This window comes from Dromiciops gliroides, chromosome 2 (assembly GCF_019393635.1).
Source record: "Dromiciops gliroides isolate mDroGli1 chromosome 2, mDroGli1.pri, whole genome shotgun sequence".
NCBI lineage: Eukaryota > Metazoa > Chordata > Mammalia > Microbiotheria > Microbiotheriidae > Dromiciops > Dromiciops gliroides.
The window spans coordinates 660,659,225-660,781,120 of record NC_057862.1 but is presented as its reverse complement, the minus strand read 5'-3'; the positions used below and the strand labels follow the sequence as shown (position 1 = coordinate 660,781,120).

General features: G+C 44.3%; 2 protein-coding genes across 7 annotated transcripts; both read right to left on the bottom strand.

Moving 5' to 3' along the window:
• Window positions 1-19,899: 19,899 nt before the first annotated feature.
• PSD4 (pleckstrin and Sec7 domain containing 4) lies at window positions 19,900-84,762 on the bottom strand. Of its 5 annotated transcripts, XM_043986679.1 has the most exons (18): window positions 84,435-84,762; window positions 79,453-79,534; window positions 56,137-56,338; window positions 42,307-43,390; window positions 38,134-38,221; window positions 36,898-37,303; window positions 31,984-32,160; window positions 31,445-31,525; window positions 30,663-30,775; window positions 29,217-29,275; window positions 28,596-28,685; window positions 27,790-27,833; window positions 26,552-26,721; window positions 25,254-25,324; window positions 24,981-25,144; window positions 24,464-24,608; window positions 24,167-24,310; window positions 19,900-22,156 (listed from the first exon to the last, which is right to left on the bottom strand). In XM_043986679.1, the coding sequence occupies exons 4-18, from the start codon at window positions 43,273-43,275 to the stop codon at window positions 21,899-21,901; spliced, it is 2,979 nt and encodes a 992-aa protein (XP_043842614.1). In that variant the 5' UTR covers window positions 43,276-43,390; window positions 56,137-56,338; window positions 79,453-79,534; window positions 84,435-84,762; the 3' UTR covers window positions 19,900-21,898. The 5 variants fall into 5 exon arrangements, with proteins under 5 accessions (XP_043842614.1, XP_043842618.1, XP_043842616.1 ...); XM_043986683.1 differs by lacking the exon at window positions 56,137-56,338; XM_043986681.1 differs by lacking the exon at window positions 79,453-79,534.
• An 18,349-nt stretch (window positions 84,763-103,111) lies between these two features.
• Window positions 103,112-110,504, bottom strand: IL1RN (interleukin 1 receptor antagonist). Of its 2 annotated transcripts, XM_043986305.1 has the most exons (5): window positions 110,420-110,504; window positions 110,220-110,271; window positions 108,065-108,153; window positions 106,002-106,114; window positions 103,112-103,878 (listed from the first exon to the last, which is right to left on the bottom strand). In XM_043986305.1, exons 1-5 carry the CDS (start codon window positions 110,466-110,468, stop codon window positions 103,669-103,671), a joined length of 513 nt encoding a protein of 170 aa, XP_043842240.1. In that variant the 5' UTR covers window positions 110,469-110,504; the 3' UTR covers window positions 103,112-103,668. The 2 variants fall into 2 exon arrangements, with proteins under 2 accessions (XP_043842240.1, XP_043842239.1); XM_043986304.1 differs by having other exon boundaries at window positions 110,220-110,472.
• Between the last annotated feature and the right edge of the window lie 11,392 nt (window positions 110,505-121,896).

Here is a 121,896-nt window from a genome sequence, read left to right as displayed (position 1 = left end):
CAACCCCTTCACTTTGGGTCATAAGGTGGGGACACCAGGGACTGGCCTGCCAAGAGGCCTCTCAGTGGAACCTCTTCTATGAAAGAATCCTCCCCGTTATCCCCCTCCTCCCCGCACCTTATATGCAGAAAGAAATAAATTGCCCGGAAAATAGATGCATGGGGTACCAACGGGTCCTCATCTCTTCAGCAAAGAAAGAAGGAAGGAGAAAGGGAGAGAAGGGAAGAACGACAGCATCCTGGCAAGAGCTGCTGAAAACCTCTATTTATGACATGATTTTTCCCCCCTTTAATATATACATCAAAGAAAACGGTTTCCTCCCCATTTCCAATTTGCCGAACTTCCCTCCCTCCCTCAGATCATAGATTCGCTAACGATATGGGAAAGGGGCCGATTCTGCATATTATTCCGTAATGGGCTAGATTTGTGGGAGTTATTAGGTCCCATTAATTACGGTAATAATAATAATGCCATTAGCAATCGAGCTGGGCGTTCATAAGAATCAGGGGCAAATCTCCACTGGGAGTGCGGAGGGGGGCGGGTGGGGGGAGGGAGACAGCCTGGCGAAATACAAAAACGTTGCTTCCAGTTGGGAGACCTGGATTCCACTCTAATGAGTTGAGTGACTTTGGGAAGGGCAATTGGCCCCTCTGGGTCTTAGTTTCCCCATCTGTAAAAAAAAGTACTGGTAAAAAAAAAATCTGCTTGAAAATCCTGATTCTGCACTTACTGAATCAGGTGAGGACTGGAAGGAAACTTAAGGGTTATTTAATTTTACCCTTTCATTTTTCCCCAATCAATCAAATCCACAAACAGTGATTACGTGCTTATTATGTACCAGGAACTATGCTTCGGCACGAGGGATTCAACAAGAGGCTAAAGACAATCTCTGCCCTCACGTAACTCACAGTCTGATGGGGGAAGAAAACAAACAGATGCTCAACAGATACGTGAACGAAATGAATTATACGTCAACAAACAAGTATGGGACAAATGTCTGAGTTAAGCAGATTGCAAAAAAAATTTATCCTTAAGGAGCCTGGGTTTTATCAATCATTGCTGATTTTAGTCTAACCGTACCATATAACAGATGAGAAAATTGAGCCCTGGGGTTGAAGTGACTTTCCCAAGATCACAGCTAATTAGTGGCATGGCTGGGACCAGGATCTGGGTATCCTTCAATGCCCAATCCAGGGATCTCATCGCCCAAGTAGTTGCATCTAGAGGCAGCTAGGCGGCACAGTAGATAGAACGCTGAACCTAGAGGTCAGAAAGATCCCAATCCAGCCTCAGATGCTTCCTAGCTGTGTGACCCTGGGCAAGTCGCTTAACCTCTGTTTACCTCAGTTTTCTCAACTGTAAAATGAGGATAATGATAATTCCTTACTCCCAGGGTGGCTGGGAGGGCCAAATGAGGTAATATTTATAAAGCTCTTAACAGTGACTGGCTTAATAAATGTTTGTTTCCATTCTTTTATCTCCACAAGTGCCACTCTTGGAAATTCAGTCTTGGCTGGGGAGGTAGTTGAGTGCCTGGGGAGGCATCTCCTCCCTCCTTCCTGTCCCAAAGCCCCCAATGCTGGGGCGGGGGAGAGAAGGTGGGCATTGGAAAACCAGGTAGATTGTCCTGGTCCTGAGTTAGGCTAGCAAAGAAATTCTCAATACATCTGTTCTCTGGGTCAGGTAGCTGGAGCAGATTCCAATTCAGGCTTTTGAAACAGAAATGATCTTGTAGGGACATTTGAGGGTTGCAGCAGCCCTCATCAAGCCAACTCCTGATTCTTCCCCCAGACTTAACAGAAATCCTCTCTACTCCCTATCAAGGAGCTACCCATAAGGGGTAGCCCAATTGAATGTTTGTATTTGGTATAAGGGGGCAGCTAGGTGGTGAAGTGGATAGAGCCCTGGGCTTGGAATCAGGAAGACTCATCTTCCTGAGTTCAAATCTGTCCTCAGACACTTCTTTCTTAGCTGTGTGACCCTGGGCAAGTCACTTCACCCTGTTTGCCTCAGTTTCCTCATCTGTCAAATGAGCTGGAGAAGGGAACAGCAAGCCACTCAGTATCTTTGCCAAGAAAACTCCAAATGGGGTCATGAAGAGTTGGATGTGCCTGAAAAATGACTCAACGATAACAAGAGCAATTCTGTATAAACTGACAGGTTCTTCCCAGAGATGATCTGGGAACTGAGGTGGGTAACTGAGCCAGGATGGAATGAACAGACATGGGAGGAGCCACATGAACATGACTAATCTCCAGCATTGGATCCTAGATTTAGAGGTGGAAGTGAATCTTAACAGTCATCAAATGAAACCTCTTTTCCTTTTGCAGCTGAGGAAATGGAAGCCCCGAGGGGCTGTGACTTGCCCAAGGTCACCTAGGTGGAAAGCAGCAGAGTCAGGATTTGAACCTAATGCCTCAGAGTACAGATGCAGCACTCTTTCCCCAATTTGGTCCCAGAGGACAGAATCAGGAGCCATTGGTGCAGAGAAGAAAACTAAAGCTTGCTGTTGGGAAAACTTTCTGATGGGAGGTGCCTTGAGAGGTGGTGTCTCCCTCCTCGAGGTCTCCTATCAGAAGCTGGACATTCCCTTCTCCAGTATGTTCTAGTGGGGTTAGTGTAGGGGTTGGACCAAATGGCCGCTGAGGTGCCTCTCACCTCTCAAACACTGTGAATCCATGATAGCACATTGCCTCATGGTTTCCTCTTCTGTTCTAACCCCACATTCATCCCCATCCCCCATCCCACTCTCACCCCTATATCTACACAGATGGGTCTAAAGTTGGTCATTTCATAATACTTCCTTCCTGTTCCCATTTCTCAGAATTTGGAGTGGAGAAATAGGGAAGGGAGGGGGAAAGGGAGAGAGAGAGGAAGGCAGTGGGAAGAGAGGGAAGGGATCATCATGGGGCTTTGCAAAGAGCATGGAGTTTGAAGCCAGAAGACCTGGGTTTGAATCTTGACCTGACTCTTTAGTATCTACACTGGACAAATCACTTTGCTTTCTGATTCTCATTTTCCTTTTCTGTCAAACGAGGGCTTGACCTTGCTGTTTCTTCCAGTCCCCAATTCTAAAATGAGACTGAGAAGGGACCTTCGGGGTAATCTGGTCCAACCTTCTCATTTTACTGATGAGGCAAATCACTTAAGAGGAAAGTGACTGATGAGCAAAGCCAGCTCAGGCCTCCAGGGAGATCTGGGGAGATGGAGTGATTTGCTCAAGGTGCCTCCCTCTGACCTTGAGGGTCACGTGTAAACTCCTTTGTTCATTTGGCATTCAAAGCCCTTCATAACCCGGCCTCTTCTCACCTTGCCAGTCTTCTCCTGACTTCCTCTCCATCACTAACTCTGTGGTCTCTCCACGTGAACCTTCTTGCAGTTCCTCCAACACAACATTCCATCGTCTCCAAGCCTTCACACAAACTGTACCCCACCCCCTCTTGGAGTGCTTCGCCCCTCCCCCATTCTGCCTTCTAGTTTTTTTGACTGCCTTGAAGACTCAGCTCAAATTCTACCTACTCCAGGAGGCCTTCCCCAGGCCTTCCAGCTGCTAATGCCTTCCCTTCTCTGTTGCCTTCCATCTACCCTGAATGGCTTCCAGAGGCTGTAGCACATGCAGTGGCCACACCTCTGTAAACCATCTTGGAAGATGGGCTAAATGAGGTTGAAGGTAATTGATAGGTGTGTGAGGTAAGGGGGTGTCTACCTCAATCATGCGAAGGCTACATCTGGGTGGAGGAGAACAATTTGTTCCAATGGCCATGAAGGCTCCTGGAATGCTTAGAAGTTGGTCAGACATGTATGATGCCAAGGTCATCCACTGCATTCTGGGCCATTGCCCGTCATCTTGATGTCCTGCCACTGGACTTTGATGACTCCAGAAGAGAGAATGAGGCTGATGACTTTGTATAACTGTGCCTCACTTAAATTCAATTCACCTACAAGTCCAAATGTCATCTGTGATATCATTGGTCCTCTGTGAAAACAAAGAGTGAACTACAACAGCAACATATATCTTGTTTGAACCCAGTAATTAACCTATCCTCTCTCCCATTGGACTGTGAGCTCCTTGAAGGCAGGCATTATTGTTTTGCCTTCCTTTGAACTCATCACTTAGGACAGTGCCTGGCATATAGCAGACACCTAATACATATTTGGTGACTGAAGGTAAGCAAAAGAGGCAGGATTTGAACCCTGGTCTGCCCAGTGGAAAGCCAGAGCCAATGCTCTTTCCACTATACTTCCCTAATGGGTCTGATGGAGAGTATGTTCACATGTAATCCCCATTTCCAGGCATTCTCAGGGTACAGATACTGGAATGTGCCCAACTCATTCCCAGGTATTAGCTTCCCCTCAGCCACCCTTCTCTTTTCCCCAGTTTGTTACTGTCTACTTATACCCAGAGTGGTCAGACCTAGTCCTCACCCCCCTGTGTTTGCAATCCCAAGGTAAGCAGAAAGTAGAGATGGAATATGGGGAGAGATCTGGATAGAGTATGGGGGGGGCAAGGAAGGGCATAAGATGGAGGGAGCAGGAAGAGAACAGGTGAGAGAATGAGCTGACAGAATGGGAAGGAGAAAGTAGGTCAGCCAGGTGGTATGGTGATGACAGTTCTTGGACTGGAGTCAAGAAGATCTGAGTTCAAATGTGACCTCAGACACTTACTACCTGTGTGACTCTGGGCAAGTCACTTAACCCTGTTTGCCTCAGTTTCCTCATTTGTCAAATGGGGATCATAAAATTAGCATCTTTGTCCAAAAGTTCTTGTGAGGATCAAATTAGATTAATTGTAAAGCACTTAGCACAGTGCCTGGCACATGGTAGTCATATATAAATGTTAACTTTTTTTTTGGTGAGGCAATTGGGGTTAAGTGACTTGCCCAGGGTCACACAACTAGTAAGTATTAAGTGTCTGAGGCTGGATTTGAACTCGGGTCCTCCTGAATCCAGGGCCAGTGCTCTATCCACGGTGCCACCTAGCTGCCCCTAAATGTTAACTATTATTATTATTATTTAATTATTGTAGGGTTATAGATTTAGACAGGAAAGGTACCCTAGAGATAATTTCTTCTGCCTTTCCCATTTTACAGAGGAGTAAACTGAGGCACAATGAAGAAAAGTAACTGTAGCCAGTGTCAGAGGCTAGATTGGATCCCAGGAGGAGATTGTTGTCTCACTTGACCAAGGAGTTCCAGGGTGCTTTGGTTCTTGGCCATGGCCCCCTGTGTGGTGGGGACCATGGCAGGAAGGGTCAGGGCAGGCCAGCCTCTTCCAACTATCACCAGCATCTCTCCCAAGTTGGCCTGCACCAGGGCCTGCTGGGAGGGAGCTGGGGCTGAGAAGAGCAGGTGCATAGGGCCCCAGGGTCAGGGAGCTGAGGGGAGGGAGGCAGGAGGGCTTGGGGGCTGGGACATTGGCAGGGCCCATCTGAGCATGTCGCCCGCTAACGAGGAGAGGAGGCGGGGGAGGGGAGGGCGGGGAGGTGAATAAATAATAGGAAATAAAGGTTCATGAAGCAGAAAATAAAAGGCAGATTATACAGATGTGGCAATTTGAAGGATCATTGCCTCTGTCCTCTTTTTAACTGCTGCATCTGGAGTTTGGAAGCCGCTTCCCTTCTCCCTCCCTCTGCCAGTCCTCTCCCCCCACCCCCGCCCCTGCCTGGCTGGCATCCCCCTCAGGGCCCAGGCACGAGTGGGGACGACAACTTCAAACTCCTTGGCCATGTGGCTCTTCAAAGCATTCTGGGATTGTGGCCTGGGCAAAAGCCTGGGCCTGAATCAGGGTGTGGGCATCAATGTGGGCGTGGTCCTGGGTGAGGGTATAGGCTGGAGTGTGAAAGGTAGGGTAGTAAAAGTGAGAAAGTGAGCGTGAGTGATGGTAGGTAAGCATGGGTGATGATGAAGGCAAGGATGAAGGTTGACTTTGATTCTCCCATTTCTCCCTCCCCTCCAAATGACTGCATGGCATGATCTAGGTAAGGGCATGTGGGTGGGAGCGTGGGTGAAGGTCTACTCTGAGGGCACTCGTAGTAGGGAGGATTTTAACCGTGGGTCTGTGTGATCTGAGCCTGGGGGTGTGGGGAGAATACAAATGAAGGGATTGGGGGAGGTTCAGAGATTTGTAAGCCTCCCTCAGAGCCATAACTGAGCATGGGCAAATGAGGGTTTGGCCCAAGGCGCCAACATATAGGGGCAAAGGTGACTCCTTCCCTTGGTGACCACTGTCACTGGCCGGCATCCTAACCCTTAGGGCTCCATCTCTATGACACATCCAACCAGGGACTTGCTTTTCCCCCAACCCCCAAAAGGGCAAGGGCTCTCTTAGGCAGTGATTCTCCCCATGTAACTGTTCCTGAAGTTGGATGGTCTCCCCTCAGGGAAGAAAATGCCCAGTTGTGGCTCTGGACTCAGTCATCTTTCCATAACAAAAATTTACATTTCCTTATTCAAATTTAAAATTATTTTAGGAAAAAATGGAGTTTAGCAAAACGAATGGACATATCCACTAAGTCTGGTGGTATATGCAATTTTCCATCTCTGCAAAATAGAGGAGGAGATGCATTTACTCAGGAATGCATCCAGCCCAAGCCCGGCCATTACAATACCGTAACAAACACTCCTATTTTTGCAGTACTTTGAAGTTTAAAAACCACTCTCCTCTCAGCCATCCTGTGATGGACAATAAGGACTTGAAAGTATTATCACCTTGGATTAACAGATAAGGAAATAGCCTTAGGAAATGTAAGTGACTGTCTAAGGTCACATTGCTAGCTAGTTACTGTCAGATACAAGATTCAAACCCAGACCTCCTGATGGTTAAGATCAGAGCCTCCCCTCCCCAGACATGTCCAATGCATCTATTTCACACTCATCTATGAGGCTGCACAGACAGACCTGGCTGCTATCTTCAAGGCATTTATAATATAAGACAGACGAACCCTCTGGTGTAACAAGGGAAATATAGACAACAGGAAATTAATTAAATCGGAAAATTAAATAGAGGCTGGAAAACTACTTCTAGGAGGATACAAAATGTGAGAGAAGACCCCATATGAAAAGGGGGGAGATGGGCATCATTACCCCCTATTCCTCCCCTTTCCAAATTGCCTAGAATAATGGAACCACAGATTTAGAGGTGAAAGGGAACTGATTCAAAGATTGCCCTAGTCCATACAATGCCCTCATTTTACAGGTAAGGGAACTGAGGAAGACTAGTTAAGTGATTTATCCAAGGTCTCACAAAGAATAGGTGGCTGAGCAAGCATCTGAACCCATGCCCTTTGATGCCAAATGTAGCTCAATTTCCTTTGCCTACCCACCAATGCCATCTCGATCCTGGACAAGCACCAAGGAGCCCCTTGAGCCCGATGCAATGGTCAGGACACTGGGTACTTTCTTGAAGGGGACTTGTACCCTTTCTGTGCCTCCTAATTCCACCCTAGAATGGAATTCCATCCTTGATAAAAGGCAAGAAAACCAGTTTCTTTGGCTTGTGACTCTTCTATGACCCAATAAGCCTCGCAAAGCTTCATGACTTTATAGCATGTCCCAAAAGTCCTAGTGCAACGTTCTTCTCCTTGAAGAATTCCAGTCATGGGGAGCTCACCATCTCCTGAGACAACAGATGTTATTTTTGGATCCCTCTAATTATTGGGAAGCTTTCCTGGCCTGACACTTCCTAGCCATGTGACTCTAGGGCACATTGGCCTCAGTTTCCTCATTTAGAAAATGGGCAGGGGCAGCTAGGTGATGCAGTGGATAAAGCACTGACCCTGAATTCAGGAGGACCTGAGTTCAAATCCAGCCTCAGATGTTTGACACTAGCTGTGTGACCCTGGGCAAATCACTTAACCCTCATTGTCCCCCAAAACCAAAACAAGCAAACAAACAAACAAAAGAAAATTGGCATAATAACAATTTCCTCTTAGGATTGTTTTGAGGTTAAACGAGACAATATTTCCAAAGCTCTTTGTAAACCTTAAAGTGTTATATTCATTGATGATGATGATGATGTCAAATGAGGATCAAATAAGGCAATATTTATAAAACATAGCACAGGGGCGGCTGGGTGGTGCAGTGGATAGAGCACCGACCTTGGATTCAGGAGGACCTGAGTTCAAATCCAGCCTCAGACATTTGACACTTACTAGCTGTGTGACCCTGGGCAAGTCACTTAACCCCCATATCCCCGAAAAAACAACAAAAAACAAACAAAAAAACCCATAGCACAGATGCTTGGCACATAGAGCTATATAAATGTTAGTTATGGTTGTTATTATTATCATTATATTAAGTAAAAATATTTTCATTTTCTGCTTACTGCTCCCAGTTCTTCCCTTTCTTTGTATCTCCAGTACTTTTATATAATGTACATTATAAGTACATTGCTTTGCATCCAATGGGTGCTGGATAAATACTCGTTAAGGCCAAGAAGAACATGACTAATGCCTCATCCTCCTAAGAGCCCTTAAATACTTGAGGTTTGGATCCTGTCCTCCCCAAGGCTTCTTTTTTATTTATTTTATTTCATTTTTATTTTTTGAAAATAGGCTTTATTTTTATTCAGGCACAAACAGATATAGGCTTTTTTTGGGGGGAGCGGGACAATGAGGGTTAAGTGACTTGTCCACGGTCACACAGCCATTAAGTGTCAAGGGTCTGAGGTTGGATTTGAACTCAGGTCCTCCTGAAGCCAGGGCCAGTGCTTTATCCACTGTGCCACCTAGCTGCCCCAGCCAAGGCTTCTTTTCTCTGGGCTCCATATCCTCTATTTAGGGCAGAACTTTGAGCTCCTCCACCCTCCTGGTCACTCTGCTCAAAAGGTGCTCAGCTTGTTAATGGCCATCTTGAAAGGTCTTGACTCCAACTGGATGAAACACTCTATTTGTGTTCTTACTGGGGAAGCTTGAGGGAGGACACCAAGCTTATCATGTCAGCTCTCTTGGTTACTATATCATACTGCTGGCTTCAATGATTTCATTGTGACTCCTCTATGGGGAAACATCTTCCAATACGGGTTAGCATGAACTCTGTAACTTATAGTCTTAGAGAATATCCTAAAGCATTAAGATGTAAAATGACTCATCCAGGGTCATACAGTTAGCACATGTCCTGACTCTGTTGAGCTTTGTGTACATTAAAATTTCCAGGCCTCCAAAACACTATGGATACTCTTTGACCTAATAATACCACTACTGGGTCGCTATCCAAAAAGAGATGAAAAAAAAAAAAACCCAAACGTTAAAGGACCTATATGTACAAAAATATTTATGGTAGCCCTTTTCTGGTACAAAGAATTTGAAATTGAGGAGATGCCCATCAACTGGGGAATGGCTGAACAAATTGTGGGATGAGATTATATGGGAACACTATTATGCTATAAGAAATGATGAGCAGGATGCTCTCAGAAAAACCTGGAAAGACTTACAGGAGCTGATGCCAAGTGAGATGTACTATATACAAAGTAACAGCAATATTGTAAGATGATCAGGGGTAAATAAGTTAGCTGTTCTCAGCAACACAGTGATCCAAGACAACTCTGAAGGACTTATGAAAAATGTGATCCATTTCTAGAGAAAGAACTGATGGTGTCTGAATACAGTTTGAAGCATATTTTTTATTTTCTTTTTCTTAAGTTTTTTTTTCTTTCACAACCTGACTAATATGGAAATATTTTGCATGACTACACAGGTATAATTTATATTGAATTTACTTGAGTTCTTAAAGGGGGTGGGGAGGGAGGAAGAGAATTTGGACCACTATGTTTCAAAAATAGACATTAAAAATTGTTTTTACATGTAATTGGGGAAAAAATAAATTTCCAGGCCTCTTTCATATCAACTGCTATCTTGTGGTACCCTTCCACATTTTAAAATAATAACTAACAATATCTAGTATATATAGAGCACTTTAAGATTTACAGAACACTTCACAGCTATCATCTCATTTGATCCTCATAACTCCTGAAGGTAGATACTACTTTTATCCCTATTTTACCAAGGCTGAATGAAGTTGAGTGACTTTACCTGTAGCTAGTAAGTGGCTAGTAAGTTTGAATATATGATTTTTTTCTACTTTATTTTTTTAATTACCATAAAAGTATTTTTTAATTATTTTCTGGTTACATGTAAAGATAGTTTTCAACATTTGTTTTCATAAGATTATTATTTCCAAATTTTTTCCCACCCTCTGTTCCCTCTCCCCTCCCCAAGACAGAAAGCAATCTGATATAGGTTATATATGTACCATCACATTAAACATTTCTGCATTAGCCATTTTGTAAAAGAAGAATCAGAACAAAAGGGAAAAGCCTCAAAAAGACCCCAAACAAACCCAAAAAACAAAAGTAGAAACAGTCTGGTTCCATCTGCATTCAGAATCCACAGTTCTTTCTTCTGGATGTGTAGAACATTTTCCATCATGAGTTCTTTGGAACTGTCTTGGATCATTGTATTGCTGAGAAGAGCTAAATCTATCACAGTTGATCATCACACAATGTTACTGTTACTGTGTACAATGTTCTCCTGGTTTGAACAGATGATTTTAAAATCTAATTGAAAGACTTCATGCTTACCCTGAATGCATTTCTTCTTTGATCTAGTGCATCATTCTAACCTGTCAGAATCTTGTCCTTCAACACGCCAGCTATTCCCCCCCACCCCCGCCCGTGTTCACAAAATTGATAAGCATGACATCTACGCCTTTATCAAAATCACTGATAAACATGTTGACTAGAGCTTGGCCAAATAGCCCTGTGGCACTCTACTAGAGAATCCTCCTGAGGCTGACACCAATCCATTAATCACCTAGTTCCAAATCTACCTGGCAATTCTATCCTACCCAAGTCCTTCCATACTGTCCATGAGTATCCTGTGAGAGCTTGTCAAATGCCTTGTTAAAATCCAGAAATACTATGCCTATGGCTTTCCCCTAATCCCCTAATCAATATCCTATTTTAAAAAAGGAAATGAAATTAATCTAGAATGATTTATCCTTGATGACCCCATGTGGGCTCACAGTGAACAATGTTTCCCTCTTTGGTGTGCACACACCACCTTGAACTGACTTCCTTTATAGACTTTTCTGCTAATGGGAGTCTACCAACCTTGACCCCTGTGAATTCATTCTTCTCAAATTTGGGGTGTTCATCCCATTTTGCTTTCTTTTCTCATCCTTATTGATCAAGAAATCCAAGACAGCATGGGTCATTTCCTCCAAGGTTCTAGCCACTTATTTAAATTCATTTTTACTTATTTCAATAGTCCTTTCCTCCTTATTGTTAAGAATTAAAACCAGAATCGTAGTTCTCTGGGCTATTTCCTCTACCAAGAATGAACTTATTATTAAAGCAAGTCAAATATTTTTTTTCAGCTGCTCTGCTTTTAAGAGAGAAAATTTCAGCACATGTGGATAGTAGTAGTCCCTTGCCACTTTTATATCATTCTTCCTTGACAGTTTTATGATCCACTTTCAGGGTTCATCATCCATTTCCTCCTTCTGGCTCGGTGGTCTGGAATATACTCCTACCATAATACCATTTCAGTTTCTCCCTCCATTGATTCTCTTCCAAATGCTTGGTGCCAAATGTTCCCCCTTTCAGTTCATAGGTTTCCTCACAGTAGTATAACTTAATAAATAATGCCATTCTACCATCTCATTTATCTAATAGGCTTCATTCTAATAAGATATCCTCCTCAAACAGCATAACCCAGTCTTGAATCCCATTCTATTGCATCTTAGAACTAAGAGCAATGGATGGAAATCACATAAAGGCAAATTTAATTGTGATTTATGGAAAAGCTTCCTTTTGATTGAAGCTGTCCAGCAGTGGAATAGGTGGCCTGGGGAGGAATCTATCAGTCAATAAATCAATCAGTAAATATTTATTAAGTACCTGAAAGTCATTGAACTTAGAGTAAAGGACAATTTTAGGTACAGGTTGGGTTCGGTGGGATCCAATATTCCTCCCATCTTTTAGATCCTTGGGTATAGTGATGTTTTTGAGGTCCACTTCTGAGGCCATAAATAGACCATACCTCTCTTCTTGTCTCCCATGGACCTTGTGACTGCTTATATCCTATCTGCTCATATCCTACCTGTTATTTTTTGTTGTTGAGAAGGAACATCCCATTGTGGGAATGACACTGGTCTTGGAGTCAGGAAAACTTCAGTTCAGACTCTGGCTCAGACATCTTCTGGATATTCGATCCCTAGTGTTCTACTTAACTTTTCTGGTCTGAGGGAAACCATGGCCCTCCAAAGTGGCAGGATTCCCATGTCTCTCTCTTCTGCTAAAGCCTGACCTTCTTCAGTAACACTGCTTGGGAGTTCTGAAGCATCCTTCATGGTTCCTGCTCCTTTGTGCTTTGGAACAATACGGTCTTCTTCTGGTAAATGAGAGCCTTCAACATTCTTTGCAGCTTTATATCTATATATTTATATCTATAATTCTATTTTATATCTTACCTTAGCTCATGGATATGGGTAGTTTGCTATCTCTACCTTTATTTTCCATTTTAATGCTTTTTTTTTTTTTTTTTTTTTTTAGGCAATGGGGGTTAAGTGACTTGCCCAGGGTCACACAGCTAGTAAGTGTCAAGTGTCTGAGGCCGGATTTGAACTCAGGTACTCCTGAATCCAGGGCCGGTGCTTTAACCACTGCGCCATCTAGCTGCCCCCATTTTAATGCTTTCTTGATCAGATCAATGTATCTCCAAATGAATATAGGCTTCCTAACTAGGTGGTGCATGAGAGGGTAGCTAAGTGGAGCAGTGGATAGAGTGCCAGGCTTGGAGAAAAGAAGAACTGAGTTCAAGTTCAGCCTCAGGTACTTACTAGCTGTGTGACTCTGGGCAAGTTACTTCACTCTGTTTGCCTCAGTTTCCTCATCTGTAAATCATGAACCAGAGAAGGAAACGGGAAACCACTCCAGTATCTTTGCCAAGAAAACCTTAAATGGGGTCACAAAGAGTCAGATATGACTGAAAATGACTGAACAACACCAAATGTAAGATTATAATGGATTATAATGTAATGTAAAATGGATTATAATGGAGAGAGTATAGTTTATATTTTTAGTCTTAAGGGTATAAACCAGGGCAGGGACAGTCGGAATAGGACATGCCAGAGAGATGAGAGAGAGATCAACCAAAATAGATTAAACTTAGTGATTGATGGGATGTAGGAGCAGAGGGATAGTAAAATCAAAGATGACTTAGAGGTTTTGGTCCCAGGGGACCAAAGTAAAGTGAACCTGTTTGGGGAACCAGATTATGACAGGTTTTGACAGGTTGTGATTATGTTGACATTAAAAATGCTTATGGGGGCAGCTAGGTGGTGCAGTGGATAGAGCACCGGCCCTGGAATCAGGAGTACCTGAGTTCAAATCCAGCCTCAGACACTTAACACTCACTAGCTGTGTGACCCTGGGCAAGTCACTTAACCCCAATTGCCTCACTAAAAAAAAAAAATGCTTATGAAAGTATCTGAGGAGATACGTAATGGTCACTAAGAAGAAATCAGGGCTAGAGATTCAGATTTTTGAGATAATTCTTTATAAAATGTCATTGAAGCCAACTGAGATTTATGAGAGAAGGGTATCATCAGGGTACTGTAGGCAAAGCCAGTAATGTTCAGAAGAGTTGTTGCTAACCTTGGGATCCAAAGTCATTCTTGCCCAGCCCTTTGGCATCTTCTTTGCCTAAGACCTCAAGCATCTTACAGCACAGCCCAATGCATGTGACATTCCAAGGGATGAACCCAAGAGATAGACACAACATAGGCAAATACAGATATAAGAAAAACTACCCAGGTAACCAGATAATCTAGAATTGTACCACGCCTTCCACCAAGAGGTCAAACATACCTCTTCCTTTTTAAAACATATAGTTCAACTCCTTCAGCATGATGAGTCAGCCCAAAAGTCCAGGGGCCCAGGTTTACCATTTTTATCTGTTGCCTCCAGACAGCCTCAGAGTAGAAGGGCCACTTGCTCTCATTAAGGATTTGGGAAACAGTTGTGCCCTTCTTACCCCTCATCAATTTCTTTTTGGAGCCTGGGTCTCTGTATCTCATCTGGGCTGATAGTGAAATGGCCACTCATGACCCTATCCCTCTGCTGATTGCTGTGGAAGATTACACTTGCTCTCTTTTTGACTTGGACTGTCTCATCTCTCCTCAGGTATTCTGCTTTGGAGTCAAAAGTCTTGGGTTCAAATGCTGGCTTGACCATCACTTATTAACTGGGTAACCTTGGGCAGTCACATGTGTCTGGGCCTGAGTTTTCTCATTTATAAGATGAGAAATGGATGACCTCACTCTTTGATACTATGAGAGGAGAAAAGAGAAGGGATCTTGGAAGTCTTTTTTTTTTTTAAATAAAGAGGTGAAGCCAAAGAGGAGTGGATCATGAGTTTAAAGGGAATGGAGGTAGTTTATAGTAGCTGTGTAGAGTCTCTGTAGAGAAATATTCAGGGTGAATGGGGACAACAATGGCAAATGAGGGGGCAGCTAGGTGGCGCAGTGGATAGAGCACCGGCCCTGGAGTCAGGAGTACCTGAGTTCAAATCTGGCTTCAGACACTTAACACTTACTAACTGTGTGACCCTGGGCAAGTCACTTAACCCCACTTGCCTCACTAAAAAAAAAAAAAAAACAGTGGCAAATGAACCCACTGGCATTTAAGGTAAGTCATAAGGGGGAAGATGAGCAAGCTGACATGAGTGTTTTGTTCAGCCTTGATCAGCCCTGAATTGAATTCAAGGGAGATGAGGGGTTTTTTTTTTTAATTTTAAAATTTTTTTTATTTTTTGGTGAGGCAATTGGGGTTAAGTGACTTGCCCAGGGTCACATAGCTAGTAAGTGTCAAATGTCTGAGGCCGGATTTGAACTCAGGTGCTCCTGAATTCAGGGCTGGTACTCTATCCACTGCACCACCTAGCTGCCCCGGGGAGATGAGTTTTTGTCCATGTCCAGGTCAGCAGGGCCCAGCTATGGTGCCAGGAGCCATGTGGGGAGAGGGTGTTGGCAAAGGGAGAGGAGTTCAGCAACAGCCCAGCTGCTCTGAGGTGGGGACCTGTTAAAAAGTAGGGAAAAGGGGCAGCTAGGTGGCGCAGTGGATAGAGCACTGCCCCTGGAATCAGGAGTACCTGAGTTCAAATCCGGCCTCAGACACTTAACAGTTACTAGTTGTGTGACCTTGGGTAAGTCACTTAACCCCAATTGCCTCACTAAAAAAAAAAAAAAGTAGGGAAAAGGGGGGCAGCTAGGTGGAGCAGTGGATAGAGCACCGGCCCTGGATTCAGGAGGACCTGAGTTCAAATCCAGCCTCAGACACTTGACACTTACTAGCTGTGTGACCCTGGGCAAGTCACTTAACCCCCATTGCCCCCCCCACACAAAAAAGGTAGGGAAAAGGTCATGGAGGATGGTCTGGGTTCTGATGTTTTCCTCTTTCTTGATGTAGGGGTCTCCCTGTTGCCTTCCCCTCCCCCTGGGGCTTCTGCAGGAGATGAATAAGATACTAGAGAGTCCAGGGAGGAGGCAGCCTCTCATGCAAGACCACTGGGTTTTCAATGTCACGCTCACAGACATTCCCAGATTCTAGGCCCACATGAAGAAAATTCCCGCAGTCTGCCATGTGAAGCCAAGAGCCAAGCCATCCAGAAATCACTGCACTTTAGCAACAGTTATGGAAGGGGTGTGCTGCAAGGTGCTGACTATAGGGAGGAAATGACGCTCAGCCCCACTGTCCTCTGGCCACTAGAATTCTTGTCTTGATGGGCTTGGCCATGCCTGGGGGGAAGGAAAAGAAGGGGAAGGGAGGACAAGAGGGGCCTTTCCTGGTCCCCATCCCTCCCACCTATTGCTAGTGCTTTCTTGCTGAGATTTTCTCCCATTTACCTTGTATCTATTTTATATTTATTTGCCTTATTTACATGTTGTCTCCTCCATTAGAACAAGAGCTCTTCAAGGGCAGGGACTGTTTTTTGCCTTTCTTTGTATCCATAGCAATTATACAGTGCCTGTATAAATTAGCTTAGCACAGTGCTTGGCAGTGGGTGCTGCTATGCACTTGGCACATAGTGAGTGTTGCCATGTGCCAGGCACATGCTCAGTGCTTTACAAATATTATCTCACGAGGCTCTTTGATTAGCTAGAGTCATTCAACAAGTCTTGTCAGGGTCATCCTCTTTCTTTTTTGTAAGAGCTCCATTCTCTGGAGAGGTATGATGAGGGTAGGGCCTCCTTTGTTGTCTCATCATTCCAGGGTTTCAAAGCCAGCGCAGCACTGATGACCTGAGGAACAAGGAGCCACTTCTGAGAGTGGCCTTTGGGAACTTAGCCTGGTGATAACTGAGACACAGGTTCATCTGGCATTCATGGCGCATGTGGATATGAACTCTGAGGGATCAGTGCTACGGAGAAACTGAGCTGTTTTGAGTCCAATGCCTCCACCCGACTAGAGACTGAGGTAGTATTGGTAAAGGGAGTTATGATCCTGTGGTGTTGGGGGAAAAATTTGTATGTTTGCCTTTGATATTTGAAGAAAATAACCCTTTGCGAAAAACAACAACAACAACAACAACAACCCCCCCAAAAAAATATTATTTGATTTTTGACAACAACCTCAGGAGATTGGTGTTATTTATTATCCCCATTTTACAGTTGAGGAAACTGAGGCTGACTTGTCCAGGGTCATACAGCTAGGAAGTGACTGAGTGTTTGAAGTCAGGTCTTCCTGAGCCCAGTCCAAGAGCTCTAACCACTGAGCCATTACTAGTATACAGACTCATGGTCACAAGATGAGAGGTCATAGAACATTAGATCGAATGCCTCCAATAGTTACCTTCCCTCTGCCCTCTCCATACCCTTTTTGGTTCCCTTTTGCCCAACGTCTTGCCCCATTAGATTGTAAGCTCCTTGAAGGCAGGGGCTATCTTTGTTTTTATTTATATTTGTATCCTTAGAGCTCAGTTCATCCAGCACATAATAGTAGGCACTTAATATATATTTATTGACTCTTCACTTGGAGGTCATCTAGCCCAAGATCCTCATTTTACAGAGGCATTGGGAGGATGTGTCTCACAGGTAGTAAGGGTCTGAGGTAGAATTTGAACCCAGATCCTTTCATTCCAGAGTCTGTTCTGTTCTGTTTCTGAGCCTGTTCCTAAAGTCTTTTCATTGTGGTAGGTACTGCCCAGTCACATGCTCCTCTAGCAAAGCCTTTGAGCCCTCAGGGCTACTGCCTCACTATGAAAGGGAACTTTAGGAGATAGATGTTCCTAATTACTTAAGGTAGAGATATGGAAAAAGTGTGGTTGTGGTGGTGGGTGGGGGGTCGTTGTGGTGGTGGTGGTTGAGATTTCACCTGTGTCCAACTCTTCATGACCCCATTTGGGGTTTTCTTGGCCATGATACTGGAGTAGTTTGCCATGTCCTTCAGCTCATTTTATAGATGAAGAAACTGAGGCAAAGAGTGTTAAGTCTGAGGCCATATTTGAACTCAGGTCCCGCTGACTCCAGACCCAGCGCTCTATCCACTGTACCACCTAGCTGGAGGAGGATTGGACTCTTATTAGTATAGGGAACTCCAGGTAAGGAAACCTTCTAATGTAGGTTGGTACCTTCTCTGCCACTTATAGCCTCAGTGAGGGGTCTAAAGCACTCAGAAGCGGGGTGACCTGCCCAGGGTTACATGGCCAGTAGGGGTCAGAGGCAGGACCTGAGTGCCTCTATTTGTTGCCCTTAGGCTGTCTCCCAATTACTGAACATATTAACCCAAATGTGTTGACTGATAACCCAGCAGAAACTCCATCCCCTGCCCTGGCTCTCTGGGGGGAGTTGGGGCGGCTTCTTCGAATTGCCTCTTCCTCTGGGGAATGACCTCACAGCACTAATTCCTTGCCTCAGACAGATTTCCCCTAATGAAGTTCCCAAATCTGGAGAATGAGGGTCAAATGTGCTCCTGAGGCCAGGGGCAAGAGCTTGGGAGTGAAATTGAGGAAGGTAATGGGCATTTGGAGGGGAGAGGTGTCACATTATGATGTGCTGCCTTCACTTCATGGGCTTACCTTTTGACTGGATCCACCCTCCTTAAAAAGGGTCTCTGATCAATGTGCCCATCTGTCCTGCTTCTTCTGGGACTGCCATATATCCACTCTACAGATGAGAAAACTGAGGACCTTTGTGGAGAGAAATGGGGCATGTGCATGTACCCTAAGTCAAGACTGGCTCAGATCACCATCATTTATAGATTTAGAGCTGGACAGGACCTCAAAGGGCATCTCATTCTGCCCCACCTTCCCCCTCATTTCATATATTTGGAAACCAAGGTCCTGGGAGATGAAGTGATTTGCTCAAAGTTAAACAAGTTCTCCAGTACAATTAAGATAGGAATTGATTCATAAAGCATTGATTTAAAAGCCAGAGAGCATAACTGAGATTTGAACCCAGGCCTTTTGACTCCAAATTCTTGGTGTTGCACCACCCTGTCTCCATCCTTCTCCTCCATAGGGATGCCCTTATGAAGAGTCTTCCCTTGGTCCTGTTCTCTGTCTCTTTGATATCTTGTCTCCCTTTCTCTCTCTTTCTCTGTGCGTCTCTCTGTCTCTGTGTGTCTCTTTGTGTCCCTCTCTATCTCTTCTATGCTTCTGTCTCCCTTTCTCTGTCTGTCTTTCTCTGTGTGTCTGTTTCTGTGTCTCTTCTATCTCTGTGTGTCTGTCTGTCCATGGTCACATGGCAGTGGCTCCTTGCATGGGAAGGACTGGCTTGAATAGCAGCAGCCCCAGTTTAGAGCATCCGAAAGCGATGTAAGAGGGGGGAGGGGGAGGGGGACGGTCGTCCCAGGGCACAGACCAACAATTCCCCATCAGTCGTAGGGTGAGCTCAGCCTCACTCAGCGAGACTCCTGGGCTCAGGTGGCTCAAGCCGCAGCCTGAGCACAGGGAGGAACGATGGCTCCCTCCAGTGGACAAAAGTGGCAGCTACAGCCTGACTAGTAATGCTTCTTCCCTGAGGAAAAGACTTCCCCTCCACACTGGGCTTGCCATACTCTGGATCAAATAGCTCAAAGGGATTTAGAGGTCTAGACCACACCCATCTCCCTTACCCATTTTACAGATGTGACAACTGAGGCTGGGGAGGCGAAGCCACTTGCCCAAAGTATGGGAACAGGGGCAGCTAGGTGGTGCAGTGGATAAAGCACCAGCCCTGGATTCAGGAGGACCTGAGTTCAAATCCGGTCTCAGACACTTGACGCTTACTAGCTGTGTGACCCTGGGCAAGTCACTTAACCCCCATTGCCCTACAAAAACAAAAACACAAAACCAAAGTATGGGAACAATTCAAACCCAGTTCCTCTGAATCCAGGGCTCTTTCTAGGACACCCCACTATAATTCCATTGGCTTACTCTGGGCTTATCAACCTCAAGAAGGATTCAGGAATGTCACATTCTAGGATTGGCCCATGGGGACACATTTTTTGCTCAGGGAGCGAGGCGGCTTGTACCCCGCCTTCCCCAAATCACACATCCAGGAAGCATCTGCTACAGGGTGGGAGCAAACCAGCTTTGGAGGGCCCATCTGCCCGAGGTAGGAGGAGCCCCTTCTGAAGGCAAAGGATCGATGAACATTCTCCATTTCCCTGCCTAGTGGCTGGGCTCTGATGAGTTCCAGAGTTCTGCTTAGGAGTCCCTTAGGGGTGAGTCAGTTCTCCTGCACCTAAAGGCATACGTGCAGATAATACACAGGAGACACGTAGAGGCATAGACACAAGTGGGTGTAGACCTCGAGTCATCACCCCATTGCAGCAAAGCAGCAGCTCTCAGTGCCCAAGGGGGACCATCCACCATCAGCACCCTGGTGTAGACCATCAAATCACACACGGGAATTTGTCACTCATTAACTTCTATTTACTGAGCACCCATTGGGCGCATGACATAGCTCCTCCCTGGAGCCAGGAGGAGTTCAGAGGACACAACCCCTGCCCTCTGGAAGCATGGGCTCTCAAGGGTGTGGAGAATAGGAACAAAACGGGAGAGGCAGTGAGGCCCAAGTATGGCTGAGGGGAAGGCTGGAGAGCCAGTGGATGGGGGTTGGAGGGCGAGTCTTCCCCATGGCTGCTTCACTTGGCTGAGCAGAGACAATGGGGGCCGCTCCCTTCACTCTCCTTGTCCCTCAGCCTCAGCCTAGGCCTCCCACGTGTGCTGACGTAGTCTTTGCACCTTGCCAGGAAAAGACCAGAATAAACCAGGGTATGGAGGGTTCTGGGGACTCAGAGCCATTTCTGGGGGATTCCCCTGGGGACCTTGTCTGGGGTACCAGGAACTGGAATCCATCCCTAAGGAAAGGGGGCTTGCCGGGTCGGGGCTGCTGCGCCTTATGCTAGAAAAAGGGGGAGAAGGCACCTTTCCCTGGATTTCCAGAGGGTGGGACCTGGGGTCAGGGCAGTAAAGAGCATTTTTGGGGGAAGATGAGAAGATACTTGGCATGCTGACTAGTCCCAAGAGAATTGCCCAAGCCTGTCATTCCCTACCTAAGCCATCACCCCTATTGGACAGCTGCTCAGAGGGTGCTTCTGCTGCTTGGGGGAATGGGCAGGAATACTGGGGTGCTGGGGTACCTGGGGGCTGGGAGAGAGGTCCTATTCTCTGCTGCCCCTTTTAGCAGTCACCATCCCATCCATACCCTCCCCACCTACTCTCAGGGATTCCAACAGTGAGACACCCTGTGCTGCTCCTAGAGAAACAAAGGCCACTTGTTCCCAGAGTTATAGGTCTCTATCCTCAGCACTGGAGTTTCTCTGGGGAGCGGAAGTTTCCTCCACCCCCTTCCTGCCCCCACCTCCAGACTTTTGGCTCTGCTTGGTTGATCACTGAATGGGTGTTCAAGCCAGGGGCCTCTCCCAGATGGCAGGGCTGGGGAGGGGGGAGGGTCAGGGAGGAGGAGAAGAGGTTAGAATTGGGGGGGGGGAGAATGTTGCCCTGCCAGGCTCAATCTTGGGATACCTGCTGGACCCAGGCTCCCACCAGGCTGGGGGGGGGGAGAAGGGGAGAGACTAGGCCCATACCTTTTCTCTTCTCTTCCATATCTGCCAGGCTGACCTAGAGAGCTCTGTAAGCCTGCAGATACAAGGCCTTGGGGGTTCCTAGCTTCCTCCAGGATAGGGGAGAAGCTAGAACCTGTCAGTAGTTGAGGAACCCCCCCAACTCCTCCCCAGGGCCTTCTCTAAGCAGGTATCCTGGCTTCTCCAGCTCTGAACCTGTACCCCCCTTTTCCCTGGACCTCTGGTTCCGTTTGGGCTCTCACACATACATATGAGCACAGGGTTAACCCCCTCAGAGGTTTATAGCACCCCAGAGCCAGAGCTGAATTTAAAGACTAGTCCAACTGGGATGTAGAAATGGGGGGTGATAACATGTTGGCACATTTCAGGGCAGGGGGACAAGCCCAGGCGGGTCTATCCTGTCTCACCCTGCCTTCTGTCCCTGCCCCCAGCGAGCAAGCATGACTTCTCTGCTCTGGTGGGTGAAGGAAATGGAGTTTGTATCTACACTTTCACTTCTCTCCCCCCTGGGAGGTTGAGGGGGTGTGACTTGGAGGTTGAAGGCTGGGGGAAATTCGGTTACTTCAATGAAGCAGCGCAGAGGGGAGGGATGGAAGGAAGGATGGGCAAGAGAAAGCCACCAGATGGGAAGGGAGGAATTCAGTGCTGCCTCCATCAGTGGCCCAAGGCTGAAATGCCTGAAAGGAATAAGTGGGGTCAGGACCTCCAGCCCTGGACACAGACAGGACTGAAAGCGTCGGCTTTTCTCCATTGTGAGACATGGCTTCCTGGGGCCGCCCCAGGCAGGGGGCCTGTCCAGCTGCCACAGGGCCACTGAGGGCAGCTCCGGCCTTCACAGTTGGTTTCGGTTTCTCTTGGGGATGATCTTGCGGTAGGTCCTTCTCTCCGAAATGTTCCTCTTTACCTTGGCCGTGGTGGGGGCCTCTTCCTGGTGCAAGGAGGGACTGGAATGGGACTTCTTGAGGCTGGGCTCCGGCTTCCAGGTACCTTCTACCTCCTGTGCCAGCTGGCTCTCCCACAGATCCAAGTCATCGGAGGGGCAGTGCAGCCGGGCCACCAGCACCTGGACGTAGGTCTCATAGCGGGTTTTCTGTAACACACACACAGGCCCCCACAGCCCCTCATCTCAGTCTAAGTCCAGCTACCAGAGGGACAGAAGGAGAACTAACCTGGGGGAGGGGAGGAAGGTGGCATAAGGTTGGGGACCCAGGCAGCAAGGGTGGCATATGGGTAGTTGGGGTAATTTGGACAGCCCTGTGGTCTTATCAAGTCAATGGGTATGGGGGAGACATCAAATGTGTGTGTGTGTGTAGATAGATGAGAGAGATGAAAGGCAGAGAGGAGAGAGGATAGCTAAGTAGAAAGATAGATAGATCACACACTTATGGATGCATATGTAGCAAAAGGACAGGAATAGGACAAGCTGTCCAGAGCTCAGCCCCCACCCAAAGCAAAGGAGCAGGAATGGGATGGATTACTAGAAGAAATCCCTTCTGTCCCACCAATATCACATTTTGGGGGCAGAACAATACTTAAATTATTTTTTTATTTGTTTTTTGTGGGGCAATGAGGGTTAAGTGACTTGCCCAGGGTCACATAGCTAGTAAGTGTCAAGCGTTTAAGGCCGGATTGGAATTCAGGTCCTCCTGAATCCAGGGCTGGTGCTTTATCTACTGTGCCAGCTGGCTGCCCCCCAACACTTAAATTCTATAGTTAGAGATCTTTTCCACCAAACCCTGAGACCCTCACTCATCTGAACCCCTCTCCTCTGGCATTGCTCAAAGCAAAGAAAATATCCTGCTTGTTGCTGCTCATTGCTTTCCAGTATAGATTTCTATCTCAAGGTAGGATTTAGTCAGGGTTGTCCCTCCAACCAGTAATGAAGAAAACCCACCCTAAGGCCAACCTGCTGGTGAGACTCTCTGGACTTAGCTAGGATGGTCCTAGGCTGACAAGCCCTTCTGTCTTGTTGGGGCTGGTTATCACTTGCACCCAATTGGCAGAGAATTTAAGAACCAAGGGTCAGAGGAATGAGGACTTTAAAATTAATAGAAATTTTAAAACCACAATAGAAAAAACAAACAAAACCAGAGATGTAACCAGGGTAGAAGAACTGGGCCTTTGCCTCAGGCTGCTGTATCTTAGGGGAAACTGACAGAACTTGTTCCTTCTTAGCTAAGAAGAGAGATGATTCCTTACTTCCTGAGACACATGAGCCAAAATCAGAAGCTACCAGTTGGCTGCTTCCTTTGCCTAGAGGCATCACCCAGGCAAGGTCCTTCTCAGCCCAGGGTGGGCTGGAGTCTGTCTCCCCTTCAGGAGACTGTCTCAGAGCCTCCCCATCTCTACCCCACAACTGACCTCATCTGAAAGAGGTGATTTAAGGGTTCACTCACTTCATGGGACATTTCCCCCAGGCACGTTGTTATTGTTTCTTTAAACCATTTGCTCCAGGTATAAGAAGTGTTAGTAATAGCCCTGTAAACAATGCTTCCAGAAATTAGGTGGAAATTCAGTGGCAAATCTTAATTTGGACAAAAGCAAAAAAAAAAAAAGTTGGTAGCCTTTCCAGATCTATTGTCTATGCTAGTTGAAAAACATCAATACATATATTATCTAAACTTGGGAAGCCCATAAAAAACCTTGCTAGGTATATTTAGAGGTATAAAGGACTGGAAGAACAATTTATGGCTGACAAGAAAGTTGTTTTTTTCCTAATCTTATGGTGGGAAAGTCCCCCCAAAATAAGCCAAAAATAAATAAAATAAATAAAATAAGCCCAAAGAAAACTGCTTTGGGTTTTAAAAAAAATTAAACTCACAGCATTCTGGGCCTACAGAGGCTTTGGCCAGAGAAGTGGTTCTTAGACTGGAAAAGATAAAGGAATCCAGGGCCAGGGAGCTTATGAGCCAGGGGTACACCCGTGCCGCCCATGCCCAGCAGCACCTTGCTGACGCACATGCAGAGGGGAGTTGAGGTTGTACAGGGGCGGAGAGCACAGGAACATAGCTAATGAGAGCCAGGGAAGGAGAAGACTGCCTATGGAGGTGGGGTGGAGGGAAGGAAAGGGAGGCGGCTAAATGGGATGGAGACGATGCACCTCGTACTCCAGGTACTCCTTCCGGAGCCTGTACTCCTCCAGGTCCCGGCTGCGGCCCCTACGCTCTGGCAGGTTCCTCTGTAGATCGATGAGGTCATCGGAGGCTGCATCCAAACAGCTCTCATGGGATCGATGTTGCTCCTCCTGTGTTTTAGAGGGGGCTGGAGTGAGGCTCATGCCTGGCCTTGGGGCCACCCAAAGAGCAACTCTCAATGGGATATCTGGATACTCCCCTCCCCCACCAAGGGAGCCCCTGGTCTCCACACTCCCCTCCCCTCTGCCCAGGGGTCAGTATACCAGGGAGCTTCGGGCTGGGCCAGTGGGGAGGATGGGTCGGACAAATTTCCGTTGAGAGCCCACGGCGGCAGGAAAGGGTGGTGCAGAGTGGGTGGCTGCGGCCAGGTTGATCCGGGCGATCCAAGAACTCATCTCCTTGGCAGTCCTGGCGTGAGCATGGCAAAAGTCATTGGGTGGGAGCGAGGGAGAGGAAACAATCAATCCTCTATTAATTGGCCCCATTTCCTCCCTCCCCTCCCCCATGCCACATATACCCACTTGTCTCAGTTTTTAGGGGGAGATTATCCAGACCGTCTCAAACCCCGTCCCCCCAAGGCAGAAAGCACACCCTGAGGGTTTCATGGTGAGGTATAGTCCAGACCAAGAGTGGACCGAGTCCAGTTGCCATCTAACAGAACAGGGCCAGTCAGGGCTGAAGGCCCAGGAGAGAATGAGAAGGAAGCCATTTGGGAAAGGAGAGGCCCTGGAAGTGTTACAGTCTTGTGCATCTTCAGCTTATCTTCCCATAAGTACTCACGGGGCATGGAAGAGGTAGAGGCGCCAATCAGCGGTGCGCAGCTGAAAGACGTGAGGTTTCTTGGTGTAATGGACAGCCGGGAGAGCCAGTGCATGATGTACCCCCACCGCTTCCTCTGGCATGGGGCCTTCTGTGCGCCAGTCTTCAGGACAGGATTCTTCTCCCTACCCCCAAGGGGATGAGAAGAACCTTACCAGGTCTGGAGTGAGGGAATGTGGGCCCTGATCTGGCACTGGGCTCCCATCCCTTCTCCAGTGGGATTCTCATCCCTACCTTCAGGAAGTAGAGCACCATCCCTCGAAGTAGGGTGTGGAACACCTTCCAGCCACGCTTCCCCCAGGGAGCTGTCCAGAGAAGAGGAAAGAAGAAGAAAGTGTGTACACATGTAACTAAGTCTAGGTCAATGAGGCTTTTGCCTAGGGAGAAAACTTCCCCTTGATGTAGTGCTCTAACCTTTTTTGGCCCCATGAGGTTGGCCCTGGGATAAGAAGCAATTTCTGAGATATAGGACTTCTCTAAGAGAGGAGGCATTTGAGGGACCTTTGAGCTCATTTTTGGGGGGAGAAGGGACATTCAGTTCCCACAATCCTCTAGGACAGGAGCTAAGCATCACTGCAGGGTGGTAATTCTCCCAGCTCTCAGGCAGCCCTGGGGCAAATGTTAGATTAGGCAGGGGGTTCCCAGTCCAGTATTCCCCACCTGCACCTGTGGTCCCAGAGTCTGCTCTAGGCATCAGAGTGGATAAGCTAGGTAGCAGAGTTGGAAGACCTGAATTTTGATCTGGCCTCAGTCATTTCCTTGCTATGTGACCCTGGGCAGGTCACTTAACCTCTGTTTATCTCAGTTTCCTCAACTGTAAGAGGAGCATAATAACATCACCTACTTGTGAAGATCAAATGAGATAATATTTGTAAAGCACTTAGCACCCTGTCTGGCATATAGTAGCTCCTACATCAGGGCTTATTCCCTTCCCTTCCCTTCCTCCTTAGGGATTCCCTGCCTTCCCCCTTCCCAATGGTCCTGGCCACTGAGCAGTAGCCCACTCTAAGCCAATGTTTCCATGGAAGGAATGCCACTTCATACCCTGGGAAAGGGACAGAATAAAAATAACCTTCTCCTCTGTGTAGCTTTTCCTGATCCCCCCACCAGAAAAGACGTCTTCCTCTAGGTGACAGGAAGAGCAGAGTTTGAATTCTGCCTTAGATACTTCCTAGCTGTGTGACCCCGGGCCACTTTTCTCATCTGTAAAATGGTGATACTAACAGCACCACCACACATGACTGTTTTGAATGTATACAGTGCCAGAGAAATGGGAATGGTGATGATTACCTGTTGTATGTATGACATGTTTTTTTTCTTGGTCTATTTTATATCGGGGTTATTTCCCTATCCTTCTTCCTCATCAAAATCTTAAGCTCTTCAAGGATAGGTCTTGTTCATTTTTGGGTGTCTCCCCACAATCCCTTGCATGTAGTGGGTGCTCATTGTTTGCTGACTTAGTGGGCTCAGGCAGTTTACGTACACATTATGTACACACACATCCCGGAGTTCCCAGAGCCTCAAACACTCACTCTTTTTCCCATCGACATCAGCGTGCATCTTTCGAGCGAGGACCCCTTGCTTGTAAGTGGGTACATTAGGGTCTTGGATGAATTGGACTAGGGTGTTGCGTCTCTTCTGGCTGCCTGAGATAGATGGCCTGTGCTTCATGGATTTCATGGCTACCTCCTCCTCTTCATCCCTGTGTGACGAGGAGCCAGAGGATATAAGAGCCAACTGGGATGATGGAAGCTCAGCCAACAACAGAGGGAACAGCTCTGAGGGCATAGGGGATAGAACACTGGACTTGGAGCCACACAATCCTGAGTTCAAATCCTGCCTTGAATACTAGTGGTTGGACACTGGGCAAGTCATCAACTCTGTCTGCCTCATTTTTCTCCTCTGTAAAATGAAGACAATCATAGCACCTACCTCACAGGGTTATTGTGAGGATCAAATGATATAACATATAAAGTGCTCTATAAGTTTTTAAAAATTTATTTTATTCTGAACTTAAGAAATAAAACAAGCATTTCCTTAATGCAGTAGAACAGAAAAAAAGATGATTGCTGGTGAAACTTCAAGCCTATTGTGTACAACTTGTTTTTCCTTTTCAATATATAATAATGTTATCATGTACATTTGTTTTGTTTTTCCTTTTTTTCTTCCTTCTCCCTGCCCTAGAGATGCTCTAGAAATTCTGGCAATTATTATTATATCATTAGGGATGGAGACCCAGAGGAGACAGTAACAAGGCAGTCTCCCTGCACTTCTGATGGATGGGGAATATCCATCCCTTCCCCCCAACCCCAGAAATCTAGGACAGACTTTGTGCTCTCCTAACACTACCCCCAAGTCTCCTAGGTTTCCACGCTCCAAGAGGCAGGGACTGTCCATGTGCATGGAATTCTCTCTGTTCTTTAAACTAGTCTTCTCACCCCCACCCCCTTTTTGAGCAGTGCCATATGGTCTCTATAATATAGAGAATAAAGTGACCTGGGCTCCCTCCTCCTCTACTCCTTGTTTAGAACTCAGTGGGCTCGGGCTTCCCTTATGCCTGCTGGTAACACAGATCAGGTCCCTGCTTCTGGCTCTTACTCTCATGGAGAACAATAGCATGAGCCAGACCCTTGGGCTGTTTAAGTGGCAGATTCCTGAAGAACCACCTGGTCCCACAGCCTGACCTGGAGAATTCCTACCAACATGGACAGGGTTTGGGGGGCACTGTGGGAGGAGGATCAGTAGGTGGGGGAGAAGGTTTATTACTCACACTGCCCACTCCAGCTTCTCACTGCGGATAGACCAGTAGAGTGTCTGGAAGCAGAAAACAACCCATGAAGAAATAGACCATAGCCACCATTAAAAGTTAAGGAAACAGATTTAGGGAAGTTGAGTAATTTATCCAAGGTCATGAACATCAGAAACTAAATGTTTTTTGAAGCCCAGCTCATGTGGCAAACACCTGCCCCTCCCCTCCTCCCCCAGCCCTTCTTTGTCTGGGTTTACAGGGGTAGTAGTGTCCAATATCTTTTTCCTAAAGGGAGAGCGGATCACCAGTGACCCACTGTGGACATCTTCCATCCTCACCTTTAAGGCTCCAAAGCCCAAAGTGAGCCAAGGAAGAAATGAACTAGGGCTCCTTAATACATCATGTCTGTCTTATAGGATGTGGTTTCCCTCGGAAGGCCCAGTGAGTGACGAACACATGGGAAGTGTGCCCCGCCCCCTCCAATTCTGTCATCTTTAAAATGACAGGTTAGATGAGATGACCTCCAAGGTTTATCACTTTCTTTTTTGTCTTCCTTTTATTTATTTGTTTGTTTGTTTAAATTGTTTTTCCAATTAAATGTAAAGATATTTTTCTGAGTTCCAGATTTTTCTCCCACCTTCCCTTTCCTCCCCTCTTCTTTGGACAGCAAGCAATTTGATATAGCTTATACATTACAATCATGTTAAACCTATTTCCACATTAGTCATGTTCTATCACTTTGGATGATGGGTATAAGCACAACAAGGACCCAGGCATCCTGAGTTCCAAAAAGAAACCCCTCAGGCCCCCCTTGTTGGTTTCCATACCTTCAGCTGCTCCTTGGGGAAGTTCCCACCATCCCTCAAGCCATTCAAGTTGGTTATAAATTCTTGGCAGCTCATGCTCTTGCCAATGTTCTGCAGCCACATGTATCCATGGAGAAAAGCAGACAGAGGTCATTAGCCAACAGTATCATCTCCCCCTCTCCCTCATCCCCACAGAGCTGGATCATCCTGCCCAGATGCTGGAAACACCCTCGATCTCTCTGCCTCAGATCTGCCCAGATGACACCTTCCCCTTATTCTATCCCCTTGCTCTACCTCTGAGCTCTCTCCCTAGCCCATCCTATACCACACAAATGCCATCTACTCATTAAGCCAACCTCTGATCTACCACTCCCATCAATCACCAGCTCTTCTCTCCCTGATTTGTTACTTTCATGGTGCCAAGGATTGTGGTCCCTTGTTGGGGGGGGGAGGATACTCTCCCCACTTCTATTCCCAATACCCTCTTTGATTGAGCAGACCAGTATTCCAGGAGCCAACCATACTGGCCTCGAGTCCCGGGGGAAAAAACCCAATAACTTCATTTCCTTCTCCTGTCTCTGCCTCCCTTCTTTTCTCTCTTCCTCCTCCCTGATGCTCCCACCTCCCTTGATCCCTCCTTACCTGTCCATGTAAATCTGTGTTGAGGAGCATCAGTGCACAAGTCAAGGTATGGACAGCATCTATGACACAGAGAAGCCAGGATGTCTAAGGTCTTGATGTAGGGTGGGTTGACTCTCCTGATTTCACCTACTATTAATACTGACTGATTAAGCAAACTGTCTTTATCCTTTTCCCATCTCCTCTGTCCATTCACATCTTTCTTGAATTCCTCATCACAACATGGAATCCATAAGAGGATAGATTTGGGTTTTTTTGTACTTTTTTTTGTCCTTTTGTTTTGTTTTGCTTTGTTTTTTGCAGGGCAATGAGGGTTAAATGACTTGCCCAGTGTCGCACAGGTAGTAAGTGTCAAATGTCTGAGGCCAGATTTGAACTCAGGTCCTCCTGAATCCATGGCTGGTGATTTATCCACTGCACCACCTAGCTGCCCCCAAGAGGATAGATTTTAAGCTGAAACGGCCCCTAGAAGACATTAAGTCCAACTCCCCATGCCCCATTTTACAGATGATGAAAATGAGGCCAAGATCACTTAAGCAATAACTGGGATTTGAACTCAGGTCTTCTAACTCCAAATCCATCATATATTCCCCACTGGACCATGCTGCCTCTTTAAGCTTTGGAGTATGAGCCTTGTAAATGTGTTAAGATAATGGATTTAGCAGATACTCAAGGACCAACCTGGAGATTTAAACTGATTGAATTGACTGGATTAATGGCTGACTTCTAGTTAACTAGATTCTAAGCACATCTGGCCGGTACTTGAGAGTACTTAAGGAAGCATGGTTCTCAGATGCTGACTGCTTTGAACTTTGACCACCTTCCAGGGCAGTCAACCAATCGGCTTGAGGAGCCTCCCATTTCTGGGAGGGGACAGAAAGGAGGAAGCTGAGCCTGCACAGGGAGCTTACTCTCTTTGGCTTCATCGGTGTGGTGGCAGGGAACTTGACAGGGGAGTTTAAGAAGGCGAGGATTTCAGGCATAAGAAATCTGTTCTCAATCTTTCTCTTTCTTTTACTACCTTTCAATAAACCCTTAAAAAACCTAAACTCATTTATCAGTGATTTTAGTCAGTTTCCCCCTAAAACTGGGGGGACAGATTAGAACCCACATTTAGAATTTTAAATTACACATAAAAGACTGTCTATCTTTCATACAAGGCCCAGCCTAGTGAGGTGTGAGGAACCTCATCACAATATTGGTGACCAAGTAACCCACTTCCACTTCTGAAACCATTCACTAATATCTAGAAGGGAGGGTGGCCTTAATGAGGGGATGACCAGCCCAGTGGAATCATAGCACTTAGGTGTGTTTGAGGTGTACTGCTCCCTCTCTTCCAGTTCAACCAGTGAGAGACAATCTCCCTGCTTTCTCTCGGATCCTTTTGTCCAGCCAGGCCCCCTCCCCTCTGTCCTGCCCTGTCTCCTGCCATGATCCTACTTTTCTTACCTGCTGATGGGAAGGCCCCAGGGTTGCATTGGTGGAAACGCTTGGAGAATTGATACAGGATTCTCTCTCGCTCCTGAGTCTCCCCACTCAACACCAGAGCCTGGAGGAAGCTCCTGACATGGAACAGAGGGAGCAGGGTAAAAGTCAGGGAGGGATAATCGTTGGAGAAACACGCAGTCTCCCACATGCAGAACAGATCCTATGCCCCCAAACCCACTCCATTTGTCCACCAAGAATCATAGGTCCAGATCTGGAAGGAACCCAGGAGTTCACCTTGTCCAACTCCCTCATTTAATCATCGAGGAAATTAAGGCTGAGGGAAGTTAAATGACTTACCCAAAGCATCTTAGTCAAGGGAATGTAGATCAAAACCTGCAAGGGACCTCAAGGACCCTGAGGAGGTCTAAATCTTTTATTTTTAGGTAAGGAAGTAAATATTAGAAGTGGGATTTGAACCCAGGATTTAATACATGCTAGCTGGCATTACAGTGGCAACTAGGTGGCACAGTGAATACAGAGCCGGGCTTGGAGTCAAGAAGACCTGAGTTCAAATCCAGCCTCAGACACGTCCTAGCTGTGTGACTCTGGGCAAATCACTTTACCCTGTTTGCCTCAGTTTCCTCATCTGTCAAATGAACTGGAGAAGGAAATGACCAACCCTTCCTGTATCTCTGCTAAGAAAACCCCCAATGGAATCATGACCAAAATGACTGAACAAGCTGGTATTATGGCTACTTGTCCTTGGTTTTCTTGCCCCTGTCAATAGCCTATGAGCAACTTACCGAAGGGCTTGGTCCAAGCTCTTGTCTTTAAACTGGAAGAAGGACAGGTACTTCTCAGCCACCTCCCTGCTGAAGTCATTGCTACAAACAAGAAGGGGATGGGAAGAGTGAGGAACCTGTATCTTGGAGCCAGGCAGAGAAGAAAGTGGAGGAATAGGAGCTCCGGTTGGCCATCCTGGATGCCAGGAAGTCCCAGCAGGAGGAAGATAGACAGACTGACAGACAGAGGTCCCACCAGAACCAGGAAACAATGTGAGGAGATCACTGCCACCTTGGGAACCTCATCCCAGACCCCAAAGGAGCATGAGAATGGAACTAGATCAGTTCAGTGGTGAGGAAAAAGGGAAATGGAAACAAGCGTGGGCAAGGGGAAGCAGACACAGAAGATGCTGCAGGTGGGGCTGGGAGGAGAATCAGGGATGAGGAAAGACACGGGGACAAGATGGCAGACCATGCCATGGGCACGTTAGCAGTAGCTAGCTACCCTCTGAAAGGGGATGACCCATCTTGTCAACCAACCAGCCAGGACCCCTGCTCACTTCTTCTGGAGGTGCACAGCCACCTCAGATTTGCGAAAGCCATCCAGATGGTAGAGGCGAGAAGCCAGTTTCCAAGACACTTGGTCTGGGCTGAGTCCATTGGCAACCTTGTCTTCAGCCTCTGGGCCTTGCCCTTCTCCCTGGGGCTCTGTTTGGGACTCAGTGCTTTGAAGACGCCTGAAAAGAAATGAAAGGAGAGGATCTTGAGGACAAAGCTGGGATACCTATTGCAGACCACCCAAGAATCACAGACCTACATTAGTTCTGACAGCACAATATTCACTCGACTAATGAAGGCCCGATGTCTAACATCAGATCCAAGGACAAACCCAGGCTTCTGAGGAGGAATCTTTGAGGATGAGCTTGACTCAAGGCCAACCACAAACGGGAGGACAGCTTAGGCACAGTCTGCGACTGCCCTGAAACCAGATTGAGCTCAAGCCCCCAAAGAACTTAAATGGCAAAGTAGATAGAGTGTTAGACTTGAAGTCAGGCAGACCTGAATTCCAGTCCATCCTCAGACACTGTGTGGCCCTGAACAAGTAATTTCATCTGTTTGCCTCAGTTTCCTCAACTGTAAAATGGGCATAATAATAGCACCTACCCCACAGGGCTGCTGTGAGGATCAAATGAGATTATTATTACGAAGTGCTTAGCCCAGTGCCTGGTACAGAGTAAGAACTACATAAATATTAGCTATTAGGATTATAATTATTAGTGAGTTCTCAGGGCCTCAGTTTCTTCATCTATAAAATGAGGGGTTGAAATCGATGGGTTCTAAGGTCCCTTTCAGCTCTAAGTCTATAGTTCTTCCCATCTCACAAAGGGAACCCAACTCTTTTAGGGTCTGAATTATCATTCATAATAACAATAGCCAACATTTTTATGATTTAAGGTTTGCAAAATGCTTTACATATATGATCTCATTTGATCCTCACAAACACCCTGTAAAATAGCTGTTATTGTTAACCGTGGAGTTAAGTGACTTGATCATGAGTTACGTATTTAACTGACTAGGAAAAAAGCCCGACTGAATCTGAGCAGAAGTCAAATGTAGTGCCACTCCCCCCCCCCCCCCCAGACCTTGACTGATATCCAGTGCTCATTCATGGTCTTCTAATTGCCTACGCTCAAAGACATTCAGGAAAGGGAAAAAACAACAAGCAAAGAAGCCCAGCTCCCATCTTTCTAGCTTACTCTCTTCCCCCTCTTCCTCCTCCCCTTTCTCCTTTTCCCTCCTCCTTTCCCCTTCTCCTCCTCCTCCTTTCCCTCCCCCTCTTCCCCTTTCTCTTCCTCCCTCCTCTTCTTCCTCCTCCTCCTCTCCCTTTCTCATCATCTTCCTCCTCCTTCTCTTCTTCCTTATTCCTCCCCCTCCTCCTCTTCCCTCCTTCCTTTTCTCCTCCTCCTCCTCCTCCCACTCACCCCTCTCCTTCCTCTTCCTTTTCCCTTAGCTTGAGCTCTTCATCATTCCCTAGAAGCCCCCAAGTTTGGTTTGAGTATTGTGGGAGCATATGGATAGGCATGACAGCAGAGAGCCTGACACAGCCCCAGGAGAAGGAACAACATAGACAGCACAGGCAGAGAACTGTCTCCCTTTCCCTGAGACTCCTCAGTATAATTAGACATGTTTTATTTGCATCTATGAAATAAGTACAGCTAATGGTTATGGAATAATTGTTTTTGCACAAGCAAAAGACGCTTCTCTGACTCCTCAAGGAGAAACAAGATGGCCCTGGGTCCTGAAGAGCAGATGATCAAAGGGGAATTCAGGATCCAAGCAAGAGGCAGAAGGTAATCAGAGGAAGTGGTTTGGAGGAAGCCAGGCTCTTGGAGAGATTTTTTTTTCCTGATAGATAAGGGAACTAGGCCCAGACTCAACCCAGAGTAGGTATAGAAGACCAGGAAAGATATCTAGGGAGTTAGGGTGAGACAACTCAGCCTGGGCCTCAGACAGCCGAAGATGAGAAGTAGGAAGAGAATATAGATTTCATGGGGAAAAAAGCTGGAGTCAGAAGCAAGAAATTTAATAAGTCTTATTAGTACAATCTATTTGGAGTGATGGACTAATAATCCTTATGCCCTGCTCAAAGGTCAGTTCTCTACAACAGTAATTTTTGTTGTCTCAAGAGGATTGGGTAATTATAAGGGAAAAAAATGTTAGGCAAGAAAAAAAAATCTTTTCTATAAACACTTCTGATAGAAATCAGACATCCAAGCCCATAAGGAATTACTGCAAATTTGAAAGAGTAAGACTCATTCTACAACAAATAAATGATCAACAGGTAGTTATCAAAATTAAAAACCTACATTAATAGTTCAAGGGAAAATTACCCAGTCTCCATTAATCAGATGCAAATTAAAGTAGCTCTGAGAGGCCACCTTTACAAAGCAGAGTCAATGAAAAATGCTCAGGACAACGAAAACCAAATGATTAAAAACGATAAAATCCAACATTGGTGAGGCTGTGGAAAAACAGGCACGCTGGTGCAGAATTTGTAGAGCTGTGAATTGATGCAATCTGTATGGAAAACGATTTGGAACTATACAAGAAAAGCTACCTTTTGTAGCCTTTGATCCATTTTACAAGAATCATTTAGCCCCACTGTTTGTAACAGCAAGAAACAATGTAGCTTTGCAAAGCTAGAAACAATTCATATGGGCAGAGACCAGGGAATGTCTAGAAAAATTGGGAAATATAAATGTGATGGAATATTATGATGTCATAAGAAATGACAAATAGGAAGAATATGATCAAATGATAACATATATAATGCACTTCAAAAACCTTAAAGCACTACAGAAACATTAGCTATGATTACTATTACAAAGAAATGTGGGGAGATTTATAAGAAATGTTACAGTGAGGAAGGCAGAACAAAAAGTATATACAAACTCTCAAAAATAAAAGTAGCTGTAACAATAACTAAGTTCCCAGATGAAAAAAAGGTCAGCAAACAGGGTGGTTGTGATTTTAAATTTCCTTTAACAAACTGCTACTAATGGAAATGTAAGTTTTACATATGATTATGTTTGTGGCCAATTGTTTTATTCTTCGTGCTTTCAAACGTTTGTTTTTGTTGATGGTTACTAAGGTCAAGATAAAAATACATAAAGTGCAAAGCATATTTTTTTTTAAATGAAGAAACTTGATGAGAACGTGCTTCATAGAATGAGATGGAGGTGGGGAGGAAAGGGGGGGGCAAGGGAGGATATTAGTTTCCGGAGGCCATCTAACCACAGGAAGGGGTCACAAACCTGCAGAAGCTGGGGTGAAGCAATGAGTCTGAGCACAGGGGAGAGGCAAGCAAAGCCCACAGGTATCCAGTGGGATAGGGGAGAAGTCACACTAATCCAGGACTCTTCCATTTGATTCTCTGTGACAAAATGAGTTTGGGCATCCTCAAACACCCAAGGGAGAATGAAGCAGAAAGAAGAGGAGACTTCTTTTTTTCTCCTTCTTTCCTTCATCCTTCTTTCTTTCCTTTATTCCTTCTTTTGTTCTTTCATTCCTTCCTTTCTGAGATTTCCCATGAATACTGTATTCTTGGGATTATGTTCCCATCACCCTAGTTTTGTTACTGAATTTTAATTCCCACCCCCCAACCCCTACCCAGTTCAGTCCCCTATGTAGAAGTCCTAACAACTTGAATTCAATTCATGGGATCTCAGGATGCAAATTTAGGGACAAGCAGGTCAGTGAGGAGCACAATCTTCTTCTTTTTTTTTTTTAGTGAGGCAGTTGGGGGTTAAGTGACTTGCCCAGGGTCACACAGCTAGTAAGTGCTAAGTGTCTGAGGCCGGATTTGAACTCAGGTCCTCCTGACTCCAGAGCTGGTGCTCTATCCACCGTGCCACCTAGCTGCCCTGAGCACAATCTTCTTAACCAAGCTTGAGGAAGGTTACCAGCTCAATCTGGCTCTTAATAGGCTTGTTGCTTTGGATCTCAAAGCTGGACTTGAAGTCAGAAAGACTCAAATCTTGCTTTGGACACATAACTAAAAAAAACCCCAAACCAACCTTAGTTTCCCTATCTGCAAAATGAGGATAATAATAGCACTTACTTCATAGTGTTGTTGTGAGAGTCAAATGAGATAACCTATGTAGAAAATGCTTTGTAAACCTTAAAATGCTATCTTGTTTATTATCATTAGCCTCACAGTCCACCAACCAATAGCTTCAGCCCCAACCTTTGGCTTCCTCAAGCCTCCTTTCCTGACCACCAATGATTTTTGCAAGCACCTAATCCCCCATTTAGGGGTTCTGTTCTCCCCAAACCCCACTCAGCACCCGTGCCAAGTCTTTCTTCTCCAGGTCTTTTCTACCTGATTAAACTTTCCTCCCCAGTGCAGGGGAGATTGTGCACTGAGTTGTCCTTTGACCTTTCAAGCAGTAACAGGCACTTGGACAAGGGCTGGACTTGAAGTCAGCAGCCCCATGTTAAATCTTGGCTCTGACCTGGGAGCAGGGAGAAATGTCACTTATCTGTATTTGGAAAATGGGTGTAATCATACACACATAAGGCCGGCCTTATAGGATTGTTGTGGGGAAAGAGCACTGTATAAACATGCCTCATGATGAGTTTCTGGCTGCTCTGTCTGTCTCAGTAACCCTGAGTGATTCTTCTTCGTCTCCAATTTTCAACTTTTATTTTTTTTAAAGGTCGTCTCTTGACTCATCCAGCCTCTACCTAATCGTGCTGTAGTTTCTAGACTTTCTAGAAACCCCTTTGCCTTGGCCAACAACAGATTCCACTTCTGGGTCTTCAAGGGCACTTTTACAACCCCTCCCACAATTACCCGGTCCTAGCAAGATAAAACATTAGCATGCCTAAACCTCAATATACATGCTAATTATTCCTGTTAGTCACTCTCAGTCCCACACCTCACTGGGGGAAGTGAATTTCCCCCTACTTACACTCCGGTGCTGGGAGCTTCTGGGCTGACATCCTGCTGGGCCTTCCCAGCTGTTTCTGCTTGGACTTCCCCTTGGGGCTCCACTGTCCTCCCTGGAGTCAGGGGCTCCTTCGTCTTCAGGAAGGCGGGATCTGCTCCCTCCTTCTCCGAGGATGAAGGACAGGAGGCAGCCAGTATTCTCCACTCAGGGAAGGCGCTGTCCGGGTGAAAACTCCCCTCCAGGGGCTGCACAGGGCTGGGGTTCGGACTGGGACTAAGACTGGGACTGGGGTTGGGGCTAAGGCTGGAACTAGAGCTAGGCATGAGGTCCCTGACCCCAACTCTGAGGCTTCCGGGCTCCTGAAATGAGGCAGGTGTTATGCAGGGCCCGAGAGCCACTGGGCAAGCAGTATCCGCATTGCTCTCACCTGGGGAAGAAAGGGAAGGTTTGAATGACCCACCCACTAATGCCTGGAAGACGCTCTCTCCTCCCACCTTCCTTTTCCCCTTCCCCTCTCCCTTTCCTGTTCCTCTTTCCCCTCTCCTTAATCTGCTTCCCCTCCCTTTATAATCTTCTCCCCCATCCCCTTTCCTTCTCCTCTTCCCCTCCTTTCTTCCCCCTCCCCTCTCTTCTTTTCCCCCTCTCCTTCCCCCTTACCTCCTCACTCCTTCCTTTCCCCCTTCCCTATATCACCTCCCTTTCTTCACCAGCTCTCTTGCCTTTTTTCTATCTTCCCTTCTCTTTTCACCTCTCATCCCTCTTTTCCATTTCTTCACTCTCTTCACCCCTTTCTTCCCTTGTTTTCCTCTGACCTCCCCTTTCTTCCCCTCAATTTTTTCATTTTTCTCTTCCCTCTTCCCTTCTTGCCTCCTAATCTCTTCCTTTTTCCTCATTCCCTTTCCCTTCTTTTCTTTCTCCCTCTCTTCCTTGCCCTCCACCCTCCTCCTTCTCCATCTGAGTGGCGTTAGCACCAATTCCTTAGCCCTCCCCACCTTTTTTTGAGTTTGCCTTTAACCAGGACAATGAGGCATCCAGGGACTAGGAAGATACTGCCCTTCCATTTGGTTTCTTAAGTAGGGAAGTGAGATCCTCCAGGTATGGCCTTCCCCCCCACCTCAAACCCCATGCCACCTTTGGGTCTTGGAGTTGTCTTCACTCCATCTGAGGCCTCAAAGTTATCAAGCTCCCCCCCACACCCCCAGTCCCAGAACTGTCCCCTACCATTTCCCTGAAGCCAGTTTCTAAACTGGGACTTACCTGGACCTCTCTCCTGGAGACCGAGCAGTTGCTTGTCCACACTGGAGGGAAGCTCTGTGGTCCATTGGTTTGTGTGGCTGTCCTGAACCTAGGGGAAAAAAAAATCCAGGCTCAGTTCCTTAGAGCCTGGTTATTTATGAGATCACTAGTCCAACCCCCTCATTTTACAGGGGAAACCACTGAGGCTGAGAGGAAAAGTCACATGGCAAGTTCATGGTGAAGGCAAAATTAGGATATAGCTCTCTGGAAACTCAAGTGCCCTTCCATGGTCAAGTGAAGAACATCTGGTGGCCAAGCAGAGGTAGCTGACTTGGGCCAGGACCACATAATTCTCCTACCCACAGGCTACAGGGGCAGCAAGTACTAGCTCTGAGGCAGACTGTGGGGCTGGGGGAGCCAAAGAGCACTGAAGTTTTGTATTATAGGGGATGATAACTGACTACAGAGAAAGCAAAACAGTTAGTGCATAACCCAGGGAGGTGGCACCTAAAAGGAACTCTATAAACATTTGATGCACTGAATGCTTATTTTGTTTCTTTCCTTTACCAACGAGGATGATCTGTAATTGAAGAAGAAGATATGGTTAATGGGAAACAGACTAGCTAGCATCTACCTAATAGTTAGCATCTATTTAAGGAGAGCAATAGAGTTTGCAAAGTGCTTTACTTACACCTCACCATGATGATCCCCTACAATGACCCAGGGAAGTAGGTGCTATTATTACCCCACTTTAAAAATTTGGAAATGGAATAGGGTGAAATTATTTGACCAGCTAATGAGTGTCTGGGGCAGAAGCTGACTCCAAATCAGGGCTCTATCCCTTCCAACCCTGTAGTAGCTGCTTCAGCAAAGGTAAGTTGAGAAGCAGCAAGAATACACTTCACCACCTTCTGGTCCCCAGACCTGGGGTTCTACTGCCTTATAACCCTGAGCACTTAAAAACACAAAACAAATCCTTGGGGTCATGAATATCCAGTGAGCAAAAACTGATAATCTCTAAGATTTATATAATGCTTTAAGGTTTGCAAAGCACTTTGTATATTTTCTCATTCAATCCAATAGGTGAGATTATTATCTCCATTCTACAGATAAGGAAATTGAGGCTGAGAGAGAAAATAAAGCAATGATGTTTGGAAAATGTGGGAAAAAATAGTCATAAGAATGAAAAAGGATCGATGTTTTTTTTTTTAAGTTGGGAAGGGAGAATGGATTCTTCAAATTCCAGAACATAACATTAAAGAGAGGCTTATGAGCACTTAGAGAAACAATGACCTGTAAGAGTAAGTGTGGGGGCAGCTAGGTGGTGCAGTGGATAGAGCCCCGGCCCTGGATTCAGGAGGACCTGAGTTCAAATCCAGCCTCAGACACTTAACACTTACTAGCTGTGTGACCCTGGGCAAGACACTTAACCCCAATTGCCTTAAAAAAAAAAAAAGAGTGTGGATTCAGCTGCAACAAGTCATACCAGACTGACTTCATTTCCTTTTTTGATAGGATAACTAGACAGGAAAATCAAGGGAATGGTATCAGTGTTGCCATTGATATTGGTCTTTAGCAAGGCATTTAAAAAAGCCCTTCATGATTTTCTGGTAGAGCTTTGCTTAGAGGCCTAGCAGTCCGTGCACAGCCCCAGTTACCTCCACTTTCAGCTCCAGTGAGATGGATGGTGGACCCTGGCTTTCCCATTTGGAAGACAAGTTTCCAGACTGTGAAGTTTGGTTTCCCTTTCTTTCTCCCTCCCCTCTGTCTGAGTAGGGTGATTCTGAAGTTCATTGTACTTTGTAAAGTTCCTTTTCTAATTTCTGTTTAAATAGTGTGAATTTTTTTTTTTGGCTGGCTAGGAAAAAAACCCAACAACAAAAAACAAATCCATCCAGCTGTTATTGATATCTCTGTTGCCTTATTTGTGAACAGGGTAAAAAATGTGGCCAGCAATGTCCATATTCCAAAACTGGGGTCCAGAAGAGGGAGAGAATACTTCTGTCATGAATACATTTCACCCAGACAGCTGAAAGGCCCAGTGGATAGAGCATGAGCCCTGGAGTCAGGAGGACCTGAGTTCAAATCTGGCTTCAGACACTTGACCCTAGCTGTGTGACCCTGGACAAGTCACTTAACCCTGATTTTTAAAAAAAGTGAATATTTCACCTCCAAGCCTAAAACCAGATAGACAAAGAAAAGTTATAGAAATTATAGAAATAAAGTCAATCTGAGGAAACACTAACAATAATAAACGTCCCAAAGCAGATGGGACTGTCTTGGAAGGTTATGAGTGCCTCATTGATGTATGTTTTCAAGAAGAGGGGGGATAACTATTCATTGGACATTTTCCCAAGAGGATTCTTTCTTAGGTTTGGGTTCTACGGAGCCAAGGGTTCTTAAACTGAGGTTGAGAGACCCCCAAGGAATCTGTGGATAGATTTCAGGGAGTCCATGACCTTAAATAGGTAAAAAAAAAATTACATCTTCATTTTGACTAATCTCTAATGAAAATCTAGCATTTCCATCCATTATGAATGTAGACAATAAAGCATTATTCTGAGAAGGGGTCCATCCATAAACTTCATCAGATGATCAAAGGGGTCTGAGACAAAAAGAAACGGTTAAGAGCCCCTGTATGAGATAGTCTCTGAAGTCTTTTTCAAAGATAATTGTGATTTTGTGATTATCAAGTCAATTTACAGATGAAGATAGTGAGACTCCAGAAGTGGTACCTTGCTCAGAATGAACAGTTAGCCAATGATTGGGGCAGAATGGATCACAGCTTTGCCATCTGGGTCCACTATTCTTTTCACTACAACATACTGTGGATGGGAACAATTAGGACTACCTCCCTCTGGGGTGGTAGGAACCATCCCTCAGAAGAATCGGATATTGCCTCTTAGAGTGGACTTCACCTCCTTCAGAGGAAGAAATGATGAGGGGAGCTGTATTTTGCACCTGATTCTCATCAACAAAGAGCTGGTTACTCTAGTAGAAACCACAGCAACTAGATGGCATAGTGTATAGAATGCAGTGGGAAGCAGGGGGACCTAAATTCAAATTCTGCCTTAGACCCATACTAGCCATGTGACCCTGGGCAAATCATTTAACTTCTGTTTGCCTCATTTAAAAAATGGAGATAATAATATCTCCATCTTAGGGCTGTGGTAAAATTAAAATGAAATGTTTGTATAGTGTATATATACACATAAATATATGTATATATAATTTGAATAGTACATTCATATAGTACCTATATAAATGAGAATTTTGTTATTACTATTTTTTTTGGGGGGGGCAATTGGGGTTAAGTGACTTGCCCAGGGTCACACAGGTAGTAAGCGTCTGAGGCTGGATTTGAACTCAGTTCCTCCTGACTCCAGGGCTGGTGCTCTCTACCCACTACGTCACCTAGCTGTCCCTGTTATGACTATTGTTATAAGCAATGGGAATCTTAGGAATATGGAAGGTGAGGACTTTTCCCTGGGTAATTGTACCCCAATGTATACCTTTAGCTGTAAACTCTAAGGAATCCAGATCACACCCTTGTCCTGTGTCTCACCTGCTTTTCTGACCTCTCTGTGCTCCTTAGTTGGATGTAGATGGTACAACTAGGACATGAGGAGAACCTCCTAGAGACTTCTGAAGGACAGGAAGTCTCCCCCACCCCACACATATATTCCATGTCTCAGAGAGGAAAGGGACCATGTCCAAGGGCACTATGGATGGACCAAAGAACCCAGAGGTCCATTCTCTCCATCAGATTTCATCACCATCCTCAGATTTCTATTCTTTCCAAGGGTCTTGAAATACCTTAAAATAAGATGATCCCAATATTTCTGCAGAAGGACCCTAGAAAAGAAAGAAACTGCTCTAGCAGGAAATGTCTAAGATAGTGTGGTGGAAAGGGCATGGGGAATCATAGGACCTGGGTTGAAATCCTGTCTTCAGAACTTTCTAGCTCTATGACCTTAAGCAAGTCACTTGATCTCTCTTGGCCTCAGTTTCTTCATATGTAAAATGAAAGTCTTAGATTGGATGAGTTCTAAGGTACATTTTGGCTCTATTCCCTTGGACCCCAGAGACCAGCATTGCTGTTATCCTTGGTCCCATCCTCTCGTGCCAACTAGCTTAGCTTGTGTTCACATGGATGACTCAACACTCTTTCCAGGACATTGGCTTTTTCCTTACCGACAAGGTCTCCTCTACCATCAGAGGACTGGAGTCAGAGTCAAGCACACTGAGACAATCCTGTTTCACCCAAGACTCATAATGTAGTTTGTAGGTGGGTACTGGGTACGAAGGGTCAGCCTCCCTACCAGGATCAGCTACCCCAGCCACTGAATTGGGCTCACTCTCTGGGTTCTGAGAGCCACCTCCTCCCTCGAGCAGCAATCTTTGGGTCCACTGAGTCTCTGGTTCAAGCCTTACTTGCTCAGTCCCCTCCTCCCTATCAGGTACTGGGAAGCTCCAAACAGGCTCTTCGGGAACACTAGTGACTGAGGTAGGGCTCTCTAGGAAGAGGGGATTGTCGAAGAACAAGCTCTCTTCCTCTTCCCCCCACTCCACTGGAGAAGCAAGGGGCTCATCTTGTGGAAACCCTCTGGGTTCCTCCTCCAGCCCACTACTGTCTTCCTCGGAGTCATCTGCCAAGTGTGAGGACCTTAGGCCAATGCCCTGGTCCTGGGAGTCTTGCCTACTTGGTGAGAAGTCTGGGAGCTCCATGGGGGAGGGTATGCAGCGCCTTAGCTCTTCTCGGAACACATCTGTCTTTTCCAACTCCTCTTCCAAGTCAAGGACACACATCTGGGCCTGGAGGATGCCAGCCCAGAACATGACCTGGGTGGAGTTGTTATGGCTGTCTCTTCCTGAATGAAGGGGTTCTCTTGGGGAACTGGGTGAGGCCTCCCTATTTGATCTAAGATAGTGTTCCGCCAGAGGTAATGTCTGCGGACTTCTGTTAGCATCCAGGATTTGGGGAACATCTTGGTTTGTTGGATCAAAGACCCAGGCTTGCTCTATGCAAGGTGCAGGAACTTCCGGAGGCTCATAGATTCCCCTTGGGGGGTCTCCAGAGGCTTGCTGAAGATTCTCCCCAAAGTGGGCCAGGCGATAACCCATGGACTCGGGATGACCAGGGAGCCCTTGGCCATCCATCATCCCAGACAGTGTAGCAGCAGGCTGGGGACCTCCTGCCTTCTTTGCCTACAATCCCATTGTATTTGCCATGAGTGGAGCAGGTCAGAGAAGTCCCTGGGATGCACGTGCGTCTACCCTGTAGAGCCAAAGCAAACACCAGTTAGTGAACTCTGGGTGATATCCAGCATAGGCCCCAAGGAGAGTCATACCTCTGAGGGGCTCAGAAGAAAACAGAAAAGTAAGGGGTTGCCCAAGTCTAAGTCTGGCTTGCTCCTTGGGGGAGGAGGCAGAAGGCAGAATGTCAGCTTCCAAGGAAGGCTAGAGAACCATTTGTGTGTGTGTGTGTGTGTGTGTGTGTGTGTGTGTGAGAGAGAGAGAGAGAGAGAGAGAGAGAGAGAGAGAGAGAGAGAGAGAGAGAGAGAGAGAGAGAGAGAGAGAGAGAGAGATGAGGGGGAGGGATTCCTGCTCAGGTGCAGGTTAAAGGAGAAGGTCTCTAAGGTACCTTCCAAATGAAATTTGGTGTGCCTTTTCTCCATGGATTTCCTCCAATTTATCATCTATATAGCTTGTTTGTACATGGTTATTTCATGTTGTCTCCCCATTAGACTGCAAACTCCCTGAGGGTAGGGATTCTCTTTTGACTTTCTTTGTACCCTTAGCAATTGCCTGGCAGGTAGCAGGTGCTTAATGCACATCTATTGATTGACTTCATTGACTCAATCTGAGAACAAGAAGGGACCTTGGACCAGGGCCACTGGCCCTGGATTCAGGAGTATCTGAGTTCAAATCCACCCTCAGGCACTTGACACGTACTAGCTGTGTGACCCTGGGCAAGTCACAACCCCCATTGCCCCACCAAAAAAACAAAAACAAAAACAAAAGGACCTTGGAAATTCTTTATTCCAGCCTTCCATCCATTGTAGGCATCTTCTCCTTTCTCATCCCTCCATACCACATCCCTGACTGGGGTGGGGGGAGAACCAGCCTCTCCTTAATACTTCCTTCCTGTCCTTCCTGTCATGCTTCATGTTTGTTACTTTCCCATGGGGGTAATTGATGGGAGGCACAGGGAGAAGGTGAGATTCGCTGAGAAGATTCCCTGACAGCTGGAGCCCCCAGTCAACAAAAAATGCTTATTAATCACCTAAATCCCTGCTCTAACATTTACTAAAGGCAGCAAGGTGAGGTGGTGAGAACACTGGGCTAAGGAGCCCTGGGTTCAAATCCTGCCTCAGACACTTGCTAGTTGTATGACAGCCCCCCCCCCATTTAGGCCCTGTTTCTTCAACCATTTGATGGGCTGGGGGCACTTCCAATGGAACTGAACCTGCATGGGCCATGTGCTCTTGTCCCTTGGTCAAAAAACATACTTACCCAGAGGTTTTTTGAATATTGGGAAATATTGGGGGCTAGACTGAGTTACTATAAGGATCAAAGAATATAATGTATAGAACGTGTCTTACAAATCTTAAATTTTGTGCTACAAAAGCATACCATTATTTTATTGTTGTTATTATTATTATTTTACTGTCTGTATAGAGTGGAGTGAATATGACGCTGAATTTAGAGTCAGGAGGCCTTGGATTGAAATCCTGCCTCAGACTATTACTTGCTAGCTAACCCTGGGTAGGTCACTTAACCTTTCTGTGCCTCAGTTTTCTCTTCTGTGAATGTCAGCCTTGCTGGTCTCTAAGGTCCCTCTCAGCTCCAAATCTTTGAGCTTGGCTTCTCTCAGTCACTTCATCTTTCCTGAGCCTGAAGCAACTCACTAGGTTGCTGCAACCCATGTCCACGGAGAGAGTGCGTCCATCCTGGAAGTCCCATCTCCCAGCTTTATTGACCTCTACCCACACTGGCTGTGTGACCTTGGGCAAGTAACTTCCCCCTCCCCCCCAGGTTCCTCCTCTGTAAAATGAGGGGGCCAGACAGAATAGACGACCTCTGAGATCCCTTCTAGTTCTCTGTCTCATCCCAAGGGATCACACTAACTGCTGGGGGAACAAAGACAAGACACAGACTCTTAAGGAGTCTGTAGTCAGATGTGGGGAGGGGGTAGAAAGAACGGGACTTCAGTAAGGTAAAAGGGACTATGTCTCCCCAGGACCCTGGAGAGTTCAGCTTCGCCTGGAGCTCCTTGGGGAAGAAGACAGTAGGCTCAATGATGAGGAATTAGGAGGCAGCTAGGTGCAGAGCTATACCTGGAGTCAGGAAGAAAGACCTGAATTTGAATCCTGACTACCTTTATCACCTCAGGCAAGTCACTTAATCTCAGATTTCTCATCTGTAAAATGAGGATAAAAATAGCACCCTTCTCACAGGATTTTTGTGAGGATGAGGCGAGATAATGTATGGAAAGGGTTTTGTTAAACTTTCCAGTGTTATATAAATCCTAGCTCTTTTTCTTCTTTCTCTTCCCCTTCTCCTGCTCCTCTTCCTCTTCTCCTCCTTTTCCTTCTTTTCTTCCTCCTCCTCTCCTCTCTCCCCCTCCTCTTTCTTCTCTTCTTCCTTTTCTTCTTCCTCTTCCTCCTCCTCCCTCTCCTCTCCTCCTCTTCTCCTCCTTTCTCTTTCTCCTTCTTCTCTTCCTCCTCTTCCTCATCCTCTTCCTCTTCTCCTCTTCTCTTTTTCCTTCTTTTCTTCCTCCTCCTCCTCTTCCTCCTCCATCCCAGGGACACTGTGCCACTTTCTGGCCACTGCTGCATTATTTAGACCCGAGAAGGTGGCCTTGGGCTGGGCCACACCTGTCCTGGTCTTCATCAGCAAGAATGCTCCAAGCAGCCCCTATTTGAGGGACTCTAGCTTTTTAATACACGATCCATATGTAAAAACCAGACCAGAGATCACTGCCTGAGAGGAAATGAGGAGGCACTTCTAGCATATGGTCACCAGGTGGCAGTCAGGAATCAGAAATGGCAGCCCCCCCCCTCGGGCTGAGGCCGAAAGGTGGCTAATTAGCAGGAAAAGAGGCCTCAGGAGGGATCCTGGATCCAGAACCAGAAGAGACCTTAGACATCATCTTATTCAACCTGGGCATTTTATAGTTGAGGAACCTGAGATCCAGGGAAGTCAAGTCACTTCACAGTCACACAGGCAGTTAGCGTAACATAAGAGGTGAGATTTGAACCCAGGTCCTTTGATTCCAGGCCTGGGGCTCTTTCCACAAAGAAAGCATTCAGAGCCAGGTGGCCAGGAACATGCAGTTAAGATGCTTTACCTCAATTGCCTCCTTGCATGGTGAAAAAGAGCCTACTTTGCTCACTGTTCCCCCTGAGCCAAGTCAAATGTTGAGAACACCGCCCCGTGTCCTCCTGTGGAATATACTTGAGTATGTATGTGACAGTCACCTATGCACACATCTTACTGCCTTATATACAAGGCAGAGGAGTAAAGAAAGCCCTGGATTTAGCGTCAGAAAATATGGGCTTCAGTCCCATCTCTATCTCTCACAAGATGTGTGACCTTGGGCAAGTCAATCATCTTTTCTAAGCTTCAGTTTGCCCATCTGTACAGTGGGGATAAGCATAGTCTCTCTTATCAGGGAAGCTACATAGAATAGAGCTATAGAATTGGGTGTGTTGTTATTATCAGGCTGTCATTGTAGGGTTAGGGAATGATAAGATTAAACTGGAAGGCCCAGGCAGAGAGAGGAGAAAAGTAAGGGAAAGAGAAGGAAGCTTAGAGTAGAAGTGTTTTGCACCTGGAAGAGAACAGACTCAGGGGTGGTGCAAGGAGGATGGATGGGCTCCTCTTAATTCATCCTCCTCATTTAAGGAAAATGAATCCTAACAGGAACCATGACTTGCCCAAGATCACCTCGTCTTAGCTTAAAGGCTAAGAGGACAGAAACATCCGGATGAGGTTCCCAGGGGAGAGAGATCCGATCAAGGTGAAGCCCTCATAGGAGAAGGGGCCTTAGCTCTCCAGGGGGCTTTCTGGTGTACAAAGTGCTTTATCTACGTATATTAACTTATTTGAGCCTTAGAACAACACCTTTGAGGTAGGTGCTATGCTCACTCTACAGATGAGGAAGTCTAGGCTGAAAGAGGTAAATGACTTGCTTAGGCTCCCACAGCCAAGAATGAGCTAAGGCAGGATTCGAATTCAGGTCTCTCTGCACTCTATTCACTCACTGGGTTCCCAGTGTAGAGCTCTCTGATCCTGTTTCCAAGGTGTCTCTCAGCCCTCTGGCTTTATTGAGAAACCTTCCCTGACCCTGTGAGGCCTCATTCACTTTATCCTGGAAACTTCCACTTCCCTTGGACAAAGAGCCCCATGATTTCTCTGGGCCCAGCGGAGGCTGGTGACTCAGGAGGCTGGTTTTGTCCTTCCCACTGGTGCCTGTGCAGCTGGAGGAAATGAACCAGGGAGGTCCCCGAGAGGGAGGGAGAGGGACTCAGCCCACACTGGAGGAGGACTGGGAGACGGCCTTCTTGGGTGGAGGGACGGACCGAGGAAGAAGACAGCGCAGGGCACTCAGACCTCTGCACCAGGGGAGAGAGACATCTCCCCAGAGGCCCCACATCCTGCCAGGAAGGTAGAAAGGCCAGACTTCATGCAAATACAGCCATTGAGAGAGAGACAGAGACAGAGACAGAGACAGAGACAGGGACAGAGACAGACAGAGACAGAGACAGGGACAGAGACAGAGACAGAGACAGAGACAGAGACAGAGACAGAGACAGGGTGGTGGAGGAGGGGAGGGAGACAGAGATAAGAGATAGGGGGTGGAGGGAGGGAGAGAGAGGGGGGAGAGAGAGAAGGGGAGGAGAGTGAGAGAGAAAGGAGAAGGGAGGAGAGAGAGAAAGGGCTTTGAGGTGGAGGGTTCCTTGGGTATGTTTGGAGGGGATGCCCCAACCACAGAGCCCGGATTGCCAAGTCTGAGAGTCTAAGGCCAAGAAGAGGGATGGAAGAGGAAGAAGTGGGAGAAGGAGGAGAAAAGGAGAAAAAGGAGGGAAAGGAGGAAGAGGAAGAGGAGGAAGGGGAGGAGGAGGACAACACAGCCCTCAGGACCACCAGGTGGATCTCCAAAGAGGCTGCCTGCATTTTGCTTCCTTTTGTCCCCAGAGTTTCCCCCAGGCTGTTAGATGGGAAAACCAACCAAGCAGGTCACCCCAGAGCCTGAGCCAGACTGGACCAAGCACAACTGGGCTTGTAAGAAGTCTGGGGCCTTCCTTCCCTCCATCTCCCTCTTCTGGGAGCAGCTCCCACTGGAGGTGCAGCCACCCCCTTAAACCCACCCCTTAACATTGTGCCTAACCAGGACTAATGATAATGAGAATCCCATTTATGTAGCACTTGAAGATTTTCCTATAAACATCATTTCATTTGAGACGCCTAACAACCCTGTGATGTAGGTGTTCTTATTACTCCCATTTTGCAGATGAGAATACTGAGGCAGATAGGGGTTGTGTGACTTGGCCAGGGTCACACAGCTACTAAATGTGTGAGGGAGGAGTTACCCTCAGGTCTTTCTTACTCCTCTTGGCTCTCTAGGGGGCCAATGTGCAGACCCATCCCCCACACCCCTCAGATCCTCTTCCTTATCCAAACATCTGAAGTCATGATGGAAAGAGCAATGGGTTGGGCGAAGTATGTTAGCTCGGGTCCTCCACCCCCAACCCCTCCGGCCTTCATTTGTTCCTTATTTATAAAATGAGGAGTTCAGACCTAATTAACTTTCACCCCCTTTTAGCCCTAACATTCTACTGTATAATTTTAAGAATATTTACTTATCCGAGGTCCCATCCCCTCAAGGTTAACTGTGAATGCATTAACAGAGAGAAAATGTTTATGTCCAGTAATGGGTTTAACCCAGAGGAGGGGGTGGGCATTTTTACATTTTAATGGAGAGCTTCAACCATCCATTACCCCCAGAGAAATAACTCTGAGAATGACCATTCAGTCACTGAGGTGGCAAGTTGGAAGGAGATGTTGGGGAAAAGTGGGACCCCCTGGCGCCCTCTTATTGGGCCAGACCTGGAGCTGAATCATGAGAAGGTAGAGCTTTCTGACCCCCTAGTGCTGGACTGAGGCCACAATAGTAAGTATGATGGAAAGAGGCCTGGCGTGGGACACAGAGGCCCTGGGTTCTAGGCTCAGCTCCCACTAACTGCTGTGGGACTCTGGGCAAGTCATTCATCTCTTAAGGGCCCAAGTTTCTTCATCAGTGAAATGAGAGCATTGGTCCGAATGCTCTCAAATTTCCTTCTGCCTCAACATTCAATGCTTCTCTTAGCAAAGCAACGTGTTCAGCTCTTGGTTATCTCTCCATAACCCATCTGGCGTTGGGAACCTCTTGAGTCCAGAGAGTTTTATCCTTTTCTTTGCGTCCTGAACCCCTTGGCTAATCTGGTGAAGCTTAGGTAACCTTTCTTAAATACTGTTTTTAAATGCATAAAATGTTGCTGTTGTTCGGTTCGATCCAAACTCTTTATGACCCTGTTTCTTGACAGAGATACTGGAGTGCTTTGCCATTTCCTTCTCCAGCTCATTTTACAGATGAGGAAACTGAGGCAAACAGGGTGAAGTGACTTGCCCAGGGTCACACAGCTAGTAAGTGTCTGAGGTCAGATTTGAACTCAGGTTTTCCTGACTCCATACTCTGTCCACTGCACCACCTAGGTGTCCCATAAAACGTAATATATAATACATAGGATTGTAAAGGAAACCAATTATAGCAAAATACCCTTATCAAAAAGTGTATGTATATATAAAGATATATGAGTATATGTGCATATAAAGCAGGGTTCTTAAGCTGGGTGCTATAAACTTGTGTTTTTATAGGTTTATACCTATATATGACATATAACATGAGATATATGTTTGTACACACAAATATTATATAACATGTTATATATGCATAGATACACATAAACACATATTACATATAACATGCTATATATGTGAGATGTGTATATACATGTTCTCTCTCTCTTCTCTGTCTCTGTCTCTCTCCTCTCTCTGTCTCTGTCCCTCTCTGTCTCTGTTTCTCTCCTCTGTCTCTCTCTCCCTCCTCTCTGTCTCTCTTTCCTTTCTCTGTCTCTGTCTCTCCTCTCTCTGTCTCCTCTCTCTCTCTTTCTCTCTCTCCCCTTTCCTCTCTGTCTCTCTCCTCTCTCTGTTTCTCCTCTCTTTCCTCTGTCTCTCTCTTCTCTCTTTCTTTCCTCTGTCTCTCTCTTTCCTCTCTCTCTGTCTCTCTCTCCTCTCTGTTTTTCTCTCTTTCCTCTGTCTTTCTCTCTCTTTCCTCTCTCTGTCTCTCTCTCCCCCCTCCCCCCTTCTCAAGTTTACAGCACCCAGGTTAAGAACCCTGCTCTCATTATACAGCTAGTGCTCTGGCTCCAGTCCCTCGATGACCTCTCACTAGAACTATTTATAACAAATAGTCCCAGTGGGTCTCTCTGCTTCAAACGTCTGCTAAAATCTTCCTAAGGCACAGGGAAGGAGAAGGGGGGAGAAGGGAACAGTATTTATACAACACCTACTATGTGCCAGGCACTGTGCTAAGCATTTTTTCCCACTATAATCTCATTGGATCCTCATAACAACTCCAGGGGGTGGGTGCTGTTATCATCCCCATTTTACAGATGAAGAAACTGAAGCAAAGAGAGGGAAGTGATTGGCCCAGGGTCACACAACTTGTAAGTATCTGAGGCTGGAGTTGAACTCAGGTCTTACTGACTTCAGGACCAGAGCTCTATCCACTTGGCCACCAGCTGCCTCTAAAGATCAAGACCATGACACTCCCCTAGTCAAAAGACTTCTGAGGCTCCCTATTGCCCTTGGGATAAAATACAGTTTCACTAGCTTGGCTTTCATATTCTTCCACAATCAGGTTCCTTCCTCCCTTATCTTTCCAGCTTTACCATTCATCATTTCCTTCATACACTTCACATTCCACTTAAACTGGACCACTGATGTTTTCCTAAATTTGATGTCCTCTCTCATGTGTCCTGTGCCTGGAAAGAGCTCTCCCTCCCCCACCCCCCATGCTGTCTTTCACAATCCTAGTCTTCGTTTCCTCCATGAAGCCTTCCCTGGCTCCCCGCTCCTGGCAGTTGCAGTCTTGTTCCCCTTCCTCCAATTACCTTACATTTTACTGATGCCTGGGAGGCCTTTCCTGGCCTCTCGGCAGCTAGCACCTTCCCGTTTAGTGTTAGCCACTCTATGTATCTCTTTTACACCTATTCCTTTATGGGTTGTCTTGCCTGTCAGATGGTAAGCTCCTTGAGAGCAGGGACAGTTTTTTATTTTCCTTTGTATCCCCAGGGCACAGTGCTTGGCACACAGTAAGTGAGGACTTAATAAGTGCTTGTTGATCGACTGATTGATTAATGTGTATAGAGGCTTCACACTCAGCTCCCTCAATCCCTCTCTTCCCTCCCCCAGCCCGGCATGACAACTTCATATGGACACCGACTTTCATTCTTGCTCAGCACAGTCCCTTGCACCCATCATCAGCCATTGAGCACATTTGTTAGACTTTGTTGTTGACTCTGGGAGCCTTATCTTAGTTATTACTGGCTTCCAAAAGCCTCTGGCTTGGGGTTCTCCACGAGCCAGGTACACCCCACTTGCTATGACTGGGCATTCCTGTGGTTTGAGGAAGGGGCACTAGGCAGGTGGGTTAGGGTTAGGGTTAGGGTTCGTGGGTCGCTTCCTGACAACAGGGAGATTCCACCGTGGCTTGGGAGCCCTGGTGTGGGGGCCCCTTGGCCTTCATAGAGGTGGAGCCCCTCTTCCTGGTCTCCCATGGTTCTTTGACCACCAGCCTGGGTCTTGTGTCCTCATTCTGGCTGTGGGCCTGACCCCTAACCCTCAACCACTGGATTACTTCATGTTCTGGTCTCAGAGGCCTGGGCGGGTGGTGGGCCTGAGGGAGAGCCCCTGTGTGGCTACCAGAAGCTTCTGCCTTTGCTTCCCTTTTCTTTGTGTTCCTCTGGGTTTCTTTGCAGGTGGGGCAAGGGAGAGATTTGTGGCTGGTCAGGGAGGGTCAAGGTGATGATGGAGAGGGAGGGAAGAGCTTGTATTGCATTTGATCCCATCATAGAACCTTGAATTCTTGGCTGGGAACCAGAGCTGGGGGAGCACGGGATAAGAGGGCTGGTGATGCATGCCGGAAGGAGAGGGGAGGGGGGAAGAGGTAAGTGGGGTGAGGCCTGGGAGGATGTGGCAGGATGCTCTTAGCACAAGGTTAGCTACTGCACAGACATTCAAGAAATGATGGTTTAATCATCCCTTAATTAGGCTTTCATCTTTTCCTTGCTGGGCTCTCTCATAAGATCAGAGATTTAGAAATGGAAGGGATGTTAGAGGTCATGAAGTCCCGCCCTTTATTTTTCAGATGAAAAAACTGAGGCTAGAATGACTTGCCCAGGATCACATAGGTGGTAAGTCTCCAAGTCAGGATTTGAACCCGGGTCTCTCTGATCCCAAGGCCAGGGTACTATCTACACCCTTCTTAAGAACATCTCTTCCCATGTCCTTGCTCTGAGGTCCCCGGTCCCTTCCCAGGCCCCTCTCAGTGCTAACCCTAAGCGGATCCTCATCACTCACCCCTCCGGGGCTGGAAGAAGGTGTAAGGCAGCCTGGACCTTCCCAGGAGCAGCTCCGATCCTGACTGCCCGCCGTGGTCCGTCCTCCCCGTGAATACGGCAGCGTCAGCTAGCTTCCGCCTTCCGCCCTCCCCCCTCCGGCTCCCAGCCACCTCCCCCATGACTCCCCAGGAGCACCACCGTTCACACACTTCCTGCCCACAAGAAGTAGCTTTGCCCACGGGCGGCCCACATTGCCTCCTCTTCCCCTTTCTTCCTCTTTGCCGGTACCTCTTTCTCTGCCCAGTGGCTGCCCACCTGCCCCCGCACCAGGCCCTGCCCTTCCCTGGTTCTCAGAGGGTTTGGGGTTGGTAGGGAGCCAGGCAGGGTGAGAGACGGTCCCCACCCTCCCTCCCCAGCCCAGTGCCTCTCAAATCAGTCCTATGTCATCTCTCTTCCTCCATCTCTGCTGCTTCTCTGGGGGACCTCGTGTGGTTGATGGAGGGAGCTTGGGCACCCATTTTCTCCACTTTCCCACTGAGGAGTTCCAACTTTGGGGGCTCTTTTGCCCAGGGTGTGAATGTTTGAAGGATGTGCCTTGGTTGGGGGGGTGCTACAATTTGCAAAGACACCCATTTGATCTTCACAACTCTTAGGGGAATGACCCAGCGGAGACTGTTGTTTTTATTTACCAGGTGTAGACACTGAAAGTGGGTGCAGTGACTCACCCAAAGTCACAGTTAAGTCAGTGGTGGAGCCAGTAGAACTGAGATCTTCTGACTCCCAGCCCAGTCTGTTCTATTAGGAATGCAAGCTGGGAAATTGACCCAGGCTGGGAGTCCTGATCTCTGTCCTGTGTTTAATTAGAGGGAATGAGTGTAGTGATCTATGGGAGGGAGGGGCATGGATAAATGAGTCCCCCTAAGCCCTGGCTTGAGATCAGTGCCCCATGACAAGAAGAGAAATAGTTCTTTGCACCACAATGGAGAGAGCTCTCTAGGATCTAGGCCAGTCTAGACCCCATGGATGGGTCTAGATTACACAAAGCCATTGAAGGAAAAGAGTCCTTCTCTCCACAGGTCCCAGAGCTGAGGCTGAACTGACCAGCAGGACATCTCCAAATGATGTGGAACAATGTCCCTGCCAAGTCTAAATGGAGAACCAGGACCTGTGAGCTATAATTAGGGCAAGGCATTTGGGACTTTTCCTCAGAGCATTGCCATCCAGAGGGTGCACTTATTCTCTGTGATTTTCTGGCCTATCAGCCCCTTTTCTAGGCAGTTGTCATGATCTCCAAATCTACATCTGACACCTCATTTCCTTTCCTGGCTCCTGTTCACCATTCATAAGGGTCCTGTCCCTATCACACCCTTCTCCCAACATCCCCCTTTGCCCAAGCTTGCCTGTCACTTTTCCCCACCTAGCAAGGGTAACAAGGGCTAGACTCTCTGGGGAGTGGTCTACTTCCTCAGCTATCAGCTCCGCTGGCCAGATTGTCTACCATGCCTCCTCCCAGCCATGCCTCTGCCTCTCCCAAATGCATTCTCCCCAGGAGCAAGAATGGCTGGTTAAGTCTGGCCGGTGACCTTAGATCCTCAGCCCCCTGAGCCTTCCCTTCTTGCCTCAGGTCAGGCAGGGTCCAATGCTCTTGCCTCAGTCCTTCCTCTATGTACAAACTGAACAGACAGGCAGTAGGGTGAAGCACCCCTCTTGCTGCTAACACTTTCTTCTGGGACCAAAAGCTCACTTCCTGTTTGCTTAAAGAGGAAGCTGGGTGGTTGCAGGTAGTGAGTGGGGTGGAAGGGGCCTGAACTGAGAGGGAAGGGAATAGGTCTCCCCAAAAGGGAGGCTCAATCTCGGGGTTCTTGGCTCTTAGCCCATCGCCATCAGATACACCCTCACACACGCTTCCACAGCCCCCAAAGTATGGGAAATATCAGGGTTGTCAGCACCTGTGTCCTCACTCCCTCTTCAGATGTATGTTGAGTGGCTGGGTTGGCCACCACCACCGGCAACAGGATGTCTTGGGGTAATGAGGCAGGATACCCGGGCTAACAGGTTCTAGGGTTGCCCTGGGCCAACATGCATCTAGTTTTACTTCCTTTTGGGTACTCATCCTTTCTGAGAAGACCTCACAGGAGCCACATCCTTCTATTCATGGAAAGAGACTCACAGCTGCCCACTTTCCTTCCCATGAATGTGGACAGATTTATCCCTCTTCAAGAAGCCCTTAATGTACCGACTGGCCAGTCAAGCAGGTGGGCAAAGCCCCTTTCTCTCCTGAGACCATAAGCTCCCTCTTTTCCTTCTCTTACCCATCTGTCCCCTCCTCCTCAGTCTCCTTTGCTGGGTCATCACGTGTGTCCCATATGGGCGTATCCCACTACTCTTCTGGTCTCCCTTCTCTCTCTCTCTCTCTCTCTCTCTCTCTCTCTCTCTCTCTCTCTCTCTCTCTCTCTCTCTCTCTCTTTTTTTCGGTGAGGCAATTGGGGTTAAGTGACTTGCCCAGGGTCACACAGCTAGTAAGTGTCAAGTGTCTGAGGCCAGATTTGAACTCAGGTCCTCCTGACTCCAGGGCCACCTAGCTGCCCCTTTCCCTTCTCTTTCTATGCTCTCCCCTGCCCTCCCCTCCCTGACTCCTCCTCTTTCTCCCTCTGTGATCTCATCAGCTCTCCTATATCCAATTATCTCTATGCAGAAGACTCCCAGATCTACCGATGTCGCTCTCATCTCTCCCTAGAGCTCCAGTGCTGAATCTTCAGTGGGCTATTGGGCATTCCTACCAGGCTTTCCCAGGGTCATCTCAAACTCACTGTGCCCCAGACAGAATTCATTATTTCCCCCCTCCCCTCTCTTCTGACCTTCCCTGTTACTACTGAAGGTAGTACCAGCCTCAGTTTCCTCATCTGTAAAATTCACAAGGGAATGGCAAGTCCCTCCAGTAAAGTAAAGGTGAAGTAAATTCAAAAGATAGTCATAAAATTTTAAATTAAAAAAATAAAGAAGTAAAAATGCCTGGGAAGGATGACATGTTGAGTCCCCGAGAAGCTTATTGGGAGTTCATTTGTCAGATACTTTGAGGAAGGCGAGAGCATTGGAGAAGATTCTAGGAGGGCTAGAGAGGACAGCAAGAAGGTGTAGGGGGGGAGGGGGGCAGCTAGATGGCGAAGTAGATAGAGCACGGGCCCTAAATTCAGGAGGACCTGAGTTCAAATTCGGCCTCAGACACTTAACACTTACTAGCTGTGTGACCCTGGGCAAGTCACTTAACCCCAATTGTCCTGCAAAAAAAACCCAAACAAACAAAAACAAAACAAAAAACAAACAAGAAGGTGTATGGGGAGACAAATCTGTGTACCTCCCAGTTATGCCTTATTTATAGGTAGCAGATAAATCTCTTTCTTCATTCTCAGGTCCATGATCTGAATTCCCTTTGTCCTTTCTTGGAAAAGAATGGAGCATCCTGGTCTCTTGGTACCCAGGCATCACAGGAGGGGAGGGTCTAAAGCAGACTTTAGGCCAGATGGGTGAGGTAACTGCAGGGAAGGTATTCCAAGTACCTGCAATTTAACAGGCATTAAGAAACACGAAAATCTGATGATTCTAATGCAATCATTCATTTTGGAGAGGTAGTGAGGCAGAATCTTTGAAACTCTGAGAGAGGAACAGAAGGTAAGTACTGTTTAATGTCTAGGTGGGAGGGGCTAGCCATTTGTAGCAGGATTTGTGGGGAAATAGAAGTTTCCCCTGCCCAAACATGCCTCCTTTACCACATTGCTATTACTGTGTCTGCTATTTCTACCATTAGCCACTCCTTAGGGCTGGGGCATCAAAGGATGATGCTGAATAATGCAAATATTTCCTTGAGATATTGATATATTAATCATTACTTGCCATTAACATCTGATCATAAATTATCCACATTGAGGTACAAGGGTTCTTAACTTGAGATCCATAAACTTGTTAAAAATTTTTTTTTGATAGCTATTTCTACATATTTGGTTTCCCTCGTAATTCTGTATATTTTATGCATTTAAAAAGTGGATTCTCCTGGAGTCAGGAGTACCTGAGTTCAAATGCAGCCTCAGACACTTAACACTTACTGGCTGTGTGACCCTAGGCAAGTCACTTAACCCCAACTGCCTCACCAAAAAAAAAAAAAAGTGGATTCTGAAAGGGGTTCATAGACTTCCCCAGATTGTCCATGACACAAACAAGATTAAGAACCCTTGGATCAGGAGAAAACAAGGTTGTCAGGGTAAGGGAAAAGGGACCTTTAAGTTTTGCTGTTTATAAATGTCTTTATAATTTTTTTTTTTTTTGGTGAGGCAATTGGGATTAAGTGACTTGCCCAGAGTCACATAGCTAGTAAGTGTTAAGTGTCTGAGGCTGGATTTGAACTCAGGTACTCCTGAATCCAGGGCTGGTGCTCTATCTACTATGCCACCTAGCTGCCCCTTTATTATTTATTTATTTATTTTGGTGAGGCAATTGGGGTTAAGTGACTTGCCCAGAGTCACACAGCTAGTAAGTGTTAAGTGTCTGAGGCCAGATTTGAACTAAAGTACTCCTGAATCCAGGGCCGGTGCTCTATTCGCTGCGCCACCTAGCTGCCCCGACCTTTAAGTTTTGAAAGGAGAGAAATAGAAAAAAATTCATAACATAGCAATGATGGGGAGAGGCTTCTAGAGAAGACAGGCCCAAGGGAAACTGGAGGACTTAGGTGAGGGGCAGGGCAGGCAGGGCATGCCCAAGATGCACAGTAGAGACCACAGAGCATCACCTTAATGGGGTGTTTATGGAGGTTTTGGAACATAAGCCCTGAAAACAAGCTTCATTTCTTTCATGATTTTGCAGAGGCCTTTTGCCCATAACCATTAAGTCATGGGATTCCTAAAGGCCCTTCAGGATTGACGATGGGGAGGGGGCAGTAAAAGAGTAGGGGGCATTAGAGAGGGCCCCATGGAGCCTAGGTGGGGGTGGGGGTGGGGGCTCAGTAGTAGGATGTCAGAAGGGCCTGCTTAATGGCCTTAGTGCAGTCACAGGGAGCAAGAGATCACAGGACCAGGGGGTGTTTGGTCCAGAGCTTGAAGGGGCCTTAGGGGCCACCTAGTCCAACAGTTATGAAGTGATTTGTCCAAGGTCACACAACTAGTAAATGCCAAATGGGGAGGGGAGATTCTGACTCCAACTGGAGCTTTCTGAGTGCAGAAGGCTTAAGTAGCACTTTCCTCCCAACACCCCCCTGAGCTAAGCAGCCCAAGGATGGAGGAAACTGCCTGACTTATTGACGCCAAACAGGAATAGCCTGAGGGTCATCTACCCTTCTTTAGAAGGCTCCTTCTACTATGTCCTCCCCTCAAAGACATTTTGCAATTTCCTTCCTCCGTGTCTTTGCTCAGGTCATTGCCCCTTGTCTAGGAAGCCTCTGACTCCTCTTTGTCTGCCCTTTGAGGCCCGGCTCCAATTCTTTCCCCTTTGTCTGGATTTAAACCAGAGGGCCAGGTTCTGCTACTGCCTCATTGTAGGGCCTTGGGAAGTTATTTCACCTGTATGGCCCCAGATACTTATCTGTAAAATGAGATAGTTGGTGCAGATGCCCCTAAGGTATGCTCCTGGCTCTAAATCCTAGGACAGCCCAATCATAAAAACAACCGGCATCTATTTCACTTCCAATCCCATCCTCTGCAAGGGGTCCTTCCCCTTCCCCACCAGCACCTTTCCAGCATGGGCAAAACTGAACTCATCGGCTTTCCCTCCAAACCCTCCCCTCTCCTGAACTTACTGTTGAGGGGTGTAGGGGGGCATTCGGGAGGACCAGCACCTCTGGTGTCCACCTGTCACCCACCTCTCACCTGTGGCTCCAAGAAATGGCCACACCCCAGTAAAACTGTCTGGCAGACAGGCTGAACCAGGCTGAGGGCAACCAACAGGTCCCAAAGCTGTTGGTGAGTTAGGGGGATGTCTACTTGAAGTGTGTGAAGACTGCTCCCAGGGGAACGAGTGGATGAGAACATGTTGTTCCAATGGCCATGAAGACAGCTGAGCACTTAGAGCTTGGTCAGACATTGAAGATGCCACGGTCATTATCTACTGCCTCCCGGGCCATGCCAGTCATTCTGACATTTGTCCTGCCACTGGACTTCTGATGACTCAGGTAGAGAGAGTGACGACTTCGTGCACCTCTGCCTCACTTAAATCTAATTCACTTGAAAGCTAAGACATTACCCTGTAACAATGACTGTCGAGGGTACCGCCCAGCCTGTAGCGATCTGGTCTCCCAACCTCCACACCTCACTCACATCCTCTCCACAAATCCAATCCGTCACCAGGACTTGTGGTTTCTGCCTGTCATAGGCATCCTCTTTTCTCTGACACTGCCACCACCCTGATGCAGGCCATGTTACCTCATGTCTGAACTCTGCTTGCCTCTCATCCATTCTCCATTCAGCCACCAAAGGGATTTCCTGAATTTTTTCCTCCAACTAAGTCACCTCTACTCCCCTACTCAATAAACTCCAGAGGCTCCCTATTGCTTTCAAGATCAAATACAACGCCCCCCTAGTTGGCTTTTAAAGCCCTTCACAACCTGGTCCCTTCTTCCCTTTCCAGTGACCTGGTGACATCAGCCTCCTTGCTGTTCCTTGAATAGGACAATCCTCCTCCCAAATCCAAGGTTTTCATTGGCTTTCCCCCAGGCCTGGACCGATCTCTCCTCATTTCCACCTCCTGGCTTTTCCTGACTCAACTCAAATCCCACTGTCAGCAGGAGGCCTTTCCTTCCCTTGCTCCCACACTGCCAGGGCCTTCCCTCTGGCCTGCCTCTCCTCCCATCTATATTGGGTATGTGATGAATGTATATGATGATGCATGCTATCTCCCCCTCTACAATATGAACTCCTTGAAGGAAGTGATTGTTTTTCCCCTTTTTTTAAATGCGCTTAGCACAGAACCTGGCATCCAGTAAGTGCTTAATAAATGCCTGCTGACTCGACTCGCTGGCTCTTTAAGGTTTTCAAGGTCCTTCCCTTACAACAACCCCATTTACTAACTAGCACAATATGATTCCATAGGTCCATGAATCCCTTGTGATTACAGATCCTTGCAGCATCAAAGCCAGGTGTAAACCCAGATCTACAGGTTTAATGTTTGCTCCTTTACAAGGCCTTGCTTCCTGGCCTTCTAAGTTATAACGCCGTGTTTGTGTGCTTTATTTTCCCAACCAGATTGAAAGCACTTTAAAGGCCGGGGCCATGTTTTCAAACTGTTTTCCCTGCAGAAACAGGTGTATATTTTCAGTGTGGGCTAAGTATTTGTTGTTCAGATGAGCTAGCCCATCATTCCACAGATTAGGAAACAGAGGCTCGGAGAGTTCAAATGACTTTCTCAAGGTCACACAGACAGTAAGTGACAGGTGGGATTTGAATGCAGATCCTCTGACTCCAGTGCCAGTGTACACTGTGCCAGGCTGCCCAGTCAGTCAATCTGAGGGCAAAAATAGGGTTTAAATTCTGGGGCTCTTAGCACCAGCTGCCAAGCCCTGCTTTCAGTGGAAAGAGGGACTTAGCATAAGGCAAATGAACACCACAACTGGGGAGTTTGGGAGCATGATGTTATTATTGGGCACTGTTGGCCTGATCTGGGGTTGCTCCCCCACTCAACCTTCCTTCTACTGCCTCTCTCCCTTGTTCAAATCCTGCTCCGGTGGTGGTGGGAAGCTTGTCCTTTATCCTGGATCCATGGCCTTGCTCTACCTGCATGCTGGCTTTCCCTTCAAGAGACCACGTCCTTCTCCTGGTGGAGACCCCACCCTCTTCCAGCATCCTCTGCTTCTGTTAGATTCCCTACATTCTTTTCTCTGCACATGCTGTCTTCCCTTCCACAATATAAGTCCCCTGAGGGCAGGGACTTTTTCATCCATGACTTTGCATATCTAGTGCCTAGCACGGTGCCTACATGGTACCTAGTAGGTGCTTAATAAATACTTGGCTCTTGATCATCCATTCCCCACAACTTGATGGGGGCAAAGGTAATGTGAGAGGTAGCTAGTGGTTCAGTGGATGGAATACTGGACTTGAAATCAGGATGACCTGGGTTCAAATCCAGCCTCAGACACTTTCTAGCTGTGGGACCTTGGACAAGTCACTTAATTTCTGCCCGACAAAATGGATCCACTGGAGAAGGAAATGGAAAACCACTCGAGCATCTTTGCCAAGAAAACACCAAATAAGATCACAAAGGGTCGGACATGACTGAAACAAGTGAACAACAACAACAAAAGGTAATGCAACACAATGGAACAAGTATTGGCCTTGAAATTGTGGAGATCTGTGTTCTAATCCTACCTCAGACACTAGCTATGTGACCATCTAAAGTTGCTTCATGATTTCCAAGGTGGAGCCAAGATGTCAGAGGAAAAGTCAGTAAACTCTCAGAACTCATGACATGATCACTCTAAAGTTGCTTCACCTCCCTGGAACTCCATTTCCTCATTGGTTTAATAAGGGGGTTGGACTAGGGAAGATGTCCTTGGAGGTCTCTTCCAACTCTGCTATCCATGAGCCTTCAATCACTATCTAGGATCAATAATCCGGGCTATTAATCCAGGACTCTCTCTCTCTCCCTCCACTCTTCATCATGTATAGTCCACACCATCCATCTCTACCACTCTTCAAACTACTGGTCGTACACAGGGCTTGGGACATAGAAGGATTAGACAGAGAGGCAGGAAGGTATTAAAATTTTTAATTTTAATTTTAAAGTCTGGGTCTCCCCGTGATATAGGCTGGAAGTGTAGTGAGTGGTTCCTCACAGGCCTAGGCCTTCTGTGATTGGCACGGGACTTTTGACCTACTCTGCTTGACATGGGTCTGTTTGCCCCCTCCTTAGACGACATGGTGTCCTGCCCCCTTTCCAGGGGCTCAAAGTATTAAAACTGAACTTGGTGCATATACCCTATTGGCTTTACCACTCCCAACACCCAACCTCAAGAGATCTGCCAACTTCAAACTCCTTAGTAGCTGAAACTACAGGAATGAGCCAGTACCACCAGAATCTAGATCCATCAATTTTCTGTTTTCTTCAGTTGTCTCTGAGTCTCTGTGACCCCGTTTGGTATTTTCTTGGCAAAGATAGTGGAGTAGTTTACCATTTCCTTCTCCAGCTCATCTGACAGATGAGGAAATGGAGGCAATCAGGGTTAAGTGACTTACCCAGGGTCACACAGCTAGTAAATATCTGAGGCTAGATTTGAATTTAGGAAGATTAGTCTTCCTGACTCCACATTCGGTGCTCTATCCACTAGCCACCAGCTTTTCTTAAAAGCCAAATAAAATCCCCGCTTCTCCAGGAAGCCTTCCCTGATCTTGGTCAGTAAAGACCTTCCCCTGCAGACCTTATAAAGCATTGGTTTTTACCTCTCTAATGTACTTATCATGCAACACTGTACTTGGGTTTTTTTTTTTTACAGGTAATTAAAACAAGTTTGTTTTGAGCTCCATCCCTCTGCAGCCTTTTCTGAGTTCACCACATAGATCTGAAGTCTGCCTCATCATGAATTCACACCAGTCACCTTCAGCCTGGCCTTCATGACTTCTGGGGGAGAGGGGGGGATGTTCCACAGCCCTGAGATTCTTCAGTCCAGTCTCCTGTCCTGCATTCCAGGCCTTCTCTCTCTCAGTAAGCCCCGTTTTTCTCACCTCTCTTTCCTCTACAGTTAGATGCTGGTACCTACTACTTTACAAGGGAATGGTGGGAATATCCTAAAACATCAACAATTCCCCTTCACACATTAAATTAAAAAGTTTTGTACAAACAGAAGCAATGCATCCAAACAATTCCCCTTCAGCACATCATAAGCAGCAGTACCATATGTGGGAGGCCTTTTAGTTTTTCTAGAAATATTAGGAAATATAATTACTTCCCTGCGCTAAAAAATCCTTGGAAAAATGCCTTGGAAAGATGAATGATGTAGGCCTAGGATAAAAAAATTTCTCATAGGGAAATGGATGAACGGTAACTATCTTTTTTTTTTTTAAAACAAAGTGTAACTCTTGTCTTGTTTATAGGCAAATAAACCTAAGTTAAAATCTAGCTTCAGACACTTACTAGCTGTGTAACCTTAGTCAAGTCACTTCATTTCTGTCTGCCTCAGTTTCCTCAGGTGTAAAATGGAAATAAAAATAGCACCTACCTCCCAGAGTTGTTGTGAAGATTAAACGAGATACTATTTGCAAAGTGCTTTGCATGCCTTAAATCCTTATATAAACAATAATAATAATTATTATCATTATTATTGCCTCACCACCTACCTTGAATAATTGGTGTCAGGGCCCACCCTTCTCTATTGATAAAAGATATTAATATCTGTCTCAGAGATGAGGTCCTTTTCTTTACTCAGGGGGTGGTCCAAGAGAAATTAAGAATGTTTCTCAACAATTCTAGACCATTAATCCCAACTGCATTTTCATATATTGTGATCCTTTCCTTGTTTAAGATTCCTATAAATATTACCTGAAATTGTCTTGATGAAGAGAGTCATGTCAGATGGCATGGGGGACTGTATCAATTGTTCCCTCTCCAAAGCTAGAAATACCTTGGAGATAGATTAATGTTGAATTAACTAAAATTATTTCTGGCAGATTTGGGCCTAAATCAATAAGTACTGTATTAGCATAATTTTGTCTGGGTCAGGAGTTTGTGGTGCATGCCTGTAATCGGTTTCTGGGAGGCTGAGGCTGGTGGGTGCCTTGAGCTGCCAACTAAGCTGATAGGATGTCTATACTAAGTCCGGCATCAATATGGTAGTAGGGGGGTGGGGGGGGGTAGAGGAGGCCACCAAAAGAGAGATTAACCAGCCCAGAGAGGAGTCAAAATTTCTGTGCCAATTAGTAGTGGGATTGGACCCATGAGTGGTCTTTATACTTTAAGTCTGGCTGAGGTAGGGATACATCTATACACATCTACACACACACACACACACACACACAACCATATGTTGTGTGTATACATATAAACACATACACACATTTATAAATCTCTATACAGTATACATATGCATGTATATATTTATTATATTAATTTATTGCATTAATAGCATACGGCAATTAATTACTGTATATTATTATGCATGTTTGCACATTATATAACATACATACACATACATATAAAAACACATCTACACCTTCTTGTGTACATATGTATATTTATATATATATATATACATATATTCACATATACACAGAGATATATACACATACCTATATACATGTACTTCTATCTTTTTTGTCTTTAACAGATGTAGGGGAAAGAGCACTAGCCCAGGAATCAGAAGAATTGTTCTTGTTCATTCTTTATTCTCAGGGAGGACCAATGACATCACAGTCATCGAAGTCCAGTGGCAAGACACAGGTCAAGAAGACTGGTGATGGACAGGAATGCAGTGGGTGACCTTGGCCTTTCTAAATCAAGGTCTTTCCCAGGTCTCAGTATGTGAGGCAACACCCATTCAAAGACTAAGGGCTAGGCAAGGATGAGACAAAAGAAGGCCTCATTTACCATCATAAAAATATCAGTCCAGGAGGGGAAGACCCTGAGAGTTTCTGGCCAGAACAGAAACCAATTACTATGTATAGAGCCCCATGCTCCATCTTCTTGGCTGTGTGACTATGAACAATCTCTAAAGTTCAGTCTCCTTATCTGTTAAATGAGGCTCATCAGGCAGCTAGGTGGCACAGTGGTTAGAGCACTGGCCCTGGATTCAGGAGGACCTGAGTTCAAATCTGGCCTCAGACACTTGACACTTACTAGCTGTGTGACCCAAAATGAGGCTCATGTTGCTAGGCCTACCAGCTCCAGGGGACCAGGAGGATGGAGATGCTGATAGACATTCCTGTCCTGCAGAAATGGATATTTGATCATTGCTGCCGCATTTATCTTCCATCCCTCCCTTCCCCTCTTCTGTATCGTCATTCCCTCTGACTACACCGACCACCCATCCTTTCTATGACTTTGCTGTTGCCATGATCTCCTCCCTCTCTAGGATTTTCAATACCTCCTTTTCCAACATCTCCTTTCCTTTTGTTTCCAAACACACACCCCCTGGCACCTGTTTTGTGCGTTTGTATCCTTAGCACCTACAGCCCTTAATGAGGTCTTGCTTTATCAGTTTTTAAAAAACCTTTTTAGAGGAAGGCATCTCAGTGCGGCAGAGCCATTGCCCAGGGCCTGTTTCCTTGGACACACTCGCCCCACCCTGACCCACCCACAGGAATCCCATCCCATCCCACATGCAGAATGTCATGAATCATGTCAGATAGAATTCTGTTTTCATTCTGAAATGACATTCTACTATTACTGTTCCTCATGCTCAAGATTCCATTTTCCATCGCCAAGCCTTTGGTGCATTCCTCCCTGCCTGGACTGTCATTACCTCCACAACAGAGTTCCTAAACTCCTTTAAAGCTTAGTTTGGTCATCATATGAGACCTTTTCTTCTTCTTTTTTCTTTTTTTCTTAATTAGGACTGGGCAAAAGGGTGCTGTTCCCCAGGGTACTGAAGGCTGGTGGACTAGTAGCACTTTTACTTCTTCTGTAGGATAGAAATAACTCACATTAACACCTAACCAGGGGTAGGGACCAGTCCTGTTACTTCATTAGTATAGGGAACTCCCAGGTGAAGAAATGTCCTCTACGGGGGCAGCTAGGTGGCACAGTGGATAGAGCACCAGTCCTGGAGTCAGGAGGACCTGAGTTCAAATCTAGCCTCAGATACTTAACACTTACTAGCTGTGTGACCCTAGGCAAGTCACTTAACCCCAATTGCCTCATGGAAAAAAAAGAAAAGAAAAGAAAAGAAATGCCCTCTACCAATGCAGGCTGGCACCTTCTCTGAAACTTCCCATGTCTTACTTCCCATGTATAATGGGTAGCCTATTGCTTGCCTTCTCAATGGTTGGGGGAGGGGCTTCTCAAAGAAAGGGGGAGGATTTTAAAAAGTAAAAATAAATAAAAAAAACCCCAATTAAATGTAATTGAAACTTACAGTCTTAGAGAGCTTGGAAAGAGCATAGAAAGTTACATTGAGTTTCCCGGGGTCACAGCCATTCTGTATCAGAGGTGAAATGAGTCAGGATTTTCTAGTTTTAAGGACAACTTGAGTAGAGACTCAAGGTGTTTTCTTATTCCTTCAGTTGCTCCTGCCCTGCCCTCCAAAATGACTGTGCTTTTACTTTGTATGTATAAGACAGTTGACTCAGTATATGGAAGGTTGAACCTGGAGTGAGCAAGATTTGAGTTCAAATCTCACCTCAGAAAATCATGAGCTGCATGATCCTGAGCTAGTCACTCAACTGTTGTCTGCCTCAGTTTCCTTATTTGTAAAGTGGGGATGATAACAGTTGTGAGGAACAAATGAGATAATATTTATAAAGCCCTTTGTAAACCTTAAAGTGCTACAGAAATGCTATTATTATTGTATAAAAGTGAGTTATCATTGTTAAAAGAGTATATTGTCGAATTGGTGTTAAAACTTTTTGACTGTTGCTCTGCTGATCCCTTGTATCCAGTTTACCAATGAGCTTTAGCTGTTATTTCCTTGATAAAATGCATAAAATGTGGCCGGAGTCTTTGGAAAAATCAAATATGGCGGTGACCAAGTGCCAAGTCTCAGTCCTGTTCTTCAAGCTTTCTTGGGTCCATTGTGAAGGGGCATCACTTGTGATGATGACAGTAGGGATCAATAGACACCTCCCTCCTCCCAGGCACCAGAGAGGGCAATGTCTTACTTGACAAACTAGGAGCCTAACTGAGGCCACTTTACCTTCCTGTTTCTGGATGCTTGAATTGGCATTTCTAGGTTTTTTGAGCAGGGAGAGACCTTGAATGCAACTATTTCAATCCCCTCACTTAATAAGGAAACTGAGGCCCAGAGGGGGGAAGTCATTTTCCAAGGTCACACAGCTAGTAAAGAATAATCACTGGTATCATGTTGTTATCATTGTTTGGATAGAGTTAGAAAGAACCTTAGAAAGCTATTAGTCTAACTTGCCTCCTTTGGTTGTTGTTCAGTCATTTCAGTCATGTCTGACTCTTCATGATCTCTTTTGTTTTTTTTTTTTGGCAGAGATACTAGAGTGCTTTGCCATTTCCTTCTCCAGCTCATTTGACAGATGAGGAAACTGAGGCAAACAGGGTGAAGTGGCTTGCCCAGGGTCACAAAGCTAGTAAGTGTCTGAGGCTGGATTCGAATCCAGGAAGAGGAATTTCAATGACTCCAGGCCTGATTCTCTATGCACTGTGCCACCTAGCTGGAAACTGAAGTCTTGGCACATTAAATGATTTATCCAAGACTATAGGGTTAGTTAGTGACAGAGCCAGAATTCAAATCCAGGACCTTTGACTCTAAATCCAGGACCCTTAAGGTTTGCAAAGTGCTTTATATTCATTATCTCATTAGATACTCACAGAAACTTTGTGAGGTAGGAAACTGAAGTTGAGGGGTTAAGGGTCTAGTATCATACTGCTAGTAAACTGGGATTTGAACCCAAGTCTTCCTGACTCCAAGGTCTCTACTTAATCCAGTACATTGCGCAGTGTCTGAAAAATCTGGGATTCAAAACCAAATATAATGAAAGAATTCTAGAATCACAGGATATGGGAGATAAAAGGGACCTTGGCAGTCACTTAGTCAACCCATGTCCAAAAGAAATTCCCACTATAACATACGTGGCAAATTGTCCTCCAGCCTCTGCATGGAGTCCTCTGTGTGACTCTGGGGTCGGGGGGAGTCCTCTGAAGCTAAAGTCATAACTCTGTGCCCTGAATTACAGCTGCCTCTTTCAAAAGCAGATAGGTGTTAGGTGTATATGGGGGGGGGGAGGAGGGGATGGGGAGGGAGAGGGAATGAGAGACAGAGAGAGGAAGGGAGAGGGAAAAGGGGGGAGGGAGGGAAGGAGAGAGGGAAAGAGGGACAGGGTGGGGTAGTGTGTGAATGTGTGTGTGTGTGTGTGTGTGTGTGTGTGTGTGTGTGTGAGTGTGTGTAATAGCTTTCTCTCCCAAGGGCACTTGCCTTCTCCCTGTTTGGTTTCTTGTCCTCAGTGCACCATGTACAGCCCACCCAACGCATCCATCCTTTGACTTCTGGGCCCATGAATCTCCGGGCTGAAGAGACTCTTTGGTTTGCACTTCCCTTTACAGAGGGACGTCCTCCTTCCGGGGGTTTATATGAGGCTCCGTCCCCCTAGTCACTGTGGGGCTTGTAGAGACAACCAGTTTTCCAGAAAAGGCTGCTCTGCTCTGTTTCTCTCTCAAAGCCAAAGATTTCACTTCACATTCACAGCAAGAAGCATCTCTCTCCTGTTCTATGATGGGGGCTCAAGCCATTGTCTGGTTGGCTCCAGACTCAGAGATTCCATTTGCTAAGACATAACTTTCCACAAATAGCCCCTAGAGTGACTTAGCATTTTCATCTAACAGACCAGCCCCTCCCCTCCCCCCGACCCCAGCTTTGGGAACCACTGGGCTAGAGCAAGGGGCCAAATCTGAGAATATTAAATTTAACATGGATAAATATAGAATAATACACGTAGGTTAAAAAAAAATCAACTTAGCTATATAAATACAGGATGGAAGCAGCATAACTTGGCATTTAACTCCCATGAAAAAGTCAGATGACTTTAAGCTAGCTATGAGTCAAGATCACAGCCAACACCCCTAGATGCTCCCTGGGCTGCACTGAGGGAGGTACAGGGTCCCCAGTGAGGGTGGTGAGGGTTCGGCGGCTCGTGCCATGCTCAGGCTACCTCTCTGCTAGGTTTGGGGAGCCACATTTCAGAGACAACCCAGGCAAACACAGGGTCATGTCTGGAAGAGGCTGATCAGCAGCAGCAGAAGCTCAGAGACTAGGGGAAGGAAGTGAGGAGGGTGAGCCTGGAGAAGAGAAACCTTGGGGGTGACCATGTCAATCACTCTTTTTTTTTTTTAAGTGAGGCAATTGGGGTTAAGTGACTTGCCCAGGGTCACACAGCTAGTAAATATTAAGCGTCTGAGACCGGATTTGAACTCAGGTCCTCCTGACTCCAGGGCTGGTGCTCTATCCACTGCACCACTTAGCTGCCCCATGTCGATCACTCTTAAGGCCATACAGGTAGAAGGGAAGCAGCAGTTTTTAAAGGGTTGTCATGTTTGTTTGAAAGAGGAAACATGTTTGTTTGCTTTGGCTGCAGAGGCTAGAGCTAGGAGCAATGGGAGTCACTGAGAGGCAGATCTAGTCAAAGAAAACACTTCCTAACAACGGCCACTATCCAAAATTGGAATGGGCTGCCTTGGGAAGTAGGGAGGGAGTTACATTCTCCCTCATTAGAGGTTATGGAGCAAAAGCATGATGAATATTAGTTGGGCAAGTGGAAAGCCAATGCTTGTTTACATATGGTAGGGCAGTAGATAGAGCACTGGAGCTGGAGTCAGGAGAACCCGAGTTCAAATCCTGCCTAAAACACTCATCATTAGTCATGTGAACATCTCTGGGTAAAGTCACCTGCCTGCCTCAGTTTCCTTATCTGTAAAGTGGAAGTAATAATAGTACGTACCCCCTCCCCCAGGTTGTTTTGGGGATCAAATGAAATAATATTTGCAGAGCACTTCACAAACTTTCAAGTGCTATATAAATGTTGGCTATTTATTATTGTTCTGTGGGTTGGACTATCTAGCTTCTGAAGGTCCTTCCAGCTCTCAGACTCTGTGATTTGATCCTTTGTAATCTGGTTTCCACCCCTACCATGCTACTGACATAGTTTCCCTTCCCCAAGTTTTCTACAGACTTCCTAATGCCTCTTGATCAGTCCTCCTCTGTCTTATATAGCAGCAAGTCCACTCAGTGTCAGAAGACTTGGGTCCCAATGCTGCCTCTCCTGTTTCCCTAGATTCATGACCCTCAGCAAGCCATAACCTCTCTAAGCCTCAGGCAGCTCTCGATGACTGTAAGTAATAGATTGACTGTATTCTGAGTGGGAAGAGGGAACACAGACACCCAGTGAAGTGTCAAGACCCTCTATGGCTTGGCAAGAGAGGTGACATTTACATCAACAACGAAAATCAAAGGTAAAATTCATCCAATACAATGACACCAGGCAACTCTTCTTAGAACACCTCAGAGGATCACAGAGCTATGAGTGGGAGAAACCTTGCAGGACTTCTAGTCCCCCACCCTCCCCTTTAGACCTTGCCTAGCCTTCAGAGGACGTTAAGCAGAGACTAGACCACTATTTACTGGGGATAGACAGGTAGACAGATGGATGGAGACACAGATAGGCCTACAGATAGAGACACAGACGGATATAGGACTTCCTCTCTGACATGGGTTGAACTCAGTGACTGCTGAGGCTCTCGTTATCTCCCCAATTCTGTGATTCTATAATTTGGTGACACCATAATCCTCCACATTTGCAACTTTACAGGAACCACAGGAACTTGGTCTCATTTTCAAGGCCTTTCTTTTTTTTTTTTTTTTTTTTTTTAGTGAGGCAATTGGGGTTAAGTGACTTGCCCAGGGTCACACAGCTAGTAAGTGTTAAGTGTCTGAGGCCGGATTTGAACTCAGGTACTCCTGACTCCAGGGCCAGTGCTCTATCCACTGCGCCACCTAGCCGCCCCTTCAAGGCCTTTCTTAATCTGTTTCTCATGGAGTTTGGTAGGAGAGGGCAGAGGAAGCCAACTGATCCACCCAGGGACTTTGGTCTCATTAGTCTGGTGCTTTAACCAATAGAGCCAACTAGTTCCAGACTTGATTGAGTTCAATGAGCAATGAACTAAATATCTTTGGCCCTCTTTGGTGCCATGGATACTACAGAAATATACTTAAGATATGACCTCAGTGCTCACCTAAAATTCTGGTTTTTTGTTTTGTTTTGTTTTTTGGGCAAGGTGATTGGGGTTAAGTGACTTGCCCAGGGTCACACAGCTAGTAAATGTCAAGTGTCTGAGGTTGGATTTGAACTCAGGTCTCCTGAATCCAGGGCTGGTGCTTTATCCACTGCGCCACCAAGCTGCCCCTCACCATAAAGTTCTAAAGAAAAGACACAAGCCAGCAAGATTAATTCCACAAATACTGTAATCAGTGGGTAACTACTATATTTGTTGTTATTCAGTCATTTTTTAGTCATGTCTGATTCTTTGACACCCTGTTTGGGGTTTTCTTGGCAAAGATCCTGGAGTGGTTTTGCCATTTCCTTCTCCAGCTCATTTTACAGAGGAGGAACTGAGGCAAACAGGGTTAAGTGACTTGTCCAGAATTACCCAGTTAGTGTCTGAGGTCAGATTTGAACGTAGATCTTCCTGACTCCAGGCCTGGTGCTCTATCCATAACACCACATAGCTTCCTACTATATGCAAAATGCTAGGAGGAATAATTAAAAAAAAAAAAGACATGGGCTTGCCCTCATGGAGTTTATAGTCTAAGTCACATACACGCATAGCTAGAAACATGGACTCATGGAACCTTAGAACTAGGAGGGATCCTAGAGGTCATTTAGCCAAGATTTCGTGAAACGGCAGGATTCAGAGTGAGAGGAGAGCTTAGAGATCCTAGATCATAGATTTAGGGCTGAAGGGATCTTAGAATTGACTTAGCCCAACCTCCTCATTTTATGGATGAAGAAATTGTAGCCCAGGGGCAGCTAGGTGGCGCAGTGGATAGAGCACCGGCCCTGGATTCAGGAGTATCTGAGTTCAAATCTGGCCTCAGACACTTAACACTTACTAGCTGTGTGACCCTGGGCAAGTCACTTAACCCCAATTGCCTCACTAAAAAAAAAAAAAAAAAGAAATTGTAGCCCAGAACACTGTCGTGTCTCACATCAAGAATGCAGGGTCAGCTTCCTGCCCTGATGAGTCATAAGAGGAGGATCCTAAAGTTTAAAATGGTCAGTTACAGATCCCAATGGACTCTGCATTTAGCGTTTAGTGCTGGTAATGTAGAAATCACAAGTACTAAGGACAGTCACTCTTCTCTGCTTGCTACCTGGTGTAGTATGGGATTCAAGTAACTGGCTTCATGGGGACCCTTCCCCTTTCCCACCACACAGGGCAAAGCCACTCCTTCCTGACTAACCCAACCCCAACCTCTCCTTGACTGTTCCACAAGCCACTAATTTCTCCTTTCTGTGAACTCCTCTTATACTTGTAGGTCGTTTGTTGTTCAATTAATCTTTTCTGAGTCTAATGTTTTCTCAGTCTTCATCACCCAGACTAGGCAGTATAATTCTTGAGGTCAGGGTTCATATCTTACATTCAATTCAAGTCAACTAACATTTATTGAGATCCTGCTTTGGGACTGGCTTGCATTAAAAAAGGGAGAGTCAGAAATATAATGAGGGTGGGGTCAACGGGGCTTCGTTCCAGGGTGTGGAATTTAGAGGATGCCAAATTTAGAGAATATCGGCATCACTTGACACCCTCTACTCTAGCAAAAATAAAGCTTGGTCCCTGTTTCACTAAAGTCATCAGCTAGAATAGGAAACTACTAGATAGTGGGCTGGAGTAATCTCCTTTCCTGTTCTGTCCTGTCCTGTCTTGTCCTGCTAGACCAGGGGTTTTAATCTGGTACTCATGAACTTGTTTTTGAAATATTCTGATAACTATCTTTGAGAATAACTGGTTTCCTTTGTAATCCTATGTATTTTATTTTTGTTTTTGCATTTAAAAAGATTATTCTGAAAATAATAATAATTATTATTATAATAGCTAGATTTTACATAGTGCTTTAAAAATCATTACAAAGTGCTTTGTGTATGTTATTTCATTGGATCCTCAAACAGCCCTGTGAGGTATAGGGTGCTCTTATTATCTCCATTTTGCAGATGAGGAAATAGGAACTTGCTAAAGATCACCCAATGAGTAAGTGTCCAAAACAAAATATGAATTCTAGTCTTCTTGACTCCATGTCCCACACTCTCTCTACTATGACAACCAGGGTTCCAAAGTCTTTGCCTCCCTGCCATGGAGGCCCACAATGCAGAAAAGGTTAGGAATTCCTCTGCTAGACCCATGTTCTCTCCACTGAGGGTGCATGAGGTGCTGTTTGACCTGGCATGGTTTTGTGTACTTCCTTGGGGATAAAAATTCCTAGTTCTAGCTCTGAGTGCAGAATAAAGCCTAGCACAGTTCTGTAAAGAAGTCCCTACATTTCTGCAGTACCATGTTCCATGCTGGGTGCCATATTCTAGTTGGGCGATAGATATGTCGGAGAGCGTCTATCTAGAGGATGGCAGCCAGGATGGTGGGAGGCCTTCAATCATGCTACGTGAAGACCCGTTGAAGGCGCTGGGCATGGTTAGTGGAGAAGAGAAGCTGCCTTCATGAATAGCCTTTGAAGGGCCACCATATAGCAGAGTCTTAGCTTTATCTGGCTTGGCCCCACAAGGCAGAACCAGGAGCCATGGGTGGAGGTTGTAAAGTAACACCCTCAATAAGGTGAGGAAGGGGCACCATATGTATTGGCAGAGTAAAAAACCTACATTGATAAAACCATCGATTCCTTGAAGTTGAAGAGGAAAAAATGTTGAGTCCACAAATACTGTGTGTTTAATCCAAAGGCTTTGGAAACACGGGTAATCATGTATTCATTTCATCAAAAGGAGCTTTTTTCTTTCTTCTCTTAACAGAGAGGTGGGGGACTATGGGAATAGAATGTTTCATACACCATCAGATGCAGTTATCTAACTGATTCTTTTTAATTTTGTTGTTAATGCTACAAAGGAGGCTTCAAGACTGAGGAAGGGGCTGGGAGATATTTCTGGGATTTACAATGGTATAAAAACCAGATGCATTAATAAAGCTTCTTTTTAATCTTGTTTCTGGTTCAGTGGAAAGATTGTTTTACTCTAGAGCCAAAGGATCCAGGTTTAGATGCTGTCTTTGATGGTTTCCCTCTAAGAAATTCCCTGAGCCTCAGTTTCTTCATCTGTAAAAATGAAGAGGCTGGACTATATGGTATCCAAGATCCCTCCCAGCGCCAGAGAAATGGTGGTATACTCTTCCACACACAGAACGCATGTCCAATAATGCGTCATATAATAAAACAGGGCCAATAATAGCAATAAAACTCACTGTTTTGATTGACTGAGGTAATGTATGCAAAGTGTTTTGAAAAGCTCAAAGTACTACATAAATGTCACCTATTGTTATCATTGTTTTCACTGATTAAAAGTTTTATGGCCTAGTGGGAGGGTCATCGTACTGGGGACCAGGAGACTTGGCTATATTCTTGACCCTGCCAATCACTTGAGCAATTAAGTGCACTAGTATACGTCTCAGTTTCCTTACTTGTAAAAAAAAGGGGGCTTCATCTAGATCAGAGCTTAAACTTTTTCCACAAGCAACCCCTCTTTGCCCAAGAAATTTTTACGGGACCCTGGGTGTATAGGTATATAAAATAGGTATACAAATCAAACATTTACTACCAAATTTTTCTCAACCCCCCACATTCAGTTACTTGACCCTGTATGGGGGTCACAACCCACAGTTTAAGAAGATTTGATCTAGACGAACTCTAAGACCTTTTCCTGTTCTAAACCCTTATTTTAATCACTCACTGCCCAAGAAGATGGAGTCTGAGAATGGGATCTAGACTTCTGAATCACATCTTAACACAGAGGATGACAGTCTCCTGAACAGGGATGGAGTGAATCTAACTAAAGCTAGAAAGAATGGATTAGCTTAGTGTTTTGTAAATATAGCCTAAAAGGCTTTTGCCTGAAAAGGAGCAGAGAGAGAGAGAGAGAGAGAGAGAGAGAGAGAGAGAGAGAGAGAGAGAGAGAGAGAGAGAGAGAAAGCTACACATACCTAGCCAGCTAGATACCACAGAGAGCAGCTAACATAGAGGAAGAAGAATCATAGTTGAGACCCCTATGGGGAGTTTACAAGACACAAGATTCAAGGAAGGGGCCAGCCATAAAACCCACAGCCTCAAGTGTCTCTACAAAAAACAAAGTCTATACAAAAATGCAAAATAGGCAAAATGAACTAGTTATCTTAATAAGAGGAAGCAGATTTGAGCTCATAGGTATCACTCAGACTTGGTGAGCTGAGACATGTGGTTCTAGATGGGTATACCTTATCCAATGGAGCAGGAATGGGGTAAGGTAAGGTAGGGAGAATGTTGATCAATCAACATTTTATATTAATTAATTAATCAAGCTTTTATTAAGCAGCTATTATATGCCCAGAACTATACTAGGTGCTGGAGACACATGGATAAAAATTAAATAGTCCCTGCCCTCAAGGAGACTATAGTCTATTGGGGAGACAACATATACACATATATGTATGCATACTAGATAGATAGATGATAGATGATAGAGATAGGGATAGATTAATAGATGGATAGATAATAGATTAAAAATAGATAGATGAGGGGCAGCTAGGTGGTGCAGTGGATAGAGCACCGGCCCTGGAGTCAGGAGTACCTGAGTTCAAATCTGGCCTCAGACACTTAACACTTACTAGCTGTGTGACCCTGAGCAAGTCACTTAACCCCAATTGCCTCACTAAAAAACCAAACAAACAAACAAACAAAAAAATAGATAGATGAGATGATAGAGATTGAGGTAGATGATAGATAGATAGATAGAAAGAAAGATAGACAGATAGATAGATAGATATTAACTACACGGTGATTTTTTGGAGGAAGATACTAGCATCTGGGTGAATCAAAAGACTTCAGGCAGAAGGCCATGAATGTGTGAGCTGAGTTTTGAAGAAAACAAGACAAAAGTGAGGAGAGAGTCCATCCTGCTCTATGAGTGGCAGTAGAGTCCCAGTGATGGTACATGAAGTGTTTTTTGAGAGGAAGGGCAAGGAGGCCAGTTTGACTAATGTATCATAAATAATATAGCTTGAAAGGGCCCTGACTGAGAAGAGCTTTAAATGCTAAACATAGTCATTTTTTAAAATCAGAGGCAGTTTAGAGGAGTTTATTGAGTAGGGGACCAACATGGTCAGATAGATGTTTAAGAAAATCATTTTGGTAGCTCTGTAGAGGATGGATTAGCATGAAAAGAGACCTGAAACAAAGAAAACATCTAATGATGGTCACTGTAATAGTCTGGGCAAGAGGTGATGAGGGACTGACCTAGGCTGGTAGCTGTGTGAAGAAAGGAAGGGGACAGATACAAGAGAAGCAGTAGAGTCAGAAATGATAAAATTGGGCCACTGGTTGGCTATGTAGTGTGAGGGAAAGGAAGGATTTGAAGATGAAATCAGGTTGCAAACCCAATTGATTGGAAGGATGGTGTCTCCTCAACAGGAATAGGGAAGTGGGGCAGCTAGATGGCACAGTGGATAGGGTGCCGGCCCTGGATTCAGGAGGACCTGAGTTCAGATCTGGCCTCAGACACTTGACACTTGTTGGCTGTTTAACCTTGGGCAGGTCACTTGGCCTTCATAGCCCTGCAAAAACAAAACAAAAAACAAACAGGAATAGCGAAGTTTGGAAGAAGGGAAGTTTTTTGGGTTTTGTTTTTTTTTTTTGGGGGGGAGATAATGAGTTCTAATTTGGACATGTTGAGATTAAGATGCCCATGAGATAGCTAGTTCACAATATCTGGGAGGCAGTTTAGTGAAACGAGATTGGAGCTCAGTAGAGAAACAGAGCCTGGATATGTAGATCTTGAAATCAGCTGAATGGAGATGATAACTCAATCTGTAGGAGTTATTGAGAGAGGGCAGCTAGGTGGATAGAGTGACAGACCTGGATTCAGAAAGACTCATCTTCCTGAGTTCAAATCTGGCCTCAGACACTTACAAGCTATGTGATCCTGGGCAAGCCAACTCCTATTTGCCTTAGTTTCCTCATCTGTAAAATGAGCTGGAAAAGGAAATGGCAAAGCAGTAGAGTATCTTTGCAAGAAAACCCCAAATTGGGGCAGCTAGATGGTGCAGTGGATAGAGCACCGGCCCTGGATTCGGGAGTACCTGAGTTCAAATCCGGCCTCAGACACTTAACACTTACTAGCTGTGTGACCCTGGGCAAGTCACTTAACCCCAATTGCCTTACTAAAAAAAAAAAAGAAAGAAAGAAAAAAAAAGAAAACCCCAAATGGGGTGATGAAGAGTTGAACATGACTGAAAATGAACAAATGAACAACAGATTATTGAGATCACTAATCAACCAATCAACCAATCAATCAACAAGCATTTATCACAAAATGAGAGCCCAGGATGGAGCCATGGGCTACACTCACAGTTAGATGACATGATAAAGATGATGATCCAGAAAAGGAGCCTGAGGAAGAACAGCTAGACAGATGGAAGGAAAACCAAGAGAACAGTGTCACAAAAACTCAGAGAGGCAAGAATATTTGGAGGAAGAGGCAGATCAACAGTGTCAAGTGCTTCAGAGATCAAGAAGAATGAGGACTGAGGAAAAAAGTCATCAGATTTGACAATTAAGATATCCTTGGTAACTTTGAGGAGTTTCGGTTAAGCAATGAGATCAGAAGCCAGGCTGTAAAGGGCTGAGTGAGAAGGTAGATAGTAGAGGCAACACATATAGATGGCCTTTTCTAGACATTTTCTGGAAAAGGGAGGGAAGATATAGGACAATAGTTTGAATGGATGGTAGGGACTACTAAGGGTTTTTTGAGGATGAGGAGACTTGGATGTGGTTGTAGGCAGCAAGGAAGGAAATAGTAGATAGAGACATTGAAGATTAAAGAGAGAAAGGAGGAGTGTGAAAGGCAATCTGTTGGAGAGGTTGGAAGGACTGGGACTGAGGGTGAACATAGAAGGGGTTGACCTTGGTGAGGGGAAGGCCTACCTCTTCATCAAAGACTGGAGTACAATAAGATAAAAGAGGTAAACATTGCATTTTAAGAAGGTAAATTCATGGAAAGAAATCTATGAACTAGTCAAGGAAAATATGGAGGAGAGCGTTTGGGTGAAGATCAATGGAGGGGGAAAGAAACAATTTTGTCATTTTGTACTAGAGATTAGCAAAACAGATAGGGGAATTAGGCATGTTCATTGTTTAGAAAACAGATCACAAGCCAGGCACAGAAGCACATTATAGTAGTGATTGAAGACTTAAATTATCCACACATCTGTTGGTGCTCTCTTTGCCAAACTCAGAGCATTTAACGACTTCTTGACTTGACTTACAATATTTCATTCTTATAATGGTGGAAGAATCAACTAGGAGGAAACATTTTGATCTGATTCTCAGTAACTAGGAGGAACTGGTTGTTGGGGCAGAAGTGATGTAGGTGTGGATGTGGCCATTGATTCTCTGAGTTTGTGACAGAAGAAAGTCAGACATTCACCTTATATTTGGGGAGAGGAGATCTCAAAAGCTTCTAGGGAAGGATAGATAGGATTCCATGTACTACAATTCAGCTGTGGAAATGAATCCTGAAGAGGTAAGAGAACCAAGAAAGAAATTTTGAAGATGCAAAGGAAAACAATTTCAGTGAGAAGAAAAAAAGAGGAATTGTTTTAAGAGACCCATGTGGCCACACAGAGGACTCAGTAATAACAACAACAATAATCATTTCTATAGCTCCATAAGGTTTACAAAGCCTGTTATACATGTTATTTCATTTGATTCTCACAACAATCTTGGAAGGTAAGTGCTATTATTATCCCTATTTTACAAATGAGGAAACTGAGGCAGACAGTAGTTAAATGACTTGTCTGGTCTCACACAGCTAGTGAGTATATGAGGCTGGATTTAAATCCTGGTCTTCCTAATTGTAAGTCCTATGCTCCATCTACTGCATCCTCAGGCTGCCTTGTAACCAACTTTGATTTTAGAAAAGATACAGGTGTGTGTGTGTGGGGGGGGTAGCTAGGTGGCACAGTGGATAGAGCACCAGCCCTGGATTCAGGAGGACCTAAGTTCAGATCTGACCTCAGATACTTGACACTTACTAGCTGTGTGACCCTGGGCAAGTCACTTTACCCCAATTGCCTCACTTTAAAAAAAAAAAAGAAAAGATACAGGTGGAAAATGGAAGGAAAGGTAGGTAATGGATATTAGATACATAAGAATGACAGAACCCTAAGAGTATTGTGGCTGGTAAAGGAAGCAAAGGACCCCAAAAGGGGTTTGTTTTGTTTGCATGTTTGCTCTGTCAATATCAGGGAAGAAAATCGAACAAGGGTCAATGGCTATGTGGATATAGTGGTCATAACCCAACAGAGGAGCAGAGTTGTTGAATTCTCTGTTAGTTTTTGTGTTTCTGGGGAGGATGGCCCTTTCACTGGGAAGGACAAACCCCTAACAGCTAATAGGTAGCTGCCCTTGATGAATCCAAGTCATGTGGGCCAGATGACCTCTCCTCAGGTACTGAAAAAACTGGTGGATGTGATTGTTGAGCTAACGTCAATGACATTTGAAAAATATTGGGAAAAGGGGGGTGCCAGAAGGATGGGGAAGTGGCTAAATGTCCTGGTTTTCAAAGGAAGGCATGAAAAAGAGTCTGCTGACTAAATAGGCCAGTGACCTCAACTTTGATTCCTGGCAAAATTCCACAGCATGATATTAAAGAAATGGTGAGTGGACCTCCAGAAAAGGAAGCCGGTGTGGCGTCAGCAATAGCAAGTCATACCAGATTGATCATATTTCCTTTTTTAGAGAGTGACTGTGTAAGCAGATCAGGTGAAAGCTGTAGATATCACTTACCCAGATGTCAGCAAAGCTTGAGGTGAAATGTATCATCCTATTCTTGTGGAAAAGATGGTGAGATGAGGACGAGACCACAGCACTATGGAAGAGATTCAGACCTAGTTCAAGGATAGGACTCATAGAGAGGGCATTACGAGTTCAATCTAGAAGGTCTGCAATGGAATACCCAGGATTTGCGTTTGGTCTTGTTCCACTCAAAGCTTTTATAAGTGATTTGGATCAAGATGTAGATGGCATGCTTTTCAAATCTGCATATAATACTGGGCAAAGAGGGAGCTAAAGATTCAAGAGTATGGATCCAAAGCGTTCCTTCACCTGGGTAGTAGTTGCCACCCTGGAAACCCAACCTGTGAGCTAATGTTATGTGAAGTAACCAAGAGGGAGTGCTACATGTTGTTAAGTTGTATTTCAGTTGTGTCTGATTCTTCACGACCACATTTGGGGTTGTCTTGGCAAGACACTGGAGTGGTTTGTCATTTCCTTTTCTAGTTCATTTTACAGATGAAGAACTGAGGTAAATAGGGTTAAGTGACTTACCCAGGGTCACACAGCTAGTGTTAAGGAAGATGTCTTCCTGATTATTATTATTTTTTTTTTAGTAAGGCAATTGGGGTTAAGTGACTTGCCCAGGGTCACACAGCTAGTAAGTGTTAAGTGTCTGAGGCCGGATTTGAACCCAGGTACTCCTGACTCCAGGGCTCTATCCACTGCACCACCTAGCTGCCCCTGTCTTCCTGATTCTAAGCTCTATCCACTTTGCTACCTAACTGTCCAGTGCTACATGAAAATGACACAAATCTGGAAGGACAGCTAATTCTAGATGACAAAGGCAGGATTCAAAAACGTCCTCAACTGGTTAGAAAATTGGGTAGACTCTAGTAAGATGAAATTCAATAAGAATGGATTAAAGTCTTCTTTTTGGTTTTTGAAAATAAGATGTTACAAGTATGAGATGGAGTAGGCATGGTTAGATAGATAGCAGCTAATCTGAAAAAGATTTGTGGGTCTTAGTGGACAGCAAGTGAAATGAGTTAGCAGTGAGATGTGGCAACCACAAAAGCTATTTTCATCTTTCAGGAATAAGGAGGTGAGAGTCCTTCTGTACTCTTTAGGGCAGACTATGTTTGGAATATTGTGTTCACATTTTATGAAGAATGCTGATAAGCTGGAGAATGTGTGGAAGAAGGGATTCAGGATGGTGAAGGGCCTCAAGTTTATTCCATGTATGGGGAGTTGAAAGAACTAGAGATGTTTACCCTGAAGAAGATAGAACTCGGGAGGCACGATCTAGTATCTGAAAGGATGTTTTGTAGAAGGGAGATAAGACTTTCCGAGAGGGCAGAATGAGGAGGAATGTGTAAAAGTGACAAAGGACAATGTTCCCAATAACCAAAGATGTCTAAAAGTAGGATGGGGGGCAGCTAGGTGGCGCAGTGGATAGAGCACCGGCCCTGGAGTCAGGAGTACCTGAGTTCAAATCCGGCCTCAGACACTTAACACTTACTAGCTGTGTGACCCTGGGCAAGTCACTTAACCCCAACTGCCTCACCAAAAAAAATAAAATAAAATAAAATAAAAGTAGGATGGGCCATCTAGGGAAGTCATGGATTCTTCCTCTTAGAGATTTTCCAACAGAGACCGGATGACTGCTTGCTGGTGGCTCATAGTAGAGATTTCTTTTTGGGTCTAGCTTAGAGTAAATGGCTGCTGAAGTTCCTTCCAAACCCAAAATTCTTCAGTTCTCTCATCTCTAAGACAGTGATTCTCAAAGGGCAGTCTGAAGAAGAAAACTTTTTAGGTGGTCTTCATGGTCAAAATGATTTTTATAATAATACAAAGATGTTTTGATTCGATCTTGGTAGATATAAACCACACAAAAGAACAGCTGGGTGGCACAGTGGATAGAACACTGGGCTTGGAATCTGGAAACTCATCTTCCTGAGTTCAAATCCTGCCTCAGCCACTCACTAGTTGTGTAACCCTGGGCCAGTTACTTAACCCTGTTTGCCTCAGTTTCCTCATCTATCAAATGAGCTAGAGAAGGACATGGCAAAACACTCCAGTATCCTTGCCAAGACCCCCCCCTATCCTTTCCAAATGGGGAAATGATGTGCTGGACACGACTGAAATGACTAAAGAACAACTCATTTAAACAAAACCTCTTGGGGGGGATGTCCTCAATAATTTGGTAAAGGAGTCCTGAGATGTTCTAAGATCCCCTTCTGGCTCTAGAATTCCCTAAGCTCATGAGAAAGGTTTTTGGATAAATGGGTCACCTATTCCATTCGGCTGTCAGATTCACAAAGGGAAGAACCATGCATTTTTACCACCCCTGCTCAGTGCCTTGCACAAAATGAATTCTGCTTCTGTTGAACAAATGAATTAACCTGGCCAGCCTGCTCTGGTACATTAGGACAGGGGCTGAGGCCATATCCTCAAAATGTTCTTAACTGTGTCCACAGCATCATGGGGGCCCAAAGACATTCAATTAATTGTGCGTTACAGTCAATCAGTTCTGGGGCTACTCGGCTCTGCTGATTAAAGCACCAGGCTAATGAGGTCATGGCCACAGGTCTGATCCCTGGGTACACCGCTGCCACCACCATGTGCTTTGTTCCTCACCGTGGCCAGCTGTCATGGACACACATGCCTTTGGTCACAAGTGGAACTGGCCAAAAGAACACAGTACAATTCCATTCCTTAAAATGGAAAAACCAATCAAGGCCCATGTACCCTGCCTAATGTGCACCAAGAATCATGGGATCCCCAGGATTTTGGAGCTCTCGATTGGAAAGGGTACTGACTTTGGGTTCAGATCCTGCCTCTGACATTTACTATCTGTGAGAACTTGGGCAAATCCCTTGACTTCCTGGGCCTCATTTACTTATCTGTAAAAAGGGCAGCTAGGTGGCTGAGTGGATAGAATGCTGGGTCTGGAGTCAGGAAGACTAATCTTTCTGAGTTCAAATCCAGGCTGCGTGACCCTGGGCAAGTCACTTAACCCTACTTGCCTCAGTTTCCTCACATGTAAAATGGGCTGAAGATGGAAATAGGAAACCACTCACTCCAGTATCTTTACCAAGAAAACCCCAAATGGGGCTAGAACCCAAAATGATGGAACAAGCAAAAAGAGGGAGCTGGACAATATGACCTCCAACATCTCTGATAGTTCCAAATCTATGATCCTAATTCTACTTTGTCACCTTACAAAGACCAGGAACCTTGAGAATCATTGATATCACCTTACCTGGTGCTTTGAGGTTTGCAAAGAGCTTTGCAAATAGGAGCTTGTTTCATCCTCACAACAATCACTCCTATTATTAGCCCTATTTAGCAGACCAGGCAACAGAGCCTGTTTGAGGTTAAGTGACTCGCTCAGGGTCACCCAGCTAATAAATTTCTGATTTGAACCTTACTCTTCCTGACTCCAGTTCCTGTTCTCTCTCCTCTGTGTCACCTAGTTAGAATTTTAGAGCTGGGAGCACCCTTCAAAATGATTTTGATTTCTCAATCAAGAGAATGTGCTTCTCTTCCTAGAAATGTCAATATTGCCTACCAGGAAAGGAACACACATGCAGAGAATCAAGGTAGGGGAGAGGTGTCTGAGGCTAGAGTTTCTCTTTCTAGAGATTACTTTGCAATTCCCCGACTTATCTTTCTTTCTTTCTTTCTTTTTTTTCTGTCTCTAGAATTCAGATGCTATCCCAGCAGAGGGAAGAGGGTTAGCTCATGCTTGATATTATCAGTGCTGTTAGTAATCATTGTATGTATACAGTGTTGTAAGGATAAGACAAGATCTTATTTGATATGCCTTAGGTAAGAACAAGAAGTTTCAGTGACTTGCCTAAGATCATACAGTTGCTAAGCAGCAGATTTAGGACTTAGCACTGGTCTCCTGGTTCCAAAGACCAACTTTCTACCATGTGAAGTTCTTTCTAGAAGTTTGATTGCATCATAGGTATTGAGAAAGGAAGGTGGCCCAGTGGATAGAGTGCTTGGAGCTGGAGTCAGGAAGATCTGAGTTCAAATCTGGATTCAGAAATTTAAGAGCCCTGTGGCCCTGGGTGAGTCATTTAAACATTACCTGCCTCAGTTTCCTCAACTGTAAAATAGGGTTAATAATAACAGCACTTATCTCTGAGGGTTGTAGTGAGGCTCGAATGAGATAATATTTGAAAAGCACTTGGCACAGAGCCTGCAGTAGGTACTATATAAACGCGTGTTCCCTTTCCCCTAAACGAGTCAAATGACATCAAGAAAGAAGTTTTAAGGCTCAAGATAACCTGCACGTGCTCCTTCCTTTTGATATTCAGTAACTTCAGTTAAACTCCTCCGCTTGCTCCTCCCCACCTTCTCCCCACTCTTCACTATGCTGATTTTAAATCCTCTGCAAAATGGAGAGGGAAAGCACAAAGGCTTCCTTAACCTAGTCACCTTGGACAAGTCACTTAACCCGTAAGGCAGGTGTGGGAGACACTATGTCTATTCAGCGCGAACAACGTGACATTGAGAAGTTACAAGATCCCCTGTTAGTCGGCGTCGCGTTTGACCTCTGTCCCCCAAAGCAGGCAGAGCCTGAAGCCCCGGGGCGTGTGACGATTCCAGCTGCCCATCTGGGCCTCAGAGGGTCTGTGCATGTGCTCGAGACCTCCCAGTCTTGCCCACTTGCCCTCTTCTCTCCCACCCCTACTCCAGCGTCCTTGCTCCCTCACGATCCCCCCCAGTCCTCTGGAGTCCCTGAAGCTGACCTTGTTCCAGGTGTTCCCCCCGCACTCCCCCCACCTCCGCCGCCTCCCGGCAAACAGCTTCTTCCATTCATTTCCTGAGTGTGGCATGAGGCTGGGAGGAGGCAGGGGCATAGAGGGAGGGAGCCAGGCTCTCTGCTCAGCCCTCGCCGGTCTCCCCAGAGGGGCCCGGTCCTGCCCTCCCCTGCCCTCCCCTCCCAGGGACCTCAGTGGGGCAGGTCCCAGTCCCCTTACCCATTTCCTCCTGGGCTCTGCTGGAGGCTCCTCCCCTCTCCAGGTACCAGCCCAGCTGCTCCAGCGTGGCTCCACGCCCAGCCCTGGGCCAGGGAGGGGGGCAGAGCTTCGGGCTCAGGGAGGGGGCTCAGCCAGGCCTCTGATCACAGAACTCCCCCGGCCTCCCGGGAGACAGCTTTCCCAGCATACCGAATGCAAGACCGAACCGGCAGGAGCCACCGAGAGAGCGGAGGACAGCTGAAGCTGGTCCGACTGGTTAGACCAGCGCAGTCAGCCACTGGGGAGTATGGGGCTGGGGCTGGGGCTGGCTGGGGCGTGCCCTCCCGCAGGCACTGCTGTGCCAAGCCCGTCCTCTTGAGAGAGGGCTGCCTGGGTCACCGACAGCCCGGGGAAGCGCCCAGAGCCCCAGGCGCGCCTTGCTGGAGCTCGATCTCACGGCTGGGGCTGTGGATCCTTCCCTCCTCCTCCCCCTCCCCCAGATCTGTTTAGTACCTAACTAAAAGGGACGGGAAGCTCTCTGGCCTAGACCACTACAGATGTGTTCTGTTGGCACAGTAGAAAGTTGACTGGACTTGGCACAGTGGATGGAGCCCTGGGCCTGGAGTCAGGAAGGCCTGAGTTCAAATGTGGCCTCAGACACTTACTACCTGTGGGACCTTGGGCAAGTCACTTAACTTCTGCTTACCTCAGTTATCTCTTTCTGGAAACTGGAGATAATAAGAACAGCACCTACCTCTCAGGGCTGTTGTGAAGAGGAATGAGATTATACTTGTAAAGCACCTAGCACAGTGCCCAGTGCATAGTGAGTGCTGCATAAATGTTAGTTATTATCAGACCTGGGTTTGCACCCTACCTCTGATGCTTGGTACTGGCGTGACCTTGGGCAAATCATTTCACTGCCTCAATGTCCTCCGATGTAAAATGAGGGGCTTGGACTACACTGCCTCTGAAGTCCCTTCTGGCTCTGTGATCTTATGGTGCCACGACTTTGGGGAAAATCACTTAAAGGTTATAGGCTTCCAGTTTCCTTATCTATAAAATGAAGGGAGTGGTGGACTGGATGACTTCTAAGGTCATTTTCGGCTCCAAACCCATGAAATTAAACTCTGACTTTCCTGCTGCTTGGCATGGAAGGCAGCCTGGCTCCCTCTCTCCAGTCAACTTGCTACCTAGGTAACCTTGGGCAGGTCATGCAATCTCCCTGTGCCTCAGTTTCTTCATTTGTTAAATGAGGGGGTTGGGTCTCTGAGGTCCCTTACAGCCCTAGAGTCACTAGTTGTGTGACCCTGGGCAAGTCACTTAACCACCACCTGCCTCAGTTTTGTCTTTTGTAAAATGGGCATAATAACAGCACCTACCTCCCAGGGCTGTTGTGAAGATCAAATGAGATAATATTTATAAAGCACTTAGCACAGTGCCTGGCACATTGTAGGTGCTATAGAAATGTTAGCCTTGGGGCAGCTAGGTGGCGCAGTGGATAAAGCACCAGCCCTGGATTCAGGAGGACCTGAGTTCAAATCTGAACTCAGACATTTGACACTTACTAGCTGTGTGACCCTGGGCAAGTCACTTAACCCTCATTGCCCTGCCAAAAAAAAGAAAAGAAAAAAAGAAATGTTAGCCTTTATTATGATTATCTACAGCAGCCATTCTCAGTTTTCTTTATGGTCTTTGATCCCCTGGCCTACAAAACATCCCAATCTTGGAAAATAAGTCAGAGAGGCAGTTTAATGGGGGGAGGGGGGGAAAGACTCAGAGCAGAAATCAAGAGAGCTAGCTTTTAATCCTGACCATCCCACTTCCAACTAGCCTGTGCCTTGGAGCACAGAACTGCCCCCCAGCTTCCTTCCTTTCCTAAACAGTAAAATGATTTTTGGACTTGTGTTTGAGATGCCTCTGGGACATCCGGGTGGAGATGGCTGGAAGGCAGTTGGAGAAGGAATACCTGTGTAGGTAGGTATGGGACATGGGTGGGTGGGCAGGGTGAGGGATTGGGCTAAGGGTTTATATAATAGTGACATTGTTCATATTTGAACTCTTTCCTTAAAGCTGTGTGTTCAGCTAGGAGTCTTCTTCTTCTTTTTTTTTTTTTAGTGAGGCAATTGGGGTTAAGTGACTTGCCCAGGGTCACACAGCTAGTAAGTATCAAGTGTCTGAGACTGGATTTGAACTCAGGTCCTCCTGACTCCAGGGCCAGTGCTTTATCCACTGCGCCACCTAGCCGCCCCCTGTTTTTGTTTTTAAACAATTTGTTGATAACTTTGTTTCAGTGTAATTGATTTCCTTTGTAATTCTCTGGATTTTATCTTATACATTTAAGAAACATCATTTAGACTGAGAAAGGATTTATCCAGACTGTCTCTAGACAATCTCTAAGGTCTCTCCCAGCGATAAAATTCTGACTTTATGATCTTATACTGAAGAAATAAGTCAGATACAAGCTCTCTTGTCTAGGGCAGCTAGGTGGTGCAGTGAGTGCATAGAGTGTGTGACTTGAAGTCAGCAAGCCCCGAATTCCAATCTTGCCTCAGATCCCAGCTGTGTGACCCTGAGCAAGTCACTTAACTGTTGTCTGACTCAGTGTCCTCATCTGTAAAATGGTGATAATAATAGTACCCACCTCCCAGAATTGCTGTGAGGAGGAACAAAAGTCTGCTTCACAGACTTTAAAGTGTCAAAGATATAGTGGCTTTTATTATCTTCCTTTCTTTCTGCTTCAAAAGAATTTGACTGCTATAACAACTCAACAACCATTTCTTAAGCACTTACTAGGTGCAGGGACTATCTTTTGCCTTTCTTTGTATCTTCAGCACTTAGCTCAATGCCTAATACATAATAGGTACATGTTGTTGGGTCGTTTTTCATCCACGTCCGACTCTCTGTGACCCCCCCCCCCTTAGAGTTTCCTTTGTTATGCTAATAACTAAAAGAAAAAAGAAAAAAAAAACAAGAGGAAACCCAGTTCAGCAAAAACTGACAAACATCAACTGAGAATGATAATGCATGTAGTGTTCCACACCCATAGTGCCCCACCTCTGCAGATTAGGGAGACAGGTGCATTCTCATGTTTTCTTTGAGGCCAAGCTTCATCAATTATGATTATACAGTGATTAGTTTTGATTTTGGTTGTTGTTGCTCTTTCCATTAACCTTATTATTACAAAACAATCCCAAGAGGAAAGTTAATAATCTCTTTACAGAATCTCAAATTTGGAAGAGAGCCGAGAGACCATGTAGTCCAATTCAAGCCTGATGAGGAAGCCCCTCTACAACACCCCAGAACCTTCACTTGAAAGCTGTGAACTGAGGAAAAGCAGATTACCTTCCAGGGCTGCCCGTGTCCCTTTGGATAGCTCTAGTTCTTGAGAAATTTTCCTTCATGTTGAGACAAAAACTACCTCTATCTTTTTCCCAGTCTACTGACACTTCTCCATATTATGGCCAGTAAACTTTTACTGTATTTCCTCCTTTTCTAATAATCCTCCTGATTTAGTAAACCAAGCCCCCCTGCTTCCCTGCTATATTTACCATCTCCCACACTCCCATCACTGTCCAGTTCAGTGCTGACCCTCCCCAATCCTTATTCTCTTCTGATCTTGCCTTCCATTGTGCCCTCTGAAACTGCTTGTTCTATAGTTAACTGTCTTTTATTTGAGATCTCTTAATTTCAGACTTTTTCCATCTTCTTGTTCTCAGAGAAGATGGGTTCTCATCAGAAGACACTACTCTTGATAGCACCCTCTTTTTCTGGGTGAGCTGTCTCACATGTGCCCCAATCAATGAATTGATCAATCATTTACATTTTTTTTAATGAACAAAAATCTACTTTCCTTATCCTCCTCCCTTTTGAGAAAAAAAAACACAAAAGATAAAATCCTTTAAACAAATATGTGTATAACTTCCTGCATTGGTCCTGTACAAAAAATGTGTCAAAATCTGCAACCTGAGTGCATCACCTCTGATTCAGGCAGTGGATCCATCTTTAGTCCTATGCAATCAGGACTGGTCATTGACTAAAGTTGAGCTCAAGTGGGTCTTTTTTCCCACGATGATTCTGCCAAGCCTGGTCCCTTGGCTGTGGTTTTGCTAGATAGCAGGTAGGGACAGTGGGAATCTTGTTCATCCATTCATGCCCATCACTAATTAGATGATGACACATTTGGCTACCTTAAGAGAGTCATAGTTACTTTTGCTGTTTACCCGCACTTCATTGAATTTCTTCACTTTGACATACAGAGCACGGGGCAGAAATCACTCAACACACACCACAGGCCCTCTCGTTGCTTTGTTTTAATTAAACAGTCATATTCCCCTTTTTTTGAAGTTTTGAAGTCCTTCAATGTTATTTTTCTTTACATTATTATGGTTATTGTATATATCCTGTCAACAAGCATCAATCAAACAAGTACAACTAACCAATTAATTAATCAATTGGCCCAAAATTAATTAATTGATATATTTTAAATAATAAACATTTTTATGTATAGTTTTGATTTCCAAATGTTTATCCCTCCTTCTCTCTCTCCCTGCCTCCTCCCTGAGGTGGTAAGCAATCAGATATGGGTTAGACATGTGCAATTATGTAAAAAATTACCATATTAATCATTTTGTACAAGAAAACTTGAATAAAAGAAAAAAGAATGAAAGAAAGTGACAAATAGCATGGTTCAGTCTGTGTTCCATCAATATCAGTTCTTTCTTTGGAGGTGGATAGTATGTTTCATCAAAAGTCCTTTGGGATTGTCTTAGATCATTGCATTGCTGAGAATATCAACAAGTATTTATTAAGCATTCACTAAGTGCCAGAGACTATGCTACATGTTGGGGATACAAAAAGAGGAAAAATAGGGTTCTTGCCCTCAAGGAGCTTACATTTTCTTTTGGGCGGGGCAAGGAGGGTTAAATGACTTGCCCAGGGTCACACAGCTAGTGTTAAGTGTCTGAGGTGGGATTTGAACTCAGGTCCTCCTGAATCCAAGGCTAGTGCTCTATCCACTGCGCCACCTAGGTATGCAAACAGGCAGATACAAGAGACATATAGAAAACAGACAAAGAGGAGGAGTAGGTGCGATTCTCTCTGCAATGTTTAGAACCTCCTGGCTAACATTACACAACAACTTCTCTTCCCTCGGAAGAGATGGATGGATAGATGGACCCCTCCATCCATCTAAATCACCCTTTCCAGGTTCTCACTGTAGTTACTTCTAGGCCTCCAAGTCACTCTCCATCCTTTCCCCAGGAGCTCCATACCTGACTCATTGTCTACCTCTCTTTTCCAACTCCTCCCATTCTACTCAGGGACTTCAATATATTAATGCCCACTCAAAAGCTTATTCCCTCGACTCCATTCATCCACCTCCTCAGCTTTGACAGCTCATAGTGTCCCTCTACCTAAGCCAGCCTCTGGGATGTTCATGCCTTAGACCTTGCTGTTACTTCCATAATCCTGGATTCTGAAATTTCTCTCTCTGATCACAACCTCTTGTTCTTTGGTGTTCCCCATTCTTTTGAAACCTATTTTTAAATATTACTACAACTGCCAGTCTCTCTGTGCCTCCCTATTCAAGAGGCCACTTGGTATAGTGCAGAGGGTACAGAAGCTGTCAAGAGGGGACAGGAAATAATTTATCCCACTAAAATATTACACAGTATTTGTTGTGTCATTTCAGTCATGTCTGACTCTTTGTGACCCCATTTGATGTTTTCTTGGCAGAGATACTGGAGTGGATTAGCCATTTACTTCTCCAGCTCACTTGACAGATGAGGGAAATGGAGGCAAACATGGTTAAGTGACTTGCCCAGGGTCACACAGCTAGGTAGTGCCTGAGGCCAGATTTGATCTCAGGAAGATGAGTCTTCCTGATTCCAAGCCCAGTGCTCTATCTACTGCACCACTCAGCTGCCCTAATGTGTGTAGTGATCAGTGAAAAAATATTACATATTGGGTAAAGGTTTCTTGATGAGAAATCACTTAATTTTTTCATTTGATTTCTTATGTTAATTTTAATTAATTATTATTTTTTTTTTTGCAGGGCAATGAGGGTTAAGTGACTCGCCCAGGGTCACACAGCTAGTTAAGTGTCAAGTATATGAGGCTGGATTTGCACTCAGGTCCTCCTGAATCCAAGGCCAGTGCTTTATCCACTGTGCCACCTAGCTGACCCCATCTTATGTTCATTTTAAATGCTAGAATTTCATATTGAAAAGGGAGGATGGGAAGGGTTAACTAAAGGCCAGTGGATATGGGGACCAAAAAAAGTTTAGGAGCATCTCCTTGGTTTGGGGTGAATCTTAATTCTGATACTCATTAACTGTCTGCTCATTCAGCAAGCCATGTATCTCTCTGAGCCTCAGTGTCCTCATCTATTAAGTGGAAACAGCAATACCTAGAGGATTCACCTCCCAGTGTGAGACAAGGTAGGTGAAGTCCCGGATAAGCATTTGCTGTTATTATTCTCTCCATCCATTGCTCCTGTCCTGGCTTCACTTTCCTCCCTTCAAGATTTCACCAGTTTAACTGGCCTGCGTGTTTTTGTTTTATTTTGTTTGTTCTTTTAAGCTAGCATAGAAGCAAGGGAAGTGACCACCAGACAGACTTGCGATTGTGGTTTCAGGTGATGCACAGGCTCAAGAGATGACCACAGGCAGTCACATGGTCCCTGTGGACCTCAGACATCTGGGCCATGTAGCAGTCCAGGGAAATGGCAGGGAGCTGGTTGAGTTGGAGGGAGGACTCACCTAGAGGTGAATGAGCCACGATCCTCTGGTGCTAAAGGATTTTGTTTGACAGAAAATGGTAAGTAGAGGGTAACTTTGGGGAATGCAGGGACTCAGAATAACTTGGACAGGCCTGCTCTACTGATGATGACAAGATGGGTACAGGGCTTATGGGCTACACATTTAGTGCTGTCTTCCACGGCAGTCTGGCGCCCGTATACGGCCAGGTCAAGCCTACACTGACTTCTACTACTGATTCTCTTGACTTCTTGCCCTATCACTACTCACATCTTGCCAAACCCCAACTCTAGGGGCATTTCTACCAATCAATCAATCAATCAATCAACATACATTGCTTAAGTGCCTACTATGTGCCAAGCACTGTACTAGGCTCTAGAGCTACAAAGACAAATGTTTAACAGTCCCACCCCTCAAGGAGTTTACTGTCTAGCCACTTATGCCTGAATATGTGGTTCAGAATGCTGCTGTAAAAAGCCATGTTACTCAGTCAACTGGGCCAACTTCCAATTTGAGTTGTCCAATTTCAATTTGGTTTTCACTAGCATGTGTCAGCCTTTCATTCTTCTGTGATTGACTTTCTTGCTGGTTTTTGACCAGAAATGACTTTGAGTAAGGCAACGAATCTACCTGAACCTCATTTTCCTTATCTACAAAATGAAGGGGTTGGCCTACATAGCTTTCTGGCCCTGAATCTGTGATTCTGTGATCTTCTGGGCTTGTTTATCTCTAAATCTGTGACACTGTGATCCAACGACCCCGCCACAAAACTGCTCTCTGCAAGCTCAATGCTAATAGCCAAATCTGATGGTCTTTTCTCAGGCCTCATGAACTTGTCCTGTGTATATCTCAGGAGGCTTTCTCTCATCTCCTCTTCCTCAAAGACACTCTCTCTTGACTTCTTTAAAAGTGTTCTCTCTTTGTGGGTCTCTTAATTTTCTGATCACTCCTCGGTTTCCTTTGATGGTTCATTATCCTTCTCCTGACCCATAACCATGACTGTATCCCAATGGTCTTCACTTCCCACCTCAAGTCTGTTTGTTGAGAAGAGAGCATTGCATTTCTACTAGATTGCTGCACTTCCTTTTCCTTTTTAACTACCTGTTGTTTGTCTTTCATTTTTGAAGAGAACCAATGACATCATAGGTGATGTCTTGACTTGTGTGTCAATTGGATTTAAGTGAGGCAGAGCTACAGAAAGTCCTTAGCCTCATCCTCTCTTCCAGAGTGATCTGATGTTCAATGGCAAGACAAAAGTGAAGATGCCTGGCAATGACTCGGTATGTAGTAGATGACCTTGGAATCTTTGATGTTGGATGAAGTTCTAAGTACCCGTATGACCACAGGCAAGGATAAACATCCCCATTTTCATAGCTTGCTGTTTCAGGAATCTGGGGCTCAGAGTGACGATGTGGCTGATGTGGTCATCTCTTGATCCTGTCCATTTCTACAAACAAATATTGTGATCATGGAGAATCGTCACTTCCTGCCCCTCTAGGCTAGATAGAAAGAAACTTGATTGACTAGACTGGTGCAACTTTGAAGGGAAGAAAGTGAAGTCAGAGCAGGAGTGATGAACTGGGGAATAATAATAGTGGACAAAAACAGCACTTTATGTATTCTGTCTTGTTCGATCACAGCAATTTTATTAGGTTGTTATGCCACATGAATTTTGTTATTATTTTGACTAGTCCTATGAAGTAGTCTCTTGATTGTCCAGTCGCTATGACACCATGTAAAATAGCATCTCACTACTTTCATTACATCTATAAATAAAACTACATACATTGTACAACCACAAATAATGAATCTCTGAAATTATTTTCATTTATTTTTAAAAAGAATGTTTTATAGTTGTAATCAAATAAGTCTGGAATGTGTCTTGGTAAGTTAACTCCTGTGATGATTAAAAAAAGTTCTGACAAACATAATTTCTGGATAATTTAGTTATTTTATTAATAATGTCAACATTTTTTGGGGGCAGGGCAATGAGGGTTAAGTGACTTGCCCAGGGTCACACAGCTAGTAAGTATCAAGTGTCTGAAATCGAATTTGAACTCAGGGCCTCCTGAATCCAGGGCCAGTGCTTTATCCACTGCACCACCTAGCTACCCCAATAATGTCAACATTTTAATAAAAAGATGTTTTTTGGCCATCTTTCTTGGACCAAAGATCCCTTATGGCAGTGGACTCACAGTTTATATACCTTTGGAAGAGCATGTGTTCCTCAAGGTGGCAATCAGCACTGATTGGTTAGAATTAATTAGAGAGGGCATATTACAATGAGAGAGTGAGCTATATTAAAATGAGGGTCTTAGGCATGTGACTTGGGTCATCCAAATCTTGGTCAAAGAGATTTATGAATTTCCATATCACTTGTAGGACAAAAGGAAGGTTTACATCTTCCCAGATCTCTCTGAGCAAACGTAATGAGCCGGCAGGCACCCATTAGTCTAAACTTAGAATTTCTTGGACTGTTTGATTAGATCTTGGCCTGGGTAAATCTTTAAGAGAGACTTCTCATGCTGGTTGGTCTTTGGATGAGGAAGTAGACAAAGGAAAAACCTTGGTCCTAATACAATAATTAGTTATTAAATACAAGAGAGAAATAATAATTTCTCACATTCCTAGGAGGTGTTATACATTTGGAAGTTATTTTGAAGGAAGTTTCCTTTTCTGTCTATAATACTTGGGCTTTGTTATACACACACACAAGTATGTGATACATCTATAACATACGTGTATGTTATAGATGTATGAATACAATTCTGTAGACTTGTTTTATATTATTTAACTATAATGAAATTGTCTTAGTTTTCAAGATTTTTTTCTAAATAGACTCATACCAACTATGAATAGAGATAATTTTACCTTTTCTATGACTATACTGCTTTCCTCAGTTTATTTTATCTTACTGCTGTAGGTAGCATTTTCAAACACATCAAATTATAGTGCTGATGGTAGACATCCTTGCTTTGCACTTTATCTTTTTTGTTTGTTTGTTTGTTTGTTTTTTTGGCAAGGCAATTGGGGTTAAGTGACTTGCCCAGGGTCACACAGCTAATAAGTGTTAAGTGTCTGAGGTCAGATTTGAACTCAGGTCCTCCTGAATCCAGGGCCCCTGCTCTATCCACTGTGCCACCTAGCTGCCCCTGCACTTTATCTTACTGAAAAAACAAATAATGCTACCTCTTGGTTTAAGATAGATATCATTTGCCATATTTAATAAAGGCCTATTTATTCCTTTGCTTTTTAGGGCTTCTAACACAAATCAGTGATGTCTTTTTGAAGGTTTTTTTAACTTCACATAATTTTTATTAGTAGATCTATTATGTTTATAATTTCTTAATGTTGAACTACCTCTTAATTATAAATGTACATTCAAACTAGTGATAATGAATTACTTTTTATTATGTTGCTGTTGTATTTTTGCTATTTTTTAATTCAGTATTTCATGTCAACATTTGCTAATGATATTAGTTTGTGGTTTTCTTTTCAGAGGCCTTATATCTTTCTTATAAACAGATTTTGAGAAGATGCCTGCAATTTCTATTTTTGAAAATGTTTTTTGTGATATATAAATTAATTTTTAAATGATTAATAGAATTCTGTGAATAGAATTAATAGGAAGGAATTGAAATAATTAATGTAACTTTTAAGTTCAAGTGGGACTAGTGATTTTTTCTATAGAAATTCTTTATGGCTTGTTTAATTTCTGTTTCTAAGATCAGATTACTTATATTCTTCATTTTCTTTTTTTGCTAATTAGTATTTTTATATTTTTGTAAATGTTTATCCTTTTTATTTAGTTTTTTTTTTAGTTTTAATTACATAACAATCACAAGTAATTTCCTTTTCTTCTTCTTCTCTCTTTTCATTTTTGGATTTTGGTAATTTGGTTTTTTTCTCCTCTCTTTAAAAAAAAATCAAATTAGCTAATGGCTAGCTTATTTTCATTCATTCATTCTTTCTTTTTTAAAAAAAATTTTTTTTAAAGGAGACATACAAAAAGTTTTTAATGAAATGAAGATAACTGTATAGGCAAAATAATGATGAATGATTTTCAGAAAAGTAAAAGAATAATTATATCTTCAATTACTACAATTTTATCTTTCTTTCTTTCTTTCTTTCTTTCTTTCTTTCTTTCTTTCTTTCTTTCTTTCTTTCTTTCTTTCTTCCTTCCTTCCTTCCTTCCTTCCTTCCTTCCTTCCTTCCTTCCTTCCTTCCTTCCTTCCTTCCTTCCTTCCTTTCTTTCTTTCTTTCTTTCTTTCTTTCTTTCTTTCTTCCTTCCTTCCTTCCTTCCTTCCTTCCTTCCTTCCTTCCTTCCTTCCTTCCTTCCTTCCTTCCTTCCTTCCTTCCTTCCTTCCTTTCTTTCTTTCTTTCTTTCTTTCTTTCTTTCTTTCTTTCTTTCTTTCTTTCTTTCATCCTTTTGAGGGGCAATGAGGGTTAAGTGAATTGAACTCAGGTCCTCCTGAATCCAGGGCTGGTGCTTTATCCACTGTGCCACCTAGCTGCCCCTTGGTTGGCCTATTTTATTGGTCTTATGAAAACAGTTCTTAGTTTTATTTATATAATATAATTTTTTATAATATTAGTTACAATCTGTTTTATGGCAATACCTATATGAACTGATGCAAAGTGCAGTGAGATTATTGTGCATAGTAACAACCATCTTGTAATGATGATCAACTTTGGAAGACATGACTACTTTTATCAATACAATGATCCAAGACAATTCTAAAGGATTCATGATGAGAAAATGCTATCCACCTCCAGAGAGAGAACTGATTAACTCTGAGTGCAAATTAAAGTACAAATTTCTTGCTTGCTTTATTTTTCTTGCTTTTAAAAAATATGGCTAATATAAAAATATTTTTTGCATGATTCCACATGTATAATTGACATCATATTGCTTGCCTTCTCAGTGGGTGGATGAGGGTTGGAGGGAAAAAAGAATTTGATACTCAAAATTTTTAAAAGAGTAAAAAATGTTAAAATAAAGAAAATATTTGAAAAGTAGTTATGTTTATTATTTTGTTCTACATTTCTTGTATTGGAAGAATTGCCATCTTATTCTGGGAACTAGCATTTTTTTCAGTTTGACATTCACACCAGACTCTTAAATTAATGTTTGGAGATATAACATTTTCAGTATGCACTGCTTTGGCTGCATCCCATAAGTTTTTGATTTTTTAAACATTGCTTCACTGTTGTCATTTTTATATAATTACTTGTCCTTAATGATTTCTTCTTTAACCTACTCACTCTTTACTCAGGTAGTCAATAAATATTTATTAAGCACCTACAATGTGCCAGGTGGTGGGTTAAATGCTGTCTATACAAGAAGAACAAATGGCAGTCTGCTTTCAAGGAACTCATAATCTGAAGGGGGGAAACAACATATAAAAAGAAACTAAAAAGCATGGGGTGGGATTGGGGATAGGGAAGCAAGGTATCTGGAGGGAAAAGTAGGATGAAGTCCAGAGGGGAGCAGCCAGATGGGGAATGATGAGATGACTTCACTGAGTACCCTCCTTAAAAAGAAGGTCTGGGGGGCAGACAGGTGGCACAGTAGATAAAGCACTGGCCCTGGAATCAGGAGGACCTGAGTTCAAATCTGGCCTTAGACACTTGACACTTACTAGCTGTGTAACCCTGGGGAAGTCACTAAACCCTCATTGTCCCACCAAAAATAAATTAATTAATTAATTAAATTTTTTAAAAAAGGGGCAGCTAGGTGGCACAGTGGATAGAGCACCGGCCCTGGAGTCAGGAGGACCTGAGTTCAAATCCGGCCTCAGACACTTAACACTTACTAGCTGTGTGACCCTGGGCAAGTCACTTAACCCCAATTGCCTCACTAAAAAAACAAAACAAAACAAACAAAAGAAGGTCTGAGAGGAGTTCTTGAACCAGAGAAAAAGAGGGCTCTTGAGGCAGTGAGTTCAGATAAATTATGAATTTCAGGGCTAATGTACTCTTGCAGAATGATGAGTTTCTGGAGACCATAATGGAGGGTTCTTTAAGGTCATATAATTTAGTATTCATTTAAATGACATTATCTTTTCTATACTTAGTTATTTTATAATCCCATGTACAGCAGTAAGATTATTTTAAAAGTATTTTATTATTTTCCAGTTACATATAAGGATAGTTTTCAACATTTGTTTTCACAGGATTTTTAGTCCAAAATTTTTTTCTCCCACCCTTGAGCTTCCCTCCCTCCTCCCCAAGATGGAAAGCAGTATGATATAGGTTGTACATGTACAATCACATTAAATGTATTTCTACATTAGCCATCTTGTGAAGGAAGACTTAGAGCACAAGGGAGAAACCTCAAAAAAGAAGGTTAAAAAAAATAATCCAAAAGTAGAAACGGTATGGTTCAATCTGCATTCATAATTCACAGTTCTTTTTTCTGGATGTTGAGAACATTTTCTATCATGAGTTATTTGAAACTGTTCTGAGGGGGCAGCTAGATGGCACAGTGGTTAAAGCACCAGCCCTGGATTCAGGAGGACCTGAGTTCAAATCCAGCCTCAGACACTTGACACTTACTAGCTGTTTGACCCTGGGCAAGTCACTTAACCCCATTCCGCCCCCCCCCCCGAAAAAAAAGGTATGGAAAAAGAAAAAAAAGAAAAAGAAACTCTTCTGGATAGTTGAACTGCTGAGAAAAGCCAAGTCTATCACCAAGTCTATCACCAAGTCTATCACACAATGTTGCTGTTACTGTGTACAATGTCCTCCTGGTTCTACTCCTCAGTCAGCATCAGTTCATGTAAGTCTTTCCAGGTTTCTCTGAGCTCCTCCTGCTCATTGTTTCTTATAGCACAATAGTATTCCATTACATTCATATACCACAACTTGTTTAGCCATTCCTCTATTGATGGGCATTCCCTTGATTTCCAGTTCTTTGCCACCACAAAGAGAGCTGCTGTAAATATTTTTGTACATGTGGGTCCTTTTCCCTTTCCTATGGTCTCTTTGGGATACAGACCTAGCAGTGGTACCACTGGATCAAAGGGTAGGAACAGTCCCATAGCCCTTTGGGCATAGTTCCAAATCAGCAGTAAGATTATTATTCAAATTAAATACACATTATAAATACTCACCACAGAGTGAGTTGTTAGTTATGACCCAATTCAAGGGGCAGCTATGTGGCATAGTAGATAGAGCACTAGCCCTGGAATCAGGAGGTCTTGAGTTAAAATCCAATCTTAGACAGTTACTAGCTATGTGACCTTAGGCAAATCACTTAACCCTTTTTGCCTCAGTTTCCTCATCTGTAAAATAATATGGAGAAAGAAATGGGAAACTAATCCAGGATCATTGCCAAGAAAACCCCAAATGGGGTAGATACCAAATGAGTCAGACACAACTGAAAAAAAAATGACTGAATAGCACACACATATACATACATGCATACTTACACACATATATGATATATGTGATGATATCACATTTTAAAACTAAGTCAATGTGGCCACGGGGTTCTTTATGTATTAATGAACCTGTTTCTATTTGATTTTGACACCATTGGCATAGAGCATTAAGAAGTCATGTGACTAGGCAGATAGAAGTGATTTTGCTGTCTCAATTTGCAAGAGAAACTTGATCATTCCAATACTAAGAGAAATAGATGCCCCTCCCCCCTCCCCATCTGCCAGCATGGTCAGCCATTATTGGAGGGGATGTTCAGAGGTGACCCCATGCTGAAGGCAGTGGTCACGCTGCTTCTCTGGCTTTTGTAGCTTCTCAACTGCAGCATGGCACTGGAGAGCCCCACAGATGACCAATGGCATTTCTGGCTGATGATATGAGTTGATGTGGCTTTCTTGGCAGTCACAATTAATAGAGGCCATTTTAATAATATAATTAAATAATATAGTTTTAAAATAATTTAATAGACTCTAAGACTTAAAATGTTTCATTTCCTGACTAGAATTGTGCCCCTTAGCTTATACTTACAAAAACACAAACATTACCCATATATACTTATACACACATATACACATAAACACATACATATATATACATTCATATACTTACACTCAGTGGGACCATACTCACATTGGTCAGCTCTTCCTCCAGTTGGCCCTGGACAATGCTTTGGAAACCTTGGAGCAGGCCTGGCCAGAAGTCACTGTTGTCACCAGCATCAGTCTTATGCATTGGCTGAGCAGGTAGTTGCCAACTGGTATGATCTAACTCATACTGTGCCATGCACATATATACCCCTAAATATATTGGCTTCCACAAATTACCACAAATTCTTTAATTCCCTTTCACAGAAGGCCCTGTGAACACAGAGATGAAAAAAAATTGTCCTAGCCCGCATGGAGGTTATAGCCTGTTTGTGGGACAATGACATGTATACAGGTAAGTATAAATAAAAATGTGCCTTTGAAATCCAAGTGAGTTAACTATCAGTCTCTCTTAGGATGCAATATTAACTGGAAGGGCAGGGATTTTGATCTTTTATACATTCATGTGATTTTAGTACTATTGCTGTTCAAAATACATCTTGTTTTAGGGGGGCGGCTAGGTGGCGCAGTGGATAAAGCACCAACCCTGGATTCAGGAGTAACGGAGTTCAAATCTGGTCTCAGACACTTGACCCTTACTAGCTGTGGGACCCTGGGCAAGTCACTTAACCCCCATTGTCTCGCAAAAAAAACCAAACAAAAAAATACATCTTGTTTTATTTTATCTTCTTCAATTAAATGCATTTATTTTCTCTTTTTCCAATTTTACTCACTCACCCACCCCCACCCTCATTGAAAAAATGAAAACAAACTCCTTGAAACAAATAATTATAGCTAAGCAAAAACAAATGACTATATTGGCCATGTCCAAAAAAAATCTTTGCTTTATTCAGCATCTTGAATCCATCACTTCCTGTCAGGAGGTAGGTAGCTTGTTTTATCATGAGTCCTTTGGAATGATTATTAGTCATTGCACTGCTCCAAGATATTAAGTTTTTCAAGATTGTTTATCTTGACAATGTTGTTGTTATTGTGTAAACTGTCCTTCCAGGTCTGCTAACTTCACTCTGTATCAGTTCATACAAGTCTTCCCACTTCCCAGGCTTCTCTGGAAACATCACTTCGATTATTTCTTATAGCATTGTAATATGCCAATGCATTCATATACCATGATTTCTTCAGTTAGTCATTACCCAAATGGAAGGCACCACCTTAGTTTCTAGTTCTTTGTCACTATAAAAAGATCTGCTATCAATATTTTTGTACATGTGGGCTATTTATCAAACAAAGGGTAGCCTCACTGAAGCAACAGCAGTTTCAATGAGGGAGAACTCTGTTTTGAAGGATTTAGGTTAGTCAGAGGCTAAGTTAAGTACACTTAATATTATGGGTTTGGGGCAGAGATGTGCTGGTTGGTAGTATAAAGAAAACAAAATGGGAGGGAACCAAAGATCAACTTCGATCATTATGTAGTTGTGCCCAGGGCTTGCCCTTGTTGATGACTTCTCAAATAATTTGTACCTTTAAGTTGACCTGATAGATATAGTTAGCCTGAGATAGGTACTTCCCAAGTCCAGGTGGATAGTCATTGTCCTGGGATTCCTGCCATCATATTTGAACCTGGACTGGGACTGTTTTGTTTTTGTGGGTTTTTTAAAAAATCTCCAGTGCCTAGTATATTGCCTGACACATAGCAGGCGCTTAATAAATGCTTGTTAATTGACTAATGGATGGATGGCGGCCGTGTGGTACAGTGGACTTGGATTCAATTTCTGATTCTGATGCTTAGCTCACTCCCTTAATTCATAGAACTACAGCTAGGAACTTTCTGGGCCCCAGTTCCTCAAGGTGGACTTCAAGGTCTTCTGAACTCCCTTCTGGTTCTAGTCCTAAACAGAGGTTCTTAGCTTGGGGATGGTCCACAAACTTGTTTTAAAAAAATATATGCTGATGACTGTATTCACTATAATTGTCTTCTTTTGTTAACGTTTGTCTTTTATTTTATGCATTTAATGATAAGGAGTCCATAGGCTTCATCAGACTGCCAAAGGGCTCATGACACTGTGATCTAGCACCCTTTCTAAGCTGGAAAAAACTCTACAAATCCAGTGTTTATGAAATTGTTCTTCAAGGAAGGCCTGCCCCCTGGTGGACATATATTTCATTGCTTCATCTCCACATACAGGTCTGACCCAAATTCATTCAAAGCCTAAGTTAAATTTTTTTTTTAATGATAGCTGAATTTTATATGAATAGTGTCTAAGATTAGCTTTTTTGTCATGTGGAATTCCTCTTTTCATGAGTCTCTTGCCAAGATACATTTAGTGGTTTTATAATGAATGGAGCATGATACAATGCCACCATGAATGCTGGACAGAAGACTCTTAGGCTATAACTAAGACAGGGCAAGCAAGATGTGGCCCAACAGCAAATTTTCTTCTCATAGTAACCTCCATTAGGATAGAAAGAAATAAACTTTTATTAAGGACCTACTATATGCTAGGCACATATAAGTGTTAAGCATACTTTCATTTAACCCTAACTACAACCCTGGGATGGAGTACTATTACAATTCCCATCTTACAATTGAGAAAACTGAGGCAAACACAGGTTAAGTGACTTGCCTATGTTCACATAACTATGAAGTGCCTCAGGCCAATATTTGAACTCAGATCTTCCTGATTCGAGATCCAGTGCTCTATTCACTAAGCCACCTAGCTTCTCTGATTTGTTTATGATGTCATCCTTCATGTCTAAGTAATGTGTGCGTTTGGTGCTTGCCTTGGTGTACAGTGTGAAATCTTGGTGGATAACTAATTTTTTTGTGAGGCAATTGGGGTTAAGTGACTTGCCCAGGGTCACACAGCTAGTAAGTGTCAAGTGTTTGAGGTCATATTTGAACCCAGATCCTTCTGAATCCAGGGCTGGTGGTCTATCCACTGTGCCACCTAGCTGCCCCAATAACTAATTTCTACCAGGCTGCTTTCTAGTTTTCTTAGCAGGTTTTGTCAGAAGATTTATATGTCCAAACACTTTTATCAACATAAGAGAAAATAGACAAACCAAGGAATTGGGAATGCTACTAAATATACTACAAAAAACAAAACCAAAAAGCCCAAATATAAATTCTGAAAATTGAATAAGAGATAAAGTTGAAAACAAAAAACATCATAAATACACCTATGAGCTGTTTAACAATAAAACTCATAAATAGCTAAAGTGTTGGATAGCTTGGTCAAAAAAGGACAAAACAAAATTAGCATATTTAAAATAGAAAAAAGAATTCACAGCAGACAAGGAAGAAATATAATAAGTTGTTATAAATTATTTTGCCCAATTATACTCTAACAAATCTGATAATAAATACAATGGATTACTATAAAAATACAAAATGTCCATATAAATAGAAAAAGAAATCAACATTTTGATTTCTTCCTGGGCATGAAAAGGAAAGCATTGTTAGGGGTGGGGGTGGGGTGGGGGTGGGAATCCATGAGTCTGATAAAGTCTTTTCCTTGTGACTTGGGGTCCATCCTGTGGTAGGGACCTCCCCACCAATTTGGCTGCAGTGACTGTCTGAATACACTCCCTCTACCCCAAGAAGTGGCAGACACTGATTATTAAGTCTCCAAACATTTATAGCCCCTCTCTTCTACCCTTTTGCCTTAAGGTAGAATGTGTTATATGGGAGTCATTCAGTACCATGTTAGGTCTACGGTTACTGACTAGGTTTTTCCATTGTCTCAGGACACTGCAAACATTAGTTGACTTAATTCCCTTAGAGAGCTTTAACCCTGCTTTTTTCTTCCAGGAGAAACTGAGGGTCACAACAAGAAAGGGGAATATGCAAAGGCACTAAGGGTGTTGGGAATCAAGTTCTGCCCACCTCAGTGCCTTCATCATGCCTTCTTTGCCCAGGACTGGGAAGAGATTCATATAAGAGGAGCCAACACAATGACTTTTCAAGGCTTTATTGAAACATGATGTAGTATAGTGGTCACAAGACATAGAAGAAAACAACACTCAGTTCACAAATCGGAACCTCTAGCATCTCCTACAGTTCCCCTGGGCCTATTCCTTAGTGGGGCAGGCTTGCTTTCCCCGAGGGACCCATGGAGACCTTGACACCCAGAGAAAGGAAAATTAGGCAACACATTGCTAGCTGGACTTAGAATTGGATTAACTTTGGAGCTCCAAGAGATCTCAGAGGTCATGTTCCCCAGCCTTGCCATTTTCCAGATGGTGAAACAGAGATTTAGAAAAGTGAAGTGACCTGTCCAAGGTCACGTAAGTAAAGAGTTGCAAGGCAGGGACCCAAGTCTCCTGATTTCCAGTCCAGAGCTCATTCCTCAATGTGCTGGCTTGGAGACAACAGTACCCACTGTGGCACTGTCACTTCGAGAGAGACAGCAGTGGATAAAGATGGGGATTTCCAGGCACAGGGGTGAGGGAAGGGGAAGGCCAGCAAGGAATGGAGATGTTACGGGGTGGGGGGAGGCGGTCCTCTTGGGGTTATTCCTTTTGGAAGTAGAATTTGGTGATGAAGGCCTCTGTTTGAGTGTTGGAAAGGCTGACTGGCCTGTCGGCCTCTGCCTGGGTGCAGAGGAACCAGCCGGGGCAGGCAGCAGACTCAAAGCTGCAAGTGGCGCCATTTTCAGACTTGATAAAAGTGAAACGTTTGGACTTATCTCTATCCTTGTCCAGCTCTGTGATGTTCACTGCCTAGAGACCGAGAAACAATATGGTTTAATAATCAGCTTATTGGGGATGAGTAGAGAAAAGGAATAAGGACAAGGGATGGTGAAAGAGACAGAGAAGGCACCATTAAAGAGGTGGGAGGAGAACCAGGAGGAAGCAGTGACTGTCATGGAAACTAAGAAAGAAAGAATTTCAAGGAGGAGGTAGACCACTGGGCCAAATCTACAAAGAGACCTGTGAGGAGCTATGTGTGCTTGGGATACACCTTTCCTTCTCTGTGCCTGTTTTGTCCTCTATAAAAAGGAGGGTGTTAGATCAATTCATATCTAACATCCTTTTCAGCTCCGAAAATCCACAGTCCTCTGATTCTAGGAGCCACCCCCAAATGGCAAAGATTCTTAGCCATATGCTGGGCCCATTCTTTGACTTATATTTTTTGAAAAACACACATTCTGTTCAGCTTAGGAAGCTGGGTGGTTTTTTATTTCAGGTTTTAAAAGTATTTATTTAAATATTTTCAAACTGGTGCATTCCAATAATCAAGGTTGTTTGAAGGGCACCACAACAATAAAATGATGGCTTTCAGATTAACTGCATTTTACTTCTGGTCAAGATCTTGATCCGGTTTTGAATTTTACTCTTTGTCAAGATTCACTTATGATCTTACTCTGTTTCATCAACCTGGGGGCTTAAAGGTATTCAGTACAGTGCCTGGCACATAGAAAATGCTTAATAAATGTTAACTCTCTCTCTCTCTCTCTCTCTTCCTTGCTCACTTGCTCTCACTCTTTCTTTCCCCATCCATCTGTTCATCCATCCATCCTTCCAACCATCCATCCATCCATCCATCCATCCATCCATCCATCCATCCATCCATCCATCCATCCATTTATCCATCCACCTATTCATCTATCTACATAAGCTTGTATCTATATATCATCTATTTATCCATTCACTCATGTATCTATTTACATCCACCTACCATCCAACCATCCATCCATCTGTCCGTCCATCTGTCCATCCATCCATGCATCCATCCATGCATCCATCCATCCATCCATCCATCCATCCATCCATCCATCCATCCATCTATCTATCTATCTATCTATCTATCTATCTATCTATCTATCTATCTATCTATCTATCTATCATCTACTACTATCTTCTTACCTGTCAAAGGTGGGAGGGTGGAATGATTACTTTTTGGTATCTTATAGTAAAGATTGCTTTTGTATATGGATTGGATTGATGGGACACTGAAGTCTGTTCTAGCTCTCAAATTGTGAAATTCTATGATTCTGAATTGGGGAGAGGGGGATACTGCTGATCATTTAGCATCCTTTTGTATGATGATAGCTGTGACCTACACAGAGACAGAAGTCAATCACTTCTGTGGTGGAACTTGAGATCTACCTGGTAAAAATGTTTCAAATCTCCCCCAATTCACCTATCAAAATAACTGAGACTCTGACACTCCCTTATATCTAGTATTTCCTCTCATTAGACAGTAAACTCCTTGAGAACAGGTACTGCTATGTTTGTTTGTTTTCTATTTGGATCCCTAGCACTTAGCACAGCACCCAGCACGTAGTAAACTCTCAATAAATGTTTTTTCATTCACTCTTGTGATTTAAAGAATGCTCTCTAGGGGGCTATCTTATAAGTCAGTCAATCAACAAACCTTTGTTAAGTATCTACTATTTTTTAGGCATTCCAGGCTGGGAATATAAAAAGAAATGCAAAAAGCCCCTGTCATCAAGAATTCTAAAAGGGGAGTTTACATGTAAAAATTGTACCTACAAGATAATATTCAGTAGAAATGGAATGCCTCTGACCTGGGGTAATATCTTAGCATATCAAATCATAGATTTTTAGACTCTAGGACCTGAAAGGAAAGCTCTAGATCAACTAATCCAAAGCCTTCATTTTATAGAGGAGAAAGCTGAGGCCCAGGCATGACAACTAATACCTATTAATACGTTGAGTGGTTAATTGAGGGAATGGGTCACAGAGAAGGTAAGTTCTGATGGAGATGGGGAAATGTTAGAGGTTAATGCTTCCCCATGGTGTATGATTAGGAGAGGGTGCACCATGGTGGAAGAGAGGAGCTGGCCTTAATGGACAAGGGCACGGGCAGAGATTCTTACCTCCAACTGGAGCTGAGCCGTATTACCAGATTTGACACAGGACAGGCACAGGCTCCCATCATGGATCCCCAAGAGTACAGAATGAGGCTCAATGGAAACCATGTCAATCTTCTCTGGGAAAAGAACAAAGCAGAGACGATGGTGAGAGCCCTAGAATGTCCAGGAGGGAGAGGTGGGCAGACAGAGAGAACCATCAGCCCAGAGTGGGTCTTGGGCTTCAGTAGCCTTGCTAAGTGTTTTGGAGTGAGTCCTTTCCTATTTCTGAGACACCATTCCATAAAATCTCACAGATGAAGGAACCTATGAGGCCATAAATTCCCACCTATACCTGAATTTCTTCTATAATATCCCTGATGAGTGGTCATCTAGCCTTGGCTTGAAGATCTCCAGGGAGGTGGGACCACCAAGACCCCTTGAGATAGCCCTGTCTGTTTTGGGATTACTCTAATTATTCAGAGGCAGTGTAGCTGAATGGTTACAGAACTATCCTCAACGTTAGGAAGACCTGAGTTCCTATCTCTCCCACATACTGGCTGTGTAACCCTAGAGAAGTCCCTTAACCTCTAAGGTTGCTCTCCAAAACTCTAAATTGCAGAAAAGATGTCAGCCTGCATTGGTAAAGGGAGTTCCCTCAGCTGGAAGTGAAATCACAGCTCCCATCCCTATCTAATTATCCTTACACCAAGCCTCAATCTTTCTCTTTGTAACTAAGACTCATTTCTCCCAACTCTGCCCTTTGGTGGCGGTGAAAATTCTGCCTTCTTCACCTTCCCACCCCACCTTACTCTGGGTGGGTAAAGTTGAAGTTGATCTTCATGGGGAAAGGAAGGACTCTGAATTCTAGACTATCCATATTATAAGGAGAGAGAGATTGAGGCTGAGATAGATAGAATGAAATATAACCCTGAGTTCTAGCCTTACCATGTTATAGGGGGAACATGAGGAAGATTGAGGCAGAGATGCATAGAATAAACAGGAACCCTGAGTTCTAGATTTTCCACATTATAGGGAAAGAGAGACTGAGGCAGAGATATGCAGAATAAAGAAAACCCTGAGTTCTAGACTTTCCATGATATGTATAAGACATACATACATACATACATATATACATATATATATATATATATATACAGAGAGAGAGAGAGAGAGAGAGAGAGAGAGAGAGAGAGAGAGAGAGAGAGAGAGAGAGATTGAGGCAGAGATACCTAGAATAAAAGACAAAGAGAAAAAGGAGGCAGAGAAAGGCAGAAAAAGAGAAGCACGAAGGGACAGAGTAGACAAAAAGAGGGGCACATCACCAGGACACAGAAGAGGAAACAGGAGTTAATGGAATTACAGAATAACAGAGAATCAGAACTGGAAAGACCCTTGGGGATCAACTAGCTCAGTTCCTTGTTTTTATAGATGGGGAATAATAGACCCATGGAGACAAAGACTTGTGTGAGATCACCCAGCTAGTTTGTGGCACAGTTGGTAGGGTGGAAAAAGATCTCTCTGGACTTAGAACAAGAGTATTTTGGTTCAAATCCTGACTCTGCCCCATTGCTATGTCTGCAACCTTGAGCTAGTGACCTTAGCTCATATGGACCTCAGTTTCTTCATTTGTAAATTTGGGGAGCATTGTGGTAGGTGGTTGCTAAGGTCCCTTCCAGCTTTAGTTCTGGGATCCTTTAATCTACTTGACCCTCTCTAATGTTAGGGTGCCCAGGGTATAACAACATGCTACTACTCTCATGAGGAGCTGGGCATTCCCTTTTCTCATAGCACCATAAGCAAAGTTTCAGACTTAGGGAACAAATGAAAACTTGCTAGCAGGGATTTGGAATTGGGAAAAAAATGGTGGCTTTGATTTTAAAGCTTAAAGAGATTGAACCTAATGCCCCAGACCCCAAGGCTTCATATACATACACATACAAATGCACATGCACATATACACACATACACACACCATCAATGGATCAATCATTCAAAAAGCATACATTAAGTGCCTACTATATGACAAGGTACTGGGCATACAAAGACACACAAATGTGCACACAAGTCCTTCTCATGCAACAACTGACCTTCTAGCTTAGTATTCATGCCTTGCAAGTAGCCAGCCACGAGCTGGTTGTTCCTCAGGTAGAAAGTCTTCTGGTAAATATCCCAGATTCTGAAAGGCCAGAGGACATGGCTTACAAGCCCAGCCCTCCCAGTGTGAGCCTTACATTTGGAGCCATGAGAAACACTGTGTACATTTGATCGATTTAATCCCCACCATGGTTCCCTGAGACAGGCAGGGCAGGTATTGTTAGCCTTGTATTATAACACATACAAGAAAATGCATTTAAAGCACATTACAACTCTAAAAGGGCAGCTAGGTGGTGCAGTGGATGGAGTGTCATGCCTGGATTCAGGAAAACCCATCTTCCTGAGTTCAAATCTGACCTTAGACACTGACTAGCTGTGTGACCCTAGGCAAGCCACTTCACCCTGTTTGCCTCAGTTTCCTCATCTGTAAAATGAGTTAGAGAAGGAAATGGTAAACCACTCCAATATCCTTGCCAAGAAACTCCCCCAAAAAGGGGTCATGAAGAGTTGGACATAACTGAAATGACTGAAAAGCAAAAACTCCCATTACTTTGAAAAAGTTCAGGAGAGAAGTTTTCCTAAAACTTTCCCCAAGTTCTCTTATTAGAATATAAAACCTACAGCAGATAATAGACTATAATCCAGCAGATAAACCAGGGAAAGAAATGTGGGTCAGAATATTATGATAAGTATGTACACATTTTGTAGCAGCAAGGCAGAGCTGATATAATCTACCTGCTGGGTCCAGGGGGCTGCAGGAACTTCTGATATTAAAATTCTCTAAAGCAGAGTTCCCTTCTCCTGAATTCTGCTCTTTGAGGAAGCATTGTTCTGGCAAGAAAGAAAGTGTCTAGTATAATTTTTAAACACTAGCTGAATTTCCAAAGTTTTCATGGAAATCATAAAATCTAGTCAGGCTCTCTCTCTCTCTCTCTCTCTCTCTCTCTCTCTCTCTCTCTCTCTCTCTCTCTCTCTCTCTATTTGTTTTGTTTTTTTGCACAGGGCAATGAGGGTCAAGTGACTTGCCCAGGGTCACACAGCTAATAAGTGTCAAGTGTCTGAGAGAGGATTTTAACTCAGGTCCTCCTGAATGCAGGGCTGGTGCTTTATCCACTGCGCCACCTAGCTGCCCCCTGGGCTTTCTCTTTTGATCCTTCTGTTCTGAGTCTTTGAAAATCATATCAACTCTCATTCCTAATGCCCCTGTAAGGTCTGCAAAGCCTGTTCCTCATTGTAACCCATTGGTTACAATGGGCTAGTCATTCCCACTGTATAAACCAACAAGTGATTTTCACTGGTTTCAAAGCACTGAGCCAGTAAGCCTAAACTTTTCCCCAGGACCAGTTCCCCATAAGATGGAGTGTAGCCCATGGGTTACAATGGACTAGTCATTAAAAGTATCATTATCCCCTTTTTTATAACTGAGGAAACTTACCTGCTGTCTAGGGGAGGGGGGAAGGAGGAGAGGGAGGGAGAAAATCTGAAATTGGAAAGCTTGTATAAACAAAAGTTGAGAACCATCTTTACATGTAACGGGGAAAAAATAAAATACTTTATTAAAAAAACACATTAAATTAAATATAGTAGTATCAATACTGAAAAAAAATAACTGAAGAAACTGAGGCTCAGAGCAATTAAGAGAATTGTCTAAGAATTAGTAGCTTGGCATAGTTTGTAGAGTGCTGGACCTGGAGTCAGGAAAGGCATGGGCTCAGATCTCCCCTCTCTGACTTACCTAGTTGTTATTTAACCCCTCTGAGCAGCAGGATCCCCCTCCATAAAAGAAAGATAATAGTGCCTGCCATAATCATATACAATCCACATTGCTAACCACTAAGGAGTGTGGAAGGCTGGATATGAGATGCCTTCTCTCTTAACTCCAAATCCAGCACACTTTCCCTCTGGTAGGCTGCCTCCCCAAGAGGCGGTCCAAGTGTCTCTTCTTTTTCTGAACAGTAGATGGAGCATTCTTTCCTTTGCAAACACAAACCCGTCCTCGCCAGTCCGGGTTCCCAATCCACTATGAAAGCTAGGCATTTGTCCCCCATTGATTTCCATCCACTTGGAAAACCAAAACTCATCCCCCATGGATTTCAACCAGCCCACCCTTGCACAGAGTGACCAATAACTATAAGGTGACCAACTTACCTGTAGGCTTGCTTTTTGCTGGTCATTTTCTTAAAGGGGAAAGATGCTGTTTCTGAATGAAAAAGGAAGAGGAGGAGAGTGATCAGGTAGCCCCGGGGGTACACATGGAAATCCATCTTGCTCCCCTGATTGGTGTGGGCTCCACTGGTCTACCATAGCAACCCAAGTCTCCACTCCTTATAAAGAAAAAGGCCACCCACCAAACTGAGCAAGGCTCTCACTGTTAAGGACTGGAAACCGGAAATGCATTAGAATTTCCAAAAAACTATTGTTGTCACTTTTTGGCCTCTGGTTTCGCAATTGGTGTCGTAACAACCCCCTACAGTGCAATTTCCCCAAAACAAGATTTCTATTTCCTCTTCACCGATTCCCTTTGAAGAAAAGTGTAATGAAAACCTTCCTGAGCATCTTTCAAGCTCTGTGAGCCTCAGTTTCTTCCTCTGTAAATTGAGGATGTTGGACCAGATAGATCATCTCTTATCTAAGTCGATCAATCCCATCCAGCTGATTGTTGGATATCCTGCTTGGAACATATTAAAAGAAGAATTTCTAGTAAAAAAAAAAATGGACGTTTTCCTTTTGGGTCCAGACCAGAGGCTAGGGAAGCCCTTGACTCATGAGGGTGCCCAACTGGCAATTTGCATCTTTTTAAAAAGTAATGGACTTATGGGGAAATGGTCCTGTGGGAAAGTTTAGCCTTCCTGGATCAGTGCTTTGAAACCAGTCAAAACCACAGACTAGATGACCGCTTGTCGGGTTGTACAGTGGGAATTCCTTTCTGGGTATGAGTTAGACAACATGGCTTCTGAATTCCCTTCCTTCTATGGTTATAAATAGCATCTTCCCTTCTCTAGTTCTGTATGTGTGACTTTGGGTGAGTCGTTAACCCTGTCTGAGCTATAACTTCTTAATCTATAAAAATAAGGATAGTAGTACCTCTAATAGATAGAATAATACCTGCAATAGGGTAGAACTATAAAATTCTAAAATGTCAATGATTCTGGAAAGAATTTAAAGCTAGAAGATACTTTGGACTCCATCTTGCCCAAATCTTTTCATCTTATAGGGGAGGAAATGGGTCCAGAGAGGTGAGATGACTTGTCTAAAGATATGTAGTTGTAGAGTCAGGATTTCAATCCCATGCTTTATATTGTGAATATTCCAAATGAGGAGAGCAAACAGGATAATAATAATAATAATAATAATTAGCATTTTATAGTGTCTTAAGGTTTGTGAAACACTTTATATATGTCATATATTTCATTTGACCCTCACAACAACCCTGGGAACTAGGTATGATTACTACCCCAATTTTACAGATGAGGAAACTGAGGCTGAGAGGTTAAACAATTTCTTCATGGTGATACAGCTAGTAAGTGTCTGAGGCAAGATTTGAATTGTCCACTGTGCTAACAGGAAATAGAAATAGTAATAGCAGAATAATAATAAAAGAGTAAAATAATTGTAAAATAAGTAGTAAAAATAGTAAAATAAATGGTAAGTATAAATAATAATTCATGGTAACTAATGATATTTCAATAGCCTTTTTTAAGTTTTGAAAAATATTTTATGCATATTCTTTATCTTATCTCATTTAAATCTCACAACACTTCTGCAAAGTAATTAATACAGGCATTTTTTTGGGGGGTGAGGCAATTGGGGTTAAGTGACTTGCCCAGGGTCACACAGCTACTAAGTGTTAAATGTCTGAAGCCATATTTGAACTCAGGCCTTTCTGACTCCAGGGCCGGTGCTCTATCCACTGTGCCACCTAGCTGCCCCTAATACAGGCATTATTATCCTCATTTTACAGATGAAGAAACTGAGTCTCAGATTCAGCAACTCCCCCAGAGTTGCACACAAAGCAAGCTGAGTTCCAACATTCCTGACTTGATTACAGGATTCTATGCACTATACCTCACAGCTGCTTTTGAGGTTACTGGGTCACTTTATCTGGAGAAGAAAAGCCTTGGAGGGAAACATGGTGGTGAGCTTTAGAGAGGCAGCTGGAGGCTTGAAGAGAGGAAAGCCAATTCTGGCTAAGAACTATCCCCAAGTAGAATGGACTGTCTGCAGTGGAAATGGGTTCCCTCTCAATGGAAATCTCCAAACAGAGGATGAATGACCCTTTGAAGATACTGTAGGATGAACCTGAGATCAAGCAGAGGATTAGACTAGAAGGTGCCTGAGGTCTCATTCAACCTGAAAATTCTCTGATTTGGATGTTCGGGAAAGTTAAGGAAGAGGGATTTTCTAGACAAGAACACCAAGTCCCCAAGAGGGGGCCCCCCACGTATAGCTCCTTTAGGGGAGAGAAGAGAAGCCTGGGGTTTGGGACTTGAAACGATTGATTCTAGCGTCCATATTTCATCATTATTTTAAGTGAGGGAACAGAAGTCCGGAATAGCTGAGTGAACTAGACAAGGACACACAGCCAGATGGTTCCTGAGAAAGAGCTAGAGTCTGGGTTTCTGAGGGCCAGCATTCTTCACTCTCCCAGGCTGCCTTAATGAGACTCACTGTCACAAAAGCTCATATTTCTTACTCTATCTTGCTGTCACATCACCCATCACCTGAATCACTGCAGTGTTCTCCTAACTGATCTCCCTTCCTCAAGTCTATTCCCCATTTCAGCTCCTCTTCCACACAGCTGCCAAAGTGATTTTCCCAAAGCATAGGTATGACTGTGACACCCCCTCACTCAAAAAAAAAAATCACAGGCTCTCTATTGAGCACAGGATCAAATATAAAGCCCCTCTCCCCGCCTGTCATTTAAAACCCTTTGCAACCTGATTCCATCTTCCCTTTCCTGCCTTATACATCTGCTCCACCCCAGTGTGTACTTTATGGTTCAGCTAAATGGGTCTTCTAATAATTCCTTCCACAAGATATCTCCTATCTTTATGACTTTACATTGGTTGTTTCCCATGCCAGAAATGCACATGTCTCCTACCTTCCTTCTCCTGGGATCCCTAGCATCCTTCAAGCCTCAACTTGTGTAACCTTTTCTAGGAGGTTTTTCTTGGTCTCCTCAACTGCCTTGAATATCTATCTATCTATCTATCTATCTATCTATCTATCTATCTATCTATCTATCTATCTATCTATCTATTTATCTACCTGTCTGTCTATCTATCTATCTACCTATCTATCTATCTACCTGTCTGTCTGTCTATCTATCTATCTATCTATCTATCTATCTATCTATCTATCTATCTATCTATCTATCTACCTATCTATCTATCTATCTACCTGTCTGTCTATCTATCTATCTATCTATCTATCTATCTATCTATCTATCTATCTATCTATCTATCTATCTATCTATCTATCTATCGATTGATCGATCGACCGATCTATCTATCTATCTATCTATCTATCTATCTATCTATCTATCTATCTATCTATCTATCTCTGTATCTATCTATCTACCTACCTATCTATCTACCTATCTATCTATTTATCTATCTATCAATCATCTATCTCTGCATATAAAATAAACATACATATCATATACACATATATACATACATATACATGCACATTATTTTCTCCATTAAGCTCCTTGAAGGCAAAGATTATTTTGCTTTTGTCTTTATAACACTAGCTGAGCTAGATACTTAAGGGACTGATTTTGAATCTGACTCATTATTTTACAGATGAGGAAATTGAAGCAGAAAGGTTAAAGTGGCTTAGATAAGGGCCACATGGCTAGTAAGTGTCCAATGTGGGATTTGAACCTAGTCTTCCTGTGTCCAAGTGCAGTACTCTATCCACTACAACATGGGTTGACTGGGATGTTGCTTTAAGGTTTGCAAAGCATTTCTATGTTCATTCATTGGGTCTATACAGCAACTGAATGATGTAGGTTTAAGACAAGGAAATGGAGACTCAGAAGAGTTGAGATTTGCCAAGTAAATGCAAGAGGCAGGATTCAAACTCAGGTCTTCCAGACTCCAGGCTCAACATTCTATCCGTTATACCTTGTTGACAGGTTGTTTCAATGAACAAACTAGACTAGATCCATCCAAATGAATATTGTTCCTTTCTAAATCTGACTGTCAAGAGGGTGTCCTCTCACTTATTCTCAGGATAGCACCATTGCTCTTCTTGGGCAATACCCTAGAACACAATTATTTGTCATCTGCTTGATGGTGGTGAGTCTTTATCTTCAGAAGGTGGATTGTGTTTTTAGAGATAGAAGATGGTCATGTGTAGACATAGTTGATGAATTAAGTGGCTGAGAAATCTGAAAGTCACTATATTGGATCCAACATCAGGTGTGACTTGAATATTTAGAATTGGATAGTTTTCTTGCATGATCTACTGATTCCAAAGAGGAATTAAAAATATATGTTACCCTCTAGCTCTGTGACCCTGGGCAAGTCACTTAACCCTCATTGCCCTGCCCAATATATACACACACACACACACACACACACACACACACACACACACACACACGCATGCGCGCGCACGTGTGTGTGTGTGTTGCCCCACAGCATTTCCCTGATACCTGATAACACAGTATAGCCTCTCAAGAGGATCACCTTCTGGAATCAATAGATCATAGACTTAGAGTTGGAAGGAAACTTTGGAGGTGATTAAGTCCAACTCCCTCATTTGACAGATGAAGGGACTGCAGCCCAGAGAAGGGGAGCAGCTTGCTCAAGGTAGCACGGATGGTAGGTAGCAGAGCTGGATTGGAACCCAAGTTTTCTGAAATCAAATCCAATGCTCTTTTCATTGTATCCATGGCCCTGAAGGCTATCACTCATTGGTATGTATAAATTAAACAACAGGTCTCATTACTCCACAGTCATGCTCACAGGAAAAGCAAGATGGCTTCAGGATTTGAACCTGCCTCTCTCTGTGTGGCCATTCCAGACATTCTGCTTATCAGCTGTATGGTCACCATTTCCTCATTTGTAAAATGAAGCCATTTGAGCAGGAGATTCGGGTCCTTCCCATATATGGCTCCTATGACCCAATGATTCTCCATTACAAAGAGATTAAGATTCCTAGGTTCACAGACTTGCAGATTCAGGCTTCAAGGTTCCCAGAAGACTACTGGCACTTCTTTCAAGTTTCTTCCAAACCAGACTCTTCTTCTCAAATCCTTCCTGTGTTTTCTGGCCTCCAATATTTCCATAAAACACATTTGCATGAAAGATGAAAGGGTGCTGAAATAAATCAAACTCTTAAGTGAAAGAGAAAAGAAATGTGTCTTTATTTGAGCTTTTTTTTAAAGTGTGCAAACTGGGGCCACCCACAAGTGCAAAACACCATGGGTTTCCCAAACTGAAGAAGTTTTTTTTATTACCTTTGGCAATTTGCATGAGGAATAGTGAGACCAGTGTAGCTGAAGCCTAGAGTTGTATGGAAGCAAATGTAAGAAGATCAGGAGAGGCAGCTAGGTGGAGCAGTGGATAGAGCACCGGCCCTGGAGTCAGGAGTACCTGAGTTCAAATCCAGCCTCAGACACTTAACACTTACTAGCTGTGTGACCCTGAGCAAGTCACTTAACCCCAATTGCCTCACTAGAAGAAGAAGAAGAAGAAGAAGAAGAAGAAGAAGAAGAGCAGGGAAGACAGAAAGGAGGCATCTTAGGAAGAGCTGCCAGAGAAAGGCGTTTATTTCTGATCTTGGAAGTAATAGGAAGCCTCTGGAGTCCAGTGTTTGAAGTCACTACAAGGTCACAGCTAGTCTTTTCTGTAGTCTCTCCAAATACAAGCTAGATACCCTTGAGGTAAATTAAATACATTCTCAGATTTCTCAGTGTGGTACTGAATTAAAGCACACATAAAGCATATAAAGGCTGGCTAGGGGGTGCCATAGTGCACAGAGCATCAGACCTGGAGTCAGGAAGACTTATCTTCCTTAGTTCAAATACAGCCTCAGACACTTACTCGGTGTGTGACCCTGGGCAAGTCATTTCACCCTGTTTACCTCATCTGTAAAATGAGCTGCAGATGGAAATGGCAAACCACTCCAGTGTCTCTGCCAAGAAAACCCCAAAGTGGGGGGTCACAAAGAATTAGGCATGACTAAAATGACTAAAGAACAAAAAGCATGTAAGGGACCTGTATCTTCCACCAGGCTTTGTGGAAGGACCTTCTCTGGACTCCAGACCCCAGAAGACTTTTGGGACAACACATTTTCGTCTTTAGAGGGATGGAGTCTAGAGAGAGTCTCTGTCTCATCTAGACAGAAGCCTGGTGGGGAATGAAGGTCCCTCATGAGCATTAAATACTCTTTCTCTGATACAATTTCCCCTTTTGGTCCAAAATCCCATTTTCTGGGCTCTGACTCTTGGAGTTATTTGGTTCCCCTTCTGGAGTCCCATGACTTCATCTGCCTAATGAAAGGCTATGAGCTAGATGGTTTGGTCTCTGTTGGTCCCAGAACAGCAAAGTCCTTTCCTGTCTAGGCCCTCGGGTCACCCCCTTAGGTTTGTGGCCCAAAGGGTTGTCACCAAAACCTGCTATGTCACCACACTTTAGCTGAAGCCCTCCTGGCTTCTGACTATAGGGGATTCCAGGAAAAGGCCTTTCTCTTGGTTACTTACAGTCCCTTAGTTTTCACAAATAGAGCCGCTCATCTTGACTAGCTCCTCCTTACTCCTGTTTTTCCTAGATTTACCCTTCCTGATTTCTTTCTTTCCTCTTCCTAGCCTTGCTCATGGGTGTTTCTACAGGGTTGTATCCCCTGAATTATTATTATTATAATAACTTTTATTATTATTAGCAATAAATATCACTTATCTAGTACTTTACAAAACCATTTTCTACTCTCTTTGTACCCATTTTATAGATGAGGAAACTGAGGCAGGCAGAGGTTCAGTGACTTGCCCAAGGCCATACAGTTAAATGTGTGTCTGAGAGAAGATCTGAACTCAGGTCTTCCCGACTCTAGGTCTAGCACTCTATCCACTTTCACACCTAACAGAAATAAACTCCTTAGCTCAGATCATACTCTGCCTTCACTGGCTTCCTCACCGATGCCACAGGTTCAATAAACAACCTCTGCTATCCACAAGATCTACCCCCATCCCCTTCTGGTCAGTCAGCAAGCATTTATTAAACACCCACCCAGTGCCTGGCACCATGTTAAACACAGGAGATAAAAAGAAAGGCAAGAACACTTTGTCCCCAAAGAGCTCACGGTCTAATGGGGACAGGAGGTGAGGCAACAGGCAGATATCTAGGCACATACAAGATATATAGAGAATATATGAGGGAATTCTAAAAAATTGATGAAGTAATCAATGATCAATAAACATTTATTAAACACCTACTATGTATTGAGCACTGTGCTAAGCACTGGAAAAATGTAGGTGTTAATGCCTGGGAAGACCAGGAAAGTCTTTCTGCAAATGGTGGGATTTGAGCTGAGTCCTTGAAGTAATCCAGAATCTAGGAGGTGAGGAAGGAGAGCCTTCCAGTCATGGGGGAGAACCAACTCCAAGGAAGAGATGAGGGTCATGTCCTCTGGAGTCTAAGGAGGCCAGTGTCTCAGGAGCATGGAACATGTGGAGGGGAGAGAAGTGTAAGAAGGCTGGAAAGGGAGGAAGAAAAACACAGATTAATGAAGATATGGACCCTGAGGCTAGGTACCACAATGGACATAGTCCTAGGTCTGGAGTCAGGAAGACTTGAGTTCAAATCTGACCTCAGTTACTTAGTATGAGCCTGAACATATATATCACTTAACCTCTGTCTGCCTCAATTTCCTCAATGGTAAAATGGGGATAATAATAGCACCTACTTTCTAGGGTTGTTGTGAGGAAAGATAATATTTGTAAAATTCTTAGAACAGTGCCTGGCACATACTAGGTACTTTATAAATGCTCATATACTTTCTCCTTCTCCTTCCTTCCTTCCTTCCTTCCTTCCTGCCTTCCTTCCTTCCTTCCTTCCTTCCTGCCTTCCTGCCTTCCTGCCTTCCTGCCTTCCTGCCTTCCTGCCTTCCTGCCTTCCTGCCTTCCTTTCTTCCTTTCTTTCTTCCCCTGCCTCATCTAGTTTAGGGATAACTACTATATAAAGTAGTATAGAGAGCAGTGCCTTAGGTCATGATAGCAAGGGCTTCCCTTTTACGTATGGCTAGCTAAGGATTATTTTTTAAAAACATTTTTCACACAGTCCAGTAGATACCGCTTTTGTCCAAAGATATAACTCTTTAGTAGAATGACAATAAAATAGTTAACGAGTTTTTGATGAGATGGATAAAATATTAACACAATAAGGGACAACATAGAAATGCAATAACAACCCAAGTAAAATATAGTACCATCTCTCATTTAGTTAACTGTTATCAATCGTTGTTTGATCAAACTTTGAATATTCTCCCAGAGATAAATATTCTCCCAGAGATAAATAAGTAGGACTGCAGGTTTGCTCTAGTGATGGTAGCAGCCTCTACCTTTAATGATCCTCCAGTCACTCTTATCTAGGCATCTCACTATTTGCCTTATGAGAATTAGCTATCTCCTGTGCCACCTATGTTTTTCTTTTTTCTTTTTTTTCTTTTTTTTTGGGGCAATTGGGGTTAAGTGACTTGCCCAGGGTTGCACAGCTAGTAAGTGTCAAGTGTCTGAGGCTGGATTTGAACTCAAGTACTCCTGAATCCAGGGCCAGTGCTTTATCCACTGCGCCACCTAGCTGCCCCCACTGATGTTTTTAAAAAATTACTCCTGACATAATCTCTTCTAACAGCTCTCTGTTTTACTTCACTGAGGGAACAGTAAAATCCTAGCTGCCAGTACCCAGACCCTTGCCTTCTCTGTCTCTCACTTTGCTTTTTTGAAGAAAACTCATTTAATAATTGTTATAATAAATAATTTCATAATAATGAAATAAGCAAGAATTCTATTCATAGTGCATTTGCTTTATCTTTAATATAAAAAGTTTATTGTTATACTCTGGAACCTTGGCCATGTTTTTATTATTAATTTTATTTATCCAAGTTATAGAGAAAGCCTTACTGCTTGGCTAGGGATGCCATGATGTCTAGATGACTGAGTAATACACTAGCATGGCTAAGTCCTAGAATTGGGGTGAGATGATCTGAGTTTGACTATTGGCTCTGCTGCTTGTCAGCCACGTGACCCCAGGGAAATCACATAATCTCTTAGAGTCTCAGTTCCTCATGGGAACAATACAAATAATCATACCAACACTGCCTACCTCATGGGGTTGTAAGGAACATGCTTTGTCAGTGGTGATGTATCATCTAAATGTGAGTTATTATTAGTAGTTTCAACTTCTCAAATTGTAGGTACAAGGTCTTTGGAGGTCATAGCATCATAGATTTAGGGTTGGATGATGGCAGACAGTATGATGGGATGGAAAGAAGACTGGATTTAGAGTTAGACGACTTGGGTGTTGTAACGATTGGAATGACGCCACCTGCTGGATACTTACTGTAGAAGAGTTCTGCCCATGAAGGGAAGGTCTTTGAGAGCAAGACCAGGAGTCAGGAAGTGACGCGGGCTGGTGGGAGGAAGAAGGAAGAAACTGGCGCTCAGGCTCGCGCTTTTTCCTGGGGACGCTGGCGGAGAAGGGAGCTAGAAATGTGCTCTCCCTTTAATAGATAGGAATCTAGGCCTTTCTCTCTCTTTACCAAATTCTTATTCTCCTTAATAAATGCTTAAAAGTCTAACTCTTGCTAAAGCTTATAATTTATTGGCGACCACTCATTAGATATTTTAGACAGACTAGCTAGAATTTTAGCCCTTAACAGTGTGAAACCCAATGCTGGTACGTCAATTTCTGTTTGACCTCAGCCAAGTCATTTACTTTCTTTAGCCTCAGTTTCCTTGTTTGTAATCAATCAGTCAATTAAAAAAATATTTGTTAAGCACCAACTGTGTGCCAGGCACTATGCTAAGAGCTGTAAATGGGGGTGGTGGTGGTGGTGGTGGTGGAGTAAACAACTTCTAGGCCCTGGATAGAGCACCAGCCCTGGAGTCAGGAGTACCTGAGTTCAAATCCAGCCTCAAACACTTACAAGCTGTGTGACCTTGGGCAAGTCACGTAACCCCAATTGCCTCACTAAAAAAAACCCAAAACAACAAAAAAAAACCCTTTGTGTTTCAACTTCTCTTCCTCCCTCCTCTCCCATTCCCACCCTAAGAACTCAAACAATTCAACATAAATTATACATGAGTATAATTCTACAATTCTACATGAGTACAATTCTACATTATCTAGGTTGTGAGAGAAAACAGATAAAAACAAAACTTCAGATTAAGGAATTGTCAAAAAAAATGTGTTTCAGTCTGTTTTCAGATACCATTAGTTCTTTCTCTGTAGATGGACTACAATTTTCCTAAGTTCTTCAGAGTTATATTGGATCATTGCCTTGCTAAAAAACAACCACGTGCTTCCCAGCAGATCATCTTACACTATTGCTGTTATTCTGTATACAGTACATTTCTCTCTGCCTCAGTTCATATGGGTCTTTCCAGGTTTTTCTGATAGCATCCTGTCCATCATAATTTTTATATAGTACCTTGAACTTGACAGAGAATTTTCTTCACAATAGCCAGCAGAGTAGGTACCATACGTTTTGCCATTGTAGTCAATCATCATAACTACCTCCCTCCATCCTATTCCTTTCCAATGATATTTGTTCTATTGTCTATCTTATTTTGCTCTAATCCTCCTCAAAAGCGTTTTAATTCTGACTGCCCCCTCCCTGCTCTACCTTCCCTTCATTCACACTTCCTTCCTTATCCTCTTCCCTTCCTACTTTCCTGTAGGGTTAATTAGATTACTGTTCCCTATTAGGTATGTGTGTTATTCCCTCCTTGAGCCCACTCTGAAGAGGTTATGGCCTTTAAAGGCAAACGCTATCTGGTCTCTGGGGGAACCCCCTCATTCTCTTTCCTTACGGGTTTTGAAAGACAAGACATTTTGAATACATTTAGCTAGAATCTGAGTCAACCCACGATCTTTTTTTTTTTTTTTAAATAAAAATTCTGCTGTAGACAGAGATAAGCACCATGGCTCTGGTACTACTATATTCTTCATGACTACTGCTGGTTCAACAGTTCTGAGCCCATTGGAGGAGAGGAATGTGAGTGTAGAGGAGGCAGAGAGCACTGGATTTGGAGACCAGGGACCTTAACCTTCTACCTACAACCTGAGGGACCATGGACAGGTCCCTCGTTTAAACCCACACTTTTCCGTCTTAAATCCACTGTAAAATGAAGGGTTAGATGGAGAGAGCTCTGGGATCCCTTCTGGCCCTAACATTTGGGATTCACAGAAACTCAGTGTTAGAAGGGACGCCATGGTCACCCAGTCCACTGCAGCACCTCCAAGAAGTGGCCTGCTCTCTTCTTCTGCCTGAACGCCTCCAGTGAGGAAGACTCCCACCAGCCCTCCTCACTTCCTGAAATTCCTGTCCTTTGATCTTTTCCTACAACCTCTCTCGGAAGGATCTCCAAATTCTCAGTGGCAAGACATTTCCTCCCCATTCTCCAGATAGGGGGGAAAAACAGGGACGAAGAGGGAGTGGAACTTACCTACGGCCACTTGGCTGCAAGTGCGAGGCGCTAGTTGCTTCTTTAATGAGTCGTTATGATTACTCTTCAGATGAGAGGTCAAGGCTGATGAAGAGGAGGATGTGTGAGCCGGTTCTCCCAGGGCCAATAATTGGGCCTCCTTCGCTA

Excerpts from the sequence above, each read along its gene's own strand:
- PSD4 (XM_043986679.1), bottom strand. The coding sequence starts at position 43,275 with ATGATGGATGGCCAAGGGCTCCCTGGTCATCCCGAGTCCATGGGTTAT. Across the intron at positions 28,686-29,216 it reads ACACAGATTTACATGGACAG|AACATTGGCAAGAGCATGAG; the intron begins GTAAGGAGGGAT and ends ATGTGGCTGCAG. Across the intron at positions 25,145-25,253 it reads TGGTGCTCTACTTCCTGAAG|GGAGAAGAATCCTGTCCTGA; the intron begins GTAGGGATGAGA and ends CCTTGGGGGTAG.
- IL1RN (XM_043986304.1), bottom strand. The coding sequence starts at position 110,335 with ATGGATTTCCATGTGTACCCCCGGGGCTACCTGATCACTCTCCTCCTC. Across the intron at positions 108,154-110,219 it reads AGCAAAAAGCAAGCCTACAG|AATCTGGGATATTTACCAGA; the intron begins GTAAGTTGGTCA and ends CTGGCCTTTCAG. Across the intron at positions 106,115-108,064 it reads CATGAATACTAAGCTAGAAG|AGAAGATTGACATGGTTTCC; the intron begins GTCAGTTGTTGC and ends TTCTTTTCCCAG.